At 40.8% G+C, this 144179-nt stretch overlaps 5 protein-coding genes across 9 annotated transcripts in view; 3 read left to right on the forward strand and 2 right to left on the reverse strand.

The window, feature by feature from the left end:
* Positions 1-12622: 12622 nt before the first annotated feature.
* copz2 (COPI coat complex subunit zeta 2) lies at positions 12623-42789 on the reverse strand. 4 transcript variants are annotated; one of them, XR_006376289.1, is made up of 11 exons: positions 42634-42789; positions 29123-29191; positions 27711-27795; positions 26562-26653; positions 24620-24675; positions 19895-19972; positions 19590-19641; positions 19224-19332; positions 18837-18875; positions 16602-16634; positions 13800-13917 (listed from the first exon to the last, which is right to left on the reverse strand). XR_006376289.1 is itself a non-coding variant. In XM_044182123.1 (10 exons), the coding sequence occupies exons 1-10, from the start codon at positions 42649-42651 to the stop codon at positions 13870-13872; spliced, it is 570 nt and encodes a 189-aa protein (XP_044038058.1). In that variant the 5' UTR covers positions 42652-42788; the 3' UTR covers positions 12623-13869. The 4 variants fall into 4 exon arrangements, 2 of the variants coding, with proteins under 2 accessions (XP_044038058.1, XP_044038059.1); XR_006376288.1 differs by lacking the exon at positions 16602-16634 and having other exon boundaries at positions 12623-13917; XM_044182123.1 differs by lacking the exon at positions 19224-19332 and having other exon boundaries at positions 12623-13917; positions 42634-42788.
* Positions 42790-52584: 9795 nt separating this feature from the next.
* Positions 52585-66187, forward strand: praf2 (PRA1 domain family, member 2). Its single transcript, XM_044182125.1, is given in 4 exon segments — positions 52585-52639; positions 52642-52774; positions 60930-61147; positions 62022-66187. Coding segments are annotated over 4 exon segments (531 nt in total). The 5' UTR covers positions 52585-52599; the 3' UTR covers positions 62162-66187.
* A 5688-nt stretch (positions 66188-71875) lies between these two features.
* On the forward strand, positions 71876-96882 carry nfe2l1a (nuclear factor, erythroid 2-like 1a). Its single transcript, XM_044182140.1, has 10 exons — positions 71876-71975; positions 76871-76927; positions 77176-77911; positions 79418-79609; positions 90980-91162; positions 91550-91618; positions 91717-91863; positions 91984-92131; positions 92621-93319; positions 93459-96882. The coding sequence occupies exons 3-10, from the start codon at positions 77630-77632 to the stop codon at positions 94448-94450; spliced, it is 2712 nt and encodes a 903-aa protein (XP_044038075.1). The 5' UTR covers positions 71876-71975; positions 76871-76927; positions 77176-77629; the 3' UTR covers positions 94451-96882.
* A 7113-nt stretch (positions 96883-103995) lies between these two features.
* Positions 103996-117149, reverse strand: cbx1a (chromobox homolog 1a (HP1 beta homolog Drosophila)). Its single transcript, XM_044182213.1, has 5 exons — positions 116862-117149; positions 112991-113219; positions 111673-111844; positions 111383-111477; positions 103996-108093 (listed from the first exon to the last, which is right to left on the reverse strand). The coding sequence occupies exons 3-5, from the start codon at positions 111781-111783 to the stop codon at positions 107943-107945; spliced, it is 357 nt and encodes a 118-aa protein (XP_044038148.1). The 5' UTR covers positions 111784-111844; positions 112991-113219; positions 116862-117149; the 3' UTR covers positions 103996-107942.
* Positions 117150-144043: 26894 nt separating this feature from the next.
* LOC122869313 overlaps positions 144044-144179 on the forward strand; it is a 5048-nt gene continuing 4912 nt past the window's right edge. Inside the window, exon 1 of one of the 2 annotated variants that reach the window (XM_044182198.1) lies at positions 144044-144179. This exon is cut by the window's right edge and continues 514 nt beyond it. The gene's annotated coding sequence lies outside the window, so the exon portion shown is untranslated. The other variant, XM_044182199.1, reaches the window with a different exon arrangement.

Raw genomic sequence — 144179 nt, forward strand, 5'->3', positions numbered from 1 at the left:
GCTAACCATCTGCTGGCTCCAGCTACATATTTACCATACAGGCATGAGAGTGGTATCAGCCTTCTCATTTAACTCTCAGTAAGAAAGCAACAAAGCATATTGCCAAAATGTCTAACTATTCCTTTAAGGAGGTATTTAGTGGGTGCTTTTGGGGCTCTCTAGGGGTTTTCAGATTTTTCTGGGGTCTCTCAGTCTCTGGAGGTTTCTGAAGGATGCGGCTGCCGGCTGTTGTTGGCAGTGACTCTTCTGCTGTCACTTGACTCCTTATGGTGTCAGAGGCTTGGCGTTTTGAAGGTGCTAATTAATTTTTACAGCCAGGCCTCCAGCTGTATCCTGGTTTAGAAAAATAAAATAATTATATTTCCACATCACATTAAAGGTGATAGTTTGCAGGCAGAAATTTCACGTCACCTAGACGCTGTAATGTTACACCATTGCTTTAGGAATGAAGCTTATGTCATGCTACAAGACATTATAATATCACAGCAACAGAGACAGAACAATCACTCGTAAGAGTTCATAAAACTCTAATCAGCTCTGGCACCCCACTTGCATTGTAAAATAATGTTGTCTAATGTTGTCTTGACTCATAGGCCCTTTATCCAGAACATTTAGTCATACAGAGAGAGGCCAAATGGAAAATCAAAAAGTTACCTCAGTGTAGGGACAAACTATAGCAATGCCTCAAACATTGATATGCTTTCTTCATCCTACAATCCAGGTTCCAGTCACATAAATCAGAACATGGATAGATAGATAGATAGATAGATAGATAGATAGATAGATAGATAGATAGATAGATAGATAGATAGATAGATAGATAGATAGATAGATAGATAGATAGATAGATAGATAGATAGATAGATAGATAGAGTAGCACTTGACAGAGCACTTTGACAAAAAAGTCTTAGCTCAAGGTCCACTTAGTTTTGTCCAGAGCTTTCAGCCACATGAAAAAATACAATTAAAAGCCATAAATAGTAATCATCAACTAGAATAAAATATTTCATGAACTAAGCTAACAATAGCTAAAACTAAAACTACCATGGGGCCAGTTTGAGCTTGCATAGGTTAAAATAGTGAATATGAGTTTCATCTGATAGTCTTTTGACTTGATGGCCTGTAGGATAGCTAGTTGGCTTTTCGCAATCTTCGCATCTTGTTGGTTCTATTTCTCCAAAGAAGCAATGGATGGTTACATGTCAGCAGCACTGCTACTAGCCAAGTTGATCTTGTAATCAGTGGCTCAATATAAATGCAACCGTTTACCATTGAATAACATTACATTGACAACAAATTCTATGACCAAAACCATCAATGAATGATCCTACTAACAAGTATTGTCTTATTCCTCTTTGTCCAAAAACTATTAAAAACACATCAACATAATAATAATAATAATAATAATAATAATAATAATAATAATAATGATGATGATGATAATAATAATAATAATATAATACCAGGATATTAAAATAATAAAGCAAGGCATCAGGGAGAAGTGGTTTCACACAGCAAAAGCAAAAATCGACCATACTGAATAGATTAGATGTAATGTTATATGGCTTACAAAGAATTAGATAGATGAATGTTTATTTAAAAAATACTTTGATAGTTTGCAAGTTGAGCATGTGGAGATGTGTTTTCTCTGCTTTTTTTCAGCCAGTTAACAGTAATTCCATCACTTTATTTATGCTCCAGCAAAATAATGACTCTTTGTTTAAGAGCTGTAGATGACTGGTAATACTCCCTCACACACACGCACACACACTCACACACACACAGAGCTTTGCTTTTTCTCACTCACCCCCCCCCCATGTAAGTGCTGGGTCTCTTCATCATTTTCATCCCTCCCACTTTCTCTCTCTCTCTCTCACACACACTGTGCCTCTGTCCCTTCCATGTTCCCATTCTCTCCCTCAACCTCTCTCTTCCTCTCTCGCCCTCTCTCTCCCCTTCTCTTGCCCAACCCACATTCAGCGACATCACAACTTAATTACCCAATCACCAGGAGGTCAATCTGTCACTGTCAAGGCTCTGGCTAATCAGCTGCTTTATGCTAATTCCTCCCAGCCAATGGCAGAGTGTGGCTCTGTTAGTTCAGTATATAAACCAGGCAAGCAGTGAAGCAGGCACATGCACACATCAAGACAGAGAGAATACATGCCTGACATCTTTATGTCTTTCATGAATTAAGGAAAATGCTGTCACTGTCCAGTTGGAAAAGAGCACAACTCAGACTTCATCAACAGAGCGTGCAAGGAAATGTCACAGAAAAACGGAGATGTCTGAGTTCCGCCCATGACATTTTATTATCAAGTTGTCTCTGGGAAAGGCAGGGCAAGAGGAGGATGAAGTAGAGGCACAAAAACAGAGAAAGGAAAAGTATACTTTTTGTGAAATAATTTCTTACTCTCTGCTGTGGTAAGGACTCCTTAATGAGAAAACTTAACCACAAGACCCCCCCACCCCACATACACACACACACACCACAGCACTGAATGCCAAATTAAACGGAACATAACATGCCAGCTGACCTATAAAAAGCAGAATTCCCCCTCTGTGTACATACACCTGTTCTAATGAAAGCCAGACCATCTGAGAGAGATGATGATGATGATGATGATGAGCTATTTCTTTCTGTTGAGTCAGCACCAAGTCAAAAGCCAATCATTACACTACAGTCATCCCACCCCTCCCCAATTCTCTCTGAGTGTATATTTTCCATTTTTCTGTATTTCTGCAGAGATCAGGCCATCCTCTCAAACCGAGTGAGTATACAAGAAGGAGACGAGTGAGGGAGAACAACAAGAGACCTGTGGTAACTCTGAAGGAGTTCCAAGCTTCAGGGGCTCAGACTGGAGAGACTGCAGACTACAACAGTTGGCCGGTTGCTTCACCAGTTGCAGCTTTATGGGAGAATGGCAAAGTGAAAGTAACTCTTAAAAGATCTCACATGACATCTCGGATACTGTTTGTCAGAAGGCACATGAGAGACTCTGAAATCAGCTGAAAGAAGCTTCTATGGTCTGATGAGACCAAGACTAAATGCCATGTTTGGTGTAAACCAAATGCTACACATCATCATAAACATACCATCTCCAATGTGAAGCGTGGTGGTGGAGGTGGCAGCATCATGCTGTGGGGATGCTTCTCTGCTGCAGGCCTTGGAAGCCTTGTGAGGGTAGAAGGTGAAATGAATGCCACAAAATAGAGTGGAAAACCTGATGTAGTCTGCAGGAAGCCTGCCACTAGGGAGAAGATCTGTTTTCCAGCAAGACAGTAAGTGCATTTCCATCCACCTGTGGAGTGCAATGGAAACAGACTTGAAATAAATCATGACGTCTATGAGGCATGTGACCTATTCATCCACTCCACTGAAGAGATGAAAAATGGTGGCAGAAGTTCCTCTACATTAATACATGTCACAAACAGAAATGTCATATTACCATCACATTTTCCACATTGTTTTTGTTTGTTTGAGCTCAAACTAACTCATTGTGTCCTTTTCTTCTGCAATGGTAATTATGGCACCCATGGGGGTGCGCCTATATATACAGGGTCCAGAACTACTCCCTTGATTGGGGGCTTTCCTTTACAGACAGTTTGCTATTTATATTGACACCTGTTTTTTGCAGATTCAACTAAGCTCACAATGATGTCATGATTTCATAGCTCACATTAATTACTGTTTCAGTTAAGTTATTCAATTTAGTTACTCTTTTGACTGAAATATGTACTGATTTATGACATTTCCTGGTTACTTTTGATTGCAACTGATGTTGCACTGTTGTTGTAGTACTGATATAATACTGAAACTCTTATGTAGATGTGTGAAAATGGTGCTTTTAGGTGTTGACATAGATGTCCTTAACCCCTGACTGGTGTCACTCCCAACCCTGATGTGACTCGACTTTCTCTGGAATATTATTTTTTTATCAAATTCACCCGGACGTCAATTAAGTGAGAGGTGATGTCTACTCTCAACGAGGTATAGAGAGAGGCCACTAGATAGTTTTATATAATGTTATTTAACCAGGCACTTGATGGGCAATGAATGGGGTGAGGGGAAAGAAATAGGAAATTGAATTTAAAAAATAAAATAAAATAGTTAAGATGATGGTGATGATGTTGACTGTTGTACTTATGGTTACTGTATATATATATTTGTGTATGTTATTGTTGCCATGACAGCTGTTGACCACCAGAGGGAGACATGATCGTTTGATGCAGTCACCTTTGTCATTAATGATCACACATGCTCACTAAAGGCTGGGGAGCAATAGTCTGGGAAGAAGGGGGAAAGAGAAAAAAGAAATAGAGAGGAAAAAATTAGAAATTGCAAGAAAATGAAGGGAATTGAGAGGTACTATTGACTCTGCTGCCCGTCAGAAGTTAGTTAGTCATCCTATCAGTTTAAGAAACATGTCCAAACATGACACTTTACTGCGGATCCAAAGGTCGCCGATTTGATCCTCGACGAGAACATGTCTCTCTTAAACCAAACTCTCACCAAGTGTTGTGAATCTTTTAAATATCACCTAATAAGTGATACAAATAGGAAAGTGGCTTATTGTGAATGCCAAACAGCCAAATCTTAATAGTTTCTGTTGTACAATGCTTACATAATATAGAAATGTGATTGTTCCTAATTTGCAACAATCACTACCTACACACACAACTTTTACATGTGTGTATTTTTGACTAGAATATATCAAATAATTATTATTTTATATATTTTATATGTTTGCTTTGGAAAAAAGACCAAATTCATTAATACAATCTAATTCACAATGCATGGAATAAGTATTGAAAGCACTGTAACAATGTAATTGTTTTCTCTGACAATGATTGATGATGAATTTGCATGCTTGCATAAAATGTGGAACTGTTTGCAATATTGTTCTGTTTATGTACATTTTCTCATCATTTTATTATCTGCTTGAGTTTGCAAAAAGCTAAACCTTGTTTGACTGTTTACAGCTGTAGAAATATAGTCCAAAAGTATTTCAAAATATATAGTATAGGTAACACACTCTCTCACCCATTATACCTTATCTTGATTCTCTCATACTTGTAACCATAACACAACTACACAGAAATGAATGATAGAATGATGATGAGATGCTGCACACCCTGTGCAACCCAGTTACACACATTCATACCTGGATGCTGCCCAGTACAACCACAGTCTGCTGGCTACTAAGCAGCTCCTCTGGAGTGGTTGGGGTTAAGGGCCTTGTTCAGGGGCACCTCAGTGGTGGCAGTGAGGGAGGGGCAAGCGCTGCTTTTTCAGTTTCCCCACCCAGATTTATCCTACTGGTCCGGGGATTGAACCGACGACCTCCTGGTCACAAGCTTGCTTCTCTAACCTTATGGGGCCATCACTGCCCTCTAAAGTGTGTTGACAGAATCATGGTGTCAAAATGATCTGCTCATTTCATTGTCCTCTAGGATATAATGAAGTCATGGTGCCCTCTATAAAATTAAAAAACATAATGCAAGGGCAGAACATCGTGGCGTGATCTTCATGTGGTATAAAGGAGATCTTTGCCCTCAGATCTCACCAGTAAAACAGGGTAAATCACACATTTGGTTAAGATTACATCAAATCCTGTGCATAACTGATATAGATCTAGAGTTGTGGTCAAAAATTTACATACATTGTACAGAACATGTATGTCATGGCAGTTTGAGTTTCCCATAATTACTACAACTCTTAATTTACTGTGATGGAATCATTGGAGCACATACTTCTTTGTAACAAAAAACAGTCATGAAATTTGCTTAATTTATGACTTTATATTAAGTCTTCTGAAAATGTGACCAAAACTACTGGGTCAAAGATATACATACAGCAATGTTAATATTTGGTTAAATGTCCCTTGGCCATTTTCACCTCGATTAGGCGCTTTTGGTAGCAATCCACAAGCTTCTGACAAGCTTCTGGTTGAATATTTGACCACTCCTTCTGACAGATTTGGTGCTGTTCAGCTAAATTTGTTGGCTTTCTGACATGGACTTGTTTCTTCAATAACTGAATATCGTCATCTATATGACAATATTCAGTTATTGTCATAACGCTACCAACTGGCAAGAGGAAATGGCATGTTTTACGCATTGATTTACTCCAGCCAACAGGTTGAGTACATCCACTTCAAATTTCATCAGAAATGGACTTAAGACCATGGTGATGCTTCAGTGTAAAGATTGTGAGTTTTCAGCAAACGGCCTTGGCATGGGGGCGCAGCTAATTTCTATGCTTCACCATGACACAGAAAGCTGTTGTAACTTCACTTTACATTGTCCCAACTTCCCCAAATTTCACATGCTGGATAAGAGTCCAAGCCTGAACACATCTACATCCCCAAACTGAGTCATAGTCATAGCGCCACCTACTGACAACAGGTAGTCAACCTTCAAAAATTCAGCCCCTCCTTGCAGTTTCACCCAAATGTACGAAACTTGGGAGACACATGTAAGATGCCAAGACCAAGAAAAAAGTCTCATGACCTAAACCTAACAGGACGCCGGCCTTTTGATATCATTTTCATATTTTTGGCGATTTATAGGGGTCATTTTTAAACAAACTCGTCCTAGACCGTTAATCTGATCAACTTTAAACTTAATCAGCATACATAAAACAGGTTGCAGATGAAAAGTTATCAAAAGCTTGAGTTTTTGTCGAAGGATGTGGCTGTTAAGGGGCGGCGAATTTCAATGTTTGCCGTGAAAGATGTTTGACTCATGGTCCCACCTGAACCAAACCATATTTGATAGTGTCATCCAGCCCATTGCGCTGTATGGTAGTGAAGTATGGGGTCCACTCAGTCAGCTATACCCGTTGGGACAAACATCCAACAGAATCTTTACATGCAGAATTCTGCAGATACATTTTACACGTAAATAGAAAAACACCAACAAATGCATGTAGAGCAGAATTAGGCAGATACCCACTGATAATTAACATTCAAAAGAGAGCACTTATGAACTTATTTTTTAAATAAGACACCCCTAGACACCCTCCAAACCCAAGAGCTGAGACCAGAAAATAGTCCCCTATGTCAGTTGGTGCTGAGACTAACTGCCCCCCCCTCAGACACACTCTGACCAGTCTCACAACAACACCGCTTTCCAAAGTAAACCAAATTATAACCCAATGTAAAAAAACCTATTTGGAACATTGGAAAGAAGAAACTAAAAGCCAAAATAGATTAGAATGTTATCTGGCCCTAAAAGGAGACAATGAATTAGCAGAATCTCTCTCTCTCTCTCTCTCTCTCTCTCTCTCTCTCTACAGGCTCAATAACCACAAACTGGCAATCGAAAAAGGAAGACACAGAAAATCATGGCAACCAAAAGAAAACAGAATATGCGGTCACTGTTTGACAGGCGAGGTTGAGACAGAGATACACTGCCTCCTACAATATACAACATTCAATGAAATAAGGAACATTTACTTTAACAAGTTCAACTCTGTAATCTCAGATTTCAAAGAGCTAAATGAGCTCTCAAAATGAAAAATATTCCTAGGCGAAGGAAACAGCGTGATGGAGAGTGAGTGACCTAGAAACACACAGCACATATATGCAGTCACACACACACACACACACACACACACACACACACACACACACACACACACACACACACACACACATTTGCATTCATAAAAAAAATGTTGCAGTGTTTATATAGTTCTCACTTATTTGTATTTGTATTTTTTACTGCAAGTCTACATTTTTTCAGCAAAATCACAATTCTTCTGTTTATGTAAATTTTTTGTTGTAGTTTTTATTTCACACTTGCGTTGGCAATATAAACGTCTGTTTCCCATGCCAATAACACCCCAGTGAATTGAACTGAATTGATATAAAATAGAAAAATAAATAAGGCGAGGAAACACTGCTCTACTGGTAAAACAAGTAATAAAAGTTCCTGTCATGTAAAAATACTAAACAACTAAATCAACACAGCAAGGCTCACACAGCAATTCAACATATACATTGTTATTCATGCATATTTTTCTTAAATACCAGACCAGTTGGCATGTCAATGAAATAATTACAATGAGCTAATAGAACAAGACAAGAAATATAACAAGCTGTTTTTTTCTTTTAAAACGATTTACACTATCTACACACTAAGATACAAAGAATGGCGGAGACACCAATCCAGTCTTAGCTACCCTCATCCTCCGCATCTCCTCCATCCACTAGTCAAATGGCATACCGGCATTTTGGGGACAGTATATGTAGCCATAATAACGGCTTTGGACAGTTTCCTGGTTCCGGGGCGGGTTGCACTGACTGCATTTATATTTTTATCTACTGTCCGATTGTAAGTCCTCTGGGCAGGTGGAGGAGGAGCAAGGAAGCCAGCAGGAGCAATTGGTGTTGCTGCAGGGACTTATCAAAAACACAAATGGGCCAATGGCAGGGGTGGGGTTGAGGACAAGGGGCAGAGGTAGGTTCCACAGAGTGGCACCCATAACTGCAAAAGCTCGGTCACTGTTGGTTTTGAGCCTAGTTCTCGGGACAGCCAGAAGGTCTTGGTCAGTAGACCTCAGTGATCTCACATTGGTTAAAGGACACAGTAATTCAGAAATATACAGTAGTGCAAGCCCGTATAGTGCTTTATAGGTGATTAAAATAATTTAAAAATCAATTCTGCAAGCTATGGGTAACAAATGTAGACAGGCCAACACTGGTGTAATGTGTGACCAACAGTGTGTGTTAGTCAAAAGTCTAGCAGCCACATTTTGGACCAACTGAAGCCAGGACACGGAAGAGTGGCTCAGGGCGGTGAACAGTGAATTGCAATAATCAAGACAGGAGGAATCACAGACATGAATGATTTTTTCCAGATCTTGGAAGGAACAAGATTGGACTACTTAATTTATATGCCACTCAAAGTTCATGTGTTGGTCAAAGAAAATTCCAAAGTTATTTGAGGCTCGCTTTACAGGGACCAATACACTGCTGTATTTTATCGGAAATGCTGTCAGGGGCTATGATGAGGACTTCTGTTTTGTCTGGGTTGAGTTAGAGTAAGTCTTCTGACATCTAATCTTTGATAGCTGTTAGGCAGTCTTGCAAGATGGAGAGGTTACTGAGGTCCTTTGATTTGAAGGAAAAGTATATCTGTGAATTGTCCACATAACAGTGATAAGAAATACACTTAAACTGACTAATGAAGAAACCAAGGGTTAACATGTACAGGGAGAAAAGAACAACCGAGCATATGAGGAGACATAATTATCACTGGCCACAGAGAAACTCCTATCTGACAAATGGGAGGCAAACCAGTCAAGGGCAGTCCCTGTTTTACTTGCCCAATGCAGAAGCCTACTAAGGAGAATCGGATGGTCGACAGTGTCGAAGGCTGCACTTAGGTCAAGCAGCAACAGAACTGAACATTCCCCACCATTGGCGTGCATTAAAATGTCATTTGAGACCCTAAGCAAAGCAGTTTCTGCACTGTGCCTCAAGCAAAAACCAGAGTGGAATTTGTCAAAGATGTCATGGTTGTCTAGGACCTGTACAAGTTGTTTACATACAACTTTTTCTACAACTTAAATAAATTTGGATATAGGTCTATAGTTGCCCGGAAGAAGTGGGTCATGGCTTGGCTTTTTTAAAAGTGGCACAGGAGCAACATGCAGGCAAGTTGATCCTGGCCCAAGATGGTCTTCCTAGTAGAGGTGCAACTGCTTTTGCAACCAACTGAATTGCACCTGAGAGACTCGGTTATCATCAGGTAATATCTGTCCACATCCAGAACCTGGTGGGCTCTCTTGTGGGCTCTGTAGCCTGTGAGCTGTTTTCCACACACAGGACAGGACAGCCTTACTTTCCATAGTCGGTATGGCCTCCACAAGAGAAGCCAGTGGGTGAAAAAGCGCTCTGGAGTGGGGGCCTGATGACAAATGAGCACTGGCTTTGGTGGCTCATAGCACAATTTCAGGTCAGTTTGGAGCCGCTGGTGCTCCCATAGAGCTACTGGAATCCATTTCTGGTCCTAAGGTGGTATGGTCTTATTCATCTTTGCCAGGAGCCAGCAAGGTTCTGAACCAGGAGCTGTCTCCACATCTTCAGTCGATCGAGTGTGCAGAGGGTCAGGAGCAGGGTGGGCAGAGGGACCAGCCACAGATGGAGCAGCAGAGGAGACACAAACGGAGGTTGCAGAGACAGTCACAGTTTATAAATGATTAGGCATTACAGTAATGAAGACTAAAACATTTCAACATATCTTAATGGAATGAAGATCCCACTATAGTTACCCAGGCATAAAAAGAATAATAGTGAATACATTTTAAAATCAAATTGTGTAAATTGGTATACATACTCAAGTTAAGCCTTTTGTCACAACAGGTGATACAGCTGAATACAACATAAATCTCATTCATATTGTGTGCTAAGACTGTATGAGACTATGCTCTAATGTTATACTAACATTATACTGTACTGTAAGTAGAATGAGGGTGCTACAGTAACGTTATGGTTATGGATTGTTCTATGGGGAGAACCAAATATCTAGCTAATGGCTATTACCATGACACGGTAATAAAAAACAGCAACTGTATCTTTATCAAGATACATCGTGACAGTATACAATGATAGATAATATTTATATAAACAGGTAAAAACAATGCAAAACTCTAAAAGTTAATGAAGAGATGGCCAGTTAAGAAACAGTGAGCTAACAATAGCTACTACAGAGTACCACAAACTAATAAAAAAACAATGATGACCCCCATGTTATAGCCGTTTCTTCTCTGTAGTAAAGTTTTAGCTAGCTAGCTAAAATAAAATACTGAAGACACTGAAATACTACATGAATGAAAAAAACATAGAAATAAAGAAACAAATAAAAGTGTAAATCAAAAAATACTACTCTTAATATACTCTTATAATATAAGTAAATAAAAGTAGAAAAATAAAAAGTCATACATAAATTAATAAATTAAATGCAATTTATAGAAATGTAGAAATATTATTATTTTATTTTTGCTTTTGTTTTTACATATTAATTTAATGGTTTATTTCTGTAGTTTTATATATGTGTTTCTCATTAATTTATCAATTATTGTAATTATTATTTATTTATTTATTGCAATTAGAATTGCTCTGCATTTTCTTACTAATGAGTAAATCATATTTTGGCCTCCCTATACAACAGCAGCAGTCCTTGTCATTGTCTACTTTTCAGTCAAAACCTTCCGGCCAACGTGTGGCTCGCACCCACCACCCTGAGATTAAGAGTCACATGCTCTGATCTGGCCGGGCTGCATTCCTCAGATATTATAAACTGACCACTGGGGCGGTGGTGGTCTCTAACCTACTTAACGGTACCGTGTTGTGATGAGACAGAGAAACGGGATGCAGGCTAAAGACATTGTAACAGGAAACAATTCACGCCACGTATGAAAAAAATGTTTTCTGACTTTCCCCCTCATATATTTCAGTTTTTCCTCTACACTTGTCCTGAAACGTGCAGGTTACATCCTTAAATAAATGATCGTTTTGAGTTTCTTAGATGCCTTTGACTATATTTAGGCTTTTCCCACTAAACATGAAATAAAATGCCTACACTGCCTGACCAATAAACCACACATGTGGTTTGGAAATAAGAAAAGCTGCAGAACTCAAAGTATACATTTCGAAGTTATCGTATAGGCGTTAGGCCTATGAACATATAACAATCCTCACATACCACTGGATTTCATCAACATGTTCAAAATACTTAACAGCTGCAAATGAAATCTGCTGATCTGCTGACTAGTTGATTATCAGTTATTTAATTTTATAAAAAATCATTACTCTTTTACCATGAGAACATAAAAATGGAATGAAACCGCCAGAAATCCCTTTTTAAAACTAAGACTGAAGATTGACATCAGGAATAGAGAACGTTTTATTATAAAGAGTACGGTCTAAACCTGCTCTATGGGAAAAGTGCAATGAGATAACTTGTGTTATGAATTGGCGCTATATAAATACAATTTAATTGAATTTAATTATTTTAAAATAATTATTTCGATTTCTTCTTCTTCTCATGTTTTATCACTGACTAAATACATTCTCCTAATCAGTCAAAATAATTAATATATTAATAGTATTTAATGATAATAACTGTATATATTAGAATGATCTGAAAGTTTCAATGATAAATAAATGTATCTAATCTGCCGCCACAGTTCTTTTCTCTGCTGTCATGCAGTCTAGTTGCACCTTTAACTCAAAGTTATAAAATAATCGTTCATGTATTTCGGACGTTCAGGGATCAGTTGTCGGAGGATGAGACATCTAACCAATCGCATTACTCGGGAATCACATCAGAACGACCCATTGGCTGGGGTAGTACCGCACGTGTCTCCTGACGTCCCTTGGTTTCTACCAATATCATCCCTGTCCACACCCACGGCTCTACGTTTTTTTTATGGAGCTTATTAATATTCATTATGGATGACAGACGCACAGAGGGCAAATAAGTTATACTGTTTTTCACGTTTTAGCAGAAAATATTTGATTAAGAATTAAATTTAAAAAACAACAACAAGAACAACAAAAATAGAAATAATGAAGAATAAATTCAGGAAGAACAAGACACTTTGAATCCATACAATTTACAGTTTTATTATCAGTCTCACAAATGGCGGGACAAAATGCCCTATATCAGACAAAATGGCAGTTTGTCTCAACAACATCCAAATGTAAACAAAATAATTAGTTTGTCTTTGGCTTTTTTCTTCTTTTCAGCTAAGAAAATATTTAAAATCTACATATTTAACTCTCAGAAAATAGATATTATTCTTTATAATTCTGGCCACAAAATCATGTATGTCAATATTCTTTAAGGTCCCTTTGATTCTAAAGATTAATTATATGTACAGATATTCATTTTCCTTCATGAGGAAATTCCATTTTAAGGAAAATAAGGGTTTTACTGACAGTTCAACAGTAACATATTGCCTCTTAAACGTAATGCTAACATTTGATTAGTGTCATAAAGCATGATAAAATCCCCTTTACAGTCTTTAAATAGCTTTATAAAACACATTTGTGTTGTTTAAAGAGCACAGTCAGAACAACAAACTTTATTAAACTCAGTACACAAATTATGTCAGTTTGTGTGTGTGTGTGTGTGTGTGTGTGTGTGAATTTAACACCACCCTTGATAAATGACATGGTTCAAATGATATAAATCATTTTCTTGTATGTGATATTCAGCTTTTTAGCTTGAATATGCAGATTTTTGCTGCAGTAGTGTTTGTTTCTGTGTCTATTCTTATTTTCTATTTTCCAGATTATACTTAGATTGATATGAATGTTTAGGTAAAGTATTTATACATACTAACAGTTTACAGGGTATTTTATTTTCTAAAATGTTGGTAACAAGATTGTTCCAAAATTATTGGCATATGTAACATTTCTGTTGTGAGTAAATGAGAGTGGAAGATCCTGCTCCACCAAAATAAAAGTAACTAATCAGGCTTCCAATATTTTCATTGATTAGTTTGGTACTAATCTTATACAGAACCAGTCTTATACAGAAGCACAGTTGGACCTTGAGACTCAAGTCTTCACTTTTCCTTTCATTTTCTGGTGTCATTTGGCCTGTTAAATGCTATCTCTACATAAGTGCCAACTGACATCACTCTCAAACCAAATAAATTAATTGCATGTCACACACAATGTAACAAAATGCCATCACACATCCTATTATTGGCTGGTTAACTGCTATATAAAGCAGCATCAGCCAACAGGCTTGTAATGACCTTCACTTTAGTCTGTTACTATATAAAAAAAAGGCTTTGGGACTAGAAACGTTCTCTAGAGCTTTCTTGAGAATCCTACATTTTTCTGGTCATTTCAATATGGACCATTTGATCTGCTCCTTGGCCGACTGCAGAACCTGGAAAACATAAAGAAAGAACAAAAAATATATATGTTATATAATATAGCATGATGTAATAAAGTAAAAACAGAAAATAAAGAATAAGTCAAAACTACAAAACATTAAAAATACATAAATTCCATCAAATAAGAAATATAATGCGTCTTGACTGAAGGACAGCTTCATCCATCAGGCTGTCAGGAAGCTGAACTCGCTCCTAAACTTGCCCCCCCCCCCCGGTCCCTCTTCTGCCCCAGGCACCACTGAACTATGAACCCCCCCCCAGATCCCACATCCCCAGGACCTTCCACTGACATACAATGTCATGCACCAGTCACTTTGTGTAGCATTGGTCTGCTCACTACCTCATTCACCATGGAACTGACGCCATTCTACTACCTCAGTCAGTTTAATTAAAATAAGCTCTATCTTTTTATCTGCACTGTTTGTTCACTGGTTTGCACTTTATCTGCCATGTGCCTTGCGCTGCTTTTAGTCAACCTATTTTTATTTTATTTTATTTTTTATTATGTCTCGTATTCCCTTATTGTATAGTTTTAGCTTATATTTTATATTTGATCTAGATTTTAGGCTCTACTGTTAGTGTTATCTGTATGCACCGGGGGTCTGAGAGTAACGCAATTCCGATTCTCTGTATGTATGTAATGTACGTGTGGAAGAATTGACAATAAAGCAGACTTGACTTGACTTGACTTGACTAATACATTAATATAATCTAAAGAAGCATTTCTTTAAAAAATGTGTGCGCTTTGATGCTGATTGCATTATTTTTAGAATACTTTATCATCATGTGAAAACGCATTGACCTTAATATAACTAGCTGAGTTATGGACGCAATAGGAGGGAATAGAGGCTTCAAAACACTTCTGCATAGGCATTACGGTTAACTGTATATATTATAATATTATAAAGAGTACGGTCTAGACCTGCTCTATAGGAAAAGTGCAGTGAGATAACTTCTGTTATGAATTGGTGCTATATAAATAAAATTGAATTGAATTGTACAGTTCTATAGTTAACTGTAAAAGAGCTTGTACTGTATACAGGAGATGAGTTATACGGTACTAAGTGGGCCTCCTCCATAGGTCATAATGCATTACATAATAATAACTCATGAACTCTACAATTGGTCAGTGTGAGTTTATACTGTATACACGTGTCTAGTTCTAAATACAATGGTCCTCAATGGGCCTCCATAGAGTTTATTGCATTAAAAAACTCATAATACCTCATTATCTGCACATCATCATTATGACACTATGTACAGTCACTTTTCAAAAACTCAGGTGTTGCAGTACCACTGTTCACCCACTAGATGTCAGACTGAGCACATGTTCAGAAAACTGAGCCACTGTGGAGTTTCTTGCCACCATGTTGAGGAAGTAGAATAGGGATAGGAACTGTAATATGTATCACCTGTTGTTTCATTATTAAAACAAAAAAATAGTTTCTTTCTGTTGCGCTAAGAATGTATTTACTGCTCAACATATGTTGAAAGGAACTATTTATTATTATTAAGCTCAGTAAATATGGGCCATATTTGGGCCATATATTGTTACAGTTATCAGTCTCATGTTTATGTAGTCCCACAGCTGCTTGAATTCTATTTTAGTAACACATAAGTTTAATCAATCATTAAATTGATCATTTCACAGACACTTTTGAACATTGTCTGGAGTAATTTGGCCTTTTAAATGACATCTCTTGATGTGTACAGACAAATATCAAACCAAATCAATTAATTACATGTCACACACAAAGTAACAAGTAAAGTACAATTGTAAGGAGAGAAAAAAATCTATTTTTACACTTTTAACTGCTGAATTCTTTCATCTGGGTGGCCTAAATTCCCCACAGAATTAAATAAGTTTAATTAATTTATTTATCTTCTTGGTCTTTTCATTATCAACACTAAGTTTCCTTAGTTTGTGTAGTCCTCAATCCCTCAACCTCAATCAAGACTTCATTTCAGCACTGAGGTTGTTGTTCCTCATTTTAACAGAAGGGGGCAGATGGCGCATAGGTAACATTCACAACAGTGTGGGATCCTGGGAAATGCAGTCACATCAGGCCCATACAGACTTCTATTGCTGCTTACTTCTATTTAGTGCTACTTACTGTATAACAGGTGTACACAGTGATGTGATATATAGTATTGCTTGTTACATTATGCAGTTCTTTACCACATGATATGTCATGTTTTAGTTTAGTCTATAGCCGAGTTTCACAACCTTCTCCCAACCTTGATGTCCTGACCTCCAAACTTCAAGCAATGTGCCCTAGAAAATTAGGTAATACGAATAAGATAAGGATATAAATCAATTGAGAACAGTTTGCAACGTGTTATTTCTTTGGACATGATTTACTGTGTAGTAAAGTCTTGATCCATCTAATTACATATTACTATTACAGGCAAACATACCTAATAAATGGCCACTTTGTATGATTTTTAGCTTTTATTTCATGTTGTGTGTGACATGTATGCCTACATATAGATGTGGAAGAAATACAATTATATATCAATTTCTCTGACCTTCAAAAACTTCAAAAAACTTTGACAGGCAGTGTAGAGGTCCAGTATTGACTTTATAATACAACGAGTATTATCACAGTGTGTGGCATGCAGTAAAAGAAGCTTTGTAGTGCAGTGTAGGGCTGTTGTGAAGTTAGTAGGGACTTACATTAGTGGTCAGAGCCAGTTTCTCTGTTATGGTCTGTCAGGGTTAAAGCAACAGATAAAGAAAAGCTTAGAGCATGTGTACACACACACACACACACACACACACACACACACACACACACAAACACACACACACACAGACACTCTACTACAAGCAAGCATGGAAACATGTCCATGCACATGTTCATTCCTGTACACAAGCAGGAAGACATCACAGCAGCTAAAGACAGAAGAAAGCATATCAGGAAAACATTCAATAAAAGACATGACTGCAATAAAAACTACAGAAGCACTTCTGATTTAGTGATGGAATGTTATTAATATAAATTAAATCTTTATTGCAGATGAGCTCTCTGATCAGCTACGCAGTTTTACCTCTGTCCAGTATTTAGAGGGCCACAGTGCTTTAGAGGATGTTAATCCAACTATCCATTTATTTATTCATCAATCCATTCAGTTGAGCCTATTAGTACTGTCTGGTGCCTTGGAGATGAATCAAAGCTAGCGGCTACCTTAACATCTGTGGTGAGCTAAAGCATTAGCATGCAGCCTGGTGAATTTGCAGACAGATGTCATAGTGCTACCAATCATTCTGTCAGAGAACAGTGTGCTTTCTGTCATGAAGTCGTTGTGTTCCCCTGATTTAACAGTGTGTGGGAGTTAAGCTAATAAGCTAATGGTATCAGAAAGAAGCAACTATAAGATATACATGTACATGTAACATATACATGTAACAGTATGAAGAAATGAAGTAAACATGCAAATATGTTTGTGAGGAATACAAAACTAAACACATTTCTCTGTTATGATTGGCCATATGACCTCCTCATACATGTGGAGGTAGCAGTAGCTAGTTATTTCTTTCATTAAATAATTAAGTACAGTACAGATGCACGCACATACATGAATGTGCCCGCCTACGAGCAAAAATATGCTATCAATACATTTGAATTCATACAGAGAATATTTAGCCTGGGACAACAAATAAACAGAAAAATTATTCACCGTTGCAATGATTTTTTTAATTGCTCTCTGCCGAGAAACAATAAAAATGCCAACGCACAGTGGACAGACAATGGTTTGCGTTACATATTTAAACAGATCAGACCTAGGTTTCATCCAATGACAATTATGAACATGCCCACAGCCTCAAATGCTGGTCTTACGGAAAATATAGCAAGATAACTTTTAGTTCAGGAACCTAAATTTTGATCTGGACCTGGTCAAATGTGGCCTAGGGTACTTATGTTGACATATCCAGGAAGTTTTGTGATGACTGGACAAGCAATTTCTGATTTATAGTCCAATTTATGTTTTGCAAAGCCCATTTCTTTGCATTTGTAGCGCACCCTAGTGGCCAATTTGAATTAAACTTTCAGGGTATATTTCAGGTACATATGTGGACATGTCTTGTAAGTTTTGTGTTGTGCTAATTGGCCCAACCATTGTTGACTTTACTTTATTATTTATTATGTGTATTTAAGATATCAACAAGCTTTATACAACTTTTGATAGGCTCGGTCAAATGATGATCCACCGAAAATTTGGTAGCAATCGGACCTACAGCTTAGGAGGAGATGTCAAAATTGTGTGCGGAAAATCTAGTTAGGTGGACTTATATGGTCCAAGAGGCTTTATTGTAGAGCACATTGAGATAGACATGTGTGAGGAATTTCAAGTCAATCGGACTTACATTGTGAGGGACATGGCCTGTTTAAAATTGCATTTTTGGGCCTTAATGACACTGCCACCATCTGGCTGATTGGGCTCATATTTCTATGTAAACACTTACACATCATTTCCAGTTATTGTGATAAGTTTAGTGCTTCTAGCTCATTCCAGCTCATGGCAATTTGAGCCACGCATAAGCCAATAATGATAATAAACAGCTCTGGCAGTCCTTGACGTTGTATGTTATATAGTAAAATTTGTCAAATATTTGCTAAAATGCCTGTGCGAGGTGATCACAAATTGTAGATGTCTAATAACACAACATGACACATTCCCACGTCTGGCATAGACAAAGTTAAAAGACAAACTATCGCAGCAGACCTTGCTGCTGGGAAACATAAGGTGCATTAAGTATTGCTATCTACAATGTGTGTCTCTGTAAAGTGTGTGCATTTGTGTATCTGCATGTGTGTAAGAGCACGCACTATGTGTGAATGTGAGTGAGGTCTATTTATATGCATGTGTGTACAACTCTATCAGTGTCATTTACGTGTATGTGTGTTACCTGGGCCACGCTTTGTTCAGATAATGGGTTTTCATCTGCCTGTAAAACAAAATGATATCATTGTGTATACAAGAGAAAAATGCAAAAGTTATGCAAATTCACACACACAATATAAAACCACAGCACTGCAAACACCATTAGATCTGTAGAAACACTATTAAATACTGTAGATCAGCGACATTCAGAGCACATTGGTTAACAGCTCAGCCAATCAAAACTCATATTAGAATTTATAGCCATGCTAGTGGCGTGGCACCATGCATTTACCTCATCTTGTCTCGCCCATCCCTCCTTCGTCCCTTCACTATCTCTATATCACTCTCATTCATTCATTCTCTCTCTCCACTTCACTATCTTTCTCTTCATCTCTCTCTCTCTCTTTCTCACCCTCTGTGTTTCTGTCTGTCTACAGCAGCTGGCTCTTGTCTGTTTGTCCCTCTAGGTTACCGGTGATGTAATCAAACAGGACAAAGCCATAGGCTGGCTCTGACATTAGCTGACACCAATCAGAAGAAGAGAGACAAGGAGAAGGAGAGAAAGAAAGGTAAAGCAGGTAAGAGTAGGCAAGAAGCCCATGAGAAAAGCTGTGGGAGGCTACAGTATGAGTCTTAATGTTGTCATTCTGAACATGCCAAATACAATACAATTTTTTTTTAGAATATAGCATTTGTTTTTCATTTGATTTTCCAATGATTCACATAAATAAATAAATTGATATGACTGATAGTTGGGAATCTTTGATAGCCATCTTACCCTGTAGTTGACCTTCTGTATGACTTGCTGGGGGTCACTCTCCAGAATCACCCTGGCAACAGGGTAAAGTAACCAATCAGAACCGAGTACAGCACAAGCAGAACATTTTATAGACTAAATAATTATTTTAAAAAATTAATAACAGATGACATCACTAAGAATAATTGTAAGCAAGCTCATATGTAAGCTAGTTTGAATGTACAGTAAATTGACACAAAGTTTTTGTAATGTGTTTCTGTTGCAGTTGATCATGTAAATGGAAAACTTGCACATATTGTTCTTTAGCTCCATTATTTCTCTCTTACCCTCCATCAATGATTTCATCCACAACCAGGAACACTCCATCCATGTTGTCCAGTAAACACCTCCGCTCCACATTTTTCCTGCAGAAAAAACACGACAATTAGCCACATCCAATCATAATTAGAATCAGAATCACCTTTATTATAAGTAGGTTTACACATACAAGGAATTTGCTTTGGTATTTTGGTGCAAAAAAATAAACATAGTAGAAAGATAAAGAAAGATAAATCAAGTACTGCAGGTCATGAATCATAAATATAAAATTTAAATTTAATTTATTTAAAGTAAATAAAATAATAAAGAATATTAGTTCAATGTGCAAAAGATTTACATGGGAATTTGCAAAAGTTTACAGTATGAGTATACTGTACTATAAGGGGGGGTTGGGTGCATATGAGAGTCAGTATCAGTGGGGGTCCCGGGCCTTGTTGATGAGGCCAGTTGCAGACGGAAAGAAACAGGTTTTTTTGGAGCGAGGTTTTGGTCCTGATGGACCGCAGCCTCCTGCCGGAGGGGAGTGTCTGAAACAGTTTGTGTCTGGGGTGGAAGGGGTCTGCCACAATCTTTCCTGTAGGCGTACAGGTCCTGGAGGGATGGTAGATTGCAGCCAATGACCTTCTCTGCAGTGTGAATGATACGCTACAGTCTGCCCTTGTCCTTGGCAGTGGCAGCAGCGTACCCGATGGTGATATAGGAGGTGAGGATGTACTCAATGATGGTGGTGTAGAAGTGCACCATAATTGTCTTTGGCAGGTTGAATTTCTTCAGCTGCTGAAGAACATCCTCTGCTGGGCTTTCTTTGCTGATGAGGAGCTGATGTTCAGCCAAGAAGCAGAAAGGATTCCACAGTGTCAACTGGAGAGTCCTGGGTGATGATGGTGTAATCCACAACCATCTCCACTGTCAGCATTCAGCTCCAAGCTGTCCTGACTGCACCAGGTCACCAGGCGGTCAATCTCACCTGTAGGCAGACTCATCCCCATCAGAGATGAGCCCAGTCAGGGTGGTGTCACCTGCAAACTTCAGGAGCTTGACAGACTGGTGACTGGAGGTGCAGTTGTTGGTGTACAGGGAGAAATGCAGAGGGGAAAGAACGGAGCTTTGGTGGGAACCGGTGCTGATGGTCTGGGAGTCAGAGACATGTTTTCCCAGCCTCACATGCTGCCTCCTGTTGGACAGGAAGGTGATCCACCTGCAGGTGGAGTCCGGCACTCTCCGTTGTGAGAGCTTGTCCTGCAGCAGAACCAGGATGATGGTGTTGAAGGCAGAGCTGAAATCCACAAAGAGGATCCTGGCATAGGTTCCTGGGGAGTCCAGGTGCTGGAGAATGAAGTGAAGGGCCATGTTTACTGCATCGTCTACAGACCTGTTGGCTCTATAGGCGAACTGGAGGGGGTCCAGGAGTGGATCTGTGATGGATTTGAGGTGGGACAACACAAGGCGCTCAAAAGACTTCATTACCACAGAGGTCAGGGTGACAGGTCTGTAGTTGTTAAGTCCCGTGGTCCTTGGTTTTTTGGGGATGGGGATGATGGTGGAGGATTTGAAGCAGGCTGGCACATGGCATGTCTCCAGTGAGGTGTTAAAGATGTCCGTGAACACCGGAGACAGCTGATCAGCACAGTGCTTCAGGGTGGATGGAGAGACAGAGTCTGGCCCGGCTGCTATGCAGAGGTTCTGCCTCCAGTATATTGACATCCTTCGTTGTTGTTGCAGTAGGGGAGGGGGCAGCCTCTGAGGTGGGCAGTTGTGGAGAAGCCCAGGCCCTGCTGAGGTGGGGGAGGTGGAGCTGGTGGGCTGGAGCTGGTGGATGAAGTCACCTGGGATGGTGTCCCATTGTCCTATTGTCTCTCAAAGCGACAGTAGAACTCATTCAGTTTGCAGGCCAGACGCAAGTCATTAATGGAGTGGGAGGCTTTTGGTTTGTAGTTGGTGATCTGTCTTAGCCCCTTCCAGATAGAAGTAGAGTTGTGGGCTGAGAACTGGTGTTGGAGTTTCTCAGAGTACAGTCGTTTAGCTTCTCTCACAGCTTTGCTGAACCTGCACTTTGACTCCCTAAACCTGTCCCCGTCTCCACACCTGAACGCTTCTTCCTTTTCCATCCTTAGCTGTCTGAGTTTAGCTGTGAACCAGGGTTTCAGCTGGGAACCAGCTGATGTATGACATCACAGCCTCTGTGAGCTCATCCAGACTGTTGGTAGCAGTCCTGAAAACATCCCAGTCAGTCCAGCCCAAGCACGCCCAAATGTCCTCCATGGTCCACTGCTTTGATGTCCTCACAACAGGTTTACAGTTTGAATTTTTGCCTGGATAAGACTCTGGATCTCGTTGAATATCAAATACATTTTCAAGACTAGTTTAAAATTCTCCAAAAATTACAATTTCACAAGGCTTTACATTTACTTAAAGGAACAATTCAACATTTTGATAATTTGCGGTTACCATATTCGCTTTCTTGTTACAAATTAGATGAGAAGATTGATGGTGGAGCCAGGAGACAGTTGGCTTAGCTTAGCATAAAGACTAGAAGCGCGGGCAAAAAGCTAGCCTGGCTCTTTTCTTTTTTCTTTTGGTGTAAAAAATACACCAACACCTCTAAAGCTCACTAACCAACAACTCGTATCTTGTTTGTTTTACAAATGTAAAAATGACAATTTGTGGTTTTAGTCAGAGTTACTGGAACTATTCCTTGAAGAACAATGGTTTATCCACCCACCTACCACTTCAGTGCAGCCTCTCCGTTGGCTGTCTGGCAATCTCATGATGACGATAAGACTACAGGAAGCCTGACCTTATTAAGAGGATTGTGTATTGGCCAAACCACATTAAAGTTTTCTGTTACGCTCCTTTTATTTGTAGCAGTAAGCTTATGTGAGTAAAGTTACCACTGATACTTGACAACCTCCTGCATGTGCTTCATAATAAATGCATTTTAATGAAAAGGCAGTGGTAACTGGAAGTGCTGACAATTTAGCTAATTTTACCAAATATTTACTCCATAACGGTAGATATGGATTTTTTTTATGAACGTCTCTACTTATATTTAAGAAGTGACCTGTTGTTACAGCCTGACATTAGCTTACAGATATCTTAATCAGTTCCACACAGAGTGGTTTACAGATTTTATACTCGGGGGAAAAAGAGTGCCAGTACTAGATTGGTACTCAGTATCGGCTGATACCCTGAGTTTGGGTACTGGGGAGAAAAAGTCGGATAGGTACATCCCTAGAAGTCACTTTTCTCCACTGATTCCATGAAACTGTTTCAACATGTAACTCCCTGTAAAACTATTTCCCAAAATGTCAAACTGTTCCTTTAATATCACAGTCCACTCATCATGTCCTCCACGAACTAAATTCTAATTCTAATTTGTATTCTAATTTAACAGGTCTAATTGGCAGGGAACAATACGTGTTTCCTAAGAATTTGTAAAAAATATACTATGTGGTAACAATTGGTCAAACATTATGAACAGCCTTGCATGGACAACAATTACTATTCAAGTTTAAAATAAATGAGGAGACCATTCAACACCTTCACTGATTTTATACTATAACGCTTTAATCTGGACGTTTACATATTGCACTGTGCAATTTAGAATAGCCTATGATCTTTCACACTGTATAATAATATAATCTCTCCATTTCGCTATCGCTCACACTCTGCATCACTTCTGCATTAGTTCCTATAGCAACCACATCAGCCACTGTTTGGGTGATAATGTTGCATTCAACAGTGAGGGATCCTGGTGTGCAACACACACACAGACTGAAACACACACAGACGGCTTTGCAAACTAATCTTGGTGCTTTCTAAAATGTTAAATAAATATCTAAAAATGAGGACAGGGTGTCATTGTGTCGTCATTGAGCCTTGTTTGTCAAACATTATTTTTTCAAGTTAAGTCTTAAAGGTCCAGTGTGTAGGATTAAGTGGCATCTAGCAGTGAAATTACAGTTTGCAACCATTTGAATACCGCTCGCATCACCCTCCCCTTCCCCTTCCAAGTGTGTAGGAGAAACTACGGTGGCCACGAAACTCGAAAAACGCAAAAGGCCCTATCTAGAGCCAATGTTTGGTTTGTCCATTCTGGGCTACTGTAGAAACATGGCAGTGCAACATGGCGACCTCCTGGGAAGGGGACCCACTCCCTATGTAGATAAAAATGGCTTATTCTAAGGTAATGAAAACACAACGATTGTTATTTTCAGGTTGCTATACACTAATTAAATCATACTTATAAATATTCTATTCCATTTCTGACAATAGCTCCTCCTAAATGTTACACACTGGACCTTTAAATCATAATCGACTTTCAGGTAAAAAATACACACTGCTGTTGAATTTAATATCAAATTCAACATTGAGACTCATTATCTCCCTGAGAAGCTCTGGTGGAGGGATGGCAGTGTTAGTGTGGAGAAGTGTGTGGTTTATCATTAGCACTGATGATGCTGAAGCTACATGCATGGGAATGCTTTAATATCATGATAGCGCATGTGCAAGTCTGTGAAAACTGTCATTGTCACTCCAGCAACATAAGTGAAGCTGTCAGACATCCAAGAGTATTTTTCATTTGGAAGCATTCTAGAAAGCAAGTTTTTGAATTTCTGTTAGGGCTCTCCTATGTTTACCCTTTTTTGTATTTTTTAGATGCAAAATATTGTTAATGTATTACTTGTATTCACTCATGTAACATTTTTTAAAATCTGGATGAGAGAACGCACCTGAGGATCTGACTGAGGGACTCAAACAGGCAGTTCAGTACTGACATCAGCATCAGCTAGAGAAAAAAAGAAAGAAACAATAAACAAGAGGACACTTTTGAGATAGTAGCACTTGATTTTAAAGGTGCATCAGTTTTTTATGGCCAGTTGGGGGGCAAAAATCAAGAGTAGGCTAATAATTACTGCATTCAAATTATTAACTTGTTCCTGCATTAAACTATTATTTTTGGTCATTTCGAGGGCAGCGGAAGAAACTGAAAATACAACACTGATATATTATCACTTTATAAAAGTTGTTACGCCTAACATGTTAGCAAACAATTACCTATTTACACATTAAAATTAGCATTCATTTGGAGTCATGTTTGACTGAGGAATGAAAGTCCAATATTCACTCTCCTTTTAGCTCTGTTCTGGTCTCCACCAACTCCTGAGGGAAATATCCGGCTCTTTAGTGGCTAAATGCTCCACTATGTCAGCTGGATGCTATTGTGTGTTGTACTGTACTGTGGGTTTATCAGAGCGTTTTTGCTGAAAACAGCGGCCTTTAAGAATTTCTTAACAGGTGAAGCTGTTAAGTAGTGTTTTTGCCTCAAGTCTAGAAAATTCCAACCACTTTTCTCTTTTAGCTATATTTAGCATCACTGTCAGGCTACTTAAAGTCACATTTTCAATCCCCCTAATCTCATGTAGCGAGAACTCCATCTCTTCAGGCTCACAGAGTGGAAAATCTCTCCAAAAAATACAGGGATAACTGCACCTTGAAGATCCTCAGGGAGCATTTTGATAGCCTTTTGAGTCTTTCAGGATAGGTAAAAACAAGTTTCCGGTCATTTAAGTTTATTAGTTTGAACTTTTCTGACCAACTTTTAAGCTTGGATATCTCCAGATCCCCACACAAACAACAGTCCCTTAAAATACCCTTAATTAATGCTTAATTTATCAAATCAAGGAGTTTGTTATGGTGAAAAGAGCAGTAATTTATCCATGAATATTAAAAAGTGACAACAAACCCCTTAAAAACACCTTAATTTCAAAAACACTTAATTACCAAATTAAGTATATTTTAAGGGGCACATGACTTTCCTCTTAATTTACACATTAATTAAAAAATATTTTACATATACATTTATTATCAATTTAAGGTGTTATTAATGTTGGAACTTTGCTGTAGTTTACATTAGGGATCTGAAATATTTTCAGGTGCAAATTAATGTTATTCTAAGGGATTCTTACTCAGTTTTCAGGTATTTAATAGGTTTACCCCTATTTTGGGGTAAATTCATTAATACGTTTAAGTATTTTAATATATTGAGGGGTTTTAATGGGTTTTCTGCATGGATCATGGATGTATTTTTTTACCTCTAAAAACCCCTTAAATATTACAAAATTACATCATAGGTACACCTTAATTTGGACCTTAAGTAGAGGATGGATTTCATGCTCAATTCATGCATTTGTCAAAGGGGTGTTTTATTCCTTAAAATTGTGTTGTTCAAATTGAAAGCTACATTTAGATGAGCCATGGAACAGACTTATCACACCATGATCAAAATCTTGAAGAAAGCAGCCCCCAAAATGGGATAACAGAAAGGATATGGCTAGTGATGATCTATTTTTTTCTTAAATAGATCCAAAAGCTGTAGTTTATTTTCACTCAATCCCACATACACCCCCCTGCTGCACCAAATGTGTATTAATCTGCCCCTGAGAATAGTCCCCAACAAATACACTATTTCCTCCAGTTTCAGTAATGTTTGCTTTAAACTACAGTGCCCAGCTGTTTTAGAAAATGACTGAACCTTTTCTAAAAAATCTTCAGATGAACATGACATATGACCTTCCTCCAAGGCTTGAGAAGGAGCCTCAAATAATTTTAATTTTATTATTTTCTGTAAAAAATATTAAAATAATAATGATAAATAAGCTAAATTCACCATACCTCGTTCTCCTGAGCACTTCCCACCACGTAGAAGAAGAGATCTATACTGCTCTTATATACGATGGTCATCCCCTCCAGGAAAGCTATCTCATCTACAGAGAGGAGAGAGGGATGGGTCAGGGATGAAAAAGACAGGCATTCCTCTCTTTTATTCACATAATGAATAGACATAAAGACATAATCCAAAAGTACAACTAATAGAACAACAGCCAGTAAAAAAAAATTACACAGATTTATAGCAGGCTTCATTCAATCAGGGAGGCTATAGGAAAAGAGGGAAAAATATGGGGAACAAAATGAGCAGAAAAGAGAAAAACATAAAGAAAGACTGTGTCTTAGTGGTAGAGCACATCGTCCACCAATCGGAAAGGTTGGCGGTTCAATCCCAGCTTCCACATGTCGAAGACATGGCAAGACACTGAACCCCAAATTGCTCCCAAATTGTTCTGTGCGTGAATGGCAAGACACTGTCAGTGTATGAATGTGTGTGAATAGAATGTGTGTGAATGGGGTGAATTTGATATGTAGTTGAAGCGCTTCGAGTAATCGTAAAGACTAGAAAGGCGCTGTATAAGTACAGTCCATTTACGAGACAAGAATGAGACAAGGAAAAAGAAGGGAATGGGGAAGGAGAATGGGAGGATGAGAGGAGATGAGAAAGAGTGGAGGCAATAGAGAAGGGACAGACAGAGATGAAGAAAGTAAGGGAAGAGCAGGACTTCCCTTTGGAAGATAGGGAGGGAGAGGGAATATAGCATGACAAGGGAGAAGAAAGAGGAGAAAAGGAGGAATATACTGGGTGGGTGATAAGGAGGCCAGGGGCAGAGACTCATGTGTCGGCTGTGTGAAACTTAGAATCCTACTTGCCCTGAAAATGAAACTTATTCTGTATCATGTTTCTCTGAACAGAAAATCAAAAGAGATTTTCAAGGGTCACACTAACATATTACTAGCATGGTTTGGCTCCATAGTAGAAACCAGGCTAATGTAAAACACGCTTTAGGCAAGTATCAAGTACAAGTGTTGGGCTACTAAACAGTAGAATGTGTAACAGATGATATTGGAGACGTGTGTGAGTGTTAAATACAATGAACAGGGAGGGCCACATCCAGCAGACACAAGAATAGAAACAAACAGAGAGGAACTTACTGTCTGCTTTGTGTGTCTTGTTGAAAACGTTCCTCTCAAAGTTCTTCTGCTCCTTCATGGAGGGGTAAAGCTCAGGGTCATAGTACTGAAACAGACATATACAGTACATAAAACAGTGACTGAACTTTGGCACTAACGCTGCTGGGTTAAGGGTTTCATTCCCTTTGGGGCTATTCCTACTAAATATGTAAGAATGGATGGTACTGTAAGGAGGTGTGGATAAGTATTCTCTAAATGTTCTAGGAGACCATACCAGTGGTTTTGGTTTGGTTTTAGACCTATACAATTATATTCCTTAAAATGTTCGCAAAATCAAAGCCTGTTTTTGATACTATTTATGGTTGACACTTTTTCAGCAATAGCTATTAAATGTATTTACATTTAGTAATTACCTCTCTATCTAGTAGTTTTCATTGTTAGTGGCGGAGTCCGCCATTCCCACACTGGAGTCAAATTGCCTTCACATGCACGAGGGATTCACAGGAAACGATGCAGCATGTAATCCAGAGTTAAGAGGGAACTCTGCTGATTTTACACATCAAAGTCTGTTTACAGGTGTTGGGGAGTACTACTGCATATGTGAAAAAAGTTGTATAAAGCCGTTTGTGGCTCCAAGGGAACTGTGTGAAGTCTGATAAATTGCCTCAAGTAATGTCACTTGAGTCAACTTTGAAAATGAAAAAGAAATCTGGGGGTGTGGAGTTAGAAAGAAATTAATTTATCAGACTTCTGTAGCCCGCTCCTCATCTCTGCATGAGTTGCATTGTGGATAGTGTAGGTGCCAGGATTTGACAAGGAATAGAATGCATGGAATTAAAAAAATGATATCTCTGGTTCTGCTGCATCGATTTTGATCCTTTTTTAAAAACTGTCCATCGTGAGTCCAACGATGTTAAGGGAGTGCAATGCTAAATCTGTGGAGTCCTCTTTTAGGGTACTGCAAATACTAACCCAACAGTTCCTACTGCTGCTGCTATACGTAAATAGAATTCAACTGGCAAAATACAGGGTGGCTTTTATTGTTCCGGCATTTGTGCAAAGCTAAGCTAACCGGCTAGTGTAGTGGCTTCATATTTACTTTACGGACATGAGTGGTATCAATCTTCTCATCTAACTCTCGGCAAGAAAGCAAATAAGCATATTTCCCCAAAATGTTAAACTATCTTTAAGAGTAATTATAAACCCTTTCTTAGAGGTTTTACAATTTGAAACCCCTAATAGGGTAAAACCATTTAGGTCTGGCTAGTGAATCCACATATCAAATACTATGGGGTTTTAGGTCTTCAATCAAATGCACACTACATGTTAATTTTAACAATGCTTTGTATGGTCAACAGTAAAGTAAGATATAGGTAATTTGCAGTAAATGGGCTAAAATATGTAAGCTCACTGGTATAGTCCTTTAACCTTACCTTTGACAGAAGTCTGTTGCCATCATTGTCTAGAATGAAAACAGCTTTCACTGTGTAGAGGGAAGGTTCCTGCAACAATAAACACAGAGAACATTTTAAATATTTTAGCTTTGCTGAGTTACCTCAGGGAAACATCTAGGACTGAGAGTGGTCTACTTCATACAGCTACAGTCAAAGCGATTCCTCCCACACTTGGCCAGTGTGTTGTATCAACCTTTATTATCCAGATAAAGCCTGCTTTTCAAACAACACCCTGTTTTACATTCATTCTGGTCCACACATGAGCTGTCCAGTCCAACCAGTTACTACATTCGGGCTCAAGGCTTCATTCACAGTTTGTTTTATCTCTGCATTCATTCAGTTTTATTTTGTACTTTCTTTTCCAGATGTGGAAATGACCAAAGACATTGTCCATTCTCCTGCACACTACACACATCCTTCCATCTATCCATCCATCCATCCGTCCCTGTGAAGAGTTTTCAGACCCAGGACAAAGTTCTGTTATGCACTGACTAGCATAGATTCACAGTCAGAGTGTATCACAGAACTTAGACCAGGAACTTACAGTATCCACTGTCCAATATTCCCAGGATGAAGATGATGATGAAGAGGAAGATGTATTTGGATCAGCCACCCTTCATTCCATAAAATGTAGTGTCTCAGCCCATATACTGGTCTGATATTGGCTGAACTTGAAAGGATGATTTCGGAACTGTGTTTACATGGGTATAAAATTATTGTTTGTGATAGAGAAATAATTATTTTATGCTTTATTTTATTCATAGTACACTTAACTACGGGTTTAGAGATCACAAACTAGTAACACAAAAAGTTTTCTCTTAGTCGCAAAATAATTATTTTGTGATCACTAGAAGTGAATATTGTTGTGTCAAAATCACCAAATACTTTTTTCCTAATCATGAGAACACAAAATTTAAAATGATATCTTTAACAGCCTGACAAGGGTGCTATAATTGTAATAGTATTTTTTTTTTTTGGAAGAACCTAATTTCTATATTCAATTCAATTCAATTTTATATATATAGCGCCAATTCATAACAGAAGTTATCTCATTGCACATTTCCTAGAGAGCTGGTCAAGCCTGTACTCTTTATAATATTATTTACAGAGACCCAACAAATTATATGGTATGTCTAAGTTATCTTAAGTCTGCTGCGCACAGCTATGCTTAAAAATTACACTGACAGAGATAGATAAATAACGGGAAACATTTTTCAACCAAACACAGTATCTCAGACATTGGTCCAATGTCAACTGAGCTTGGGGGAATACATTTTGACACTGTGGTTCTAGAGATTAAAGTCTCTAGAGTCTACAGCCACGCTAATGAGGCTTTACTAATTGTGCATATTTATATTCTTATTTTTTGCACTTGCACTTGTATGATTATATTGTGACTGTATTGTTACTTATAAAGCATGGGTATGTAATGTGCTATATAAATGGACTCTACTTGTATAGCGCCTTCCTAGTCTTTCCAACTACTCAAAGTGCTTCACACTACATATCACATCCACCTCATTCATACACTGATGGTAGGAACTAAGTGCTCATCAGTTCAGAAGAACTAACTCATTCACACACACACTCACACCGAAGCAATTTGGAGTTCAGTGTCTTGCCCAAGGATGCTTTGACATGTGGGCTGGGGGAAGCCGGGATCAAACTGCCACCATTCCGATTGGTGGGCAACCCGCTCTACCACTAAGCCCCAGCTGCCCCAGCTTCATAAATAAAGCTTGACTTGACTACTTAAGCAAAACATTTTTTTGAGTGAAATGCTAATGTCAGCATGCTAATATGCTCACAAAGATGCTGATATTTAGTATGTATAGTTGATACAGGGTTCTCTGCGCATCTCCGAGCAATATGCAGCTAAATCAGGTGCTTCTCAGTTTGAGGACAGCAAGGGAAAAACAAAAACTGGAGCATTGATTTGCAATCTTTAATTGTGCAAACATTGTGTGTTTAGTAGGTATAATCTTTGCCATGGTTACTGTCTTAGTATGTTATTATGTTAACATTTTCTAATTAGCACTAAACACAATTTACAGCTGAGGCTGATAGGAATGTCAACAGTTTTACAGGTATTTGGTCATAAACCAAAGTATTACACAAATTAAAATTTTGACCTGAAGCTAGCAAAAGTTAAGGGATCACCAAAAGCATTATAGCCGCGTTTCTACCAAACACTTTCGGTATAGTACCATTGAAACCCGTACCTAACTCGTACCTACACATACCTAAACCCTAGATCTGTTTTGCGTTTCCACTGCAGGCAGTACTCTTAAAATGTAGGCGAGGTTGTTAATGGGGCTTTGGGGCTAATCCCCTTCACTTTTCCAGCAGTTGGGAAACAACAGACAAGGCTTTCCTTGGTCTTTAGAAGCTGCAGTGTTAACTAACACACTGTAACTTACATTTACTGCCAGATTGCCAACTTAATGCTATCCTTTTCCTCTGCTCTGCTCCATTCACTGTCACTTTTCTGCCACTTGCTCTCTCTCACTCACCCCTCACTCTCTCTCGCTACACACATATGTGTTTGTTCATTAGCCTACAACAAAAAAACAAAAATAACAACAACAAGGAGACAAACTTTTTTTGAGAAAAGGCTGCAGGCAGTAAGAAAGACTGAAGGCAAAAGACTGCTGAAAAAAGAACAAAAAAAACCTAACCCTACATCAGAGCGCAGATGACGAGACGACTCTGGTTGCTCCAATCGTCTCTGACCAGTCAGTGGTCTGCAGTGTTTTAACTCCACCTTTTAGCATCGGCTCAGCTTGCTTGGAACCTCAACAGATGGGTGACGAAAAAACGGGACAGTATGGAGTGGTTCTATTGGTACCATCCACAACTTTTGCAAATGGAAACGCGAAAACTGAACTGACCTGGACTGCTTGGCTTATCAGAATCAGAATCAGAAATACTTTATTGATCCCCGAGGGGAAACTCTTTTGTTACAGCTGCTCACTATCACGTCAGTGCATACAGGAATAGAAGTACTAAGCAAAAAATATAATACACTATAATACAGGTCAGATAAATTAAGTACCAAGTGGGTATAAGTATAAAATTAAAATAAGTGTAACGTACAAAGTGGATTACCGGTTGATCATAAGTATGCACGGTATAATAATACAATGTAATAATATAAGTAATAAGTAGTAGTGCATGTACTGTCAAGTTAAGTGTAGCTTATTAAGATTATTATGAGATGGTGGATATTGCACAGCAGTAATAGAAGTATGAATAAATATGAATAAATTAAACTGAAAACAGAGTATATTGCACTGGTGTATTAAACAGAGAATATTGCACAATTATTTCAAGTATTGCAGTGATGTTAATGATCCAATGTCCAGTTTATTGACTTCAGGTCATATAGACTGACACTTAGAGGGAGGATTGGCCACAGAGCCTTAGAGTTTGATGGCCACAGGCAGGAATGACTTCCTGTGGTGCTTTTTGGGGGAATGAGTCTTTCGCTGAAGGTACTCCTTTGTTTGACCAGCACGTCATGGAGTGGGTGGGAGACACTGTCCAAGATGGCATGTAGTTTGGCCAGCATCCTCCTCTCTGACACCACCGACAGAGAGTCCAGCTCCACCCCCACAATGTCACTGGCCTTACGGATCAGTTTGTTGAGTCTGTTAGCATCCCCTACCCTCAACCTGCTGCCCCAGCATGCAACAGCATACAGGATAGCACTGGCCACCACAGACTCATAAAACATCCTAAGCATTGTCCGGCAGATGAAGGGAGAGGGGACAGTGTTGCTGACCCCTCTCACTTGGTCAGTAGTCAGGCTTATGGGGGGGGGGAGGACTCTCCCAGGAAGATGGAGGAGGGGGGAGCAGTGGACTCAGAGGAGTCTGAGGGCCGACAGCAGCTGAGTTAGAGGGGGGATGAGCAGGAGCAGGTGTGTCGAATCTGTTAAAGAACAGATTAAGTTTGTTGGCCCTGTTCAAGCTGCCTTCAACTCCTCTGCTGCCGGTCGGTCTGAAGCCAGTGATGCTCTACAATGCCGCTCCAGACTTCTCTCATGTTGTTCTGCTTCCTCCTGTACTTCTCCTTGGCCTCCCTAATCTTCACCTTCAGGTCAGCCTGGATTGCCCTCACCTCCTCCCTATTACCATCAGTAAAGGCCCTCCTCTTGGCATTCAGGATGTCTTTGATGTCCTTTGTTACCCACGGTTTGTTATTTGGATAACAATGGACCATCTTAGTTGGGACATTGCAGTCCACACAGAAGTTAATGTAGCCAGTGATGCACTCAGTAAGCCCGCCAGTGCATCCCAGTTTGTCACAGTCAAACATTCCTGCAGTGTCTCATAGGCCTCCTCTGACCATCTCCTCACTGACCTTGTGGTCGCAGGCTGCCTTTTAACCTGAGGCACATAGCAGGGTTTGAGATTAACCAGGTTGTGGTCTGACCTACCCAGGGGGGAGGGAGGAAGAGCTGTATGTGTCCTTAACATTAGCATACAGCAGGTCCAGTGTCCTCTCCTCTCTAGTAGGACAACTCACATACTGGGTGAAATTAGTCAGTATTGTTGAAACACTGACATGGTTGAAGTCACCCAAGATTAATATGAGTGCACTCGGGTGTCGAGTCTGGAGTTGTGCTATGGTGGTGTGAATGGCGTTGCATGCCGATGCTGGGTTAGCAGAGGAGGGGGTGTAAACAGCCACAACAATGGAATGTGAGAATTCACGTGGCAGATAACATGGCCGGAGTCCCATAGCTAACAGTTCAATATCTGGGCTACAGATACTCTGCTTGATAGTAACGTGACCAGGGTTACACCATCTGTTGTTGATCAGCACAGCAAGCCCGCCACCTTTCTGCTTACCGCTCCCGGTGTGATCCCTGTCGGCCCGAACAGTTTGAAAGACATCGATGGAATATCCTGGACGGAATATTTCAGGATATCCTGGTGTAGCCATGTCTCTGAGAAGCACATCAAACTACACTCACGGAACTCCGTCTGACTCCGGGCTAACGCTGTTAGCTCATCCATTTAATTCGCCTGTGATGTGTGAAATGCGGTGTTACATTTACTGCCAGATGTAATGGGACACCCACCTTCCAAAAAATTCAACTTTTGTCTCGTCAGTCCACAGAGTATTTTCCCAAAAGTCTTGGGGATCAAGATGTTTTCTGGCAAAAATGAGACGAGCCTTAATGTTCTTTTTGCTCAGCAGTGGTTTTCGTCTTGGAACTCTGCCATGCAGGCCATTTTTGCCCAGTCTCTTTCTTATGAACACTGACCTTAAATGAGGCAAGTGAGGCCTGCAGTTCTTTGGATGTTGTTGTGGGGTCTTTTGTGACCGCTTGGATGAGTCGTCGCTGCGCTCTTGGGGTAATTTTGGTCAGCCGGCCACTCCTGGGAAGGTTTACCACTGTTCCATGTTTTTGCCATTTGTGGATAATGGCTCTCACTGTGGTTTGCTCGAGTCCCAAAGATTTAGAAATGGCTTCATAACCTTTTCCAGACCGATAGATCTCCCTTTCTTTCTCATTTGTTCCTGAATTTCTTTGGATCTCGGCATGATGTCTAGCTTTTGAAGATCTTTTGGTATACTTCACTTTGTCAGGCAGGTCCTATTTAAGTGATTTCTTGATTGAGAACTGTAGACATACAGTATATACATATATACATATACATATACACATATATTCATATATATACATATACATACATATATACATACATACATATATACACATATATACATATATACATACAAATATACATATATATACACATACATATATACATATATACACATACATATATAAACATATATACATATATAAACATATATATATATACATATACACATATATACATATATACACATACATATACATACATATACACACACATATATATACATATACACACATATATACACACACACATATATATACATATACACACACATATATACACACACATATATATGTGTGTATATATATATACACACACACACATATATATATATAAAAACTTTGTCCTTCACCCTCCGCGGGTGGTCTCGTCCTTCGAGCTCGGGTCCTCTACCAGAGGCCTGGGAGCTTGAGGGTTCTGCGCAGTATCTTTGCTGTTCCCAGTACTGCACTCTTCTGGACCGAGATGTCTGGTGTTCTTCCAGGGATCTGCTGTAGCCACTCCTCCAGTTTGGGGGTCACTGCCCCGAGTGCTCGGATGACCACCGGTACCACTGTTGCCTTCACCTTCCAGGCCTTCTCCAGCTCTTCTCTGAGCCCTTGGTACTTCTCTAATTTCTCATGTTCCTTTTTCCTGATGTTGCCATCACTTGGTATTGCCACGTCAACCACAACGGCTTTCCTCTGCTGTTTGTCAACCACCACGATGTCAGGCTGGTTCGCCATTAACATTCTGTCAGTCTGGATCTGGAAGTCCTACAGGATCTTGGCTCGGTCATTCTCTACCACCTTTGGAGGTGTTTCCCACTTTGACCTCGGGGTTTCCAGTCCATACTCAGTGCAGATGTTCCTGTACACTATGCCAGCTACTTGGTTATGGCGCTCCATGTATGCTTTTCCTGCCAGCATCTTACACCCTGCAGTTATGTGCTGGATTGTCTCAGGGGCCTCTTTGCACAGCCTACACCTTGGGTCTTGTCTGGTGTGGTAGATCTGGGCCTCTATTGCTCTGGTGCTCAGGGCCTGCTCCTGTGCAGCCATGATGAGTGCCTCTGTGCTGTCCTTCAATCCAGCCCGTTCTAGCCATTGGTAGGACTTCTTGATGTCAGCCACTTCAGTTATGTTCGGTGGTACATCCCGTGTGTAGGGTTTGTCCTCCCATGATGGTCCTTCCTCCAGCACGTCTTCCTCTGTTCCCCATTGCCTGAGACATTCCCTGAGCACGTCATCTGTTGGGGCCTTATCTTGGATGTACTTGTGGATCTTGGATGTTTCATCCTGGATAGTGGCTCTCACACTCACTAGTCCACGGCCGCCTTCCTTACGGCTAGCGTACAGTCTCAGGGTGCTGGATTTGGGATGAAACCCTCCATGCATGGTGAGGAGCTTTGCGTCTTAACGTCTGTGGTCTGTATCTCTTCCTTTGGCCACCTTATTATTCCCGCAGGGTATCTGATCACTGGTAGGGCGTAGCTGTTTATTGCCTGGGTTTTGTTCTTGCCATTGAGCTGACTTCTTAGGACTTGCCTTACTCGTTGGAGGTATTTGGCCGTTGCCGTCTTCGTTGTTGCCTCTTCGAGGTTGCCATTTGCCTGTGGTATTCCAAGGTACTTGTAACCATCCTCAATGTCTGCTATTGTTCCTTCTGGGAGTGAGACCCCTTCTGTGTGGACTACCTTCCCTCTCTTTGTCACCATTCGACTGCACTTCTCAAGCCCGAATGACATCCCAATGTCAGAGCTGTAGATCCTGGTGGTGTGGATCAGTGAGTCGATGTCCCGCTCGCTCTTAGCGTATAGCTTGATGTCATCCATGTAGAGGAGGTGACTGATGGTGGCCCGCTCCTGAGTCGGTATCCATAGCCAGTCTTGTTGATTATTTGGCTGAGGGGTTCAGTCCTATGCAGAACAGCAGTGGGGACAGAGCATCTCCTTGGTATATGCCACATTTGATGGATACTTGTGCATGTGGCTTGCCATTGGCCTCAAGGGTGGTTTTACACAGCCTCATCGAGTTTGCAACTAAGTCTCTTAGAGTCCTGTTGATGTTGTACATCTCCAAGCATTCAGTGATCCATGTGTGTGGCATTGAGTCATATGCTTTCTTGTAATCAATCCAGGCAGTGCACAGGTTGGTGTGTCGGGTTCTGCAGTCTTGGGTGACTGTTCTGTCAACCAGGAGTTGGTGTTTGGCTCCTCTGGTTCCTTTGCCAATGCCCTTCTGTGCTTTGCTCATGTATTGATCCATGTGTCCACTTATCTTAGCCGCGATGATGCCTGACATGAGCTTCCATGTTGTGGAGAGACAGGTTATTGGCCGATAGTTGGATGGGACTGTACCCTTTGCAGGATCCTTCAGGATCAGGATTGTGCGCCCTTCAGTAAGCCATTCAGGGTGCGTCCCATCTCTTAGCAGCTGGTTCATTTGTGCTGCTAGGTGCTCGTGGAGTGCAGTGAGCTTCTTTAGCCAGTAGGTGTGGATCCTGTCAGGGCCCAGTGCTGTCCAGTTCTTCATACCTGAGAATCTTTCTTGGATGTCTGCCGCTGTGATGGTGACTGGATTCTGTTCAGGGAGGTTGCTGTGGTCCTTTCTCAGAGCCCCCAGCCACTGTGCATCGCTGTTGTGTGATGCCTCCCTCTCCCATATACTTTTCCAGTACTGTTCAGTTTCCAGCCTTGGTGGGTCTGCTCTGCTGTTATTACCCTGCCATTGAGTGTACACTTTCGCAGGTTGAGTAGTTATTCTTCTGGCTTCATTATCTCTCGTGTACCTCTTTAGGCGGCTGGCCAAGGCTTGGAGCTTTTGTTTGGCAGTTTCGAGTGCTTCAGGTATGGGCAACTGGTTGTACTTCTTGGGTACTTGCTTCCTCATTGCACCTCTCTCAGCCTCTGTCAGTTGGCTCACTTCTCTCCGGGCCTCCTTGATTTTTGCCTCCAGCCTTCGTTTCCATGGTGGGTATTGTTTCTCATGGCTCCCATGGTTGCTCTTGTAGCCAAGCATCTCAAGGATCACTGCTGCTGAGGCGTATATCAGCTTATTGGTTTCAGTGATGGTTGTGGTAGGGATCGCTCTCAATGCTGCATTCACATCTTCTAGGAGACTTTCTGATGGTACTTCACTTAGCCGTTGTAATTGGCGTCGGGGTTGCCTTGTATTCATCCTCGCCATGATCTTATCTTTCAGGTCAGTTGCTGCCTCGTTCGGCGTGATTTCACTTGGGGCTTCATACCCAATTTCTGGTTGGGGAGCCGCCGCTGGCTCCCCTCTGACCTGTTGTCCGGGCCCCCCCCTTGCCGTAGCATTTGTGTTGTATCTCGTCAATCTCAAGTTGTGATAGCAGTTGCCCCTTGTGGATGTTGGAACACTGAGCTACTAGTTGCTTCGCTGTAAGCCTTGATTGTGGGTTTCGAAGTAACCATTCATCCCACATCCTTTGCATGTAACCCCTCTGACTAGGGTTACTGGAGTAGTAGCATTCCAACAGAGCCTATATTAATATATATATATATATATATATTTATATATATATATATATATATATATATATATATATATATATATATATATATATATATATATATATATATATATATATATATATATATATATATATATATATATATATATATTAATATATATATATATATATATATATATATATATATTATATATATATATATATATATATATATATATATATATATATATATATATATATATATATATATATATATATATATATATACTATCAAACAAGTGTAGTGTAGTGCAACATGTTTTAATTAACTGAATTTACAACTTCTGAACAGCTGGTGCAACCGGCTGCTGATCCCTGGTCCTGCCCTGTCCTCAGGGGAGCAGCTCTTTACATAACATGATGACATGAACATTGAGACACCTAATCACTAAAACGACTTACTTGAGATCAATGGATTAATGGCTAATATATAAATGAAACAGCACTTTGTAAACATCAGTTAATTGGGAATAACTGGGGAAATTAGAAGGGCTTGTCCACTGTTTGGGTATGTGTTCTCTGCAAATTATATGTGTTCTCTGCAAAATATAATTAATAATAAGAACTGATAATCATTTAATCAAAGGTAATATAGACTATATTTCCAAAAGCCTCAGTTTCAGTTAAAGTCTAAATGTCAAATGTAAATGTAAAAGCAAAAAGGCTAATTTGACTCACTGTAAGTCACAAATTAAAAAATTGGCTGTTTGGTTTAAACATAATGATTTTCTCTAGTGTGCATATTTATAAGTAGTTCATGGATTCAGACAAAACCAGAAGACCAATTTAGATGTCTGGAGACGGTGAGCTAAAAACAACATAAAAGCTTCTTGCAATTTGGACTTGGCAGTTGTCTGAACTGCAATTTTGATTTACTTTTGAATTTTTACCACATTATGGACATGATATAGAAACAGAACATTTGAGGCATTTAGCCGATGCTGTAATAAAGAATAACTGACAGTAGCTGAGACCTGTATCATGTCAGTTTCTATAACAATGACCTCTATAAAAGCATATTACATGATGCAAAAAAGACTTTCAGACTAACTCAGACTTTCAGACTTTGCTTTCATCTGCTTTGCTAAACAGAACCAGATCACTGACAGTTATTCTATTTAAAAAAGCCTATATACTAAATGAAAACCTTACTTTCCAGCATTAGCAAGCTTTCTAACCTATTTAAAACTAATGAAAATCTATATTTGGCACAGGCTTAGATGCAACAAGGAATACAACCTACAACCAAAGGAACGAGTGGAGCAAGAGAAATGCCTTAAAAGAATAGTTCGGCATTTTGGGAAACACACTTATTTGCTTTCTTTCCAAGAGTTTTTGATACCACTTTAATATCTGTATGGTAAATAGCTGGAACAAGCAGCCGATTAGCTTACCTTAGCACAAAGATTGGAAGCAGGGGGAAACAGCTAGCAGTAAAATAGTGAAATGTAATTTTTACACTTTGGTTTTTAAACATATTAAACAAACAATATACAACATGTTAATTAGTAAGCTTTAGAAGTGTTGGTAGGTGGATTTTGTTACCTTTGAAAAGAGCCAGGCTAACAATTTCTGCCCTTTACAGTCTTTGTGCTAAGCTAAGCTAACCAGCTGCTAGCTGTAGCCCTATATTTACCGGACAGATATGAGAGTGGTATCGATCTTCTCATTTAACTCTCAGCAAGAAACCGCTTAAGGGTATTTCCCAAAATGTCAAACTATTGCTTTAATTTTGACAAACATTATCTTGCTTTTGGACATTGGTTGCATTATGACGACCACCTGCAGGTCACAATTTTTGTACCACATCATTGCAGTAGTGTCTGTCAGTAGTAGCAGAGATTTTCCTCTATTTTTATTTCTATTTATTTCATTTCATTTATTAAATTTTTCCTACATTCAGTTTTTCTTTTTCTTTATTTTTCTATTTTTCATTTAATTTTGTTTTTGTTTTTTAATTGATTACTTTTTTTCATTTTTATTACGGGGAAGGGGAGTGTTTGATTGTTTATTATTATAACATTGCTTTGTTTTCCAATTGTTGTCACCTGTAGATTATGATTTACTTTAGTAAAAGTAGCAATAAAACAATGTAAAAATACACCATTAAAAGTAAAACTTGCACATTCAAAATTATACTTAAAAGTAAAAGCACTTAAGTATTACCAACAAAGTGTACTTCAAGTAAGAATATGTAACTTTTCTGAATAGCAGCCACTGTGGCCACAAGTGGCAAATACAGGATAATGACAAATGTGAAATTGTAGTGTTATACTGGAAAAAGTAGAGAAGAGCCATAAAGTCAGCCAATTGGCTCAGTAATGTCAATTGCACAGTGATATATATCTAAGGTTTGCTAAAATCAGCTAACTTTAGCCACCATAAGCTACCGGTCATACCAGACCAAGTAAGACTATAGAGGCAAAAGCCCTGAGTGTATTGCATTGAGCAAAGGTGTATTTTATATGGGTTATTTCTTCTTTCAAAAGTTAAATAGTGTCACTTTAAAGTATCAAAAGTACTCATTATGCAGATGCAGTGTTAAATTATTATATATTCCATTACTGGATTATTATTATGTATTAACATGTAAGCAGCATTTTACTGTTGTAGTTGGCTGAGTTGGAGCTGAGTTTAACTGTTTTATATCAGTGGCGGAAAAAGTACTAAGATCTTTTACTTCAGTAAAAGTAACAATACCACAATGTGAAAATACTCTGTTACTTAAGTAAAAGTACTTAAGTACTGGTAGAATATATATATACTCATACTATCAAAAGTAAAAGTACTTAGTAGTGTGCAGAAAACAGGCCCACTAGAGTGTTAGTGTATAATCTTGCATATTATATCGTTTGATTATTGTTACTAATGTATTAATCTCTAAGTATAATTTTACTATTGGAGGTGGTCAAGGTGGAGCTAGTTTTAACCACTGTTAAGTACTGTTAGACAGTTTAATCTATAACCATTTATCATATTTATAAGATAATCATAGGTTTTGTATGTAAAATATAGATTTGTAAAGTAGGAACTAGTAACTACAGTTGTCAAATAAATGTAGCGGAGTAAAAACTAAAATCAAGTCAACCATTCCACCATTGCTTTATATACTGTTGGGTAGTTTTACCTATAAAAAAGCAAGATATTGTATAGGCTGATCATGTGTTTTGTATGTGAACTATTATAATGCAAAGTAATTAGTAACTAAAACTGTCAAATAAATGTAGTGGAGTAAAAAGTACAATATGTCCCTTTGTAGTGGAGTAGAAGTAGCATTACATGGAAGTACTCAAGTAAAGGCTACTTTTAAGTATAAGCTACTTGAGTAAATGTATTTAGTTACTTTACAGCACTGAGAAAGAGTAGAAAATAAAGAATGAGACATGAAACATTTTAACAGCCAATTGACAGAGAACTGGAGTAAATGTGAGAAGAGATAGAGTTTAAAGAGTGAGAGAGTGAGGGAGAAGCTGAATAAATGGTGCGCAAGGCAAACGAGAGAGAGAGAGAGAGAGAGAGAGAGAGAGAGAGAGAGAGAGAGAGAGAGAGAGAGAGAACGGTGGACGTGGCACCTACTCTGCTCTACACGTCAACCGATCTGTGCACTAATGCTCAACACAAGCAGACATTTAAAACACAGAGACCTGGTTTATCTACACTAGCGTACTCACTCACACACCACTTGTGTGATGTGTGATATAGACAGGATTGTGTCTCTTCACTGGTCTCTACAAGTGATCACTGCAGGAACTGAAGCTTTGGCTTATACAGTAGTAGCCTACTGTACTGTTGCGCTCTGCTCTGAACTGTTGATAAGTGGATAACAGCTGTGGCTCAACCAGTCAATTGTAATGGAGTTAACTTAACACCCTAATAAGTTCTCGCACTGTAAACAGCACAGACAAGCTGTAGCCTACTATTTTTACACGCATAGAAAGAAAAGAAACTGTGGCTTTTAAACGAGCAGGTTGCATGTTAAAACACTGTGATCAGATCAGGCCTGTGCGTCCACAATCACATAACATGACGGCCACAGTCAGGATCACACTCACATTAATGAATTCAAGAATAAATAAAATCTGTTTATGATTCATGAACAATCTGCAGCCAAGCCCCCCTCCTCCCCTCCCTCTTCTCCAGTATTGCTCACCACCGAAACTGCCATAATGCAACAAATGTCCCGCATGCTAATGAAAACAGTACAAATACTACATAAACTGCCAAGCACAAAACACCCTTCCACCCCAAACTAAAGGTGTAGGTTCCCGAGCCCGGTGAAACAGCGGACAGGCTCACCAGAGACGAGGAGTCCATCGCTGCCGCCGCCGCCGCCGCCGTGCTCGCTCGGTGTGTTGACGTGGACAGCTCTGAGCTGTCACACCGAGATCAGTGCTTCTTTTTTTCTTTTTTCTTTTTTTTTTTTTTTTTTTTTACGGAGCCGCCCGGGCGCGTTCCCGCTCCCGCAGAGTCTACAGCAAAGCGCGCTCCCGACACTCTTCCTCCTGTCGCTCTCTGGCCTTTCACAATAAAAGTCTTTGTGCGCCACAGTTTGCGGAGATGTTTGTATTGTATATGCTCATGATGTTAAACGATAAAGCTGTGATATTCTGTATTTTTCATATTTCAAATAATCCCATAAAAACACCAAAATCAACAACAAAAATACCTGTGTAGCCAAACCTGATACAGCCTAACAAATTATTAGTAGCCTATAATTAAAAACACATCACTGAGCCACACCAGTGCATTGAGTTCCTTCATTACAATGAACATGGGCACAGTTCATTTTTGATTCCATCCCATATACACCTGCTGTAAATGCTCACTAGCGTGTATTAATCCGCCTCCCAAAAATAGTCCTCAACAGATGTACTATTTCTTCCTAGGAAATTATTGAGCCTTTAAAAAAAATGAAACCACATATCTGTGAGATGTTTTTAAAGATTTCTGTCTTCAACAAGAACCAATGGCTTTGGGACTGAGAGCCACAGACAAGGTAGGGAGTGAGATGGACTAACACTTTGTTCATGTTGTTCTTGTCATAGAATTTGTTGACAGTAAGTAAAATATAGAATAACATCAGCCTTACCATTTAAAAGCAGTGCTTGAACTCTCAGCAGCCTGCAAAGCATGCACATGTAGCATGAACAAAAAAATCATTCATTTGAGGGTACAAATTACTCATTCCCAATACAAAATGCTAATAATAGCATGTATGAACTACACCCAGTTCATTCATTAGAAAGTGTAATAATAAGTAATGGTACTGGACAGAAATCCGACAAAGTCTGTTTCCCCCTCGAACAGCAAGGTTTAGGACTTTGGTTACATTATGGAAAAACGTCCCAAAGATTAGTGGTTGGGGTTATTCAAGGATTAAAATATTGTGCATTGACAAAATAACACCATATCCATTAATTGTTTTGTTTTCTGGCATTTCTTTATTATTAAGTGCAGAGTCAGCTATATCTGAGCTTTCAGAAAAATCTGTTTCCCAGTCATAATTAGGCTTGGAAGGTGATGTGAATGTTATTTACAAGTAGGAAACGTGTAATTACGATAACTCCAATATGACAAGAACGCGGCATAAGGCTGGTTAAGGACAGGAGAAATACAAATTGATGGGGAGGCTGACTTTGGCATAGCACGGTCCGTATAATTCTATCAGTTACATTTTCCATGTAAAAAATTAAAATTGGAAAAATTGAATCAATGTATAATTAAGATTTTGGAGTCGTTTTTCTAATTTTCAGACAATTTTTTATATGGAACATTGAACGGATAAGCGTTACACGGACCCAACACCACCACTCTGTAACAGTGAGTACTGACCCAATTCATAAGCCACTTTAGGGTTCATTTTGCCTCAAGATCACAACAGAGTGGCATTTGAGCTAACCAGAGGGCCATTTTGGCCAATCAGGGAGCACCTGGATCAAACAGAGTAGCACTCACGAAAGACTCATTTTGGGGGTACTTATGCTGCGATATTAGGGTGACAAGGAAGCATTGATTGGACCCACATGAGGAAATCAAATTCTGATGGCTGACATCAGGTCATGCTGCACTGTTCTGAACCTGATGTGTTTATTTATGTTCTCTGGTATCACAAAGAGCTTTCACTCGTTTCACTGGAGATTACAAAAGAAGGTTACCAAATCATATACTGTATGTTGCTTATACAATCACTCATAATATTGCTTAGGATGACATAAAGGACATAAAGACCTGGATGACCTGCAACTTTCTGATGTTAAACTGTGACAAAACTGAAGTTATTGTACTTGGTCCCAAACACCTCCGAGACAAATTATCTAAAGATATAGTTACTCTAGATGGCATTGCCCTGGCCTCCAGCAGCACCATAAGGAACCTCAGAGTTATCTTTGATCAGGATTTATCCTTTAACTCCCACATGAGACAAACTTCAAGGACTGCCTTTTTTCACCTACGTAATATTGCAAAAATCAGGCACATCCTGTCTCAATATGATGCCGAAAAATGAGTGCATTTGTTACTTCTAGGCTGGACTACTGCAATTCCTTATTATCCAGCTGCCCGAATAAGTCCTTTAAGACTCTCCAGTTGATCCAGAATGCCGCGGCACGTGTACAAAAACTAGGAAAAGAGATCATATCTCTCCAATACTAGCTTCTCTGCACTGGCTCCCTGTAAAATTTAGAAAATAATTTAAAATCCTTCTCCTCACCTACAAATCTCTTAATGGTCAGGCACCATCATATCTTAAAGATCTCATAATACCATATTACCCGACTAGAACACTGCGCTCCCAGGTTGCAGGGTTACTTGTGGTTCCTAGAGAGAGAGCCAGAGCCTTCAGTTATCAAGCTCCTCTTCTGTGGAATCAGGTCCCAGTTTGGGTTCGGGAGGCAGACACCATCTCCACATTTAAGAGTAGGCTTAAGACTTTCCTCTTTGATAAAGCTTATAGTTAGGGCTGGCTCAGGCAATTCCTGAACCATCCCTTAGTCATGCTGCTATAGGCCTAGACTGCCGGGAGACTTCACATGATGCGCCTCTTTCCTCTCTCCTTCTCTCTCTCTCCATCTGTATGCATTTTTATCCGATTACTGCATGTTACTAACTCAACATCTTCTCTCTCCCGTAGTTCTGTGCTTTCTCGTTTCTCTCCTCTCTCCTTCTGTCGCTTTCAGCAGGTATTTCTGCCTCCGGAGCTGCAGAGTCTGGATCTGTGGTTGTGGGCCACCTGCTGCCCCCATGTTCCTGCTCGACAACTGCTACTACAGTTGTTGTTATTGGCTACTGATGCTGACATTATTCTTCCTAAAGCTGTAATTCCTATTATTACTAATTTATTAATATTAACACTACAATTACTATCCTACTATATATATATATGTAAAAAAACAATTCTACATGGTCTTTGCATTGTGCCTCCCTAACCCTATCCCCTTCCCCCAAACCCCTCCTCTCTCTCTCTCTTCCAAAACCTAACACGGATGGCCACCCACCATTGAGTCTGGTTCTGTCCAAGGTTTTTGCCTCTTAAAAGGAAGTTTTTTCTTGCCACTGTCGCCAAATGCTTGCTCATGGTGGGATTTGTTGGGTCTCTGTATTTAATATTATAAACATTACAGTCTAGACCTGCTCTATAGGAAAAGCGCAATGAGATAACTTCTGTTTTGAATTGGCGCTATATAAATAAAATTGAATTGAATTGAATTTCTTGACATTTATAGAAAAAATGGGAGCCAAGAATGTAACCCCATATTGTTTCTAAACTTTTGAATTGTTTTGTTGTTGTGTGTTTGTCTGTCTGTCTGTTTGCTTTTTTTGTTTTGTTTGTTTATGTGCCTTTCCTCTTTGCAAGTGTGACAAATGTCTGACTCAAATTTAGTGATACAGTTCTGGTGGGCAGGTGGACTGAGTGGGTAATTGGGATTAGATCGGATACAGTGTACTGTTTGTATATTGTGAAAATAAAATAAAAAGACCTTGATGAAAAAATCTTTAAAAAAAGAAACCACACCAGCCTAAAGGAACTGAACCAGACAGAATTTGTTTGTACTGAACCAAACAGGTTAGATTTGAAAGCATCTTTAGTATGGATCAAGCTGCTAAAAGACTGGATCCTATCATTTCTGTAGTGCAGATTGATACCATTCTTCAGAGCCTTCCTGCCTGTTTTTAACAAAAACTTTCTGTTAAAGTATTTGAAGTCTCAAGCCCAATCCAAGATAACCTTGATGACATCATCAGCCATAGATGACATAATTAGACACTGTAATAACTGTTTTTACAGGCTGAGTAATCGTGTAGGCAAATGAACATGATCATGGATATTAATAATGATAATGTCACAAAAACGAAAATTACACAACATGTAATATTACTGTTACGGACAGAAGGGCAGGTGACACTGAGGTGGAGACAAATGTAGTTTTTATTGAACACAGCAATGAGCACACAGTAAACTGGTAAGTGATGGGTGATGGAGCAGTCTGGAATAATGAGTGGAGTACTGATACCGTCCTTTGTAGAATGGGGTTAGAGATTGGGAACCGGAGCCACACACACTGGAGACAGGTACACTCACGACTGGATGAAGGAACACTGGAGTGGAAGCGCACACTGGCGTAGGAAAGGGAAGGAGTCCAAAAGGCTTCTATCATCGATGGGGAGTGTCCTTAGTATTAACGAGACCGGACAACTGACTGAGGTGAGTAGTGTCCCTTTATACTAGTGGTGATGAGGTGCTGATGGGGAGCAGGTGTGTGGTTAGTACTCTGGTGAGGGAGTGCGCTATGATTGCACGGCCCGCTCCTGAGGGCCGAGGATCCCGACGCCATGGTGGTCATCCTCTTCTGCAGGTTGAGTCGGATGGGCAGTGTGAAAGGCGTCGAGCAGAGAGGGGTCAAGGATGTCGTGTCTGGGTACCCACGAGCGCTCCTCAGGACAGCAGCCCTCCCAGTCCACCAGGTATTCTAGTAGACCACCACGGTGCGGGGAGTCCAAGATCTCGTACACTGCTCCGTCATCCAGGATGAGAGGAAGGGGGGGTTCCCCTGCAGCGCCACGCTCTGTGGAAACAGGAACAGAAGGTTGGTGAGGTTTGAGGAGTGAAACATGAAAAGTAGGGTGAATTCTGTACTATGGTGGCAGTTGGAGCTGATACATGACCGGGTTGATTTGCTTGATGATGGTGAAGTGACCAATGAATCTGGGACTGAGCTTTTTGCAGGGCAGGCACATCCTGATGTTCCAGGTCGACAGCCAGACCTTCTGACTGGGTTGGTAGGTGGGAGCAGTGGAACGTCTCAGGTTGGCTGTTAGTCTGCGCCTGCAAAGTGCTTGTTGCAGCTGGTGATGAGCTACATCCCAGACCCTCTTGCTCTCTCTATATGCGCTGCGGAGGTCCAACTTGGTGTAGACAGTGGCACCGCGGAGCTGTTCCAATGCTGCTGGGACGAGGGGAAGAGGATAGTGGAACTTGACGGTGATCCGGTTGAGACCCTGGTAGTCCACACAAGGCCACAAGCCTCCATCCTTCTTGGCCACGAAGAAAAAGCTGGACGCCGCAGGGGAAGTAGAAGGCCGGATATAACCCTGAGCTAACGCCTCCTCAATATATACTCCTCCATGGCTCTTTGCTCTGGAATGGACAGAGGGTAGATCTTTCCACGGGGCACTGGCTCACTCGGTAGCAGGTCTATGGTGCAATCGCATGGTCAGTGTGGTGGCAGTTTGGCCGCTCTCTTAGGGCAGAACACATCGCGGAAGGAGGCGTAGCAGGGTGGAATATCCACAGACTGTTTCTCTCACGGACTCTTTTATGGATATGGTGTAGACAGGAAGTGTCTGGAGGCAAGGAGTAGATGGTTGGGGTAGGCGAGGGAAACAGTCTGGGAAACAGGAGTTGCCCCACTTCAGCACTTCACCAGTGGTCCAGGAGATGATGGGGTTATATTGTTCCAACCATGGGTGCCCTAAGATCACCTCAGCGGTAGAACCCTCCAGAACCCAGAGATGTTGCTGTTCCTCATGCAATAATCTTACCCGGATGTTAACAGGACCAGCACATACAAGGACACGTGCGCGGCTGAGTGGTCTGCCTGTCACGACGTGGATCTGGTAGACGGATGGCGTGGTGGTGGTCTTGAGGTTGAGCTGGTGGCAGAGGGCCCAAGAGATGAAGTTACCAGCTGACCTGGAGTTGATGAGGGCATGTACTGGGATGGATACAGCGGGAGTAATGAGTGTTACCACAGTGGAGAGGGGCTTCATATTCTTAAATGAGGGAAGGATGGCGCTCACCATAGGCTGAAGAGAGCGGATGGGACAGGAAGTTATGGCATGCCCAGCAGCTCCACAGTACAGACACAAGCAGCGGGACAGCTGCCTCCGCCGCTCAGCGGGGGTGAGTCTGTTATTTTCCAGCTGCATGGGTTCATGATCTGGTTCCTCAGGGTGGTTGATCTCTGGCTGGCGGAGGGATGGTGTGGATGATGACTGGCCCTAGTGTTCCTCCATACACACCTGCATACGGGTGGCAACTGATAGATAGTTGGATGAACCACTCGAGGCCGATGGTATCCTCGTATGTGGCGAGATGCAGCTGTACCCTGGGATCCAATCCCTGACGGAAGGTGGTGATTAGGGACTGCTTGTCCATCCACTGGCAGCCGCGAGAGTCCGGAATTTCAGGGCATAGTCGTTTATTGATCTGGAGCCCTGCTTACGATGGTAGAGGCATTCTCCTGCAGATGAGTCTCCAGCCGGTCTTCCGAACATCACTTTGAAGTGGGAAATTAAGTTTGTCAGGGACTGAGTCACAGGTCTATTCTATGCCCATATCGTCTCGGCCTATTGTAGAGTGCGTCTGTGGAGCTGAGAAATGATGAACGCTACCTTGGACTGATCATCAGGGTAAGGTGCGGCTGCATCTCCAGGACCAGCGAACACTGCAGGATGAAGCTGTTGCAGGATGAAGCCGTTGAAGGGCGCTGGTTTTGGGACTGGTGTACACTGGAGGTGACGGCGGCGGATGTGGAAGTGATGGCTGCTGGCGGTGTGGCAGAGAGCCCACGGCGAAGGAGATCCACCAGCTCCTGGAAAGGGTCAGTGGTACTCATGCTGGTTGTCCTATGGTGCGGTCCGGTCTTCTGTTACGGACAGAAGGGCAGGAGACACCGAGGTGGAGACAGATGTAGTTTTTATTTAACACAGCAATGAGCACACAGTAAGCTGGTAAGTGATGGGTGATGGAGAAATCTGTAACGAGTGGAGTACTGATACCGTCCTTTGTAGAATGGGGTTGGAGATTGGGAACAGGAGCCACACATACTGGAGACAGCACTGGAACACTGGAGTGGAAGCGCACACTGGCATAGGAAAGGGAAGGAGTCCAAAAGGCTTCTATCATCAATGGGGAGAGTCCTTAGTATAAACAAGACCGGACAACTGGCTGAGGTGAGTAGTGTGCTTTTATACTAGTGGTGATGAGGTGCTGATGGGGAGCAGGTGTGTGGTTAGTACTCTGGTGAGGGAGTGCGCTGTGATTGGATGACCGTGGAGCCTGGCTGACATCAGGTTATGCTGCACTGTTCTGAACCTGATGCGTTTATTTATGTTCTCTGGTATCACAAAGAGCTTTCACTCGTTTCACTGGAGACTACAAATGATGGTTACCAAATCTTATACTGTATGTTGCTTATACAAATCACTCATAATATTGCTTCCTTCCAACAAGGTCTAAAGCACACCGACCATTTGAAAATAAATTCATGCTTTTATTGTTACTCCTCTTGCCTTTACGCTTCAGAGCCACCAAATGATGAATCTAGCTTATGTAAGTATTTTAACAATCTTGACATCCCCAGAATAGATCCGGAGCTGACTGCTGAGCTAGAGGATGATATCTCCATTGAAGAGGTCGTAGAAGCGATTAGGAGTATGCAAAGCGACAAATCTCCAGGGCATGATGGCTTTCCATCTGAATTCTTTCAAATATTGTCAGAAACACTTGCCCTCTTTTTCCCTCAGTTTCAAGGAGTCACTTTTATATTAAATACATTTGGCAAAATGTCTGGCTATAAAACAAACCTTCACAAAAGTGAGTCAATGCCAATCAACATAACTGCCAAGAACATCGCCTTTAATTCGACTCCTTTTAAAATCAGTACAAAAAAGTTAAAGTATCTGGGAATCTGGATTATATATAATTATAAAGACCTCTACAGGGATAACTTCATGCCCTTGATAGCTTTTCTGAAACAAGGCATTGAATGTTGGAATTTGCTGCCCCTCTCTCTGAGTGGACAATCAGGTGTGTGGTTAGTACTCTGGTGAGGGAGTGCGCTGTGATTGGATGACCGTGGAGACTGGCATGTCCGTGACAATTATGGCTGCAGTCATTTTATTTTGTCGCTTCTCTTGAGATTATGGGAAGCCCTGTATGGAGCCCCCTAAAGGTAACAGCGAGAATTTTTTTGAGGACTACTTTTGCATTCCCTCACAATATGTTTTGCGTTACCTCGCAATATAAGGCATGGTGCTATATGTGTGTATAGCAACAGGCCTTCTATCAAAACTTGTTTCAGCATTAGGTTAATTTAATTTGTTTTGTGCAAAGAACAGAGAACCCTGTGCAAAAATGCAAAAAGCTTTCCAACTTATGTTGGTCTGCATTCCTGATGTATCACTGCAAGTGGTTCAATGTTGTCTGCTCTTTCTGTGACAGAACCACAGACTGTGTTTGCAGCATTTCAGTCACTTTCTTGTTTGTAGCTTTTTTGACTCATACAAAAACATCACATTAGCTTTATGAGGTAGATTCAACTGCACATCTGTAATTACACCTCTGGAGACATCAACTTTTCCTCAGTGAAACCCCTCTGGGGTACGGTACAGTACAGTACAGAGTACAGTACAGAGTAGAGTAAATGTTCACGAATGAAACCGTCAGCATCCTGCAGATTACCGTACTGCTTTCTTCTGGAGAGACCTCTTGATCTAAGAATTTATCAAGTTAACTTTCACTACTTACATAATGCATGCCTGTTGAGCAGTAGTACTATATCAGCATACTTAATGCCATTCAAAGTAAAATTCAATGAGCTAATGTACTGGGGTGTTGCGCTGGGAGCAGCTGAGCGGAAACAGACATATGGCCCAGAAGGAATGGAAGAAAAAAGTATTGTGAGGTAACGCAAAACATATTGCGAGGGAATGTAAAGGTAGTCCTCAAAAATATTCTCGCCGTGATCTTTTGGGGGCCCAATACCACTGACAGGTTTGGTTTTCTGAACAATTTGTTTTCTGAAACTCTTTTGAGTTCCCTCGCAATATTTTGCTTTGCCTCGCAATATGTTTTGCGCAATATGTTTTGCCTCGCATATTGAGGCGATATTCTGATCCATAGAGAAAGGCTGAGCTGTAGCCTATTATGATATAGGCTAATGTATTATGTAGTAGGCCTCCGCTGGTTGTGACCACAGCGCTTTCTTGGCTAATGTTAATAGGAGGAGTAAAGAATAATCACAGTACAGCTAACGTAGCCATAGCATCATAGATTCAACAACAACTGCATCCATAGTCGTAGCAATAACCAGCTTCACCCAGCACAGCCAGGCAGAGCAACAGCAGCTGTGCTCATGGTGGCTGTATGTCGGAGACCTTTGAAAGGACTAATGCATCATGGAAAGTGTCATATCATCTCTCCTTTCTGTGGTATCTGCAGAGCGTTTCCCTAAACTGGCAGTGTATTATAAATGGACTGGACCAACACACAAACTGTTGGCTCAGGGGGGAATGAAAAAGATATTAACGTAAAAATTGTCACAAGTTAGCTATGTTGTCATCTTGGGATAACAGATGACAAAATAAATGTTTTCTCATGATAAGATAATAAACTTGCGATCAAGAGTAAACCGTATTTGGAAAAATACTGACCACGGCCGTTCTAGCTTTCATTTATTAAAGACTAGATGTGATTAGCCTATATAAAATAACATTGAAAAAAATCGAATCAGAAAGTCAGGGTAAGGTGACCTGTATAGCTATAGTATACTGCATTAATCGGTTCTATTGTGAATTCATTGCAAGACATAGTAGTAAAAATATCATAGTAACATTTCCCCCGTTCCTGCGTGACCGAAAGCGCATTCTCGATGCTCGGGCACGCGCCTGGCCAGAAACTGAGCGACTGACACATCCCCCTTGCGTTCGCCCCCGTTTTCGCGTTGCATTCTGGGAAATCGAGTTTATTGTCGTTTAGGTAAGATGGCAGGCGTGCAGCTGCCACCCTTCCGGAGCCTGGATGATTTCCTCCTTCGGCCCGGTTCGCCGTGCCCGATGTGCGCGACCTGGACCGCTGGAACAACCGCATCATCAACAACCTGCTGTACTACCAGAGCAATTATTTCCTGTCCGCGGTGGTCCTCCTGCTCATAGTGGGGTAAGTTTCATTATAGCCCCCCACCCCCCATTCTCTTTTTCTCGCTTATAGCGAATATTGAAAATCTGCAGTAAACACTGTGGAATTATGTGATATTTTTTCTATACTTATATTGTCTTTGCATTTATAGCAGCGAGAGTGAGTCGTCTCACACACATAGTTTGACAGATGAGAGATCAGACTATAAGTTTGAGCTGACTGATGAAGATCAGAGTGAAAACAAATTTGTCTCCACACCTCTCTCTGTCTGTTGCATATGTTCCGTCTCTGATTAGAAGAAGACAGCAGATCTTCATCATCTCTTACCATGGAGGGTAAGAGGGGAGGCTGTCAGTCAGTTAAAAGGAAGGCCACCCAATTTAAGAATTTACATAATTTTTATGTCTGTTATATCCTTAAACTCAGATGTGACTAGGATCTAGGTCTGAGGTTGTGGAGCCATAAGATTCTATTCAATTCAATTCAATTTATTTATATAGCGCCAATTCATAACAGAAGTTATCTCATTGCACTTTTCCTATAGAGCAGGTCTAGACCATACTCTTTATAATATTATTTACAGAGACCCAACAAATCCCACCATGAGCAAGCACTTGGCAACAGTGGCAAGGAAAAACTTCATTTTAAGAGGCAGAAACCTCGAGCAGAACCAGAGTCAATGGTGGGTGGCCATCCGCTGCTGTCGTGTTAGGTTTTGAGAGAGAGAGAGAGAGAGAGAGAGAGAGAGAGAGAGAGAGAGAGACGTTTTTGAGATAGAGGCAGAGAGAGACAGAGAGAGAGAAAGACAGAGAAAGAGGTTTAGAAAGAGGTTGAGAGAGAGAGAGAGAGGTTTTTTTGGGGGGAGGCGGAGCACAATGCAAATACCACCTAGAATTTTAAAATAATAATAATGTAATGGTAGTGGTAATATTTATATTGATATATTAATAATAATAGGAATGACAGTCATAGGAATAATAATGACAGTAATAGTGACAGAGCCAATGACAACAACTGTAGTAGCAGTTGTCGAGCAGGAACACAGGGGCAGCAAGTGGCCCACAACCAGACATCCAGTCTCTGCAGCTCCGGAGGTAGAAATACCTGCTGAGAGTGACAGGAGGAGAGAGGAGAGAAACGAGAAAGCACAAAACTATGGGAGAGAGCAGATGTCGAGTTAGTAACATGCAGTAATGGGATAAAAATGCATACAGATGGAGAGAGAGAGAAGGAGAGAGGAAAGAGGTGCATAATAGGAAGTCTTCTGGCAGTCCTATAGGCAGGCCTATAGCAGCATAATTAAGGGATGATTCAGGACTCACCCAAGCCAGCCCTGACTATAAGCTTTATCAGAGAGTAAAGTCTTTAACCTACTCTTAAATGTGGAGATGTGGACTGAAGGCTCTGGCTCCCATTCTACTTTTGGAGACTCTAGGAACCACAAGTAACCCTGCATTCTGGGAGTGCAGTGTTCTAGTGGGGTAATAGGGTATTATGAGCTCTTTAAGATATGATGGTGCCTGACTATTAAGAGCTTTGTAGGTGAGGAGAAGGATTTTAAATTCTTTTCTGGGAGGCAGTGCTGAGAAACTTATATTGGAGAAATATGATCTCTTTTCCTAGTTCTTATCAGTACACATGCACACAGCATTCTGGATCAATTGGAGACTCTTAAAGGACTTATTCAGGCAGCCTGATAATAAGGAATTGCAATAATCCAACCTAGAAGTAACAAATTCATGAACTAGTTTTTCGGCATCATTTTGAGACAGGATGTGCCTGATTTTTGCAATGTTGCGCAGGTGAAAAAAGGCAGTCTTTGAAGTTTGCTTTATGTGGGAGTTAAAGTATAAATCCTGATCAAAGATAACTCAGAGTTTCCTTACGGTGCTGCTGGAGACCAGGGCAATGCCATCTAGAGCAACTATATCTTTAGATAATGTGCCTCGGAGGTGTTTGGTGCCAAGAACAATAACTTCAGTTTTGTCAGAGTTTAACATCAGAAAATTGCAGGTCATCCTGGTCTTTATGTCCTTAAGATATGCTTGAAGTTTAGTTAACTGGTTAGTTTCATCTGGCTTGATAGATATAATTGGGTATCATGTGCATAACAATGAAAGTTTATGGAGTGTTTCCTAATTATATTGGCTAAAGGAAGCAAATATAATTGTGGAAGCACATATATTGTGCCGAAGACGTCGCGTCCCAGTTGCTCCGAGGACTACAGACCAGTGGCACTGACCTCCCACATAATGAAGACCCTGGAGAGACTGGTGCTGGAACAGCTGCGGCCCATGGTCAGACCCCTCCTAGACCCCCTTCAGTTCGCCTACCAGCCCCGGCTGGGAGTTGAGGATGCCATCATCTTCCTGCTTAACCACATCCACACCCACCTGGACAAGCCGGCAAACATGGTGAGGATCATGTTTTTTGACTTCTCCAGTGCTTTCAACACCATCTGGCCAGCCCTGCTGGGTGAAAAGCTGGCAGCGATGCAGGAGGATGCCCCCCTCGTGTCCTGGATTGTGGACTAACTGGCAGACCACAGCACGTGCGCCTGCAGCATTGTGTGTCGGACAGCGTGGTCAGCAACACTGGGGCCCCTCAGGGGACTGTCCTCTCTCCCTTCCTCTTCACCATCTACACCGCGGACTTCAGCTACCACACAGAGTCCTGCCACCTTCAGAAGTTTTCTGATGACTCTGCTGTGGTGGGATGTATCAGCGGTGGTGATGAGTCTGAGTACAGGGCTGTGGTGGGGAACTTTGTCTCATGGTGTGAGCAGAACCATCTGCAGCTCAATGCGACAAAGTCTAAGGAGCTGGTTGTGGATCTACGGAGGGCCAAGGCACCAGTGACCCCGGTTTCCATCCAGGGGGTCAGTGTGGACATTGTAGAGGATTACAAGTACCTGGGAGTACACATGGACAATAAACTGGACTGGGCTAAGAACACTCAAGCTGTTTACAGGAAGGGCCAGAGCTGCTTCTATTTTCTGAGAAGGCTGAGGTCCTTCAACATCTGCCGGACAATGCTGAAGATGTTTTATGAGTCTGTGGTGGTCAGTGCTATCCTGTATGCTGTTGCATGCTGGGGCAGCAGGTTGAGGGTAGCGGACGCTAACAGACTCAACAAACTGATCCGTAAGGCCAGTCACATTGTGGGGGTGGAGCTGGACTCTCTGTCGGTGGTGTCAGAGAGGAGGATGCTGGCCAAACTACATGCCATCTTGGACATTGTCTCCCACCCACTCCATGACGTGCTGGTCAAACAAAGGAGTACCTTCAGCGGAAGACTCATCCCCCCAAAAAACACCACAGAGCACCACAGGAACTCATTCCTGTCTGTGGCCATCAAGCTCTTTAACTCCTCCCTCTAAGTGTCTGTATGACCCTAAGTCATTAAACTGGACATTGGATCATTACATCCCTGCAATACTTGACATAATTGTGCAATATTCTGTGTAATACTCCTGTGCAATATTTTAGTTTAAAATTCCCTATTTATTGATATTGATATTACTCATACCTCTATACTGCTGTGCAATATCCTCCATCTCATTATAACCTTAATAAGCTACACTTAACTTGACAATTCATGCACTATTACCTTAGACCGTATTATTTTCATCAACCGGTAAACCCACTTGGTACTTCACATTTATTTTATTTTATACTTATACCCACTTGGTACTTAATTTATTTTCTGACCTGTATTATAGTGGGGGTTTTTTTACGTAAAGGCGAGCTGCTGTAACAAAAGAGTTTCCCCCCAGGGATCAATAAAGTATTTCTGATTCTGATTCTGATAAGGTGACTAGAATCGGTCCAAGCACAGAACCTTGTGGAACTCCATGACTAACTTTGGCGTGCACAGAGGACTCATCGTTAACATGTACAAACTGAAATCGATCTGATAGATAGGATTTAAACCAGCTTAGTGTGGTTCCTTTAATGCCAATTGAATGTTCCAGTCTCTGTAATTGGATGTGATGGTCAATGTTGTCCAATGCAGCTGTAAGATCTAACAAGAAAAGTAAGAGACAAGTCCATTGTCTGATGCAACTAAAAGGTAATTTGTAATTTTCACCAGTGCTGTCTCTGTGCTATGATGCACTCTAAATCCTGACTGAAAATCCTCAAATAAACTACTGTTATAGTATACTGAGATACTGATTAAGTTGTCACATCAAAATTAAATATATATTCTACCACTACGAAGAGACTCCAACCAGAATTTAAACCCAATCTGAGTGGAACAACCTACAGTAATCTTCCAGATCTACGGAGTCAGACACCTGAGCCTGTATTTATCAAACATCTAAAAATTACACTTACCCTAACATAAAATGATGATGATTCATAAATGTGAGAAATTTCAATTTACTCCCCACTATATAGTAAACTGTAGTCTGTTACATTAACTGTAGTGAATGAGTGAACAAGGGAGTGATTTGGGACACAGCCCAAAACCAACAATGTGTTCATCTGCATCTCAGTACTGTACAATTTCTCTATCATGTCATTGGTTGCTACTGAACATGTAAATCTTTAAAAAATACCTCATAAATACACAGTTTCATTTTTAAAGGGCAACTTCTGCAATTTTCAACTTGATTCATATGGTTCTAGTGTGGGGAGTACGTGTATATCAATGACATCAATGACAACTTCCCTCTGTCTTCCCTGTATTAAAATATCCCTCTGCTTCCAGCTGCAAAAAAAACGCCTCATCTGGCGGAACGCAGAAACCTGCTTTGGACTACAAACTGTATTTCCTCTTTCTTTATAGGCCTGTTATCAAAGGCGGTCAAAGGGGAGTCTCCAAACTCAGGGGCCAAAACTATTGGTTCACCACATTGTTTTCTCACTAGATAAGGAAAACCTGACACTAAAATACCAGTGTATTTTGGAAAAAACTAGTTTGATTTTATAATGTTCGAATCAGATATTCGGCACTACTGTAACAAAGCTGAATATAGAGCTATGGGCAGATGCACACCGATGGATACAGAATTGAAATAGCTGCACTGCAACAAACTTCACTGTACTCAGTTTCTTTTTTATTGATTTATTTATTTTTGGGATGAAGTTGCTTATTGCACTGAGGATGAAGGAGCCCAGCAAGTTTTGAGCCTCATATTGATAGGGGGGTGCTGGAAGCATATTTCTGTATCTCTAAATCAAAGGGGATAAAACAAAGCTAGCGGGACTAAATAGACAGTCGAACATCATGTAAGTGCAATGTTGGGACTCCACAGATAAATTTGTGTGATTTTAACTGAACTTTTGTTAGGAAAGCATTTGAACATTACATTCCAAAATCCCGAGAGCCATTGAACACAGCATTCCAGCTCCTATTGGTCAGTCTGACCTGTGACCCGTGATGTCACCACCAAAAGGGGTCAGCGACCACTGTTCTATTTCTTTTCTCTGCTCTTCTCTCTACGCCCGGATCTGATGGTTCGCTGAACCTCGGCGTGGTTTGCTCGTCTCCAGCACTGCTGCTCAGCAACAGCTGTTACCGCCTTGTAATCTACTCAGAGCAGAAACACCGAACCGAACTCTCTCTCTCTTACAGCGCTGCATAAGATTTCTGCAACAAAGTTTAGCGCCAATGGCTACCACACACAGTCTGCCAGCTAACTTTAAGAACTGACTGAGGAAAACCACAGACAGAGAGATCGGGTCCTCCGAACTCTCTCTCTCTTACAGCGCTGCGTATGATTTCTGCAACAAAGTTTAGCGCCAATGGCTACCACACACAGTCTGCCAGCTAACTTTAAGAACTGACTTTGAGGAAAACCACAGACAGAGAGATCGGGTCCTCCATCTGCTCAATGGACTGCAGAACACGGTTTTCTTCAATCGGAACCAACGTTCTTCCCTGCCTGGCTCATCCAACGGGACTGCCAGATAATCACAGCAACTTTAAAGCAACTTCTTCCTTTACAGACTGGTAACGTAACCATCGAACATATAACAGGGCATAACATAGCATAGCAGAGTACACGGCTAAGCACAGGACTGTGTTACTTTTGTGAATGAATACTTATGTGTTTATTTGGTTCAGTGAGTGTTATTTTTGTGATGTGTTTTCACTGTTATTTTGGTAGCCACATGTTAGTGATGTTCACACAGACACAGGGTCTCACATGCAACTAACTATCCTCTTTCTAACCTGGCACTGTTTATCCTACACAGTTCACACATCCACCTCAATTTGGCCCTTTTACAGAGCCACACTCTTTAACATACATGGCATGGTCACCATTTTGAGTTAGAGTTCTTTTGCTTGCCACCATTTTGAATTAACTTTCTTTGTCTTTCATGCAGTCTCAGCAATAGCTGCCATTTTGGATCCAAGCAGCCATCTTGGATCACCCACCTACACACACAAACACACACACACACACACACACCCTTTGTTTTGTTGTTTAGAGTATAATTATGCTGGTTTCTTTAATGTTGCACAAGAGTGAATAATTTGCCAACCTCTTCTATGTTGAACTCCAAATCCTTCAACCTACTAGCTATTGATGGTAATTCTGGTTATAGTTATTAACAGTTATTAACAGTTATTATTTACATTCTCCATCGCCTGCATGTTACTACATCAGGAACACACTAGCTCTGCCCCTTTTATGCTCTTACTGTCATGTGTTTAAATGCTTATATGTTGGTGTTAACTCTTTTCAGACAGTATGAACTGACAGCATATCTACGGAGTGTGTTCTACAAGGACAAATACTTCACTGCAGTCAAATTGGAGCAAAGTTTTTATTCTCTGATGCACAACATGCACTTTAAAAGAGCAGTTAGTCTCACATTCCACAATTTGTACTGTTTAAGCACAGGAGAGAGCAAGCAGAATTGTAATGGTAAATGGACTGTACTTGTATAGTGCCTTTCTAGTCTTCCGACCACTCAAAGTGCTTCACACACTACATATCATATTCACCCCATATTCATACACTGATGGCAGTGAAACTAACTAATCATTCACATACACTCACACACCAAAGGCACAGCCCTCGGGAGCAATTTGGGGTTCAGTGTCTTGCCTAAGGACACATGTGTTATTATAATAAATCTTGATCCAGGGTGTCTACACACTACTGTATGTTGGTTTTCTTAGCTCTTTAAAAACACAACATCACCTGATTGTAGTTTTATTTTTGGTAAATACAATGCTTTGGCTACAATTACACTCATGCATGATAACACAACATAAAGTTCTTAGTCCTTATTGTCACCTGGTCAGTTTTAATTGGGGTGTTACTAAATTACTAATTTACTACTAAGAAAAGGATTTTCACCAGGTGAACATGCGCATGAGATGGTCTATTAAAAACAGAACACAAGATAATTTATACTAACAAAACACATGGATTCATTTGCCACATTTTCTTTAAAGATATAAGAGGAATCATTTATATGCAAATTATCTTAAAAAACAACCATAGCACATACTATAACATTACAATTACAAACAAGACTGAAGAGGGTAACTATAAATGTGTATAACGATAAAAAGTGGTTCCCTTTGAAGCATAAATAAAATGAATATCCAATAAAGCATCACGTAACCATTACTTGGCTATTTAGCTTATTCACAAAAGTCTCTTTGTTTCTTTTTTTCCTTCTGGGAGTTGGGTGGAAAGGGTACCTGTTCCAGATCGACCTGTGACCAGATTCACTTTTGGTGATCGCCTGAGTGTGTCGGTGGTTGCCTGTAGTAATGGCAGAAGTTGAAAACAGGAGGAGGAAGCGTTGCGGTCTTCATGAAATGCTTTTTGTCTTAATTTAATTAAATTTCCAATACATTCCCTTTGGTTCTTTTTCGTCTTAGCTGTGTCAGTGAGTGAAATGGTGTCACCAGCAGGATTCCCTGGCCGCGCTTTGAATGTCGAAAAAAAAAAAAGATCAGCAGCATGTGAGATTCCATATCATTCCTGTCAGTAGAAAAAGAGCTATGGATTTGAACATGATACTTGTTAGTAGGATACTTTCATTTTTACTCCGTCTCTGCACATAGGATTAAAAGACAATAAGAAAAATATAGAATATCACCAGCACCCTTCTGCCATCTAAGCCTTGTCTCTACAACTATAGTTTTATGCCACCAGCTATTTCAAACACTTCCCGTGTTGGTAAATGTCTCTTTTCTCTCTCAGGTATTTCCACCCCTTCCAGTTGTTTGTCGGGGCGATTGTGGTCATCTTGTTGTTCCTGGGCTTCGTCTGGGCTGCTGAGAACCAAGCTGCCATTCGCCGTTTCCGTAGAAACCACCCATCAATCGCTGTATTCACCATTCTTTTGGGGAGTTACCTCTTCATATCTGTGCTGGGAGGCGTGGCCGTGTTCCTGTTTGGGATAGCCTTCCCTATACTGAGTGAGACAGGAACACACACACACACACACACACACACACACACACACACACACACACACACACACACACACACACACACACACATCTATGTTCCACCAAGTTTACCCACTTGCCTGAAGACACTAGTTTTGGGCACCAGCCCAGTAAGCACATAAAACTGGGCAGCAGATTTTCTTTATATTTACTTTATATTTTACATATTGGTAAAGAGTCAGTTCACCCATTTTTTCATCACAGTCAATAAAACTCAACACTTCACAACAAAAGCCTATCTGAATGGGAGGGATTATGCCCTTTGAGCCAATGGAAGGCTTTTATTGTGAAACACCTGTGCAGAAAATGTTGAGTTTAATTGACAATGGCTGAACGGCAGTTGAAAAAACAGCAAAGTGGAAGCAATTGGAAATAATTACTGACTGAAAAATGAGAAATTTCTGTTAGAGAAGAGAAACTGAGAGCAGCAGAATGGTGAGTTTAACATGACTGTTGTACTGTTGGAATTAGTGCTGTGTAAATGTACATCATACTGAATTTATCAAACAAACAAGTAAACATTTGCATTAACAGCAAATTAAAACGAGCAGGTCACAAAACAGGGAGCCTCTTAAAAATATGATGAAATATACTTGTAAAACAGGAAAATGTTAAATTAAAGGTCTGTCTTTAGTATAAACTCAGATTAAGGCCTGGTTCTCACTGCAGTTGAGGTAAATCCAGGCCTGGTCAGTATTTGAGAATTTACAGTACTTTGAGACAGAGTAAATTGTGTCAGTTCAGTTAACCTTAATGAACTTAATGAATGCTGGCAAGTTAGCTAGCTAACTTGCCAGCATTTTATTCCTTCATCCCTCTGTGTCTCTCGCTCCTTTTACAGTGGTTCTGGTCCATGCATCAGTGAGGCTGCGCAGCCTGAAGAACAAGCTGGAGAACAAACTGGAGAGCATCGGTCTGAAGAGGACACCCATGGGACTCCTGTTAGAGGCCCTGGGACAGGAACAGGAGGCTGGATCCTAGAGAGACAGAGGTGGAGGAGATGTTCAGGGATGGGGGATAGTTTGGGTACCATCTGAGGGAAATGACAAGAGAAATTGATATGAAGTGGGTGGGACATGGGAAGAGGAGAGGAAAACAGGAGGACAGAATTACTGCAGGACGAGAGGAAGAATAAAAAATTAAGTAGAAAGAAAGAGTCAGGAACAAAAAGGGTGGTTTGGTTTGTTATAAAATTAACTAATCTGAAGTCAACAGAGAAAGGACCATTCTGTGGTCGAGTGGGGAAAGGACAGATGAAATGCATAGAAATCATCATAACAAACAAATGATCGAATCATCCTTGATCTTTTTTACCTTGCACTTTAAGCACACATTGTTTTGTTTCATTTATTTTGACATGATACGTTTTTGTCTTTGTGTCATAGCCATATGGGCATATTCACATTGAGCATTGATATGATTTGTGATATGTTCTGCACCCTTGATTCATAGTCTATCTATACATTGACTTGCTCTCTATTTCTGTCTCAGTGATTCGTACTCTACCAATGCGCTCTTATCTAAAGATTGATCTATGCCTACGGAGCTATGATGGTGATAATGTCAAAATTATGCAAGTCGTTACATTCTACAACAATTGTATTTGAAAAGGTTTAATATTGAAAAAGTTGTAATGTTGCTGTGCTCCAGCTGATGCTTCAAAACACATTCAGTTATGGACTTACACGTCATGTTATTGGTATTATTTCAGTATCCTTTCAATAAGCACTTTGAGAATAAAGTGCTTATTGTTAACTAAAAAACTTAAGGCCATCCATATCTCTCATTTGACACATTAAAGCTGACTGACCTGTTTCAAATTTAATAATTTAATACTACAATGGAGTAATCAAATCTTCAAACTTTGTTCTTTAAACATTATGACTTAATTCTGCTAATCTTACAACTTTCTTTCTTATAAAAGTACACATTTTATAACTTTTAAATATTCTGACTTTATTTTATTAAAATGTTTTCTTGTAAAGATACAAATTATCTTATAATGTTATTACTTTTTAATGTAAAAACACAACTTTATTCTTGAAATATTCATATTTTGCTCATAAATTACAACTTTACTCCCACAATTTTACTAACCTTTTTTTTCTCAAATTACAGCTGTATCTTAAAATTACAACTTTATTTTGACTATTTTTTTCCTGAAATCTTAAAAATTTTTCCTCCTCACAGTGGCCCTTATCACTCATCATACAGAGCTACCCAATTTCCATCAGTATTTTCTCCCAGCTATGGCACCCCCTTCAGCGTCTCAGTACACACTTCATACGCACCACAGTAGAAAACCAAAGTATTGATACTATACCATAGATGTGGTAGTTGTAGTAGTACTAATTTGCCTTTTCATTCTCTCACCATAGCAAGTGTAAAGAGAAACAAAATATTATTCATGTGGAACCACAGTGTGACATGCAAGTAAATATGTCCAAACTGTAAATACAGAGCAAAACAACAAGTACAACAAAGTACTACTGTACCTACCAAAATATCTAACAGGTCCATTATGGCATCAGACCACTACAAATGTTGTGGAAATGTAAACATGTATAAGATTTATGTATGTGTTCTAGCTACTTCCCTCCAATGTCTTAATTTGAAAAGGATCAATCTCATTTTTATCCATTTTGTCAATTCATGAAAGAGGTTAATCCATCTCTCTTGAATTGTTTGGCGAAGGTGAAGCAGTCTTCCTTATTTCAAGATTTTGTCACTAAAATCTCTGAGCAGTCTTGGAAATAAAAGGCTTCACCCACAAGGCTGCCCATTATTATCCACTGCTGGTCAGTGGGATTTGCCCAATCCTCCAGTGGGAGAAGCTCTGCTGGAGCAAATGAATAGCTTTGAGTTTACCCTTAATTTCATTGTAATCAATCCTTGTTAAAGTTTTTTGGTGTTGGGGCCCACACTCTTGGTAACTGTAGTTTTCTCCTTTGCTCTCTTTTTAGCCAAGCTGGCAATGTGGTTCTAGGGAGGGCAATGTTTTGTCGATCAGTCTACTACTACGATTTTAGTGATCCCGTCTTCTAGCGCCACCATTAAATCAAAGTTTTCAATTATCCAATGAAATATCTCAATGTCTACAAGATGGATTGGCACAAAATTTCTAGCCTTATCATCAGGTCAATATTTCCATTTGTCCAATATTTTGGTTTATGACTAAATAGAGCAGAATTCCTGATGTCATGTCTTGGTCAGCCTGTGTTCCACTATAGCTTCTGTAACTCAATGCAATTTCAATAAGAGGGTTTCTTTCAGCAGTCTTTATGAAAACTGCACTCGCTATTAGAAGATTAAGTCACAAGTAATTTGCTAGCATACAAAAATCTACAGCTCCCATTCAAATTTACCAGTGCAGGTACTTATGTCAACTTGGTTTCTTCCATATCCATAATATCCACTACTGCTCTCTTCTAGCATATTTTTTAATGTAATAACAGCTAGGGTTGTTTTCCCACTACCCTTATCCAGACATATGGAGTGATGAGTGGATTTTTTGTAATTTGCATTATTTTGTCTAACAGAACCTGGAAGTTCCAGTTTCACTTGAGCTCTATATACCTGTAAAACTAATGACATTTTCATCAAGCCTCAGCTGTACTGTGTTTAACGCTATCAAATGTTAGCTTACTAACATGCTAAACTAAGATAGTGAACACACCTAACATTAGCTCCTAAATATGAACATGTTAGCATTGTCATTGTGAGAATGTTAGCGTTCTGACATTAGCATTTAGCTCAAAGCACTGCTGTGCCTAAATACAGCCTCATAGAGCCACTAGCGTTGCTGTATGACTCTTAGTCTTAAGATAATAGAGTGTCTGATACCTAACCAGTATTAAAAATGGGATTTAAACCCTTGCTTCCATTTTATAAACCTTAAAATGTTAGACCACTTCAGACACCACTGTTGGTTGTCCAGCCTTGTAACATACAGTACATGATTGGTTCCCTGTTTTGAAGACCTAATGTAGGACAGATGTTCTTTGAAGAAAGATAAAAAAGACACTCTTAAAACACTATGAAGGAACAGTTTTATAGCAAAACATTTTATACAAGAAAAGCTGAGTGAAGGTACAAATTGAAAGCTATTTTATTGTATACTAGCTGTCTGTTGTGGGGACTGTGCATTGTGTTTCTTTGTTTAAACCTAACATAAAGACATGGGAAACCTGTTCTAAACACCTGTATGTGGTAACCTACCTCTGCATCCCGTATTCAAGAAACTCCTTCTGTGTTATTTTCATTCCTTGGAAGGTTTCACAGAGTCTTCAATTCTTCCTGTTTAATCGAAGTTTGTGAAACTGGCTGCAAGAAGGTTTATTCCACTATAACATGTCTTTCTGTCCAAAGTATTCTTAAGATGCCAGATTTTGCTTTTATGTGTTCATTTTTGATTATTAAGCATATTGTTGACTATTGAAGACTTTGTTAGCGTCAGTGTCTTGCAGAAACAAATAACCCTGATGGTTTGATTTTCTTAGTGTGTATGTGCCATGTGTATGTGCCATTGTAGTTTTGATATTTGGCCTGTACAATTATGTTTTAGACATTTAGCTCATGTACTTATCTAGAGCCACATGACAGTGGGCAGTAACAGTCTGGAAGCAGGGAACATGGCTGTAATGGAGCTTGAACATGTGACCCTTCTGTTTCATGTTTCTCTAGCTGCTAGAGAAGCCTGCCCTATTAGTGGTTTGTCTTGGCCTTGCATCACTAAAGACAAGACAGGAAAAAACACTTACTGAGCAGAAAGAAAAGCTTTTTGGTCTACTTTGTAACTCTTAAGCTGAGAGAACATTTCTGCATGTATGTGCACATATAACACATTTTACAAGTGATGACTCTGAATGTTCAGTGTTGCCTTCTATTCAGCTAAATGTTTGAATTTTGATTCACCAACACCATGTCTTTGACTGTTTTGCCAAAAGCTGGTAATTACATTTATTTAAAACTTATTCTTTTCTAAATAAAAAAGAATGCTGTCCTGCAGTGTGTATGGACTATCTATCTACCTAGCTGCTAGCTAAAGCCAAAGCGCAGGAACTACACATTTACCCCCCATTGAGTTTAGATCAAAATATTTTTTTGAAGTCTTACCTTATAAAAATTATTTCTGTAAAACCAGATGTGACTGCAGTAACTCTGTCACACAAAAACAGCCTACTAGACAGCTAAAGCATCAGAGCCATATCAAGTCAAAGCCAGCAGGTGAGATAGCTAAAGCTAAAACAAAATTTACTTTTTGATTTTTCCTTAACTGTTATCTGTAAATGAAAAATATCCTTTTTAAATCATCTTGGAAATTCAGTTTGTCATTCTACATACTTAAATGAGGCATTAGCTAAATCCAAACATGATGGAGACAAACCCAGCTAAACTCTAGTTTATTAGCAGAGTAGCAGTGACCACTATGCCATCCTTTGACTCTAGTGGAATTCTAGCCAAAGTTTGTGCCACTCATATTACCATTATTCTTGAGTCACAGTGCTGAGCATCTCTGAGAGAGTTTGTCTGACAAAGAATTACCCAGCAACCTTTGAAAAACCCAGAAGATCGTTTCCCAACATTTAGCACACTTTTTCCTAATGCAAACAAAAGTAATGACATATCTCCTTGCTTAATTTGTACAATGTGAACCAAAATTTAAAAATGAATTATCAGTTATACTGGTATATATTGATTATTGTTAGTTTCCAGTATTTTGTACATACAAAATAACATGCTAATATTTTGCAAGGGCATGTGTTTTCCAGCTACCTGGATTAGGAAATAGGTTAGAAAAAGTTGTATAGTGGATGAAATGTTTTTTTTCCCATCCAGATAGTTAGGAAATACCTTCAGAATAGCGAACAGTAAACTGTTTTTCAAATATCTCCAGCGCTCGAATGTAATTGTAATACAGGGGCTAGTGGAATTTATGCAATGTGTTTAAACTGTAAATTAATTTATTATATTGATTTCAATATAAACAACAATAGTGGATGGACAGACACGTAGCAAAACAGAGATAAATTTAATTCCTATGAACAATAAACTGTACATAATCAAAATAAAGTTTATTTTCAGACTGGTTAAAAGGGTCAAAAAAGTCTACTAGGCTCTATCCATTGTAATTAAGAAGGCCAGACAGACCTCTGATTCAATTATTTTCTGACCACAGCATGAGCCAGCATTTGGCGACAACGGCAAGGAAAAACTTCCTTTAAGAGGGCAGAAACCTTGGACAGAACCAGACTCAATGGTGGGCGGCTATCCGCCGCTGCCGTGTTAGGTTTTGAGAGAGAGAGAGAGAGAGAGAGAGAGAGAGAGAGAGAGAGGGGGGGGGGGTTTGGGGAAGGGTTAGGGAGGCACAATGCATGATGTGGATGTATACAGTCTCTATCCTCCTGCTCATTAACAAAACATTCTAATGCGCTGTGCAGGAGGGTCTTCACCACCAATGTTTTATGATATAAGTGGTAGTTACAGTTCAAAATGAGGTCACTTAGGTCACATGATGACACCTGAGCCAGTTCCTTGCGCTGAATGAAGACTGTGGCATGCTGGGACTTCTGGGCATGGAAATGATCAGATTTGTCTCCACTGAATACAAGTAGCTACATGTTGCTTCAGTGCAAAAATATCAGAATGATTTATTTCACTTCAACATGAAACATCCAATTGCTGAGTTTAAAATTCTGTCACATGAGCCGGTAACTGTGTGCAAGAACAGCAATATGTCAAAATTGAGATAGTAAGTCTCATACTTTAATAAGTTAGAAAATCACAATGCTTGGACATAGTAAGTCATAATTATACAAATAATAAAACAAAATGTGTTTCTATATATATTTAGAAAATATATTTTTATATTTATGAAACATGTTTTTATGATATATTTAGCTAAACCCTCTCTCTCCACTTTGGAAAAAAACCTAAACAATGAAATTCCATTTTTATTGTAATCACCATATCGCTTTCCTTTATCATTGTCTTGACTAGCTAGAAGTGATGATACTAGAGAAGAAATTATAAAGGCAGAGTGGTAACATTTGTTTACAGTCAAGTTTTGACTATTTACACCAGTTTCACATTTTTACAATATATGTGGTTAATGAAAATCTATATTACTCCATGTCAGTTACATGAGATCAATCCAAGCATCCCTGGCCAATGTATTAAAGGTCCAGTGTGTAGGATTTAGTGGCATCTAGTGGTGAAATTGCAGTTTGCAACCATTTGAATCTGCTGCCCCCGTGTTCCTGCTCGACAACTGCAACTACAGTTGTTTTTGGCTTTGTTACTATTATTGTCATTATTATTTCTATGACTATCATTCCTATTATTATTACTTTATTAATATTATTATTACCACTACCATTACGTTATTACTACACACAGCAGCGGCGGATGGCCACCCACCATTGAGTCTGGTTCTGTCCAAGGTTTCTACCTGTTAAAAAGGAAGTTTGCTCTTGCCACTGTCGCCAAGTGCTTGCTCATGGTGAGATTTGTTGGGTCTCTGTAAATATTATTATAAAGAGTATGGTCTGGACAGGAAAAGTGCAATGAGATAACTTCTGTTATGAATTGGCGCAGTATAAATAAAATTGAATTGAAAATTGAATTGAATACCGCTAGCATCACCCTCCCCTTCCAAGCGTGTAGGAGAAACTACGGTGGATGGTGGCCATGAAAAACGCGAATGGCCCTATCTAGAGCCAGTGTTTGGTTTGTCTGTTCTGGGCTACTGTAGAAACATGGCGGTGCAACATGGCGATCTCTGTGGAAGAGGACCTGCTCCCTATGTAGATTAAAAATGGCTTAATCTAAGAACACAACAATTCTTATTTTCAGGTGATTATACACAAATTAAAACAAACTTATAAATATTATATTCCATTTCTGCCAATAGCTCTTCCTAAATGTTACACACTGGAGCTTTAAATGTAAGGACTATAATAGTATCATAGACTATCATGGGAATGCCCTGTTGTATTTTGTGTTTCTCGTATTGTTGATTATAATCTTCCTTTGTGTCAAGTTATGTTTACTTAGTATATTTGCTAAAGAGTGAGAAGAATTAGATGGTATATTATTATCTGCACACCGAATATTACAATTGCTACTACAATATATAAAATCCAATTTTGGAAAAAGACACTAAAACCATCTCTTAGACAGGGGCTAAAGGTTCAGTGAAGTTTGCTCTTTGGAAAAATTAACATTCGCTATTAGGAAAAAAAACTTTGAAAAGATGTGAGGATCGTTCATGGATGTCCTGAAGAATAATCTCACAGAGGATTCTTCAATAAAAGAACTGTTTGCTTTAAAGTACAACTTAATAAGGTATGGAAAAAGACACCATCATTAGATTTTTAATGTATGTATTCAGTATATTTTCTTGCCATTGTGTTTTTGTGTATATGTATGGGTACCAATGGCAGAATGTAACTAAGTAAATTTACTCAAGTGTACTTAAGTACAAATTTGAGGTATGCATTTCACAGGCAAACATTGTATTTTTTACCTCACAACATTTATTTGATAGTCACTCCTTAGATAGACCTCTTACTGTGTCTAGTTGAGGCCTGTTATGATGTTTGAGAATGCTTATGAGTTGTTAACTTAAATGTTTCAGATCATCAAACAAATTAAAATATTAGTCAAAAATAACACAAGTAAACACAAAATGCAGTTTTTAAATAAAGGTTGTTATTATTAAGGGAAAACAAAATCCAAACCTACATGGCTCTGTGTGAAATAGTGATTGCCCCCTAAACCTAATAACTGGTTGGGCCACCCTTAGCAGCAACAACTGCAATCAAGCGTTTGCCATAACTTGTAGTGAGTCTTTTACAGCGCTGTGGAGGAATTTTGGCCCACTCATCTTTGCAGAATTGTTGTAATTCAGCCACATTGGACGGTTTTCGAGCATGAACTGCCTTTTTAAGGTTATGCCACATCATCTCAATAGGAATCAGGTCAGGACTTTGACTAGGCCACTCCAAAGTCTTCATTTTGTCAGCCATTCAGAGGTGGACTTGCTGGTGTGTTTTGGATCATTGTCCTGCTGCAGAATCCAAGTTCGCTTCAGCTTGAGGTCACGAACAGATGGCCAGACATTCTCCTTCAGGAGTTTTTGGTACAGCAGAACTGATGGTTCCATTTATCACAGCAAGTCTTCCAGGTTCTGAAGCAGCAAAACAGCCCCAGACCATCACACTACCACCACCATATTTTACTGATGGTATGATGTTCTTTTTCTGAAATGTGGTGTTACTTTTACACCAGCTGTAATGGGACACACACCTTCCAAAAAATTCAACTTTTGTCTCGTCAGTCCACAGAGTATTTTCCCAAAAGTCTTGGGGATCAAGATGTTTTCTGGCAAAAATGAGACGAGCCTTAATGTTCTTTTTGCCCAGCAGTGGTTTTCGTCTTGGAACTCTGCCATGCAGGCCATTTTTGCCCAGTCTCTTTCTTATGGTGGAGTCATGAACACTGACTAACTGAGGCAAGTGAGGCCTGCAGTTTTTTGGATGTTGTTGTGGGGTCTTTTGTGACCTCTTGGATGAGTCGTTGCTGCGCTCTTGGGGTAATTTTGGTTGGCCAGCCACTCCTGGGAAGGTTCACCACTGTTCCATGTTTTCGCCATTTGTGGATAATGGCTCTCATTGTGGTTCGCTGGAGTCCCAAAGCTTTGGAAATGGCTTTATAACATTTTCCAGACTGATAGATCTCAATTACTTTCTTTCTCATTTGTTCCTGAATTTCTTTGGATCTCGGCATGATGTCTAGCTTTTGAAGATCTTTTGGTCTACTTCACTTTGTCAGGCAGGTCCTATTTAAGTGATTTCTTGATTGAGAACAGGTGTGGCAGTAATCAGGCCTGGGTGTGGCTAGAGAAATTGAACTCAGATGTGATAAAGCAGATTTAAGTTATGTTTTAACGAGGGGGGATCACAGGGCCATGTAGGTTTGGATTTTGTTTTCCCTTAATAATAACAACCTTCATTTAAAAACTGCATTTTGCGTTTACTGTTACTGTTTACTGTGTTATCTTTGACTAATATTTAAATTTGTTTGACGATCTGAAACATTTAAGTGTGACAAACATGCAAAAAAATAAGTGCAAACACTTTTTCACACCACTGTACATCAGTCATGGGGGACATTTACTGCAGAACCACTACTTTTACTGCTGATACTACATGAAGCTGATAATAGCTACTTCTGTACTTGTAGCCTACCTAAATAGTAGGATTTTGAATGCAGGACTTTTACTTGTAATGGAGTTTTTTTACATTGAAGAAGGCCTATTGGTACTTTTAAGTAGGATCTGAATACTTCTTCCACCACACATATATATGTTTTTTTCTTCTTCTATTCTTTATGACCATGATTTTGTGTACAATGGTTCAAAAAATCAGATACATTTTTTCACTTCCACAGCAGATTAAAGCAAGAACTGCTGATTTGGTGTTATCTCTCCTAGTTGAATAAAGGATATTTTGAATCTCTCTCCCTCTCACACACACCAATAAATATTGCCTCACACACATATTTTTCCAAACACACATACCCAGACTCCTCCTTATGCACAAAACACACCACATACACAGTAGGTTGTTTTTTTCCCCAAGGAGGAGTTATTATACGTCATCACGGGGTGTTGCTTTAAAGAGGTCCCACCCTCACAGTCTGCCCAGAATAGCAACTGAAGCCGGGACAGTGTGACTGTTAGAGAGCAACAGAAACGCTCTGACACACGGCTGAACATTCAACAACCCCTCTGGTAAGACACATTCCTATGACATTTTCATAGTATTCTTAAAAACTCATATGAACTCAGAAGGGATCTCATAGTTTGTAATCGCCAGAGAAATCACTATAATATTCCTGTAATGTTCCTAGAATAGCCTATCTTTGTTTTTCTGCGAGTCTACAGTCTATGTTTTACAGGATTTTACTGTTAGTAGTGTGGCAGTGTTTTCTGTGCTTGTTAGAAGTATTTTGTCAAAACGTTGCATGATATTTCTGTAGCTTCCATGTCATAAATGTGGTGCAGCTGTCAGTTCAGTGAGTGATGAAAACATTGTGTAACCTGTTGCTCCAGCTGATCTACAGATACATTTCCTTCCGATTCACACGCAGAGAGTGAAACATGACAGTAGTAACAATTACCACAGAATGACAATAATTCTGTTGGACTGGACAAATATATTAATATTTACGTTAGCTAATGTTTGTGCAAGGCATGGTCCTGTATTACATTACTTGACCACCAATGGTGGAATGTCACTAAGTGCATTTCAAGTGTACTTAAATACAAATTTGAAATACCTGTACTATATATATACTGAGTATTTTGATTTAATGCTATTTCTACTCCAATACAATTCAGTGGGAAATATTGTACTTTTACTCTACTACATTTATCTGACAGCTTTAATTACTGGTTACCTTACAAATTAAGATTTTGCATACAAAATATATGATAAGCTTATAAAATATGATGCATTGTTTTAGATTAATATAATAATATATAACATAAATTACCTTCACCTCCACCAACTACTGCTTCTTATATCTTATTCCACCAGTAAGTAGTACAACACACACAGGGGCCATTTTTGTGCATTATGAGTACTTTTACTTTTGATACTTTCCTACACTTTGCTACTAATACAAGGAACCTAATTTTTTTTGTTGATTCTGGCGGCCCCTGTGGACAAAAACGGTTGTGTTTCCACCGCCTTGTGTCGTAAAGATCTTGATCTGGTTAGATTGTGCATTTGTTTTGCCCAGCTGTTTGCAGGATGCATAGCGATGAGGTAATGTATCTATTTGTGACTATGTAAGACTAATAACTGTAATAAGACAATGGTGAAACAAAGTAAACTTTGTTTTATTAAGGTTACCGTTCATACATCTAGGTTACAGGTAAACCTACAACTAACAGATTTGGTTGCGCGGTAATAGTAATTTTGTTTAAAAAGCTAAAGTTATCAACATTCCCTAGTAATGTTATGTCTTCGTAATAATAATAAGCCAACAGCAAGCAGCACAGTAGCAAGTCCAACATAAAATGTTATGTTATAAGCCAGTTGTATTACAGTAATGTCCTCCGTGACCTATACGGTCCATGTTGGCCTACCTTTTGGTCTTGCTTGTCTTAGTTCTTCAAAACAAAAAAACTAATCTGCACCATACACCTCCATTCCACATCTTGCAATCTACTCGTTTTTTTGCCTGTGGTCTATCACTGTCCCTTTTTCCAGTATCGCCGAGATCGAAAAGTGGCTGATAGTATGCCACTAGTGGTTCAGCGGCAAATGCCGTTTCCTAAGGGCACGTGCTGCTTGAAAGTGGCAGGCCACTGTCAGACTGTCACACCAAATCAAATCAAAACAAGTTCTGCTGTAAATGTATATTTTTTCTGTCTTTATTGACATGTATATATGTATATAGTCTATATATATGCCACTGGACCAGGAGTGGATGATAGCAACGTTACTAATTCAAAGTATTTATGGTGAATAATAAATAATATGCCATACCTATGCCTGCGATGTGGAGTTTTACATGATGTAATGTGTGATCGCATTCTACTAATACAGTAAACATGCCAAAAATAATACAATTTTTATTTGGTTAGTTGGCTATTTCTGTTATGGATAAGTCAGACTGGCTATGGTGGCTAGGCTAACAAAAGTTATGTTAGCTAAGGCTAGCGCTAATATTAGCTTTGAGTACATCGGCAAGGATGCTAATATTAGTGCTAGCCTTTGCTAACATAGCTATTGTTAGCCTAGCCACCATAGCCAGTCTGACTAATCCATAACAGAAATTTAGAGCCAACTAACCAAGTAATACTTGAATTTTGGCATGTTTAATGTAGGCCTATTAGCAGAACACGATCACATATTACATCATATAAAAACTACACATCGTGTGCATAGGTATATACATTGTCAATAAAGACAGAAAAAATATACATTTACGGCAGAACTTGTTTTGATTTGATTTGGTGTGACAGTTTAACAGTGGCCTGCCACTTTCAAGCAGCACCTGCCGTTAGGAAACGGTATGTGCAGGTGCAACATAAGCGGCATACCACTGTAGGGACCAGCATATTCCGCTGAACCACTAGTGGCAAACTATCAGCCACTAGTGACTTTTTCTGTTTGTTGATCCTGCCCCAGTATCAGCCATAACCATAAAATATAACGTAAAAAATTAAATTCTCTAAAGAAAAATCTCCTGCAGCTTCCTTTTAACTGGCTAACATACTACTCACTCTGAAACTTTGCCTGAGAAAATATAAACATAAGCACTTCTGGTCTGCCTGCCGTAAAGCATTTTGTCTAATTTTGTGGGGAATTGGACCCATAACAGGCATTTAGAATACCCATATAGAAACAGCGAATCTTCTTGCTGACCTTCTCACTGATGGTCTTGTTTGCTTATGTAGGTCGTATAGAGGCATCAGTATTAAATTGAGACTGTTTCATAACCAGTTAAAAACTCCTTGTAGTACGTTTAAGTACTTTGAGTAACATATTCAATAATAGTATGGTATTGCTATGTTTACATGATTAAAGTATCTGAATACTTAATTCACCACTGTTGAACACAACAATAGCAGCCAATTATACTGTAGCCTGCTAGTTTATATGGCATTAGTGTTAGATCAGAGTACACAAGACTTTTACACTAATAGAATAGAATAGAATAAAACTTTATTTTCCACCAAGATGGAAAATTGTCTTTGTCCATCTGACAGTTCATTAAAACACACAGCACATAACAACAACACTAACAGGAATAAAATACAATTCACAAAATGTAAGCAGACAAAAAACAACAAAAGAAAACAAAGAATGAACAGATAAAGATAAAGATTTCTTTAAAAATTGAGTAAGCCAATTGCCTGTGGGCTTCTTATGTTATTTGTTGTCAAAGGCATCCTACAGTATAACACCTACATACCCTAAAGTTACACCAGACTGTGTTACCACGCAGCAATAATAAGACCCTAATGTCCTCTAGACCACACAGTACAAGATTACAAGACTTGACTAGACCATATATTAGATGATAGCGTACACTACAATGAACTATAAAAATGTGAGTATTCTGTATAGTTAGTTATTTATATCCCTGGATCTTGTGCTGAAAAGTTTTCAAACTCCAGTTATAGTCAGCTGTTCCATTGCAGCTTCTGTAAACATGTTACCATAGCATGAAAAGTAAACCCAGTGACTGGAGGGAGGGAGGAGACAGGAAGAGGGTTTTTCCAAGCAAACACTGGCAATTACATCATGTGGCTGCAGTGAGGCAGCGCAGGGCAGGCAGGTGGTTACCAAACCCTTTCTAGAAGTAGGTCGAAGTTACTGAGAGTAGTAATACAGGCCGGCTCTTCCCTGTCTGAGTGTCTGTCCGCCTTATCTCCTCACACAAACTGTCAAACCTCTCAACTACTGCCTCTCTGCAGGTCAGGCCGCACTGACAATGGAAGATTAGTGTTGATAACTGTAGTGCTGTTATTATTATCACTAATACAGTGGTGGCAATGTTATTGTGCTGTAGTATCATATTAGCAGTAACTGTACGCTATTAGTAGTAGTGATAGCAATAGTTGTAGTAGTAGCAGGAGTTGAAGTAATAGCAGATGTTTAGTTAGTAGTAGTTGTGAAAAAAATGCTAATACACTAGCAGTATTCAGATCCTTTCTTTGAATATCTTTATCTGAATTAGTGGTAGAGCGGGTCGTCCACCCATCGGAAGGTCGGTGGTTCAATACCGGCTTTCCCCAGTTCATATGTTGAAGTGTCGGTGTGTGAGTTTGTGTGAATGATTAATTAGTTTCTTTGTACTGATGAGCAGTTCTGCCATCAGTGTATGAAAGTGTGTGAATGAGGTGAATGCAGATGTGAAGCGCTTTGAGTGGTCGGAAGACTAGAAAGGTGCTATTCAAGTACAGTCCATTTACCATCTAATTACAACAGTGTAAAAATGCTCCATTACATCATTTATTAGTTTTCTTGCCGAACGTTAGATGAGAAGACTCTTATGTCTGTATGTTAAATATGAACCTACTGCCAGCAGCTGGTCAGCTTAGTTTAGCATAAAGACTGGAAACAGGGGAAACAGCTAGCCTAACACAACGTGTCATTTTTGCTTTTTTAGTTTTTGTATGGATTAAACAAATGAGATATAACATCTTTAAGGGGAACTACCCTGATTTTACACATCAAGTCTGTTTACAGGTGTTACATTATATAAAGTTGTATAAAGCCTTGTGTCTCCAGAGGGATCTGTGTGAAGTCTAATAAATTGTCACATGAGTCAGTATTGGTTGGGGCTGAAGACTACAAGTTTAAAAATGAAAAATATCTGGGGGTTTGGAGTTGGAAAGAAGTGAGCTGACCAGACCTCTGCAGCACGGTGCTCATCTTTGCTTGAGGCTAGAGTCTCAAGGCTACATTAGCCTGCTCCTGAATTTCAGACTGAACAGTCAGCAGCTGAGATGCATAGTGGGTAATGGAGTCACCTAGTTTTGACAGGAAAGAAGAATGTGTGGAATAAAAAAGATGATATCTCTTAAACTGTCCATCATGAGTCCAACCAAACATAAAGATTTGTTCCTTTTCTTCTGTTCTGTGATTGTTAACTTAATATCTTTAGGTTTTGGACTGTTGGTTCGACAAAGCAAAATATTTGAATGCATCAACTTGTGCTATGGTAAGTTGTAATCCGTTATTCACTATTTTCTGATATTTTATAGACCAAATAATAAATCGATTAATGGAGCAAGTAATTGTCATATTAATCCATAATGAAAATAATAGTTAGTAGTTAGCAGTTCAAAACATTAAGCATATTAACATCACAAATTATATTTGCAATAACTTATAATAATAATATAATATAATATTTGGCCTGTGTAGTCAGTCCTCTGCTCTGAAGTAAGCTGCTCTCTTAATTCACAGGAAGAAACGTTTCCATGAAGAGCAACAGGTTTTGGATGATCCTGTAAGAACGGGAAAGTTTCACAGTCAATCTTTGTTTCTAGATATTTTTATCAGCACTGATGAAAGAAGAGTCCCCCCCCCCACACACACACACACATTTTTTACACTTGGACACCGAGCAGCTATAACAGTTATTGAGTCTTCCCTACCAGAGCTAAAAAAGAAAAGAAAAACAAAGTAAAGAATTTCCCAACTGGTTTATTTTTAGACTACCAAGGACATTTTAGAGAATTGTTTTGTTGTTGGAACCAGAGGGCTGTTTAGCCCTTCTCCTTACACGGGGAGGTCAGCAGTGCCTGACAGATCTTCTAGGGACTTTGCCCAAACACACTACAACAGAAGAGACACTCAATGTGGTGGTGACTGAGCTGAGCCCTGGACCCTTTGCACGTCTTCTGATGTACCAAAGAACATGCTGCACCTAAAGAAATACTTCATGGAGGGCCTTATCCAGATGGCCATCCTGCTCAGCCTGTGTGGGGTGAGGGTTGACGTGGGACTGGAGCCCTACCTGCCTCCCTCCTGGCACGAGATGATCCTGGGTCCGACCTCTGCACTGACCCAGACGCAGTTCCACAACTTCCGCAACAGCCTGGAGGACGCCCATGGCCTGCACCCCAAGAGTGTGGACCTGGACGGGTTCTTCACGGCACGGAGACTGCTGGGCTGGGTCCACTCTCTGGACAGACTACAGGTAGGAAAACATGTCTATCGCCATCTTTATCTATGTGGTCCCATTCAGATGGAATTAAAATTATAAGGTACAAACGGTATTAACATTTAGCTGTTTACCTGTTGCTATGTACAGTTTCTATTTATACATTTAGAAATATGATTTTTTTCTTTTTCTTCTTTCTTTTATTTTTTTCTACATTGCAGACTCTCAGGATTAATGGAATTGTTTTTTAAGTAAATATACTCATTCACTTTCTTGCCAAGAGTTAGATGAGAAGATTGATACCACTCTCATGTCTATACTGTAAATATGAAGCTGGAGCCAGCAGCTGGTTAACTTAGCTTAGGTAAAAGTCTGGAAACAGGGGAAAACAGCTAGCCTGCCTCTGTCCAAAGGTACCAATAAAGGTAAAAAAAAATCTGCCTGCCAGACAACCAGTGGAGACTCCAGGAAGTCACTGCTCCTGGCATAGAAATAGTCCTGCTCATAACCCCCCGTAAAACCACAAAGTGTCGTTTTTACTCATTGTCTTTTTTTGTGCAGATTAAACAAGATATACGGTGTCAGTTAGTGAGCTTTAGAGGTGCTGGTAGGTGGATTTAGTTACCTCTGGACAGAGCCAGGTGAGCTGTTTCCAGTCTTTATGCTAAGATAACCAGCTGCTGGCTCCAACTACATATTTACTGTACAGAGTCACGAGTGGTATCGATCTTCTCAACAAACTCTCGGCAAGAAAAGAAATACACGTGTTTCCCAAAATGTCAATCTATTCCTTTAACAACTGCATCTTTGTTTGCTTCTTTCTTTTCTTATAAATAGTTGGCACTTATGAGTGGTTGTTCCTTTGATGTTTCTGTAGGGAGAAACAGCTAGCCTGGCTCTATCCAAAGGTAACAAAATCTGTGATGGTTGCCTGCTAACCTCACGGTACCGAAAGGACACCAGGAAGTTCTGTTTCACCGTTTCCATTCTTTATGCTAAGCTAAGCTAATTGGCTCCTGGCTGTAGCTTCATATTTAGCATACAGACATAAAAGGGGTATCGATTTTCTCATCTAACTCTCGATAAGAAAGTGAATAAATATATTTCCTAAAATGTCAAACTATTCTTTTAAGTAGAGACATTTCTCTTGCCCACATTATCATTCCTGGAGTCACAGATGTTTTTTGCGAAAAAAGGTGGTCATAAAGACAAGACACTATTCTTTTAGGGGACTCCATTAAGTAATTTATTATTGAATGTTCTCCAATAATCTAATGCCTTTCCTTTCCCACATTTTATTAAAAAGGTCTTCCCTACTGAAAAAAAGCTGTTATGGTTCCAAATTTTAAAATGTTTTACATATTGTGTCTTTGACTCCTATTGTAAGTACCCCGGCCTTAAAGTTATGGAGCATGTGAGCTATTGTAGGATCATAATGTAATGAGCATTTCTTTGGTAGGAATACCACTAAGTAGATACTCATGTATTTTAGAAGAAGAAAAATGTGTTGAATTTTGAAATGTTTCATACCTTTCTCCACAGGTTCCTCACGCAGAGCTAGAGACATGGCTGGTCCAGCAGGAGCCAGATCCTCTCCCTGTGGGATGTCCAGACCAACCCTCCCCACTGGAGAGAGCACCTGCTGGGGCACAGAGAGACCGAACTGCCCCGCCTGTGGAATCCAGAGCTGGACCTGTTACCCTGCAGGAAGAAGAGGAGGATGAGGGTAAAGAGGTACAGCTGTTTCATTCACACTGTGTTCAATAACATTTAGGATTTATGTTTTAGCTTTAATTTAGATATTTCAATTTTGGAGATGTAGCATATTTTTTGGGAAACAAAGCTGAAGTCTAACTGCCAAAACCCAAGCTGTTGTCTTGTGTCTGAATGGGTTGAGTTATCACATACCGAGCAGCCTGCAATGGGTTCTATGGTGTTGCGTTCTTTGTACATAAGAAAAGTGAAGGATGTCTGTTTTTGAAAGTTATCTGTACTCTCCAAAACCACTACTATTAATGGAAACATTGAAGGCAATACATTCCATGGTTTATATATACTGTGCAAGAGATCAAATGACTATGTGTAATGTGAAGGATGAACTCAGACTCTGCAGTTCCCCTCAGCTCTACAGATCTTTTTAATGTTTTTAGCTCATTGTTTTGGATTTCATGTCACCACTTAAGTGTTGTGGTTCAATCTCACCTCTTTCATAGCATTGTTTTTGGCAGCAGCAGGCAGCTGTTTTCAGTGAAAAAGCTTTAAAAAAACACTGTACGCTAGCTGTTAATTGGCGACTGGCTGGTAAACATGCAGTAGTAAAGCATTTAGCAGCTAATAAGCCAGATATTTTTCTCAGGAGTTGGTGGAGACCAAAAAGTTTGGACTCATTGTGACTCCAAATGAATGTGAATGTTGCTCTGTGTCTGCTGTATTTATACATAGGCAAGAGCTTGCTAACAAGTTCGTCATATCAACTAAAAAAGTGATACTATGTCAACGTTTTGTTCACAGCTTGTTTCAGCTGGCCCCAAGAGGCCAAAAAAAATCTGTTATTGCAAGTCTAAGTAACTATTTTAGACTTAACTTGGTTTCACAAAAAAAAAACGCAGCTAGATTAGTGCCATAGAAACCCTATTTCTTTTTTATAAGAGCTCATGTGCTGTCTGATTACAACCAGAACTGATAATAAAGTGTAAAACAATTTCTTTTAGAAGTCAAAATCATCTGGTTTCCACAGCCGAACAGCAGTCTGTGACACTCACAAAGTCTGTTAGAAGACTACTGGCCTACCCAACATGCCACAAAGTAGCAGTATAAAGATTTATGAATGAACCGAAGACTCATCTATTTATTTATATATAAATTATATAAATTAGTGATGTGGAGAAGAGTGCCCTTTTTGTTTTTGTCACTAAAACTGAGTGTAATGTCATGTGAGATAATGAGTCAGAGTCAGATGAGTCACCAGGAAACCTCAGATCACCATAGATGACCTCACCAGGAAAATTAAGCAATACAATCAGTATTCAATTCAATTCAATTTTAGCGAGCACAATGCAAATTCCACCTAGAATTTTAAAATAGTAAGTAGAGTTGAAATACAGTAGAAACACCCTGCTGAAGAGAATACATTTTAAATAAACACACATACACAGATGCAGTGGCCTGGGATTTACAGACCTTTTCAATCATTCATTGTGCCTCTACCTCAGTAACCTAAAAACAAAACAAAACAAAAACTGATTTATAAAATGCACGCACCTCTGCTGGCAATGTTAATTTTATAAATCACAGTCCACCTGGAAATGTGCCCACGTGGATCAGCCTCATATCCCTCCCTCTCCACGCGCACATTCAACCATAAATGATCATTGCAAAGCACCTCATGAATATTGATGCATAGAAATTAGCCTTCTGATCAATTGTTCTTTACGGTGAATCATGGCAACAACCGAAGACCAAGGAAAATAATTTTTCTGACACAGAAATAGAGGTGCTTGTGGGTGAAGTGGAGGTTAGAAAGCACATATTGTTTGGTGGCCACAACAGTGGGCCCACAAACAAAAGAAAATGCAGTGAGTGGCAATATGTTGCTGCTGTGGTTAATACAGTGAGTTCATCAAACAAGACACTACCTGACATTTTAAAAAAGTGGTTAGATCTAAAAGTGGAGGCAAAAAAAAAAAGGTGGCATCCCATCATCAGAGCGTGTCTGCTACTGGTAGGGGCAAGGGCACACCCGAGCTGTCACAGCTGGAAACCCGAATGGCCTCTATACTCAAGTGTGTGTGGCATAGTGTCGGAGAAGGAGGACGACACTGACATGGCTGAGACCATAGACGAACCCGGTAAAGCACTATTTTATCTTTTATTGCATGGCTATGTAAACAATTAAACATAAGCTATGTGCAGATGGTGAAGATGTGCTGGGTGAGGTGACTGGAGAAGGCAGAGTGGGTGTGGCAGTCACCGCGGTGCCTCCAGTGCACTCTGTGCGCCTGACAGCACAGTCATGTTCACTGCAGCGATTTTACACACAAAAACTATATGAAAACTAAAATCGTACTTTGTGATATATGCACAGTATTAGAAGATATTATTAAAAACTAATGACACTCTGTTTTGCAATTCTTTAATGCTATTTGATGCAGCAAGTAATATAAATAATGTTAGCTAGGTTGTGGGTTAGCTTAGCTAGGTTGTGGGTTAGCAAACTGTCGCTACAGTTGGTGCTGCGAAGCTAAAAGCCAGAGAGGACAGGACGGTTTCCCAGCCAACAACAACAACAACAACAGCATATCTTGGCAAACTAGAAAGTAGTTGTCCCTGGGCAAGTCATTTAACGTGACACACAAATCATGGCTGGAATAGTGTTGTGTGGCTTGGTCAGAGCCACTTTCTTTATTTCCCATTTACAGAGCCAGGGCTGTGTACAAACACCAGATGTTTTTAGCGCACATACTGAACGGACAGCTAGCAGACCATGAGGAGATATTCGCTGAATTTGACAAAAAGACGTGTATTAGTTATGGATTAGTAAATAAATTAAATCATTCAAAACACAAACTACTTGTCACCTATCACATATATTGCTTAATGCCACGCTAATTACAAACTACTACATCCATGGAATTGCCTAATACTACTTAGCTAGATGTTTGGCTGACTGCTGCGTAATATTCTCAACATGATGAAACTATTCATGAAATCAGTCCAACATTTGATCGTGAGGTCATTTATAGTTGACTAATGTATGTAAACTTGCCACTGTAGGAACAGTGGATACATAACCTGCCAAAATGGGCTCCCAATTACTGTATCATGATTTACCGTTACTGTGATATAAAATTACATATTTCGCCCACCCCTAGCTGAACAGTACACTAATTGTAAAATTTAAGCACATTTTCACATAGTGAGACAAAACGTGTGCTCTCTTACTGTGCTGTAAGACCATTATTGAAAATTAATAATGGGTTAAATGACTCTGTGTACTGTGATAGGACTTGCTCATAGTGATGAACCCACAGAAAATTATCATACAACTCTGCAGTTTCCCTCAGCTATATGCAGCGTTTTAGCATCTTTCAGTTCATTGTTTTGGTTGTACAGTCTGCAGTTTTAACATTTTGGTTCATTCTCAGTGCTGTCATAGTGTCGTTTTTGTCCACAGCAGGAAGTTGTTTTCAGTGAAAAAGCTCTGAGTGGAGCATTTAGCAGCTAAAGAGCCAGATATTTTTCTCAGGAGTTGGTGGAGAACAAAAGCTAAATGCTAAAAGTGAGTGAATGCTGGATTTTTAAGATTTGTTAAGTTGTCAGAAACACAACTCCAAATTAATGCTAATGTTGCTACATGTCTGCTCAATGTGTATCTAGGCAACTGTTTGCTAACACTTTCTGCACAACAATAATATAAGGATAACATGTCAGTGTTGTTTTCACAGCGTTTTCGGCTGCCCTGAAGAGGCCAAATAAATACACTGACACTGCTTTAAAGGCACCTGAAGTTTGTCTGCGTTTTAAACAAGATGCATTATGACAGTGAGCTTCAGATGTGTTGCTAGGCATTTTTTTTAACTATTGACAGAGCAAGGTGGTTGCCTCCCCCCTGCTTCCAGTTTTTATGCTATCTCAGTCTCAAAGTGAAATGAAACTATCTCTTTAAGTCATATAATATAGGTGAGGGAAATTCGCTGATGATCATCTGATCTGGGTGGTAACACTGACTTCATCTTCTTGCCTGCATGAACTTACACTGTGAGCTCCATTTATAAATAGCTACACCTCAGACATGCCTGGTCAAGCTTTCGCTGATAAGACAGACTTAAGCACATATTACCTGGCTGTCAGATCTTTCAGACATGTTGAAACTGACGGCACATTGTCATGAATTACACACCAGTTACACCCTATATATATGTAAGTGGCGATTTAAATCAACCCACAGTACTGAATCACCACACAAAATCACTTTCTCTTCATTTAATTTACCTTCACTTCACACCACACAATCAGGGTTGGTGGAATCTTTTGGTACATGTCAGCAACAACATACATATGCAGGCAACAATAGACCAGGTAGCAGGACATATTTAAAAACTTAATTTTGTTACTTAGTTCATTTGGTGCATTTAGTTAATTTTTGTCTTTTTTAACAGGTTTTCTAAAAAGTTAAAAAAGAAGATTCATTAATTCAAGGGGAAACCACATTGATGTTTCATAGAGGGGGCGGATGCACAATGGTTTCATGGGAAATAAGTATTAATTTATATGGTGACAGCACCATGTGTGTATGATAGAGACTACCAGTCATTGAAACATGGCTGCAGAGTGAGCTTATTAACCCAGGGAACAGCCTAAATTTCTTTTTGTTTTTTTCTGGTAGTATTACATACATACACCATCAAATGTGTATAGCCAGTTGTCTCAAGCCCCTTCACTGACATACACTTCCAAACATTAACAGTACATGTTTGACTTTTGCTTAAAAAAAGACAAAATACAGATTCTGGTTCATTAAAGTCTGAATGAAAAAACAACTAAGACAAAGAAAAATGTTTTGAAAGCAGGAAAACCATATTCAGTGATGGAAAGCAAAGAGGGAACACAGGAAACGAGAAAAACATCATACTGGGATTGAAGTATTTCAGTTTGTTGTTAAGAGCTACAGATAGAGCTCAGAGTCATTTTACAGCAGGTTGGACACACACACACACACACAGAGGACATGACAAACTTAATATAGCACATAGAGATCTAAATATATGCCAGACTGCCACCTTCTCTTCGTCAAACTGAAAGTAAACATAAACAGTGTTTTTTAAATTCTCTTCATGTATCAAATGGCACATGTACACACAAACACACCTACAGTTACACACACACACACGCACAAAACACTTTACTAGCTTCCTCCTGGCCTTGTGACTGACTTGTTTTGAAACCTGATCGCTGGCCTATTGCGTCCTGACACACATTTACATCACTCAATTTTGCAATCCCTCCTGTTTACTGCATCAACACAGACACACGCAAAGAGCCAGAGGCCTGTATGTAAACAAATGTACACAAATGCCTGAATTGCTAACTTGTGCTCCCTTATTCAGCAGTGTTGCAGGAAGAAAACAAGAAATCCTGCTTGCACCAAGTGGCATCAGCTATATAGATTAAAGGATATGAGAAAGTGGAAATGTACAGTGTGTAATTATGGACCTGAACATATTAAAAGTTGGGTTATTATGTAAAAGCTATGTCTAGTAATATGTTAATGGAAAATGCTAGATAGACTGATTGACACCAAATTTTAGTTGAAAAATATTTTATTACAAGCTTAAGTCATTTCACAAGGTTCTGTCAAAAATAATTTGGCAGAGGTTTAACTTTAACATACTAAACATATGTAGCTTGCATCCATGCTATTCTGTAGCAGGCACCATTGAAAACATCTGTACCTAACATATGTTGTTATTTTGTAGGAAAACTTTAATCACAGCAATGTAGACAGTCTAACTGTCACTGAATACTCTAAACTGATAGGACAGAGGATGTACATTAAAACCATTTAATGTACACATAGTTTGGCTCATAGACTGCCCATGTAGTAGTAGTATCATAGAATTTTGTCCGATTTCAAAACACACCTGCGTGGATTATCCTTATTCTGTAGAACATTTTTAAAAATGTGCTATAGAAAATGTATAATAAATCATATGCAGTTTCTGTATTAAACTGAGTGACAGTTGATCTGCTGCAGGAAAATTTGTATTTTCAGTTTCAAACGTAATTTGGATTTTTCTCGACCTTTTTAAACTTGTTTTATTATACCAAGTGGTTCCCTAGTGTATATGTTATCATGTCTGCTTTAGGTACATGCAGAAAGTCCTGATTTCAAAACCCAGTGGAACCATAACTTTATGTCTGCTAAGTGCAGAGCTTATCTCGTGCATAATGGCAGTTTATTCAAGCCCCCATGACTGCTGCCACACAGTGCACAGTTATAACAGTTTTTTACATTTGCTAAGTCACATTTCTCTGTAGGAGTTCGCCTTTTCAAAACTCTTCACAGTTCTCTTTAGCAACATGCAGCTTAACACAACAGTTAATCTCACGTCCAAAATGCACTAACGCAACAAAAACACTTCATACACATCCCAGTTTAGTCCACAATGATTACTGCTGTGCTGTGTGAAGAGTTTTGAAAAAGTGAACTCCTGTAGAGAAATGTGACTTAGCAAATGTAAAAAACTGTATCGTTACTCCCCACCCTGTGCTGAGCTTGATGCTTCCTTGTGCAGAGTGACGAGGTCAGAGGCTTGATGCATAATATCAAAGCTCCATATATTCTACATACACATAAAATATATTCCGCGTGTGTTGACTGACTGTACTTTTTTCTTTGCAATTGATAAAACAGTGCTATTACAGGTTGTGTATAAGATTCCATAGTGTAGAGGTTATCGTGTTTGCCTCACACGCAACAAATCCTGGGTTCAAAATCCAGTAAAACCAGTACTTTATATCTGCTGGTTGCATAGCCTATCTCAGGGGTTGTCTGTTGGATCATATTTGCCTTAAGCCATTAACATTATGACATGCAAAACCGTTGAAAGCATTTTATAGCATATTAAGTACCCTGCCCCAAGAATCGGGTATAATGAAGCAAAGCCTGTGAGCTCATTCAGGTAGCCAACTTAAGTCTGCCATTACACTCATCACTCATTTTGCAACATAAATCTAACACACCCTTTTAATCATGGAGGTATACTGAGTACTGAGTATACTCAGTGCTCTGCTCAGTCTTTTGCTGCTATGCCTGCTGCCACACTGCTTACCTGAAAGCTATGTTGGCACTTGTTGTCAGTGTTGCCATTACATTTATTTAGCTAACGCTTTTATCCAAAGTGACTTACAGTAAGTGCATTTCAACCATGTGGATACAAACAATTGCAAGAATCATGCAAGTACATCAAGTGCTACATTTAGAAACAATAAGAGATAGAGAAAGATTTTTTTTTATGCGACAAGGGCCAGTCTGAACAGATGAGTTTTCAGTCTGCAACGGACATGTGTATTGTTTCTGCTGTCCTGATGATGGTTGTGGAACCAGGACCGCAAACGTGAGGGAGTAGCAAGCCTAGGAGAACTTGGGTAGGTTGAATACCAGCCGAGCTGCTGCCTTCTGGATGAGCTACAGCGGGTGGATGGCACATGTAGGCACACCAGCCAGGAACAAGTGGCAGTAGTCTAGGTGCGAGATGACAAGAGCCTGGACCAGAACCTGCGCCGCCTAGTTAGTTCTAGAACTAGTTAGTTCAGTGTTATCAGCATAGCTGTGTTAGGAAAAGCCATGTGAGTGAATAATAGAGCTGAGTCATTTGGTGTAAAGAGAGGAGGAGGGGACCCAAAACAGAATCCTGAGGCACCCCAGTAGTGAAGCTACAAGGTTCAGATACAGGTTCTCTCCAAGTTACCCTGTAAGTGCAGTTCTTGAGGTAGGATGTGAACAGGGAGTGCAGAACCTGAGACTCTCAGTTCTTGGAGGGTGGAGACGAGGATCTGGTGGTTCACTGTGTCAAATGGTGCTGAAAGATCCAGCAAGATGGCGACCGAGGAGAGGAAGGCTGCTCTAGCAGTGTGAAGTTCCTCTGTGATGGTAAGGAGGGCAGTCTCAGTTGAGTGGCCTGCCTAAAAACCAGACTGGTGGGGGTCAAGAAGTTTGTTCTGGTGGAGATATGCAGAAAGTTGAGTGAAGACAGCACACTTGTGTGTTTTAGTATATAGCAATATAGCATTTCAAAAGCCCCACTGCAACGCCAGCATCCACCTCTAGGCTCTGGGCCTACGATCCCCTAGGGGGAAATTAGTATCATCACTTCCCATTCCCTGCTGTGCTGAGCTTGGTGCTTCCTTGTGGGGAGTGACAAGGTCAGAGCCTATACACGAAATCTACAAGCTGTACATATTCTCCATTCACATATAATGGTTATGATGTTTGCTTTACACACAGAAGGGCCTGGGGTCAAAACCCAGTGGAACCAGACCTTTAACTTCTGGTTGCAGAGCCAGTTCCACTGGGTTTTGATCCATTTACAAGGTTTGATGGGTCACAATCTGCGTTGTCGTTTAAGAGTAGAAATCCAGACATCACTCACTGGAATTAAACACAAGTATCATATTATAGTAGTCAGTCTGTATTTATTACCTCATAAACATCAGAAAACCAATCACCTGACCAAGTTGTATAATCAAGGTATTTGAGTTTTGGTGGTCATTAGTCAACAGCAAATTTTTCATGTGATCAGCATGGGTATGTCCAGAAACTGGACCAATGACCAGTGTTATCTGTGATTCTTTTCCTGCTTTGAGACTTGTATCATACCCTTTTTTGGTCTAATATTTGTGCTACAAACTACTGTACTGTATCATTGGCTTTCTTGTCATTTGCCCACTGGCACCTATTAGGCCTGGAAGAGGGTTCCCTTTTGTGGTCCTTCTGAAGGTTTCTTCCATTTGTGCTGTTTTCAGGAGGTATTCTATGCCTGCTTGAGGGGGATGTCTGTGTTTTTATCTAACAAAGAATCTGTGACATTTTTGGAGATGTTATTGATGTTAAGGGCTATTAAAATCACCTTGAGTTGACAAAGACTATTCAATGAACCATCATATGTGCCTCGGTCAAGTTCTCCCCCAGCATGTCGAGCGATCATCTATCCTGAGTCTGAGGTAATGGCTTTCAGTAAAGTGTTCACAGACTGTTGCAGATAACGCTAAAATGCTACAATAAATTTTTTTGTGGTGAAGGAAATGAGCATGACTCAAACTTGGGCTCTCTTTTGCACTCATGTAGTGAAGTAAGGCATATGTGCACAGGCTTGATCCGTATATGTTCAAAGCTACATATGTGTCTTTGCTGGCCAGCTGCTGAGGGTCTCTGGGTTTGTCTGTAAGCCCCCAGCCAGGTCAGGAGAATGTTAAAGCTATTTTGAGCCTGGCTGTCGGTCACTGGGTAAAAGAGGAGCCTTTAGGTTCTGTACATACAGGCTGGTAGTATAGAAGACAGTACTACAGCATTATACTACTCCAGTGGTTAACATGATTACCTCTTCGCTTTGTTTCTGTTAAATCTCTCTGCTGTCAAATGGGTCAAAATAAAAATGGGAAATGCTCTTTCTGTTGTAACCTTGCGTTAGTATTGTTCTACTAACTAATAGCATATGCCAAAAACATGTCCAAAAGATGTATTTAACAAATTATTATATGAAAATCCCACCATTTTCTACTTTTTTTAAAGTGTCATTTTAAGATCAAGTATGTATATAAAAATACTACCCACTAAAATGTGATCATAGATTTTGGGTTGACCAAGCCCAACCAGTCTCAATCAAGTCTTAATAAATTCCAACACATCTCCCATGAGGCCTTCCCATTAGCACTTTGTCAAAGCCTCATGGGAGCTGTAGTTGTTGAATACTAATATAATAATTGCTCTTTATGTTACTGTCTATTAGAGTTGAATATTTAGGACAAAATAATGACAATAGTAATCATCAAACACATTGGATTTTTTCTTTTCATTTTTGACAGCAGCCTTATTGATAGCTATGTAAGGCTGGAGATATACTTGCTTTTTAACCACTCATTAATGTAGACAACCGGCTGCGTCGCAAACGGGATTGTTATATACTTGCCTATGTACTTTGTGTGCATAGGTGTCATTTACACTGGGGACACTGGTGACATGTCCCCACCACTTTTTGAAATGTTACTTGTGCAGTCAACGTTGTTTATGAGTATTTTCATATTGTCAACTCTGTAGAAGCCTATGCCCTTTTGATGTGTCGTTATGTCATTTTTTTTGCCGACCCGCCATAATTATCTACTCTCACATACTGATCCCCCCATTACATTTCCTAATGTTTAAATGAAGACCGATTAAAACATGTTTTTTCATCTGAGCCCTTATGTCCCCACCACTTTTCAACACAAAGTGACCCCTTGTTTGCATGTCAGAAGAAGGAGGATTCCACTAGAGGGCACACCAGATTCAGGCCGTATAGAACTTCCGGATCTGCATGATGTAAACAATAAACATGGCGACACTCAAGGAGGTTAAATTTTGAGATCACAGCATTTTCTGCCGTGCACGGACGTAATGGTCTCTGACTTGTTTGCATTTATTTTTGCAGGTTTCCACGACTTTCAAAATGGTACTGATCTGTCGCCAACTATTTTGACAAGCATATTTGTCATATTTTGTGCAGTGACAATGACACATCATACAGATGCGGGTAATTGCGGACTTGGTCTGTTAGCTTGTCTTCAAAACTTTCCGCCATTGCTGTTGCTGCTGATGTGCCTACTGACCCCTGACCCTAGCTGTCACATCCCCATACTGCCCCTACCGTTCATATGCGTATTGCATTTTATGGACGCGTAGCGTTCATTTCTGAGGACGTGCACAACCAATGCTCCAAACGGACGCAGGATACACGAGGCAGCCATCATGCGCACGCGAACGCCTAGTTAAAAGCAAGTATAACTCCAGCTTAAAAGGTTTCATAGTGTAATGGTAATCACATCTACATTACACGTGGAAGGTCCTGAGTTCAAAATCCAGTGGAAGCAGTTCTTTGTCTGCTGGGTGACAGTTAGATGAGAAGATTGTTTCCACTCTCATATCTGTACGTTTCATATGTAAGCTGGTTAGCTTAGCTTAGTGTAAAGACTGGAAACAGGGTGGAAACAGTTAGCTTGACTCTGTCTCTGTCCAAAAGTAACAGAATCTAACTACCAGCACCTCTAAAGCTCATTAATTAACACGTTATATCTTGTTTAATGTACAAAAACTGAAGTGTAAAAATGAAAATTTTACATGTGCTGGACTATTTGCTGCCAGGCAACCAGCGGAGACTCCAGGTTACTGGTGGTGATGTGTGAATATTGTGTTTACATCTTGGTACCAGTGCTTGAAAACAGCAAGCTGGCCTGTTTATCTCTGTACAACTCAACATGATATGTTAAGGTGCTTTGGACAGTTTTTTTGAGACCCTGCGGCGTAATTGCTACTCTGACTAGATCATTCTTCATTTTTGTCTCTGAAACCAGGAAGGAACGCATCATGTACTTAATCAAAGTGGTGCTCTGGATGAGAGAGTGGAGGAAGAGGAGGACGAGGAAGACCTGGCTGGTATGCATAGGCATTACAGGAGAACAGAGGGAGGAGAAAGACCAGGAGGTTCCTATGGCCGTACTAACAACAGAGAGCTAACACAGAATGAAATAGACCAGGTAAGACATAGTAAGGATCAGATTTATTATTTCATTGTGATAACAACATGCTAAAGTATTTCATATGTGAAAATTTAAGTTCAGATTAAAATATTACAAAACTACTGGTAAATATGTACAGTAGATGAAGTTATCAGCCGGTTAGCTTAAAGACTGAAAGCAGGTGGGAACAGAGCTTGCTCTGTCCAAAGGTAGTGGTAGGTGGATTTTTGGACGTTCAGAGCGATACCACCAGCATGGCTAATAAAAAAACATGGATATCACTGGGAAAGTCAACCAGCTTGTCAAAACTGGCATTAAGTCAAACAAATACATTTCCTTGTCTTTGTTTCTCTCTAAACCTCTTTTTCTCTCCATCTTTCTCTCCCTCTATCTCTCTATTTTCAGTCTTCTTTCTCCCTCCAGGAGTGTTTGAGGCTGTTGGAGGAAACCTTTCCCTTCACAGAGGAACAACAGGTACAGCCTCTTCTTTTCTCTTCTCTTCAGTCCCTTCTGTTGTGTCCTTCTTGACCTTGAACAGTACTCAGCATTTTTCCTGCTTTCTTGTCCCTCAGTTACATGATGTTGGCTGTAGAGTGGGAGACCTTGAGCATCAACCCCCAGACAGGGAGCCCATTCTGCCCCCAATCATCCCCACTGGAAACCCTGCCTTGGACCTGGAGCTTCACTGGCAGGACTTGTTGGCTATCATGGAACCTGAGGTGACTGGGAGAATGAAAGTAGATTAAATTACATTTCACAAAATAGAAAAGGAGGGAACCGTGAGATAAGTAAGCCATGATTCGATAAATTGAGATACATTTCTTATCCTTCCTCTTCAGAACACAGGTGTTGACATGAGGACGTCATTTGACGACAACCGGAATTCGAGAGCAACTGGTACCCTACAGCAAAACTGTAACAACCATGACAATGACGTATCGGAGGCTGATCAAGAGGTCCTTCTAATGGAGACTCCCCTACAGCATGGTAATTCCATTCAGAAGCTGACATTTGTTGTAAGAATTCGTGGTCAGTATCCCCTACACTTCAACAACTCCTCAAAAATTGAGCTTGAAGGTTTATTCTCATCCTTGGAGACAGAAGGATGATTCTTGTCCTTGGAGATAGCTGGCCCATTTACTTGTTTCGTAAGCTTTAAACCATATTTAGTGGACATCCTGCTGAGCAACCATGAGATGTGGTTGACAGAATATGTCTTGAGAAGCTCCTCAAAAAGTTTCCCAAATGTTGTATATTCATGTTGACCCCTCTTCAGTTGAAGGGCTACATGTTCTTTAAAAAACAATGACTTCCCTGACACCCTTTAAAAACTGTTAATTAAGCTCAAAAATTCACAAGACGATAATCTTGTTTTTCTTATTTCCTGAATGTTCCATGAATGATCGTACCAAAAGCGCTGTCACATGTCATGTCACATGTCAACATTTTGCTAAAATGCCCAATCTTTGTCTCTAGGTTTGTTGGGGCCTCCAAGCCAGTCAGAGCTAGAGCTAGCGCCAGCCCAGCTTCCACTGACCCCCAGTGCAGAGTTGGATGACCACAATTCAGCCTTGAACACAAGGGACACTTTGAAAATCTCTAATATGAATCCCTTGCACGGTCCTCCAGACCACACAGATCTACTTGCAGAAGATCCTTCAGAAGATTTCTGCCAGGGACTAAATGCAGAAGATAACTCGAGTACCTTCAACGTAAATCTGCTAACACAAATTCTTGTGGATACCATGGAAGGCAGTCTGTGTTCACAGTATGCTGTCTACCCTGAAAACCTTCCTAGCTTTGATGTTAACTTTCATTCACGTGACTTGACACATTCTAGTTTCACCCCATCTCCGGAGGGAAATGGTATGACCCAAGACCGACTGACATCTCCCTCCAGTATCTTTCTGGTTGATGAGGAGGAGGATGTCGAGGATGAAGATGGTCTCCCAAACCCACTTAGTGACCTCTTAGAGGATGCTGCCATCTTGGATGAGATTAGATTGTTGGACCTGGCTCTGGAGGAAGGATTCAGTCCTGAGATGGCAGCCAGGCTGGAAGAGGAGGGCTACCTTGACTGTAAAACAGCCCAACAGGAAACTGACAGAGATGATGACCACTCAGACTCCAGTATGGCCTTCACAGAAGATCAGGATCAACCAAGACATCCGCAAGGTAGATAAACAGAGAGGCAATATTCCTTCTTCTATAGTAACTGTTTTTGACAAAATGTGCAACTATGTACCTTTATTTCAAGAGCACACAAATGTATTTAACATAAAACCGTAGAACTTACCTTGTTCCCTCCACCTAGATGGCGAGAATGAAGCAGACTCTGACTCTGGGCTTTCTCTGGACTTCAGCCACAGCCCAGCTTCTCCATTTGCTTCCGAGGCCTCCTCTTATTCTTCTTCCTCCTCCTCCTCTTCATCTTGTGTGTCGCCTGTGGATAGTCCCTTCTCTGAAGACGAGGACAAAGATGCTGAGGAAGGGTTAGTTGGTTTAGATATGGAAGTGGAGGTGACCATAAAGCAGGAGGAGCTGGAAGAGGAGGAGATGGGGGCAGTAGGAGGAGGATACCCTGAAGATGTTAAGAAGCCCTTTCCTCCCAACTATAGGGATCACAAGCTGTTTAATGACTTTCCTTGGCTGGAGCATATCGACCACGATCACACATACAACCAGCCCTGGTCATCTGCCTCTTCTCCACCCCTGGGCAAGATGCCCACCAAAGACACCAAATCCTCCCTGCAACATGACAATGCCAAGCCTTACCACCGTTCCTCTTCCAGACACATCTCTGAGACCAAAATGTGGAACCGGGATGAAAAGCGTGCACAAGCCCTGAAAGTCCCTTTCTCCAATGAGATGATTGTTAATCTGCCAGTGGAGGAGTTTAATGACCTCCTGGCCAATTACCAACTCAATGAGGAGCAGCTTACCCTCATCAGGGACATACGACGCCGCGGTAAGAACAAAATAGCTGCCCAGAACTGCAGGAAGAGGAAACTGGACATGCTGCTGGGACTGAAAGACGATGTGTCCAGTTTGAGGCGCTACCGTTCGCGGCTGCTTCGAGAGAAACAGGAAGCCCTGAGGAATCTGCTGGAAATGAAGCGGCAACTGGGCATGTTGTACCAGCAAGTCTTTTCCAGGCTGAGGGACGAGGAGGGGAGGCCACTGGACGCTATGGAGTATCTGCTTCATTTTGAGCCCGATGGTAGTGTCACAGTGGCTTCACACCAACAAGGGGTAGTGCTGCCACTGACAAAAACCAGCAAGAAACAGAGGGACAAGAAGAAGTGAGGAGGTGGACAAGACATTAGAAAATGTAGGAACAGGAGTGTGATCAAAACCACAAAAAAAGCAGGAAATACTGATGCGCTGGTGAATGAAGGAACACAGGAATTCTTTGTCTGGTGTCAATGGAAGGTGCTAAAAGGTACCATGAAATCCTCAAACACCCAAACAGATATCCCTGACAGTGATATTTTTATTTAAAGAATTGGTGGATGGCTGGAAGGACAGAGGAAATCAAGACAGGAGTAAGAGAAGTTCTTTGAAAGAGGTGATTATCATGATGATGTTCATGGTGATAAAACCTTTACTCCAGGATTCTTCATTATAAACATTTTCTACACTGGAAAATAACTTGAGTTCAACTCTTGTTAAGCTCAAACAACTCTGAAGTAAGTCTAGTCCACTACATAGTGGAATCAAAACAACAGATGATAGATGACCTGGGACCAGCGTTTTAAAATGCTGTGTCAATGCCTATGCACAATCCTGCTTTCTCTTGCATCAGCAACTCAGATACTTGAAAATATTGAGTTGAACAAGCCAACAGACTGATAGGCTGAATCCTGGCTGGCAGCTAATAATAGCCAAACACTTGCAGACACTACAATGACTCTGAGCCACCAAGGAAGGGTTGTTGGTACACAGGAAGGGAAGTTGTGATCATGCCCCCTTGAGCTGGTATGGGTGCATCATCTCACTTAAAGACATTCAGCAGGCTAAAGACTTGGGGACATGGGGATCAAACCTGGGTATGTTCAGTTCCCAGATGGTGCAGTAACCACAGGCCACCCCATTGCCAAAACGAACCATGCTTTTCACCAAAACTCCAAGACGTTAGGTACCATCTCGAGCAGAACCCTTTCAAATTCTAGCAAGAGAGGAAATTTGCCACCTTGCTGAACTTCTTGGAATAGTACATACGTTAAAACAGACTTCAAGTCTGGCAGTTTTCCAGGAAATTGACCCATGTTTTAAGAGTGCCACTCCTACCACTTGACTAACTTGAGAAGGTATAAATGACAATTCACAAAAAGCAAAACTTTGTCTATATAAGCTATACCAGAATGTGGCAACACTTGTTAGTAGGATATATTCATTGTTGCTTTGGGTCTCAGAGGATATGTTGATAATAATAACAAAAAGATAAAATAATACCACCATTATGCTTTAAGGTGGATATATGGTCTTTGAGAAAAATGGTGGGATGATGCGTCATCATGCATCATGGCCATCCATATGATTCAGTGGCAAATGCATTAAGTAATGAAATAAGAATGAAGAATTTGGTGAATAGGGTGCTTGCAGCGCCGCCCATTTTCACACCTGGCCACTCACTGCAGAAAACTGGTATGGCTGTCGGATTGCTGATTTCAGAAAACCAGCCTCCCCCCATGTACTGGCCTCAAGTATGGGAGGAGTAGAAAGCAAAATGTACCAATTTTTAAGGCTACGTGGATTTGTGAATGACAGATATGATTAACTGACTGAGGAATTACTCTTTTTACCCATAAGTGGTGCCTGTATTGTTTTTTTCTTGTGAACTGAAAGCAAGATAGCAATAGGTTTTACCTGTGGCTTTCACTGATGTGTTTTTGTGTATTTTCAACACACCTGTGTCTGTGAAGCTGGGGAAATCTGTGTTCCAAATGTAGCTAAAGGGTAGCCCCACTCATGACCTAAATTCAAAACCCAGGATTGGAACCTCTTATTACTCCTGTCAGATCTTTAATACATGGGATAAAACTAAACAACAACTGAGTTACATTGTCAAGCTGTTAATGTTTTAAGATTGATAGGTCAAAATGTATATCAAATGCCAAAGTTTCTCCAAACTCAAGGCTTAGTTGTGAATTGTTTGCAGTTAGCTTGTCACCCTCTGGTGGTTGTGCACATAGCTGAGTAAGACAGAACTACATGGAGATTCTGATGAAACTATTACTACAAGGAATTAAGGAATGGCAGCAGTTTGACTTCTTGATGCTTAATTACATATTAACACATTTTACCTAAATCTACAGTATTCTAGATTGTCATTGAGAAAGTCTTCTGTTCAAAAGGTATAGTTTTAATAAAGCCATGCAACTAATAATACTAATAAACGAGTTGTGTCTTATTGGCAAATTAAATTTAGAATTTCTCAGGAATGAACACAGCCAGAAGAACATTTATTTATAGCAGCTACTTCTCCCTACATGTGTAGTCAGATCTCTGACAAACATATTTAATTTGTAATGTTGTTGGTTCTTTTTAGGCAAGAAATTATCAGCTGTTTAGTGTTTCATATGGTGGATACTTCATTTTAGAATCAAACGACTGCATATGCCTGTGTAATAACCAGCATGCCCATCACTATTCAAGGACTTGGGAGCTTGTCTTCTCTGTACTATGAAAAACTCCCCTAAGTAAATAATAATAAAAATAGATTGTATTTCTTTGGAGTCATTGAGTTGCTTCTATGGTGTCTACAGTCAGAATAGCAGATATCAAGGCTATCAGGTGTGGCCATTTGCTGCCTTTCATTGTAATTCAGTCCTTAGTACAGTAAAAATGAACAACATAGAAAAGACATAAGCTACATCCCAGTTCAGTGGCTTTGTCTCTCAAAGTCCCTATTTCTAGACTGAAATATGTCATTGAGGCTGAGAAAAGGGGACAGGACTCTCTCTCTCTCTCTCTCTGATGGCTGCCCACCCTGAGTCTGGTTCTGCTCGATGTTTCTGACTCATTTTTCCTTGCCACTGTCGCCAAGTGCTTGCTCATGGTGGGATTTGTTGGGTCTGTAAATAATATTATAGAGTATGGTCTAGATCTGCTCTACAGGACAAGTGCAATGAGATAACTTGTTATCAATTGGCGCTATATAAATAAAACTGAATTTTATTTGTTAAACTGGGAAATACCGTGTGGCCATGTTTTTGTGATTAGGTGCTCATAAGCTACTGGTACAACACATGAGCTGGACCAATGAAAATAGAGGTCAGAATTGGTTTTCTCAATGTTATTGTCAAATGAAGTTTCATTAGATTTTCTTTCTAGACAAACAAAATGCTCTTTGCCGATCTCACAATGCAGGCTTAGCAGTGAATTCTGGGAATTGTAGGAAGGGTTGGCACAGTCAAATGTTGGCTGTAATAAGGAAAATGCAGTCGTGGAAAGTAAGTAAGTACATTTGCTCAAGTACTGTACCTACGTACAATTCTGACATACTTGTTTCTTCATTTTTTGTTTTCAATTCAATTCAGTTGGGCTTTATTGGCATGGGAAACAGACGTTAACATTGCCAAAGCATGGGTGAAGCAAAAACATGTACATAAACAGACGAAATGTGCTATTAAAATATATACAGATAAGATATAATAATAATAATAATAATAATAATAATAATCATCATAAAAATTGTAGACTTGCAGTTAAAAAATACAAATATAAATAAGTGAAAACTACATAAACACTGCACTATTTTTTTATGAATGTGTGTGTGTGTGTGTGTGTGTCTAGGTCATTCACTGTCCCTCAGGTTATGGCATGTCTCAACCACACCTGTCGAACAGTGACCACATATTCTGTTTTCTTTTGGTTGCCATGATTTTTTGTGTCTTTTTTCGATTGCCAGTTTGTGGTCACTGTGCCTGTACTTGGTTAGGATCTGTCTCTGCTTTCTTTTTCTGACAGTAGAGAGATATTCTAATTCATAATCTCTTTTTAGGGCCAGACAACATTTTGATCTATTTAGGCTTTTAGTTTCTTTTTTCCAGTGTTCCAAATAGGTTTCTTTACATTGTGTTATAATTTGGTTTACTCTGGTGTTTGGAAAGCAGTGTTGTTGTGAGACTGGTCAGAGTGTGTCTGAGAGGGGGCAGTTAGTCTCAGCACCAACTGACATAGGGGACTCTTTTTGGGCTCAGCTCTTGGGTTTGGAGGGCTTTGGAATGGAGGGAGTCTAGGGGGCTGGCTTTAAGGTGATTAAAAACTTTGAGCGCTCTCTTTTGAATGTTAATTATCAGTGGGTATCTGCCTAATTCTGCTCTACATGCAGGTTGGTGTTTTTCTGTGTATGTGTAAAATGTATCTGCAGAATTCTGCATGTAAAGATTCTGTTGGATGTTTGTCCTAACGGGTATAGGCATGATGACTGAGTGGACCCAATACTTCTCTACCATATAGCGCAATGGGCTGGATGACACTATCAAATATTTTAAGCCAAATTTTTATTTTCGCTTAACTGCATTTAGAGCTCTTTAAGCTTTTTCTTTTCACTACCATGTTGAAACTCCCTGATGCTGTTATGGCTATAACAAGGTAGGTATAACTCATACTGTTTTTAATGATATTATTTATGTTAAATTGGTATTTGTTCTTCTGACATCTGGGGCGTTCATGACATGAAAACTCATGACAGTTTTCTTCATATTTACTGCCAGGGCCCAGTTCTGACAGTACGTTTCTACTATGCCCAGCTGTAGTCCTTGTTCAGTAGGAGACAGTAGGACAAGGTCATCAGCGTAAAATAGGGACTTCACCTCTCTATCTAGGAGGGAGAGGCAAGGAGCAGCACATTGATCCAACTGTAAAGCAAGTTAATTTATAGACACATTAAATAAAGTCAGACTTAAAGGTCCAGTATGTAACATTTAGGAGGCAGAAATGGAATATAATATTCATAAATATGTTCTCATCAGTGTATAATCACATGAAAATAAGGATTGTTGTGTTTTCATTACCTTAGATTAAACCGTTTTAACCACATAGGGAGCGGGTCTCCTTCCACGGAGGCTGCCATGTTGCATCGCCATGTTTCTACAGTAGCCCAGAACGGACATACCAAATACTGGCTTTAGATATGGCCTTTCGTTTTTTTCGCGGCCACCATAGTGTCTCCTACATGATTGGAACGGGAAGGTGATGCAAGCGGTATTGAAATGGTTGCAAACTGCAATTTCAACGCTAGATGCCACTAAATTCTACATACTGGACCTTTAAATTGCAGCCCCGACGAACGTCTCTTCTCTGGGTGAAGAATTCAGTTTGTTTGTCTCCAATTTTAACAGCACACCTATTTTTCCAGATCATACATTTTGCCCCCTAAACCACAATGTAGAAGTCTGTAATAGAGCCCTTCATGCCAAATAGAGTCAAAAGCTTTCTTGAAGTCAATAAAACAAGTGAATATCTTAAAAAATTTTGTTTGGTGTAAAACATTTTAAATTAGTATTAGTGTGAAGGCTATATACATGGTTGGTGGTGTGGTGTTTTGGGAGGAAGCCAATTAGATTTTTACTCAAGATGGAGTGTTCAAGAAAATCTAGTATTCTTTTATTTAGAATACTACAGAATAGTATACCTAGACAACTGCTGACACAGATGCCACAGTAGTTACCAGGGTCTGATTTGTCCCCACTCTTATGAATGGGGGAAATGAGCCCATTACACAAGATGTCAGGAAAACATCCTGACTGTAGTATAATATTGAACAACTTCAACACTGCACCCTGTGTCTCTGGAGTGCTGCATTTGAGTATTTCATTTTTAATGCTGTCCGGACCACAAGCTTTTCTTGGCTGGAGAGACTTTGTCTGAGGTCAATTCTTCCCAAGTAATAGGGAAATCAAGGGGCTTTTGGTTGTCTTTAATGTTTGGAGTTTTTCTTTTATAGTACATTACTCTGAATGAATTAGATTTATTGGTATGTCTTTGTACAGATTTCAGGTCTCTGTAAATAATATTATAAAGAATATGGTCTAGACCTGCTCTATAGGAAAAGTGCAATGAGATAACTTCTGTTATGAATTGGCGCTATATAAATAAAATTGAATTCCGTTTTTGTTTTATAAGATTAGCTTTAATAGCTGCCTTATTAAATATCATATTGATATCATCAATGGGCTTTTTTACACCATCTCTGGTAGGGACATATTGATTTTGATTATTTACTGATATGTCATTCATCAGATCAGGTCAGTTCAAGGCCATGATAAATTTGTCTCCACTTTCTTGGGCCCATCTGTGTCACGGATACGCCACAACATACTAATCATCCACACCTGCTCCCAATCACACTTCTGCTCCCCATTAGCTCCCAATCACAGCCAGCACATAAAAACCCTGCACTCACCTCAGTCTGGGTCAGACCTCGTTTGCGACCAGGACTCTCCATGCCACTCGGCATAACGCCTATATCCCATTCTCCTGTCTCCAGCGAGTCTTCCATCCTACGGACTTCCCTAGCTGTAAACTAGTACTCTCAGGCTGTCATCTAAATAAAGAACATTCTGTGTCCATCTCTGTGTCCCCTGCCTGTCTGTTCCGTAACAGAAGGTCGGACCTACCAAAAGGATGACAGCCTCGAGCCCCGATTGATCCTTCCTGGACCTGGAGGATATAGTTCAACAATATCTCCTCACCCGTTCATCACCACCTCTACCTGATAGCGAGATGACGCAACTAGGAACCTTCTCAGGCTCAGCAGAAGATTGCGAGGAATTTTTGGTGAGGTGTTGCCTGGTTTTCAAGTTGTATCCACACCAGTTTCCTACCGAACGATCCAAAGTGGCCTTCTTTGTTCTCCGGCTAGTCGGCCCGGCACTTTGCTGAGCATCCCGGGATCCCTATGGGCACGAGATGAGGTTCGCAACACTCCTCAGGAAGGAGTTTGGCCCGCCAGTCTTCAATTCTTCAGCCAGTCCTCAGTCTACCGACCCAATACTTGCCTGCACCAGAGCTCTGATGGCCAACTACTCGCCTTTTCTGCTTCCAAGCTACTCGCCTGCTCCGCCGCCCTACTGCTCGCCGGCTCCGCCTCCGCCTCCAAGCTGCTAGCCTACTCCACTGCCGTTTCCAGTTCCGGCGCCGCGGCCGTCCCAAGTCCCAACACATCACTCCCTGCTGGATTGCAGCCGCCATCACTCCCTGCCAGACTGTCGCAGTCAACTCCTTTCCCGGCTGGATCGCACCAGCTCCCTGGACTCCCTGCTGGATCGCAATCACCTCCTTTCTTGGCTGGGTCGCAGCAGTCGTCCCTCCTTCTCGGCCAGAATGGCAGGTTCCGGACTCCAAGACACCACGGGTCCAGCCCGCTCCACTGCCAGTCATCCCTTCGCCGGCTCCCTGTCCTGCTGTCCCGACACCGGTTCCCTGTCCGGCGGTTCAACCGCAGGCCCTTGATCTGGTTCACCAGCCTCCAGATGGTCCCCGCCTTTGCCTCAAGGTTTTAGAGGGTCCCCCCCTCCGGCGTAGGCTTCCAGGGCGTTGCCCCCCTCCGGGGCAGGCTTCCAGGGTGTTCCCCCCTCCAGCTTCCAGCTCTCAGCAGTTGGCCGTGGAGGGAGGGTACTGTCACAGATACTCCAGGCTCCACAAGCTACTAATCATCCACACCTGCTCCCCATTAGCTCCCAATCACAGCCAGCACATAAAAACCCTGCACTCACCTCAGTCTGAGTCAGACCTCGTTTGCGACCAGGACTCTCCATACCAATCGACATAACGCCTATATCCCATTCTCCAGCGATCTCCTGTCTCCAGTGAGTCTTCCATCCTACGGACTTCCCTAGATATAAACTAGGACACTCAGGCTGTCATCTAAATAAAGAACATTCCGTATCCTTCTCGGTGTCCACTGCCTGTCTGTTCCGTAACAATGTTAGTAGGATTTAATTTATACAGCTTACTGGGTTCCCATTTTGTCAAGACCTATTTACTTCAGCTAAGAAACATCGCTAAAATCAGATGTATCTTGTCTTCTACGGATCTGGAACTGTTCGTTCATTTTAATTTTCTCCCGTCTAGATTATTGTAATTCCCTCTACTCGTGCCTCAGTCAAGATGCTCTAAATCATTTACAGTTGGTCCAAAACACAGCTGCCAGACTAACTAGAACTAGCAGTCGGTCCCACATTACCCCTGTTCTTGCATCCCTACATTGGCTTCCTGTAAAATCCAGAATAAACAAGATTTTGTTGATTACATATAAGGCTTTGCATGACCTTGCCCCCAGTTACATTTCTGATCTCCTTGTTCCTCATTCCACTTCTCTACCGCTCAGATCCTCAAATCTTTTATCCAGCACCCGCTCCAACCTATAAACAAAAGATGACCGTGCCTTCGCTGTTGTAGCCCCAAACCTCTGGAATCATCTTCCACAAACTATGAGATTTGCTGAATCTTTGGACTACTTTAAGCGGCCTCTAAAAACCCATCCCTATAGGTAAGCCTTTTCATAGATCTCCATCCGTCTTATGTTTTGTTTGTTTCAGTTTGGTTTTGTGCTGTGTTTTTGTATTTTAATGTAACTATCTATTCATTTATATTTTCGGTGTATGTGTGAAGCACTTTGTAACTGTGTTCTAAAGTTCTATGCAAATAAAGCTTTACTTAATTACCTGAGTTTGAAGAACACATTTGTTTGTGGTCTGAAAGAGGGGATTGCTGCCTTACAGTGAATGCACTGATAGTCATATCAGTGATTGCATAGTCTACTACACTAGACTTAAAAGCTAAGAACATTCTGTATCCTTGGTGTCCACTGCTTGTCTGTTCGTAACAATCTGTTAGTAGGATTTGATTTATACAGCTTACTGGGTTCCCTTTTGTCAAGACCTGTTTACTTCAATCTTGTGTGAATCTCCCTGAAGAGTCCCCTCTGAACCTACCGTTGTAGCCTCAGGCATTAAAATACACTACCTCCCTGCCACTTTGATTTATTTCAGAGTCAAGGTTGTTCCGATGGGTGATGGTTGGTGTGGTAAACAGGGGGAGACTGATCAAACACATGGTTGTTTCCCTGTGGGTTGATGATTCTGGGATGGTCGCTAAAGCTTGTAGTACAGGAGGGGGTGGGGGCATTGCGTCCCAGGGCCGTGTCTTTGAGGGTCTTTGCAAATATCTTCACCCGCTCTCTGTGTAGATGGAATCCATCATAGAGGTCCCAGGTGCCAATGGTTGGGTAACCACATCTTGGCACATACTCTTTTGATCTCCATATTAATGTCATGGATGACACGAGGGGTGTCTGTCCTAGGCAGCAGGGTGGAGACCACAACGCAGGTGTCAGGGAACTCCCTACTGGCCTGCTCTGTCCTCTTCCTCACTGCCTCAGCAGTGTCTTTACAGAGGCTGTGTAGGTCATTTGTTCCTGTGTGGATCACCAGGCATTGAGGGCTCTTGAGGGTCTCCTTTTTCAAAAGCTTAATTGCCTGGCCTGTGGTGCTGCAGCGTTTAGATTGCACTTCCTTAGCAGGAAAAAGCTTGTTTGTGGTCAAGGAATTTCCCATTAGAGTCAGCCAGCAGGACCACTTGTGGGGCTTCCTTTTCAGGCTAGATGGAGGGAGGCTGGGTTGGGCAGAGCTGGTTGTTGGCAGCTGGCTGTGTGGATGTATCACCAGGTGCCAGGGTGTTTGTTGGGCTGAGTGCACACAAAGGACCCACTGGCAGCACAAAATAAAGGTTTTAGCCATCACACAACTTATGAAATGCTCACATAACTTTAGTAGTTAGACCTATCTTTTTGTGTCATTAAAATAAAAAAGGACTAATTAAGACACCAAAGTACAAGTAGCTACGAAAACGAAAAACCTTTATTGTCCAAAACAGACAATTAAAAGTAGATCGGCCATGACAGTGACATTGCAAGGGAAATCAATAAACATGCAACAGGACAACACTAGCTAATTCGCTAAATACAGAGAAAAGTTTCAGAGACAAGTTAGAAAAGCTAAGTAGTAGACCCAGGTGCAGCTAATTCAATCCCTTCCTGTCAATGGTGAGGTACAACAGAAGGCTGTCAGAGTGCAGGACATTTTACTCATAATACTGATGTACATGGTGAAGAAATAAGTCCCGAAGGCCAAAAGTTCGAAGAAAAATAAAACATCTTCAGGAACTTTACTGAATATATTTAATTGAAGACAGACAAGTCGAAAGGGTAGGCTTAGACCCAGCATATAGATACTAACATACAGTAGTAATAGCATCAGCACAGCTATTTTAGAGTCAGAGAGGTTTGACTTCAAATACTAGAAACTCCATTTACAGCTGACCCAACCTACTTTGAAAAAGAGAAACAAATCACACACATTTATCCATAATTCAGCCTCTCAAGACAACAGTACAGATCAAAAACATCACCAAGATGGTCTCAGTCAAGTGTGTAATGAGCATCTTTCCATTTCATCATCTGGCTTTGTTGTATGAAGTACTTGGTTAGGATTTTTTTTATGCTTACACAACCTGTGGTTGCTCGTCTCAAAAATGGGACTGTTTTACGCAGCTTGTACGTCTTCCATAACTGAGGCTTAGGGCTTAGGGCTTATTAAAATGATCATTCTGTAAGAAAAAGGTAAACATTTAAAAATAGCTGCTGTTTCAAGGGTTGTGACATGAGGCAGTGCGAGGTGAAGCAAAAGAGACAATGGAGTTGCATTACAATAAGGATTTTCTCTTTAAGGTGAGTTCTCTGATAAATGTCCAGCAGCAGAAGGCCACCCAAAGCAAACAGTTCAGAGAAAGGGAATTTGAACTAGCTAACCTGGGTCTGCTAACAGAGGAAGCTACTATGCTAACTTTAATACAGTATACATAGAAATAAGCACAGCCGGGCTACATTCAACACAAAACGCAGCAGAGAAAACACCAGAGAAAGACCTCTCATATGAAGCGGTCATGTTGATCATGCTGAATTCAAAAGTTCTATCCTGTTTTATTTATGCAAATATCAAAACGTGTGTTAAACATAGGACGGTCTGCAAGCAAGATGAACCAAGGAATACTCTGCTGAATCATCATGTCTTGAGTGTTGCCTGGCCAGTGCAAGCTAAAATAATACAGCCAAAAAAACACGTGGCTGAGTATGTGTGATGGTTAAAAAGTGGAAATTAAGATTTTAAAACATACTGTCAATCATCTCCTCCATTAGCAGTAAAACCTAGTTGTGTTTGTTACAGAGCATATATCTACTGAGTGACAGAGCCGCGTTCTCATCAAGAAACCTCCACTTATCAGCCAAAGTGGTTGTGTAAGAATTAACAAGCCACTTTCACCATCAGCCACAGTTGATGAATGTGCAGACTACAGCTGATAATTCAATGACATATGGCTGGTCAATTCCTACATTGATAGTTCTCTTGGCCAATACCTGTTAATTCACTCTGTGACAGTTAACTTTTGGTTCAGACTGGGGCGTGTTTAGACTGAGAGCACTTATACTTATTACACCAAGTTAGAGGAGGTGCCTTTATTTCCCAGGGAAACATGTTTGATGATCATCCATCAGTAAAGCTTGTTTACAGCAGCTCAATATATCAAGCATGCTTGTTTACCTACTCTTGCAATTTGGTGTCATAAACAATAGCTCTACTTTGTAAATAAGAAGAGACATTAACTCGGGCTTGCTTTTATAAAAACACTTCCAGATTTCCAGAAGCAATGCATTTAAAAAAAAAAAAAAAACTTTAGCTGGACAGTGGTGCTCTGCTAGGTTAAAATAAGGGAAAAGAAACTGTATAGAAAGGCCAAGAGCCTGCAGAATTTCATTCCAACTAAGCACCAAACAGCTGAGCTCAGTGCTGAACACACCTTCAACCGGTGTTTGGCATAAGTGGAAACCTGCAGATTCTCAGTTTAGCACAGTGTCCATTCTAGTTATATGATGTGTTTCTGTCTGAATGATCATCAGTTGGTTTGACACTTTGCCCCTCTAATTTATAGGTTAAAAGGCATCTCAGTTTCTTCAGGCACGAGTCCTTGGTTTGACATAAGCCTTGGACTTCCACTCCTAACACTGAGCCTGAACCAGTGCAACAATAACTGATGAGAATCAAGTTTCAAAATTCAACTGAAGTCATCCAGTGTGCCCATCAATCTAGCAGTGTGAAAAAATGACAACCTGCCAGATACTGACTTAGCTGCTGTGTGTACACTCTACCAGCCACTTTGGCAGATAACCAACCAGCCTTAGTTCCATTAAAAAGTAACTACATAAAATTGCTAAACCGGCATGAGAAGTTTGGGAACCAAACCAGTTACAGCTGCCAGGGAATGAACTCAAGTCGTACACTTACACATATGGTTCACTACTTCTGTAAGTAGCAATTTTTCTTCTAGCCTTGCTGGCAGGCAACTATTTGACTTCCTACTAAATAAATACTGTGGCCTAGTCAAGCAGTGAAAATGTCTGGTGAATTGATAGTATTTCCACATGACATGTAGTCCTGACTGTGTTCAAGAAAATACCAAGACTAACTCAAAACGCATTGGGAGAGTGCAATGTCCTAATATATACCTTAATATCTATAACACATATGATTGTGAAATACAGCAGATGGACAGTTTTAAATTCACAGAAAAGCTACAGGTTTAGCTATGAACCACCACCAAATCAGCACAAATACCTCAACTAATGGTTTGATAAAATACAGACTTGTTCCTTCATTTTAATAAAAAAACAAATAGCAGGCAGCTAAGTACAAGCTTTGGGCAGCAGCATCATCCATAACTGCTAATTTTGTCAGCTTTTTAAAAAAACAAAAACTTTTGGCAGACAACTGCAGGACATTTGAACACTGGCTGGTTGGCTGCCACATTGGCTGGTAGGACATGTAAGGCCAAAGCCAACGACTACTGGTCTTTTCATGTAGACTGTACAAATGTACATTTGGGGTTTGAGAGTTTAAATCAAGAAGAGAGTTGTTAAGTCGGCAATAATGAGAACCCAGGTGGCACAAAGAGAACAGATACCGAAAGAGATGAATGGTTTGTATCCATTCTTTCACTCCTCCATAATACCATGCCTCACTTCATTCCCCTCCAAAAGAAGTTCCCTCCAATGTATCCTGACAAAGCAGGAAGGGAAGTTTGTGCTCTCCGAGCCGCCATAATTCACCTGCCACTTTCATCTTTCAAACAGGACTTCTAAATGAGGACTGGTGATTGGGAGGAGAGACAAACTTGCCAGCCACAGTCAAGCATTCAGCTTGCTTCTCACATGAATGGACATGTTAAAGAGGTAGCTTGACAGCTTGTATTGTATTCCTGTATTTCTAACACCAGGCACCTGTCACCAAATATAGCAGACAAACACTTTTATAGTAATTTCACTGTATTCAGTTCAATATTCAGCTTGTGACGCCAAGGAGGAATACTAGCAGAATAAAGGCACCAATGCCCATCAAGTGACACGTTCTTGGTGAGGGAAAAACATTAATATAACAGACTAAGTGTCAACATACCTCTTTAAAAAAAAAAGTACATTTTCAGTCGAGATACAGGTGGGAGCATCTTTTGAGGAAAGGACGCCCGTCTCCTTTCAGGGCAGGAAAACAAACTTCTTCTTTCCTGTCAGCTACATTGGCAGTTCAATCCCAATGATCTGGGATTTTCTCCACTTCGCTGCCAAAGTGGCTGCTAGAATCAATTACCTGGACAACTGTTCACCAGCATATAGTTGCTTTCCTGCCCTGCACACTTCCTTTCATTTCCTCTTTGCACCTCCACCTCCTCCTCCGCTCATCTAATCTTTTTTCTCCTCCTCTTTCTTCTCCTCCTCCTCTGTGGGGTAAGAGTGCCAGGTGAGGCGCTCCTCATAGAAAGAGATGACCACCTGGGGACATTTGACATTGGCCTCCTTGGCTGGGACGAGGTCGGCCTCGTCAGAGTTCTTCCTGTTAATTTTAATTCAAGAGAAAAGGTATGGGAGTAGAGAGGAGGGGAAAGGGAGAAACAACATGCAAGACAGAGATAGATGACAGAAAGAGGAGTAGAGAGAGGGGAAAAGAAAGCAAGAACAAAAAAGGAGGAAAAGACAATAGGAGAAACAAGCGGGGCACAGGGAGGTAAAGAGAAAGCGCAAAAGAGAGAGAACGGTGTTAGACAATAGGCTCTTCACCATTTATTTCCTACAACAATAAAAACAAACTGAGGGTTTAAGCCTAGCAATTAACAGGATAACCTGCCAAAGTTGTTCTTTAGGACAGTGGTTCCCAACTGGTGGGTGAATTCTGAGTGGGTTGTGAGGATGTAGTTCAACTTTATCAAAAAACTTTACTTTGAAATGCAGTGAATTTCTAGAACAGTGCTTTTATTTTAAAATACTGTTTTTCACTTCCTAGTGAGTAGCGGCGCTACAACCTGCAACTTCACAATGCAACTGACCTTCACCTTGAACATCTGTTGACTGTAGTGGACTGAGGAGAAGCTTGCTGCTCCACTACAGGCTGAACACAAGTTTGAGAATACACTCAGTGGCTACTTTATTAGGTACACCTCTAATGCAATCCAATGCGATTTTAGTTATCATTATGTGAAATAAAAGCAAAGGGCAACTCTGTGGTTAAATCTGTCTCCTCACAGCTAGAAGGTCATACCTTGGTTTCAATCCACTGACAGATAAAATAGATGGATGGAAATAACAGCAAACTCCAATGCAGTGTGTCGTCGCTGCCTCTGGGCAAAACAAAGCTGAAGTAGCTAAGCTCACTTTGGATGGTTACTGAAGCTAGGGTAAACAGCAACATTAAATAATAAATCTAAATAACGTCAGCCCAGGCCAATCTCCACATATTCACACTAAACCAAATATACTGTGACTGTTTTGGTGAAATATTTTTTTATGTACATTTTTTAAAACATAGAATCAACTTGGGAAGGGTGATTTATGACATGCAGAGGGTGGCCCTGTTTGCATTTTTTTGTTTAAAACACTAACAATGAACCTTGCTCGCTAACATATCTGTAATTTTGCAGCATTTAGCTGCACTTTCCTCCAGGGCTTTTCTCCTTTTCATGCACTCCCTCTAGACTCCACATTTTCTCTTTCTCTCCTGCATTTTTTCCTCCACACTGCTCAGCCACGCAAACTCCACACAGAGTTGGCAGCAATGAATAAAACTGAATAGGTACTAAGATGGTGTAGGTGTGGACAGTGACCTGGGGTCATATTTACAAAACACCCTAGAACTAAAAGCAGCTCCTAAGAGGCAGAGTTAGAAGTAACGCAGGCATGTTAGTGAGAACTTTATGACCTCTATGTTTTTGTAATCTAATTCACAAAGCATTTTAGCTCTAAAAGTAGCTCTGAGAGAAGTCAGAGGTAGTCCAGCGGAGTTCTGAATCAGTAAGAGCTGTTCACAATCAGTCAGCTGCTGCAGGTAATGTGTCTTGTCGTGCAAAGGTTTTGGAATAATAACTTAAACCTTATTTTCTGATTGTTTCACGGCGGTTACATTCAAAAGCAAAAATAAAAAATAAAAAAAGCGCCCACACCATCACACAACCCTGCAGGAAAGAGCCAGCCTGTCTGCTGCTCTCTGCTCTGCGTGTAGCTCAGACCCGACCTTCGACTTCGTTTTAGCGCTGTAGCAGCGCTGGAGATACATCTATGACACAGACAGAGAGCAATGTAACCTGCTCACTACGTTTTTAGAGTCCAGACGCCTGCACACCGTTATTGGCTGGGGGCTAGCCCCCCGTACACATACTTTGATGGCGGAGTGTTAATAAAGATCCAATCCAACAAGTCAAAACAATCCAATAACACCAGAGATGATGGTTTACACAACTCAATGCTACTGTGATGCTGGAAAAAATAAGATATACAAGCTGTCTATCAAACACACTCGATTTCCAGATAAAATGTGCTATATGTAGAATTACCCTGTTAAAGTATGAGGATTTGTTACATGGCGATACAATACTTAATAAGTGAATATTTAATTTTGGTTCATATATGAAATTTGTGAGAGTTTACTCTTGTGTATTGATGAATACCAGCCCAGTCACCTGTCAACCAATCACTGTAGACAGTGATTGAGTGGGTCCCCATAATTTCAGTGCGCTGGTGCACCGCTTAACACATACTGGTGAGGCCCGGGAAAACTGTTTAAATCGAGTGTAATTTGTCAGACAGCGGCCGCAACCATGTGATTGTCAGCTGACTAAACAAACCATGTCGGCCTGCAAGGTAAAAGCCATGATAGCCTTCCAAGTTGACGAAAAATTGCCAACATGCACAGTAATGTTCACAATATGATTTTACGTAAACCTGAATGACATTCATCAGTTCTCTGCCTTATCAACCTCCCTTGACCTGTTTATGGGCCATGTGGTCTAGGTAGGCTTTCGCCGCTTGAATTGAGTATATGCGCCAGCTGAGACGCCTTTTAAATGGTGTGCAGACTCCACCTACTCGGCGCACCACAGGCGTACGCCGCCGTGGTTATGGTGCAGAACCAGCAAATTCATGAAACATGATGCCATCCATTGCAACTGGGTCCAATAATAACCCTTCTCTTAGCTTAGGGGTTCTCTCAGTTCTTTAGTAAAAGTTGGTCTCACCAGCTTTGTGAATAGGTCTTAAGAGGAAACTCTTAGCTAAGAACTTTTAGCCCATTTAGGAGAACTCCTAGTAGTAAGATGTGAAAACGGCCCCTAGTGGACTGTTGAGGCTAGACCAGTTGGGAACCACTGCTCTAGGAGCTCTAAAAGCTATTACTGTAAATTACTTGAATTCAAGATGCTTGTATAATGAAAAATAACCTTGTGCGTGTACGTTAAAGAAACCTTGTATTCCATGGTGAGAAAACTATCTTTTTGCACTTCAAAACTTTTGAGGCTTTTTAATTTAAAATTACATAGTTTGGATGACCTTTCACTTGCATTTGATTTGTTCTGTGTATCAATCAGCTTCAATATTTCCTGGCCAATGCTTTCTGTGATGAAGCCTTATCTAACCCAATTGTAAGCCCCATATGGATGGGGTGTGCTATACACAGAGCTTTGCACTCGAGCTTCTCTCGATGACTGCATGGCTGAAAATAGGCTCTGATTGGGAGATCTTCACTGGTCTTCTCATTTCCTTGTAACCGAGACCCGACTGTGGTCCAAATACCATTAGCATATGTCTATTTTGTATTGTTTGTTTAACGCACAGTTTAACTGACAGTGAAGACCCACCACTTCATGAGGAACATCAGCTCTCCACTGGAGTCTGTTGCTCCAATAATCCTCTCCGGCTGCAAACCTCTGCCAAAACCTCTGGCTTTCTCACCCTGGAGACAGGAAGTATAAGAACAAGAAAACACATGACCAAAGAAGAAACAACAGGTATGAGAAAATCCTGCAATGAACATTAAAGCACCTGTGTGTAGACTTTGTATATGATTAGTTAACAAATCGCAAATTTTTTGTGGTCTGGCTGACTGCTGGGAGTCTTTAGTCTGGAGCAACCACTCTCCTTAGCTCACCTCCTCCTTCTTCCTCTTGCTCCCTCGTTCCTCTGAGTCTCCTGAGGCCTCACTGGCGATTTTCCTCTTGCCCTCCTTCTTTTTCTCCTCCTTCTCTTTGTGTTTCTGCATGTACTCGGCGATAAGATCAGGGCAGTCTAGGTTGTCTTCCGGCTCCCATGTGTTATCCTCACTAGAAAGGTGGGTGCAGACAGCACACATGAATGGAAGATGTTTAGTTAGTCTTTATTCGGTAATAAATTCTCACTTTTAATTCCTAATTATTTTTCTTTCTTTTTTTAAAATGTCATTTTGTAAGGTTATTTGCAGAGATGTATTGTAAAGAGGTACTGCATACTTAAACATGTTTTTTGAGCTGTAAACTAAATTATATGACTGTACTGTGATGAAACACATCAGCGCCGGTGTTAATATTGACATTCTTACCAAATGTATGAAAATCTGCATTTCATGGGTTGAAAATGGCTTAACACGCCATCTACTGTTTTAAATCACCCTGAACCTTCCAAGGCAACGCTGACACAGAGTCATCCGTTCGGGTCTAATTTACATCACAACATTTATATAATAAAAATAATGTTAATGCCCTCTAATTAGAAGTGGCTGACCCACCTCCCCCTGCCCCAGTCTTTGAGTGGGAGTCAGCACTTATGTTTAAATATATGCAGATCGAGACTCATCATTCACAAGCGCTCATGCTAGTTTTTACTAACCCTCTACTTAGTATTTTACAATTTTGCCGCAGTGGTTTGGTGCTTTTCACGGCTGTAGAAGTACCACTGGACTGCATTCTTTCCCTTGATGATGATCCCATGGTAAACAGCAGGGCTACAGCTACGTACTGACACTCCCCCACAGACACACACTCACCGGAGAGCATCTCAGCTTCTCTGAGCTGCTAACATTAGTTCAGCTACAACACTTGACCACACAGAAACTTTTACAAAGGGCCATGAATGTGCTTCTGACTGTCAAAGCTCCAGTGTGTTTCCAGCGTGGGCACGGAGAGTCTGACAGCAGTTGCTCATGGCTGGTTAGCTCTCTGTTGCTCACTCTGGTCGGGGGTTATCCTGTGCAGACCTCTGCTGCATTTTTTAAATATGCTGGGAGGGAGGGAGCTAGCAGAATTTATAGGCGCAGTTACACTTTAATGTCAAAATTCTAAACTTTCAATTTTGTGGGCATGAGTCAATCCTGATACTTTATGCTGCACATTATTTGCAATTTTTAACTAAAAACTTTTCCTAAATTACCAAAAGAAAAATATATCTCAGGGCCAAGAACACCAAGCTTTGCCTCAGTGGAGATCCATACTCACTCAGAGAACCCCTTCCATTTCAGCAGAAACTCTGCTTTGCCCTTCACCACTCTGCGGTCCAAAACCTTCTCCACCACATACTCCTCCTCTTCCTCCTCCTCCTCCACCGCTGCTGGTGCTGCTGGTGCTGCTGCAGGTGCTGCAGGTGCTGCATGCTGCTCCTCCTCCTCAGCCTTCTTGCCCTTCTTTCCTGCAACGGTCGCCAGCTTGAAGTCTGCTGAGGGCGCCTCTGGTGGACCCAAGAGGAAACATGTGGAGATAATGATAAAGGGGTTAAAGTAACTAATAGAGTGATAAGTGAATTATAGTATAGCATGTTCAAATATTATAATATTGTTCAAACTCTGTATGAATAGAGAAAACCCAAGGGCGTATGAGGTGGCCAATCCTGAGGACTTAAGAGACTGAAGCATCTCCTGCATTAGAACTGAAATGACTAATAAAATGCAGGCACTAAAAGACATTAACGGGTGATCTGACCACCAGCCAGCAATTCTTGAGCTACAAACTATATGTACAGCAACATGCAGCTGTCTTGTCTTTAAATGGATAGTTCACCCCAAAACCAAATATTTTTCCACAGACCTTGTTGTGGGCAGTTTCATGAAAGAACTATCGGCAGAAAGAAAATAGTTAATTGATTTTTTGGCACATTGAGCACCACAAGCCATATAGTGCCATATAGTTCCATTATATTTCACAAAACGCAGACATCTCTACGGCCGGTATTTCCAAAACTCGGCAACTCACACTAAAACAATCTAGGTGGATAAAAAGCACTTCAGGTAAGAGGAAAAAATATGTATTTTTGACAAAAAAAAGAAAAAAAAAAAAAAAAAACATGTATCAAATCCCTGATAAAAATCACCAAAATAGCTGCAAAATAAACAAAGTACAGGGAAATCTGACATTAATTGTCAAACACCAAAAAAACCAAAAAAATAAGACCACCTGACCTTTATCTACGAACAACTACATCCACACACAGATTAACAGGGGATATAAGAAAAAGTAATAGCTGAATGACAGTAACAAACAACTGACTGTCTTAGAGCTGGGCCGCAAGGTTAACAGTAGAATTTGCTAAAAGGAACACACCATAAGGTATTCTACCTGATATGGATTGTGCTGCAGCAGAAGTTGAACCGGGATCAACTTTTTTGATGCGTTTCTATGCCGTAAACATTTGCCGCTGTACCCCATTGAAATTAATGAGCAGCCCCCACTTTTTGACACATTGCTATTGTTTGATCGTACCTGAAACTGGTATTTCTGAACAGTAATGGCACCCCCAAAGAACACAAAAACAAATGACAAACACAATGAAGATCTGGGTTCATTAAAGTCCCTCTGTCTTCTGTTGTAACATAAAAAACACATCTTTGACATGTTTTCTTGTATATTACTCACAGCCTATATTTGCTTCAGCTTAATTGAGGTTGCTCAGTTTTAAACAAAATGCTAACAATATGTAGGTTAAGGATGCACCAATTCAACTTTTTCTCTCTGGTTCTGATACCTGAACCCAGGATATCTACTGATAGTACCAAGTGGATACCTGACATACAGTGATTTAAAAAAAAACAAAACAAAGGAAATATTATACACCAGGGACGGTAGGGTGCTACAAACTGAGTTGGTGGCCTGCCATGACTGAATGAAAGTAGGACTACATCCTAAGTAAAATAAGTACAGTAAAATTTAAATTTTATATTGACATTGATGAAAAAAATGTATTTAATGTGGATCAGTCACATCTGGCTAACACCTGATCTGCTTAACAAGGTCAGTATCTACGCCAATACCATGTAACAGTAACGACTAAACTACATCTGTGATTGGACAGAACACATTGTATATAACAAAAGGGGTTGCAGGCGATTTTAATTCATATGTGACAATAGTCCCCAGCTTTCAAAAAATTGTGAAGTTGTGTGTTTGTGATGACTCTGGGAGTGATGACCTATCAGATGCCGAAATGAAAAACCTTCCTGTCTTAAAAACTACTTAAGTCCTTCAATTTATAATCTGAGAAAAGTAAAGACTCCTCTTGGACTTGCAGACTCCCCGTCCAACCCAGATTAAAAGCCAAGGGGAAGCCATGTTAGGCTCGGCAAGAGAGAAAAGAAGCTGAAACCTGAGTATGCAGGGAAAGAAAGGAGGAGGGGTCACCAGATAAAGAATTGTAATGTTCAAAGGACTGGCTCTGACAAACACTGTGAGAGCCTTTAACTATTACATCTGGAGAGTGTCTGCTGAGTGCTTTCAGTAAGAACCAATGGTCTTGGAGCTGAGAGAGAGCACAAATAGGGTAGGGAAGTCAAAATACTGAAGAGATGGACTAACACATTGGTTTTCATGAGATTTTCTGAGAATATAAAAAATAAATCCCTTAAACCAACTACTTCAATGCTATTATCATATATACACAATGTTGAGTTAATGGGCTAAACCCTAAACACAAAACCATTCTTATGGCCATTTAAAGACACACTTTATCCAAATTACAAGTGTTCAACAGCAGTGACAGGAGGCGGTAGAGGTAGTGCAGTTCGTGCACCAATCGGAAGGTCCTGCGATTCGATCCCGGCTTCTCCCAGCCCACATGTCGAAGTGTCCTTGGACAAGACGCTGAACCCCAAATTGCTCATGAGGGCTGTGCCTTCGGTGTGAGTGGGGGTGAATTATTAGTTAGCCATCAGTGTATGAATGGGGTAAATGTGATATGTAGTGTGTGAAGCGCTTTGAGTGGTCGGAAGACTAGAAAGGCGCTATGCATGTACAGTCCATTTACCATTTACTCTGAAAGCCAAATGATCCAAATACCACTGCCAGAAAGAAGAAAAACAAAACCAGCATACCTAAAAGTTACATTTAAATATTTTGAAAAATTCTCTTGTAGATTTGACAAAATTTAACGTTGGGTCAATTTGGCTAAATATGTAAATGTTACAACCTACAACACGGAAACCAAGGCAGCAAGCTAAGTATTTAATTTTACATGACCCCAGCTTTTGGCTTACTTACAAACACCTTAATTTAACCATTATATTAATCTTACTATATAGAGTAATCCTGTTATGGGTGCACATGAATGAGGCGACTTAACTACTGCTACTGAAGGCAAGGTACGTCCACCTGAGCCACTGGGCACCTGCCACGTGTTAAGATAAAAACCTTAGTATGCATGTCGAGTCAGATTTTGCCATCATTGAAAGGACTGGCTACACATGATGGAATTGTCACAAGTTAACCCCTGTAGAGACCCGTGGCGTCTAGTGTGCATCTTTTTTGGCTAACTTGTCAACAAGGTATGCTGGTTGTTCTAAAAGCGTCTTAACTGATGACTATCAGAAATGTTGAAAACCTCAGTTGATATGTGTTGTGTGTAGTTGAACTAATGTTTGGTGGTTACTGTTAAGGAAAACGCCCCCCTCCATGCCTCCCGAATAACAGTGAGCGTGATTTGCAGACTGCATCTACCGAAAAACGCACACTGCGGCAATAGCAACTCTACACACGTGGGCAAATTAATACAATTTCAGAGTTGAAGGTTTGTTATGTCGTTCTACCTTAACAGTAAACAAAGCTGTTCCGTCCGATGTTTCATAAGAGAAGCGTCGAAGCCAGCATGCTGTAGTTTTTACATCATGCCTGCACACGCTGTAACCTCGCGCGCTGCATAAAATAATCGACGAATGCCAAAATAAGTTCGGACAATTTCGTTCAATTTGATTTGGCCACAATACATTGCAATTCACCAATACCCGAGCAATGAGATGAGCTGGGCGGCCTGCTTCCCTTCATCCAGAAGGAAACATGGCTGGCGTGTGTTCCCTCAACAGCTAACGTCAGCTAACATAAGCCTTACCTTTACAGAGAATGCTTCAGAGCGCTTTTAGGGGCTTAGGATAGGCCCGAGTGACAACGCTGTGATTTGACCGTCTGTTGTAGACGAGTAACAAACCGAAGACGCGACACAAAACTACCAAAAGGCTGAGTGGCGTGCTTTGGATCGACTTTCCCTCTATGTGCTTTGCTGTTGAATAACACAATAGCCTCAGCGTTGCTGACAACCAGCACCGATCCCGTTCTGCCCGCCAACAGCACCACCGGACGTTACGTCAGTCGGCAACGCAAGACGTAGTGGGAGGTGTAGTCTTTGGTGTGGTGAGATTGCGGAAGGAAGAAGTTGTGTTGTTGTTGTTGTTCTTGTTTTGTTTGTTTTTTTTTTGTTTTGTTTTTTACGGCGGTTGGCATCCAGCTATTAGTACATTACCGCCACCTTCTGTTCCGGAGTGTGGAACAGACAATATACTTAAACTCTAAATCCCTTCAAAATAAAAATAAAAAATGTCAGAGAATGGGACATACAGCACAACAATGTAAATGGAGATAAAGGTGTGTGAAATGCAGAGGAGAACATGACTATGGAAGATGTAATAATGATGCTAAGTTAAAATGCTGCAATTGTGGAGGTGAGCATAGCATGCTGCAGATGCTGGATGTGTGGTCCAGAAACAAGCTAAAGAAGTACTGAGGTACAAGGTTGTGAATAAGATGACATATGCAGAGGCATTAAAGAGTATTGGCACTTATGAAATGTAGTACCCCAGAGTTCAGGCATAAGGAGATCTCAGCCAGGAAGATTAGCACCTCCACAGCAGCCATGCAGTCATAAGTGTAAAGTTGAGGAGAACACCTTGATTGTAGAAAAGAAGAGCTTTATAGCTTTTATGTGTAAAGTTGTTAACATTGCTACATGACAAGAAAGGAAAAGTGACAGGATGGGAAATCAGGGAGGCTGTGTGACTGTCCGAAGGAAGCATAGCCTTAAGCAGAAGCCCACGGTTCACCACCAATCTGTTCACATTTCTAATAAGGTCTCCCCACTCAGCGACACACCCGCTGAGAAACCAACTCTGATTATTGGCAGCTCCATTTTGAGAAACATGAAGTTAGCGACAACAGCAACCATAGTCACATGTATTCCCGTGGCCAGAATGGGCGATTTTGAATCCTATTTAAAACTGCTGGCTAAGGATAAACAGTAAATACAGTAAGATGGTTATTCACGTCGGCAGTAACGACTGAAAAACTAGTGCATGCATTTGTTACTTCTAGGTTGGACTATTGCAATTCCTTATTATCAGGCTGCCCGAATAAGTCCCTTAAGACGCTCCAGTTGATCCAGAATTCTGCGGCACGTGTACTGACAAGAACTAGGAATTTTCTCCAAGTTGTCGATCAGCCCCCGTGTTCCTGCTCGACAACTGCTACTTCAGTTGTTGTTATTGGCTCTGTTACTACTATTACTGTCATTATTATTCCTATAACTGTCATTCCTATTATTATTCATTTATTAATATTAATGTTACCACTACAATTACATTATTGCTATTTTAAAAATTCTAGGTGGTATTTGTATTGTTTATTTGTATAGAAAATCTAAGACACAGTTATAGAACCTACCTCTAATTCCCATCTTATTCAATTTAATTAATAACCCTTCCACTTGGAGTTGTAAGCCTTTTCAATATAAAAAAACAATATTCATTCATTATTTCCTTTTAAACGTTTTCTCTATCTCCTTGCTTACTTTCCCAACAGCATCCATTGTAGAACGCCCTTTTCTGAAACTGCTTTGGTATGGTGCAAATACTGTAGTTCTCTATGTTCAAGGAAATATTTAAGTCTTCTGACTAATATCTTCTCCATCCACTTGAATAGGTAGGATGTTAGGGCGATGGGTCTGTAATTGCCACCATTATTAGGATCCTTTCCAGGTTTATTAAATGGCAATATTAATATACTCTTCCAACTTTTTGGCATTTTACCCTCTTCCCATATCGTATTAAATAAGTGCATTATTATCTCTAACACTTTTTCAGGTAATTTCTGGAACATGACATAGCTCAATTGATCTTCTCCTGTAGCAGTATTTCTGATTCCATTTAATACTATCACTAGTTCATTCATGTTCATTTCTGCATCCATGGTACTTTCCTCATTAAATTTTTTTAATACATACATCCCTATTTTCATTTAGAATCTTCTCTTTATTTTGTCTGTGGATATCATCTAAATGATTACCACTATGCACACTGGCAAACTTCCTTCCTAACACATTTGCATTTTCCTTATCTGTTATTACCAGTGTTCTGTCATCATCTAATACTGGTATTTTATCATGTACTTTTTTCCCCGCTCATTTTCTTCAGCATTGACCACACCTCTCCTATTTTAAAGTCCCTCCCCATAGTAGAACAATAACTCTTCAGTGCATTTCGTTTACTATTCTTAATTAATCTTCGAGCTTGAGCCTTTTTCCTCTGATACTTAATTAGATTCTCTTGGTTCAAGTTATTCCTTAATATTCTCAGTGCACTATTTTGTTCTTTAATAGCTTCTGTACATTTATCACTCCACCATGGAACCGTTTTCCTTTTCCCCCCCAACTGAATTGAATGGTATGCTATTCAGTGCTGCATTTAGTATTAAATGTGAAACTTCAGATGCACATTCCTCATTATCACCCTCCATTGAGATTGACTCAATTTGCTTTTGCAAAACCCGACTTCTTATGACTAGGCCTTTCTTGTAAATCTATTTCAACATTTATGAAACATATTATTGGAAAATTATCGCTCCCAATACTTGTACTGTCTTTTACATTCCATTCACAAGAGGGAAGCACAATGCAAATACCACCTAGAATTTTAAAATAGTCATAATGTAATGGTAGTGGTAATATTGATATTAATAAATGAATAATAATAGGAATGACAGCTATAGGAAAAATAATGTCAGTATTAGTAACAGAGCCAATAACAACAACTGTAGAAGCAGTTGTCGAGCAGGAACACGGGGGCAGCAGGTGGCCCACAACCACAGATCCAGTATCTGCAGCTCCGGAGGCAGAAATACCTGCTGAAAGCGACAGAAGGAGAGAGGAGAGAAACGAGAAAGCACAAAACTAATGGAGAGAGAAGATGTTGAGTTAGTAACATGCAGTAATGGGATAAAAATGCATACACATGGAGAGGGAGAGAAGGAGAGAGGAAAGAGGCACATCATGTCTCCCGGCAGTCTAGGCCTATAGCAGCATAACTAAGGGATGGTTCAGGACTCACCCAAGCCAGCCCTAACTATAAGCTTTATCAAAGAGGAAAGTCTTAAGCCTACTCTTAAATGTGGAGATGGTGTCTGCCTCCCGAACCCAAACTGGGATCTGATTCTACAGCAGAGGAGCTTGATAACTGAAGGCTCTGGCTCCCATTCTACTTTTGGAGACTCTAGGAACCACAAGTAACCCTGCATTCTGGGGACGCAGTGTTCTAGTTGGATAATATGGTTTTATGAGATCTTTAAGGTACAATGGTGCCAGACCATTAAGAGCTTTGTAGGTGAGGAGAAGGATTTTAAATTCTATTCTGGATTTTACAGGGAGCCAGTGCAGAGAAGCTAATATTGGAGAGATATGATCTCTTCCTAGTTCTTGTAAGTACACATGCCGCAGCATACTGGATCAACTGGAGAGTCTTAAGGGACTTATTTGGGCAGCCGGATAATAAGGAATTGCAGTAGTCCAGCCTAGAAGTAACAAATGCATGCACTAATTTTTTGGGACCAGGTAAAATAACTTCAGTTTTGTCAGAGCTTAACATCAGAAAGTTGCAGGTCATCCAGGTCTTTATGTCCTTAAGGCATGCTTGAAGTTTAGTTAACTGGTTAGTTTCATCTGGCTTGATCGATAGATATAATTGGGTATCATCTGCATTTATGGAGTGTTTCCTAATAATATTGCCTAGAGGAAGCATATATAAGGAATATAACTGGTTCAAGTACAGAACCTTGTGGAACTCCGTGACTAACTTTGGCGTGCACAGAGGACTCACCGTTAACATGTACAAACTTAGATGATCTGATAGATAGGATTTAAACCAGCTTAGTGTGGCTCCTTTAATGGCAATTGCATGTTCCAGTCTCTGTAATAGGATGTAATGGTCAATGGTGTCGAACGCAGCACTAAGATCTAACAAGATAAGTACAGATACAAGTCCATTGTCTGATGCAATTAAAAGGTCATTTGTAATTTTCACTAGTGCTGTCTCTGTGCTATGATGCACTCTAAACCCTGACTGAAAATCCTTAAATAAACTATTGTTATTTAGAAAGTCACACAACTGATTGGCGACTGCTTTCTCAAGGATCTTAGAAAGAAAGGGAAGGTTAGATATAGGTCTAGAGTTGGCTAACACCCCTGGATCAAGAGTGGGCTTTTTAAGAAGCGGTTTAATTACAGCTACTTTAAAGGACTGTGGTACATAGCCTGTTAATAAAGACAGATTGATAGTTAGAATGGGGTCTAAGAGACAGGTTGATGGCTTAGATGAATGAATCGTCGAAGTCAGCTGAAGAAGGTTGACAGGAGCAAAGCAGCCAAAACACACATCAGGCTCTACAGCTGTTTCCATGGTTCCTGTGTTTGAAGACAAGTCGGCACTGGTCAAAGGCAGGACTTGATTAATTTTTTCTCTAATAGTTAAAATTTTATCATTAAAGAAGCTCATGAAGTCATTACTACTGAGAGTTATAGGAGTGAGCTGAGTAGTAAGCTGTTCCGGCATTACGGAGGGCCTTCCTATATGTTTTAAGACTATCTTGCCAGACTAAATGGGATTCTTCCAGGTTGTTGGAACGCCATTTCCTTTTTATGTTTTCGTGATGTTTGCTTTAATTTGCGGGTTTGGGGGTTTTACCACGGAGCTAACCTTCTTTGTTTTATTATCTTCTTTTTTAGAGGAGCGATAGACTTGAGTGTTGTTCGCAGTGAGCATCAGAATCAGAATCAGAATCAGAAATACTTTATTGATCCCCGTAGGGAAACTCTTTGTTACAGCAGCTCGTCTTTACGTCAGTGCACACAGGAGAAAGTACTAGAAAACGATATAATACACTATAAACACTGTAAACAGGTCAGAAATAAATTAAGTATCATGTCAGTATAAGTATAAGATAAACTAAGTGTCGAGTACCAAGTGGGTTTACTGGTTGATGGTGAAGTACAGTATAAAATACAATGTCACTAATTATGTAATAAATAATATTAATAAGCGGAGGTGCATGTACTGTCGAAGAGTAGTAAGAGGTATATAGTATCAGTAGCAATAAATAAGAAAAAACTAACAAGGGAAAACTAATATTGCACGGAGAATAAGTAGTACTCAGAATATTGCACAATTATTATTAATTATGGCAGAGATGTAATGCTCAATGTCCAGTTTAGTGACCTAGGGTCATACAGACTAACCCTTAGAGGGAGGAGTTAAATAGTTTGATGGCCACAGGCAGGAATGACTTCCTGTGGCGCTCTGTGGTGCTTTTTGGTGGGATGAGTCTTCCGCTGAAGGTGCTCCTTTGCTTGACCAGCACGTCGTGGAGCGGGTGGGAGACACTGTCCAAGATGGCGTGTAGTTTGGCGAGCATCCTCCTCTCTGACACCACCGCCAGAGAGTCCAGCTCCACCCCCACAATGTCACCGGCCTTACGGATCAGTTTATTGAGTCTGTTGGCGTCCGCTACCTTTAGCCTGCTGCCCCAGCATGCGACAGCATACAGGATAGCACTGGCCACCACAGACTCATAGAACATCTTCAGCATGGTCCGGCAGATGTTGAAGGACCTCAGCCTCCTCAGAAAATAGAGGCGGCTCTGGCCCTTCCTGTAAACAGCCTGAGTGTTCTTGGTCCAGTCCAGTTTGTTATCTAAGTGTACTCCCAGGTACTTGTAGTCCTCCACAATGTCCACACTGACCCCCTGGATGGAAACCGGGGTCACTGGTGCCTTGGCCCTCCGTAGATCCACAACCAGCTCCTTAGACTTTGTTGCATTGAGCTGCAGATGGTTCTGCTCGCACCATGAAACAAAGTTACCCACCACAGCCCTGTACTCAGTCTCATCACCACCGCTGATACATCCCACCACAGCAGAGTCATCAGAAAACTTCTGAAGGTGGCAGCACTCTGTGTGGTAGCTGAAGTCTGTGGTGTAGATGGTGAAGAGGAAGGGAGAGAGGATGGTCCCCTGAGGGGCCCCAGTGTTGCTGACCACGCTGTCCGACACACAGTGCTGCAGGCGCACGTGCTGTGGTCTGCCAGTCAGGTAGTCCACAATCCAGGACACAAGGGGGGCATCCACCTGCATCGCTGCCAGCTTCTCCCCCAGCAGGGCAGGTCGGATGGTGTTGAAAGCACTGGAGAAGTCAAAAAACATGATCCTCACCGTGCTTGCCGGCCTGTCCAGGTGGGTGTGGATGCGGTTAAGCAGGTAGATGATGGCGTCCTCAACTCCCAGCCAGGGCTGGTAGGCGAACTGAAGGGGGTCCAGGAGGGGTCTGACCATGGGCCACAGCTGTTCCAGCACTAGTCTCTCCAGGGTCTTCATTATGTGGGAGGTCAGTGCCACCAGTCTGTAGTCCTTGGAGCCACTGGGGCGTGGCGTCTTTGGCACAGGAACGAGGCAAGATGTCTTCCACAGAATGGGGACCCTTTGAAGACTCAGGCTCAGGTTGAAGACATGCTGAAGGACTCCACATAGCTGGGGGGCACAGGCTTTTAGCACCCCGGGGCTAACGCCATCGGGGCCTGCAGCCTTGTTTGAGTGGAGCCTCATCAGCTGTCCTCTCACCTGGTCAGCAGTCAGGCACACAGCAGAAGTTACAGGTGGGGGGGGTCGTCGGTCTGGAGAGGGCCGTTAGCCTGATGGGGAGGGGGAGCAGAGTACTCAGAGGAGCTTGAGGGCCGACAGCAGCTGAGTTAGAGGGGGATGAGCAGGAGCCGGTGTGTCGAATCTGTTAAAGAACAGATTCAGTTCGTTGGCCCTGTCCAAGCTGCCTTCAACTCCTCTGCTGCCAGTCGGTCTGAAGCCAGTGATGGTCTTCATGCCGCTCCAGACCTCTCTCATATTGTTCTGCTGGAGTTTACGCTCCAGCTTCCTCCTGTACTTCTCCTTGGCTTCCCTGATTTTCACCTTCAGGTCAGCCTGGATTGCCCTCACCTCCTCCCTATTACCATCCGTAAAGGCCCTCCTCTTGGCATTCAGAATGTCCTTGATGTCCTTTGTTACCCACGGTTTGTTATTTGGATAACAATGGACCATCTTGGTTGGGACATTGCAGTCCACACAGAAGTTAATGTAGCCGGTGATGCACTCAGTGAGCCCGTCAATGTCCTCTCCATGAGGCTCACAGAGTGCATCCCAGTTTGTCACCTCAAAACATTCCTGCAGTGTCTGATAGGCCTCCTCTGACCATCTCCTCACTGTCCTTGTGGTCACAGGGTGCCTTTTAACCAGAGGCACATAGCAGGATTTGAGGTGAACCAGGTTGTGGTCTGACCTACCCAGAGGGGGGAGGGGGAAAGAGCTGTATGCATCCTTCACGTTAGCATACAGCAGGTCCAGTGTCCTCTCCTCTCTAGTAGGACAGCTCACATACTGGGTGAAATTAGTCAGTGTTGTTGAAACACTGACATGGTTGAAGCATGCAGCGCTATCAACTAGATGGTCAACATGGGAGAGGCTGAAATTAATATAGGAGTCCTCTGTTATATTGAGACATAACATTGAATTAAATACAGATGGGATCGCTTCCTTGAATCTAGCCACAGCAATATCAGATAGACATCTAGAATAAGAATTTTTGCCTAATGGCGTGTAGTCCAGCAATAGCAGAACAAGGACGAGGGTGTGGTTAAAACAGTGAGTGGTTTCATGTACACTCTGACAAAAGCCAATTAAATCTAATAATGAGATAAATGCAGTACTAAGGCTATCATTTTCAATGTCCACATGAATATTGAAATCACCTACAATAATTACTTTATCTGTTTTAAGGACTAAACTTGATAAAAACTCTGAGAATTCAGATAAAAATTCAGAATAAGGACCAGGAGCGCGGTACACTATAACAAATAGAATTGGCTGTCGTGTTTTCCAGGTTGGGTGTGAAAGACTAAGAACAAGGCTTTCGAATGAGTTATAGTTATTTAGTTTAGGTTTAGGGTTGATTAATGGGCTTGAGTCAAAGATGGCTGCAACTCCACCTCCTCGGCCGGTGCCTCGAGGAATATGCGTATTAATATGACTGGGCAGAGTGGATTCATTTACGCTAACATATTCTTCATGACCCAGCCAGGTTTCAGTAAGACAAAATAAGTCAATATGATACTCTGATATTAATTCTTTCACCAGTACAGCTTTAGATGACAGAGATCTGATGTTTAAGAGTCCACATTTAATTCTCCTATTTTGTTGTGCTATTTCAGCATTTTTGTTTAGGTTTTTATGCATAACTCCTCTTCTGTTAACTTTAGATTTGATTAATTTAAGTGGTCGGGGGGCAGACACCGTCACTAAGGAGTTTTGGGTGGGTGCTCTGGAAGCGCAGAGAAGCGTGTAGGACTGTAACTCTGCCTCCTGGTCTCAACTTTTGTCATGGTTTTGGTCCACTAATAAACTCGGCCAGATATCTGGATATGAGAGCTGCTCCATCCAAAGTGGGGTGAATGCCATCTCTCCTAATCAGACCAGGTCTTCCCCAAAAAGTCTGCCAATTATCTACAAAGCCCACATCGTTTGCTGGACACCACCTCGACAGCTAGCGGCGGAATGAAGACATGCGGCTAAACATGCGATCACTGGTCAGGTTTGGCAGGGGCCCAGAGTCCAACATTGTCTTGAGATGTTGGAAGACGTCTAGACTCCTGTGGCGTCGAGGTGGACGTGAGGTGAGTCAGGTGTCCTTCAAATTGGCCTGTAAGCACTCCCGCCACTCTCTGGATTGGAGTCTCCACCCATCCATCAGGAGGATCATGACCCATGGTCCAGAGGAGTTGATTATTCATCTCCCTTCTCTCCTCGTTTTGTTCGTCCTCGCTATCAGAGTCCCGTTACGAGTCCTTCTCTCTCTAACTCCTCCAAGTAATGCTGATAGTTTAGTCTCATTGATTCTTCCTTTGTTAGCCCTCTTTCCCCTTGCTTTTCATAAGGCACTTGCGGTTCATCTATCAGGGAGGGGGGTTCGGTGTCCCTGAGTGGGTGGGACTAAACTTCCTTTTTCTGATCCCTGAGTTTTTATTGATGTTCCTCTGGAGGCAGCAGGTGATGGTGTGGCTGAAGCGGGCACAGTTAGGTTTGCTCCAGGAGGCTCAAAGGTAGAGCTATTGCTCTGATTTAAAGAGAGACCAGCTACAGCTGATGTCAAACCATCCACTCGGTTCATGGAGTACACCATGAGCCTAGTCAGTGTTCCTATGGCTCCTGCCGCTTCTTCGTCTGGTGCTTCGATGTCCAGCTGTCCTCCTTTTAGGACCACCACGGGGATAAAAATTCAAGCACCACGGGGGCCTGCACTGGTGGAGAGGAGGGTTTCTCGGAGCTGTGAGATGTATGGTATGGGGGAGGGTCCATTTCCGGTAGGGATGGGTATAGTTGGCTGGGCAGATCCCCTTTCTCTGGAGGTGCTGATGGGGAAACTGGCAACACAATTGCTGTTGCTGAGGCTGCTGCTGACCCTTCCTTTTTGTTCTTCGCCTTCCCCTGGCTCTTGCCTGCTGCTGTCATGATTGCGCAAATGGCTGTGGTGGTCACATCTCTGTCTCTAGCTTTTTCCAGTCTCCTATATGCCAATCCCCATTTATGGCTTCCTGCTGTCTTCCAATCTCAAAGGGCTTCCCTATGACTTGTAGCTGCGACAGTCACCATTCACATGATCACTTGAGGGGTGGGCAGCTTTGCTTCCTGGTTGCTGGTGAGGAGACCTTGTCTCTCCCATTTCTCCCACAACATTTCCACTGCTTTCTTTGTCTGTCCCTTGTCTTTTTTACTTATTTTTTACTCCAGCTTTTGTATCACATGTGCCTTCAACTGGCCCAAATTCATAGGCTGGTCTTCCATTATGCTTCACAAGACAGTTCTTCTATTTGTTATTTATTTATTTATTTATTTATTATTATTATTACTTCCAATAGATCATACAACCCAAACCAATGTAGCTTAATACTAAAATCACACACCACACAATCCACAACTTTCCTAACCCTGTTAGTGTCCTCTCACATGCAGCTACACATTCTTCTAATGTCAAAACAACAGGAGGAGGCTGAGATGCTACCAGCTCGTCACTTACTAATGTTAACACACAATATCTTCGTAAGACACAGTTGGCAATCTACCTAGGGGGCGTGGCACGTCTCCCCAGTCCCCTCATGTCCATGAGAACAACCCAACATTACACTGCTCAATTTCACAAATCCACCAACATGCAATTCTCAACACTGCATTTTAAAACACAGCAATTTTCAACACACGCAACTATATGTTCTATTAAGATTCACATTATTTCACCATAAAGTCCATTTAAATTTCAAAATGTATTATTTTCTCTTATTATTACAATTCTGTTTAGGTTTATTTGCTTTTATAGTGATACCACTTTTGGTGCTACAGTGGCAATTTCTTCAGAATAATAAACACTCAAGGCAATTACTTGTCTTTATGTAGGTTTACTTCAAGCATCTGCAGACGGACTCACAGCAGCAAAAACATACATCAGTATAATCTGCTCTGAATGAGTACAGAGGAAAAAGAGCCTCACTTATTTATCCATTCTTCAGGGTCAGGCTTCTCAACCCGGAGAGAAGAGTGTCCCTGAAGTCTAATAGGATGTTTTGTAGTTCCATGTCATCATTATCAGTGTACTGTTCTCATCTCACAGTCCAAACAATCATACACAGATCAAGTATTGACGCCAAACAATTATGAATGACACCTGTATGTTATTATATCAGAGAGTCCGTTTGTTCTTGCCATTACAATTCCTCCCTTTTTTAGCATAAAATCATCTTAAAATAAATGCTAATCAAAATTCTTAAGAACAAACATTAGGTAGGAAAGGAAAAATCAAACAACTAGACAAGTGGGGAAAACCTCAAGTGTCAGAGGAAGAAAAACCCCACATATACTTATCATTAGCTTATCAAGCAAACTTCAATTCAATAGCCTGTCATTAGCAATCATTATCATTATAACTGGATGCAAATAGAAATGAACTAAAAAATTTAATGGGAGACTAAACCAAAGAACTAAGTTATAAACAATAAGCATGCGTGAATCAACAAAACAACAGAACTATTATTGTTATTATTATAACTGTAACCATTAGGTAAATATCTCTAGCAGTAATATATGAGCATGCATGAGCATTTTATTCTAAATTCGCATCATACTTCAAAATCCAGTGTGGTTACATGCAATTTTATTCTCCTCAAATCATTTCATTGTCAAACGGTGGAATCCATTCAACAGAGCTGGAAGTTTCTATTGGCATATTCATATACTGACCCATAGATGATTCAATTGCTGTATCAATCATTGATCTGAAGCAGGGAATTACACAGCAGGTCAGAAGGAGGAAGAGCACAATAACTAGGAGCACGGGTTCCAACATTTTCATCAACACATTCTTCCATCCTCCCATAGTCAGCCATGACCACATATCCCATCCTCCCACACCCTGGGAGTCTAGGCTTTTCTCCTCATGCAGTAGGTCGTTCAGGTGGGAAACAACATGAGTTATTGTTTGTGATGTCTGGAACATAGGTGCAGCAATCGGTCCCAATAATATGACAAACTCCCCCTTGACTAGCCGGCATCAAGTCCAAAGCCATTCTGTTCTGCAGGGCTACGTTTTTGATCCCCTGCATGGTAGGAGTGAGAGTGGAAAACCCTACCGCTACCAGTGCCGTCAAGTTCTCAAGATCTATGGCCAGGTGGTCTATCTTGTGTGCATTATTCACAGTCCCCCACCAGGCGAGGATGCCACTGATTCCTTTCTCCTCTGGTGACACTCTCGTAGTGGATCGCCGTGCTCTGTGTGGTAAGTAATAGTGAGCATAGCCCACTATGCTCACTATTACTTAAATGTGAAAATGAGTGATGGTGGGTAGAAGGTTCACAGATGTTATCTGCTTAGCAAGGTAGCAGGTGCCACACCACCCCAGTCTGAGGGATTGATAAACATGTTGTCCACATACCCACACGTGTTCTCTTAGGGATCCAGATCCATCCTCCGTAGGCATCAGGACAATGGGATTGTCGCTTCCTGGGAGGTGTAAGCTGGTGGTGTCAGTCAGATTCAGCTGAGCGATGTATGGCTGAGGTCCCCTGCATTCGCTTCGGCCTCCCCTTTTCCACCCGGTGCCGCATGTTGTAGTGACAATCTGTTTGCATGCTGAAGTCCCCAGGAAGTGATATCTAGATGTGTAGCACTGTCTGGTGAATCCAACAATACCGGCCTGGGATGTTGGATTGGTAGTCATGATGGGCCGATGAATCCCTTGCTGGGTTATTTGGCTCATGTTCCAAAACCTTGTTGTGGAGCCGTCGTAGTTGGTGATGCTGATGTTACATAGCTTGAGTGCAGCTCCCATGTCTTTTACTGTTCTGTTCTGTAGAGTAATCCCCTGGGTGAATGCCACCATGACTCCTAGGGTCTCAGAGACATTTAATGGCCTGGGTTTCACTGGGATGGAATCCCCCACCCCATGGGGGAGCTGCACACAGGCGTAGCAGCTCTGGTTAGTCACTTTTCTGGCAGTAGTCAGTAAAGTTGCATACCATGTGTCTTCCAGCTGAGCTGGGATGTTGGGGAAGATGGATGCCACCTCCCTTTTGACCCCTCCTTCTTCTAGGGTTAGTTGTGATTCGAATGTTTCCATTAGTGAGACTGATGACAGGACAATGATGACAGCGAGCAGCACCCCATCTCCGTGGCCTCTCAGTCCGTCACCCCTCTATCGCCATCTTTCCTTGGTCTCAAGTGTCATCAGTTGTGCCACCTCTGCCTACCCCCTAATCAGTGTGCCCCGTGATGTTGGTTCGGGAGGGTAGCGGTTCTAGGTGGTCCCAGTGGAATTTCTGTGCTCAGAGAAACTCCCCCACGGGACTGCCACTCCCCTCCAATACCCCCTGAATGCACAAGGGGAGGAAGGTTCGGTTCACTCACTGATCTCGATCTCACTTGTCTGGTATTTGGCTGCTGACCCTGGCTCGGGTACTCGTTTGCAGTAGGTGGCGTGGATCCATGTAGCTCTCTGCCACCTTTACAGCTGTTTCAGTGGTGAGCAACATCTGGTAGGGGCCATTCCACTGCGAGCCCGCCAGTTCTTTCGTCTGAAATCCTTCACCACAATCCAATCACCAGGCTCCAAGTCATGCAGTTTCCTCTCTGCAGCCCTTGGAATGGCTTCCTTCACCTGTTTGTGAATATCAGAAAGCACAGAGGATAAGTTTGCACAATAGCGTAGCATCTCATCCTCACATTGGCTGGTGTCAGGAAGTTGTCTTTTCACTGGCCCAATATCAGTGTTTAATGGTCTGCCAAATAGGATTTCAAAAGGGCTGAGACCCCCCCTGCTTCTTATCGTGGACTTCATGTACATCAGAACAATGGGCAGTGCTTTTGTCCAGGGCAGCCCTGTCTCATCACAACACTTAGCAAGCTTGTTTTTCAGAGAACTGTTCTCCCTCTCCACGGATCCTGTGCTGGCTGGGTTATAAGCACAATGATGTTTTAAATCAATACCAAGATACTCTCCTACACTCTTCAATGCTGCGCTCATGAAAGCTGTACCGTTATCACTAGAGATCTTATCTGGAATACCTCAGCGGGGGACGATATCTCATATAAGACTCTTTGCTACTGCTGCTGAATCCTATTGGGCCTCTACCCATTTAGAGAACATGTCAACAATGACAAAACAATATTTCTTTCCTTCACTGGGTGTCAGGTCAATGAAATCCATCTGCATTTTTGGCAAAATTAAATTTTTGATAGAAGTTATTAAATCCCTTTGTGAATCAGCATCTGTTCCGCTCCAGCACCATGCTCCTCTTTGACCCATGGTCTCGCCCATGGGTCAACACAACATAATAATGGAACAGATACTTCGGTAAGCATGGTCTGTCACTTGGTCCATACCACACTTTGTCTGTGAAAGTCCAGCCTGCCTTTCGCCACACTGCTTTTTCCTCTGCCGTTGCTTTTTTCTGCAGTCCCTGCAGATCAGCTGTAGGTGTCAGAGGTTCATTAGTTAATGCAACCCACTGAGTGGTCGGTGTTTGTTTGGCAGCAGCTTTTGCTGCCTTATCCGCTCTGGCATTCCCCGGTGAGATAGGATCAAGGTTGTTAGTGTGTGCTTCACATTTACAAATGGCAATCTGCTTAGGCAACAGCACAGCATCCAAGAGTTCAGCAACCAGTGTGTGATGTGCAATGGGTTTGCCTGTGGATGTAAGGAAGTTTCTGTTTGCCCAGAGTTTTCCAAAGTCATGCACCACTCCCCATGCATATCTGCTATCTGTGAAAATGTTCACAGTTTGGTCATTAGCACATTTACATGCTTCCGTTAATGCAACTAACTCTGCTGCCTGTGTTGAGTAATTTGATGGGAGTGGTTTAGCCAGAATTGTTTCATACAATGTTGTTACTGCAAACCCTGCAAGATTTTTACCAGTTGCTGGATCTCATGATGTTGTGCCGTCAACAAATAGCTCCAGCTCTGGATTGATCAATGGTGTTTCCTGCAGATCTGGTCTGGGGGAGCAAGTTTCTGTTATCACTGCCACACAATCGTGAGGTTCACCGTCTTCCGCTGTAAGGAGGAGAGTTGCTGGGTTAAGCACTGTACATCTCTTAACAGTGATATTAGGCATTTCAAGCAATATGGTGTTGTATCTTAACCACCTGGCTGTTGAGAGATGTGATGTTTTCTGTTCAAGCAATATCACTGAGACAGCATGTGGAACCAACAGTGTCAGATCAGCATAACCCACAATGTCACGTGAGGCTATAACAGCTTTCTCTGCAGCCACCACAGCCTTCAGACAATTTGGCAGCCCAGCTGGTACAGGGTCAAGTTTGCTGGAAAAATAGCCCACTGGTCTCCTCCCCCCATGTTCTTGTAGTAGTACAGAAGTCATGAACCCACCCCTCTCGTCAAACAGTCTGTGTGAAAGGTCTGTTACTGTCAGGGAGACCAAGAGTTGGGGGTGTCTGGAGGGCCAGCTTTAAGTCCTTCTCTGCTTCTGGTGTCCTGTGGACTTTGTCTTTTGCTGCAAGACCTTTCCCATGTACAATATCTGCAAGGGGGCCTTCAATCTGTGCATAATTTCCAACCCATTGTCTACAGTATGACATCGTTCCTAAGACGGCCATAACCTGTTTCTTTGTTTCTGGCTTTGGGATGAGCTGAATTGCCTGGGTTCTTTTGGGTGATAGGGACTTCCCCTCAGCTGAGATCACATGACCCAAGAATGTGACCTTTTCAGACACAAATTGCAGCTTGGACAAGCTAGCTTTGTGGCCATTTTCTGCAAGGTGATTGAGCAGAGCTAGTGTGTCTTTTACACAAGCTTCTCTTGTTTTTGAGCAGATCATAAGATCATCTACATATTGTAGGAGCGCACTTCCTTCTGTCAATTTTAACATTTCCAAATTGTTTTTTTACGCATCGTTAAAGATTCCAGGACTCTCCGAATACCCTTGGACGAGTCTGGTGAATGTAAAACTCTTACCTTCAAAAGAGAAAGCAAACCAATACTGGCTGTCAGGATCCATTGGGATTCTGAAAAAAGCGTTAGCCAGGTCAACAACTGAAAACCACTTACTCCCAGGTGGCACCTGTGAGAGCATCGTGTGTGGGCTGGGAACATTGGGTGCTCGTGCATGTACTGCTGCATTTACTGCCTGCAAGTCCTGCATGAATCTCCAATGTTGTGTCTCTGTGGCGTCCCGGAGTTTCCGTACGGGGAAAATAGGTGTCCGGACTGGAGATTTTGCGCATGGAATAATCACTCCTGCTTTTAAAAGAGAATCAAACACCGGTTTAATACTGTCAACAGCTTCCTTCTTCAAAGGAAATTGGTTCTGACACGGCCTGTATGAAGATTTTGGTGTGATTTCTACAGGCTCGGCATCTTTGATTAATCCTACATCATACTTGTGTTGTGCCCACAAGCAGGATGGTACCTGATTTAACCTGAATTTCTGAGACGTCTTTCACAAAAATGTTTTTGTCATGACTTGTTTCATCATCTGATGTTACCAAACTGTCCATTAAAAACTCTGAATCTGGAATAAGCTCAATGCTTCTTACCCCTGTTGCTATAGCTGAAAATCTATACCTGAAGTTGGTTGTGAAAATCCACACCTGAGTCTGATGTCTTTACCCAACCAGCAGCTTCCTCACAACATCTGGTCCAAGGGCCCAAGCATTCTTATGTATCCTGCTTCGCTTTGACCAGGGAGACATGAGGATATGTGTTAGGGACCTGAAACAAAGCTTTACAAAGTGGATCATTGAAAGCTACTGAGACAGTACATCTTTTATCATTCCAGTACAACCAGGTCAGCTTTAGTGTGTTTCTCTCTTTGTCTTGCCTGAACCATGTGTCCTCAAAGTGTTTATCAACCCCAAGATGTACATGTGATGTGCAGTGTAACTCTTGTAGCGACTTGATGTCTATGTGTGTATAGTTGTCTGGAAAGAGAGCTTTAAACTTGGTAATCAGAGTGTTATTTACAGAGCCAGCAGCTGTGTGAGGCAGCTTCCATTGATAAGAGTACATCAGCTCTCTGCTACTGTGTTTCACATATTGTGATGCAGTGTCAGAAATTCTGGCTACAATGATGCCTTCGGGAGTGGAAATCAGAATAATTCCTAATCTTACCATCATATCTCTTCTGATGATATTGATTGAGCATCGTTTAGATAACAAGAATGAATGTTTAAAGTGTTTCTCAATTTCTTCACTGCATGGCAATGGTGTGGTATACCTTTCCACCAGGGGTGTTCCTGAAACTCCTACTGTCCTCACAAATCTGCCACTCATCTTTGGAAGGACTGCAAATTCTGACTCTCTGATGACAGAATCAGTCGCACCGGAATCCACAAGAAAAACAATATCTTTTCCAGCAACATTGATTGTGTGTTCAGGCATGCGTTTGTATGCATCATGTGTATATTCGGTGTATATCTCTGCTGGGGCTTTGTCATCAGTGGCTTGTGTGTGCTCAAGGTAAGAGATAGCCTCACTTACCAATGTCTGTGTGTGTGTCGGTGTCTCATGCAGGCAGTTGTCTGTGTGTTGTGTGTTCACATGCTCTTTTGTGTCAGTGTGGGTGCTCTTATGTAACTGATGTGAAGAATGCTCGTCGTTTCCAGTTCAGTGTTCAAGCCAGATCCTTCCCAACCTGGCGTCGACACCCCATCTAGTCAGTCAGCCTGCTCGTGATTCTTGGGGCAATCTTTTGCCCACTGTCCCATTTTGCCACATTTGAAACAAGCGTCACTCTTTCCTCGTCCTCTTCCTCTTCCTCCACGTCCTCGTCGGCCTTGGTCTCAGCCTCTGTTCTGATTCTCATATGCCCTCAGCTGCGCCATCTGTAATCTGTCCATCAGCTGCGTACTTACTTCCTTTGCTCATCTTTGAGGAATTTTTCTGCAGGGATAGCGTGTCTCTCTATGGTCTTCAGGTTACCATACTTCCAGGTCACGCAGTCGCATTTCACCATGTCCGCAATCTCAGGATGGATGCCATTGATGAAACGGTCACGTAGATGTACTTCCCAGGGGGTGATTGTATTATTACCCCCCATAGCTTCAGGCTTTTTCAGTCTGCTGTGTGTATTATGGATCTCTGTAAGCCTGGCCAAATACTCTACTACAGTCTCACCATCCTTTTGTTTGCAGGCTGTTATCTATCCCAAATCCATTCTCAGGGGAAAAAAGAGTCTTTATTTTGTCACAGAGGTCAGTGACAGCCTGCTTATACGGTATGTTATCAGCATGGTCCCACTCTGTCTGTTTCAGCCTTATATCCGCTGTAGGAAAGCCCCCCCCACTCTCGGCCAGGTTGTGCCCATCTGAGTTCCTAACAGTCTCTGTAGCTCGATGGTGGTGGGTCTGAACTGTTGGCAGAAGGCCAGTAACTGTGGCGAATGCCTCCCCCCCATCCCGAAAAGAGGGGAGAAACTGTGCAGCTTCTTTCAGGTCAGCGTATGTCCATGGTCTGAAAATCAGTTGTGAGGTTCCATCTCCTGCTGCCACCTTCATCATCGGTGCAATCACTTTTAAGGAGGTGCCGGAGTTTGATCCGGGCCAGAATTCTTTGTTGCTTCGAGGGCAGGACAGCATGTGAGTTAAATATGAGTGTCACAGCAAAGGGTCTGAATACTTGTGACCATGTGATATTTCAGTTTTTCTTTTTTTAATAAATTAGCAAAAATTTCTACATTTCTGTTTTTTTCTGTCAAGATGGGGTGCTGAGTGTACATTAATGAGAAACAAAATGATCTTTTTTGGTTTTAGCAAATGGCTGCAATGAAACAAAGAGTGAAAAATTTAAAGGGGTCTGAATACTTTTCGTACCCACTGTAGGTGATAGCAGATTTGATTTTTCATTCTCAGAAGTTTTGCTATTGTTAGAACCCATATTTATTCTTTAACCCGGATTCCCCAACTACAATAACTTCGTTTGATGTTTTATATGGCCTCTTTGTGCTTTTTAATATTTTGACTGGATTCTTAGGAGCGCTTCTGCCACTGTTAAGAGGAAAGGAAAAAAGGACCTTGAAGTTGGCTGCTAGGGGAAAGACAGTTTACAGACTCACTTGAGAACTAAAAAAAATTAACCCTTCAATGCCTCTAAGAGTGGGCTGTTTTATTGCCTTCCCAAATCATCCGTTTGGCATTCACACCTTTTACTTAGTTTTTTAATTATTTATTTTATAATATTTTTATTTTTCCCTTCACTCCCCCCCTTTTTAAAGATGAGTTCCAAACTACGAATCTTTAAATAACCCAAGAGGGAACCCAATGAGTGTGTAGAAAAGAATTGCAGAAAAGAACCGGTCTGTAAGAAATACCCTGTGATTCACACAGCGGTCCCAGACCTGCCCTGCTGACACGTCTGTCACGCACACCCCTCACGGTAGCGAGAATCGGTATACCCCGGGCCCCCTCGAATAAACTCACCAGAAAAAGCGTGCTGCCACAGCCACTAGTTTCACTGAATCACAGTGGTGAGCGAGCCTCGGACACTCAGGGCAGCAGGCCCCCTCGTCTCCACCCTTCCTTTCCTGGGAGGATGAGGTAAAGAGTCCCAGACTCTAGCCGTGCACGGTCTTAACCTGCTGCTCCGAGCGCCCAAGTCCTCTCACACAAATGAAAATGGCGACAACGCCAAATTGTAGTGGCAATTTCTTCGGAATAAAGAAACACTCAAGGCAATCACTTGTCTTTCTGTAGGTTTACTTCAAGCGTCTGCAGACGGACTCACAGCAGCAAAAACATACATCAGTATAATCTACTCTGAATGAGTACAGAGGAAAAATATCAGTTATTTATCCAGTCTTCAGGGTCAGGCTCCTCAACCCGGAGAGAAGAGTGTCCCTGAAGACTGGACATAACAGTCAATAGGATGTTTTGTAGTTCCATGTCATCATTATCAGTGTACTGTTCTCATCTCGCAGTCCAAACAATCAGAATCAGAATCAGAAATACTTTATTGATCCCCGTAGGGAAACTCTTTGTTACAGCAGCTCGTCTTTACGTCAGTGCACACAGGAGAAAGTACTAGAAAACGATATGATACACTATAAACACTATAAAACAGGTCAGAAATAAATTTAGTATCATGTCGGTATAAGTATAAGATAAACTAAGTGTCGAGTACCAAGTGGGTTTACTGGTTGATGGTGAAGTACAGTATAAAATACAATGTCACTAATTATGTAATAAATAATATTAATAAGCGGAGGTGCATGTACTGTCGAAGAGTAATTGAGGTATATAGTATCAGTAGCAATAAATAAGAAAACAAGGGAAAACTAATATTGCACGGAAGTAGTACTCAGAATATTGCACAATTATTATTATGGCGGAGATGTAATGCTAAATGTCCAGTTTAGTGACCTAGGGTCATACAGCTTAACCCTTAGAGGGAGGAGTTAAATAGTTTGATGGCCACAGGCAGGAATGACTTCCTGTGGCGCTCTGTGGTGCTTTTTGGTGGGATGAATCTTCCGCAGAAGGTGCTCCTTTGCTTGACCAGCACGTCATGGAGCAGGTGGGAGACACTGTCCAAGATGGCATGTAGTTTGGCCAGCATCCTCCTCTCTGACACCACCGCCAGAGAGTTTTGCTAGTACTTTCTCCTGTGTACACTGACGTAAAGGCGAGCTGCTGTAACAAAGAGTTTCGGAGTTTCTGATTCTGATATAACATATATTCAATACACTTGTTTATCTTATACAATTTAGTCTGTAATTCCCTTACCTCCTCCTCACTCACTTTTAATTTGGTATTAGTCAATGCACAGAATTTGGTTGTTAACAACAGGTTTCTGGTTACCTTTTCTTTCAGGGATCCCGGTGAATATTTGTGTGTGTGTGTGCACACGCACACGCTCAGCAGAGAGGTTGTGTCCTGCTGAGTAGAGAGCGAAGAGTCGTCATCAGTGTTTGACAAATATTAGCAAAATAACTGATGACAAAACACATTAAGAATTGCATTGATTGGAGAGACAGGGGGCATCCTCATTAGACTGGCTACTTTGGAAAACAATGGAAAACACCGATGGCAGCAACTTGACAATTGCACAATAAGCAATAAAAGTCCACTGAGAGCGCTGCATTTTGAGCGTTTATGTGCTTAACGAATGAACGAAAAAAGGAATTATCTTAATTTACATTGCGCTTTTACAGCAGAGCCATCTCTAAGACGCATTGCAAACACACACTAAAACAGGCACAATATTGTCAAAGTAACAGGCCTATGTCATAAAACGAATGGACTATGCCTCAGCATCACACTGTAATTTTACAGTTTAAAATATCCTGGAACGTAAAACAATACATTTACCATCATTGTGGCATATACCTTACAGTTAAGGTGTCAATAAAAAAATAAAACATATTTAAATAAGGTCTAATTACAAAAGTTCTGATCAGTCAGGAATAGGCTTGGTTTTAAATATGAATAGCTATTTACAGACTGTGTGGGCTAAAATACACGAGAAGCCTAATTCTCCTTTACAATAATTCACTATATGTTTACAATCGGTTGGGCAAACTCATTAAAATATGCAATAATTAAGATCAGTGTATATGATGAAGTAGTGGCATGAAATGTGCCAGAGGCCACCAAATTTGGGTTTTTACGGTCAAAATCTTTCAACAGAGCCCCCTAGCTAGCTACTTTTCCCCACTGGCTGGCTACTACATATCCTTGTGGAAAGCCCTGTATGTGGGAGATCTAAGTATATGAAAGAGTAATGTTTTCAGTGACTGCTGCTTATATGGTAGTACATGTTAGGCATCACCACTTCCGACTAAGACGTTTGGTAGATGTTTGCCCACAGTTAGATGATAGGACCACATGCCGGGCATGTCCAAAGGTTGGTTCTAGATCCAGCCTGGTTCTTGTTTGATTACTAATAATTGCAGTTTATATGAAATGATGGAGCTAAATTGATATCTGCAAAATCAGTTCATTATTGTAAAAAGTATTATAATAAAATAGTAATAGTATAAGTGTATCCACCTGTTGCTGTGCATTTATGAAGGCTATATGAGTATGAATGTGAAGCCTTGTGTATCTTTCAACATTTGTTTTAAGAATTTGTAAGTACATTATTCATTCCGTGGTTGTTGCTGACCTAAACCCTTTTTTGTAGCACCAGATACAAGGATCACTTTTTCACACAGGGCCATGTAGGTTTGAATTTTGTTTTCCCTTAATAATAGGGTCAAACACAGGACTTTCACCTGGGAAGCTGGGGTTCACGTCCTGTGTGAAACCAAAAGTAAAGCAGTGGCTGTCCCTCTCAGTGTGGTATGCTCACCAGCAGACACCCTTCTGAACTCTCTTTTCGCCTGGCTTCCCTTCCATAGACGCTTGTCTGCTACCACCGCCGTGTAATCTGCTCAGAGCAGAAACATGCAGCACAACCGAAGTCTTTGATCTTACTGCAGCGACACGAGAGCCTGCTAGATCTCTGCAACAAAGTTTAGCCCCAACGGCTGCCACACACAAAGCCTGCCAGCTAACTTCACATGCTAACAGGAGCACGAAGCCAGCTAACACCGAGCTGTTAACTCTGTCAGGACAACCACAGGCGGAGCGACCAGCTTCCTCCGATCTCTACAAGCAGAAACTGCACAGCAAAAGACGCTTCCACAGCGAAACCACAATTCTTCCCAGTTTGGCTCGTCTATAACAGATTGACCGCCAGCTAACAGTAGCACCAAAGCCACCTCTCTTTCCCTCCCACGGACAGGTAACGTAACAACTGGGTATAGCATAGAGTAACAGTGTGCTAGGCTAAGCACGGGACTGTTTAGTTAATGATGTACATGTACTGATGTGTTTTTCTGAGGTTTTGTTGTTGTGACGTGTTTATCTGTTAGGCTAATTTGTTAGCCACATGCTAAGTTGATGTTAGTTATGTTATGCTCCACACAGACAGTCTTTGCATGCTAACTAACTGGTTTTAACTTGGCACCATTATCCTAAACAGACCACACACATACACCTCAAATTTGACTTAAAGACAACCACACACATAGCAGACCTCTTTAACGTTTCACAAGAGTGAAACATTAAAGAGGTCTGCTGTTGCCAAATGCTTGCCATGAGCAAACATTTGGCAACAGTGGCAAGAACAAACTTCCTTTAAGAGGCAGAAACCTTGGACAGAACCAGACTCAATGGTGGGCAGCCATCCGCCGCTGCCGTGTTAGGTTTTGCATGTCAAGAAAGTCACAGTTTGACGTAAAACTGTTGAAGTAGTAAGACTGTGAAAATACGTAATTAGAAAGACTACACACCCGAAAGTGGCATCATGACTTTCCCTCTCCACAAGCTTTTTCAAAAATATCTTTATTATATAATCAGAATCTGGCTATTACAATAACAATTTGGTAATAAAGTACAAACAGTACAAATCACAGTCTGAGCATGAAGCAATTAAAATATCCGGTATCCGAAGTGTTTGTTTCATTTTTTAAAATTAATTCATGAAGATTAAGAATAGTGGTCTGGCATTAATAAATCTACATCTTTGGATAAATTGTTTAGCCATAATAATCAAACTATTGTTCGTCATTTCCCTTTTTTATCCTCCATTATAACTCCATATTTAATATTATATTGTAGTTTGGGCAATTGAAAGTCCTTTTCAGATATCCAATTTTGAACAGATTTCCAAAAAGATTTTGTATAAATACAAGCAAAGAACAAATGATCAATGTTGAATCTTTGTCTCAGAAACTCATTACAAGGATAAATATCATTTTAAAATGAGTTTCTTTAGCTTTTGGTGAAGTAGGGAGAGTGAGGTATCTTGTTCTAATTCTGATTATAATCTCTTAAGGATAATCTTTTAATACATTTTTTCTTGACAACCACTGAGTATTATTTTTGTACACTTTACACTGAATTTATCAAATTTCTTCATTGTACTTGAGAAAATTCCCTCTTGAATCCATCAGATGTAAAATAGACCAAATACCTCTCTTCACCCAATCACAATAGCATAGACTTTCTTTTAAACAAGATACATCTGTTTTTCCATATTGGTGTTATGGACAGAACTGGCCGGAGACACAAGGAAGGGTATGATATAGTTTATTGAAGCACAAGCACGTAGATAGTGAATGGAAGGAAGTATACTGTCCTTTGAATGGAGATGGCAGAGTTCTGGAGTCGAGTGGTGGAGCACAGAGAAGTTGGTCCACGCGGGCCAGGAGACTGGAGCGACACACACGGAAGACGAGAGACACACGGGACCAGGAGCTGGAGTGGATAACTCACGGAGAACAGGAGCATGAAGGAGCCGGAGAAGAGGTACTGGGTACTGGAGGCTGGTAGTAGTCTGCTCAGGAAAAGTGAGTCCAAGGCGTTTAATGATTCAGGGAAACTAGCATTCTATCCTTAGTCATTAACGAGACCGGACACAGACTGTGGAGAGGAGCTGGGTTATATAGGGGAGTAGAGTGGCCGATTACGTGCAGGTGTGTGATAGGTGACAGGTGCATGGGATCAGTGCTCAGGTGAGGGAGTGCATAGTGAAGGGGAGTGGCTGGAGAGAACATGACAGACTGTGACAATTGGAGAGCTGTGTGGAGTGAAATTGTGCTCATAAATCAGTTTCTAGTATAGGAGGACCTGCTGATGAAATTTAGACTTAATGGGTAGTTTAGTAATACAGAAGTCACATATCAATAGAAAATCTGTCCCACCACACTTATTTAATATTTTAAATGGGATATTAAACCAGAATCCATCATTATTTTGTATGAATTGTCATAATCATTTCAGTTTTATTATTCCATTCATTGTCTCACATTTAAACCTCCTTCTGCTAATGACTTTACCACATCCCCTTTTCTAAGATAATGATGTTTGTTTTTCAAAATAAAGTTGAAATTTGTTTGATTAATTTATTTAATTAGATTGTCAGGAATGGCTAGTGAAAATGCTGGATACATAATTCTAGATGGTATTTAAATTTTAGTGATAAAAATACATCTGAAGATTGATAAATCCCTCTGTAACCAAGACTGAGTATAGACTTACTTTTCTTTATACCAGTCTCAATATTTAGTTCTTCCTAGTTTTCCTATCTTTCTTTATAACAATAGTGCGTATAGCAACATTATTATCTGTCCTATACCCACTTTCAACCGATTGGCAAAAGTATGTATGAATAGTTTGTAATCCACATTCAATAAATGTATTGGTCTCAGGTTATCAATATACAGTGCATCCGGAAAGTATTCACAGTGCTTCACTTTTTCCACATTTTGTTATGTTACAACCTTATTCCAAAATGGATTAAATTCATTATTTTCCACAAAATTCTACAAATAATACCCCATAATGACAACGTGAAAGAAGTTTGTTTGAAATCTTTGTAAATTTATTAAAAATAAAAAACGAAAAAATTACATTTAAAAAATTGAGCTCAGGTGCATCCTGTTTCCACTGATCATCCTTGAGATATTTCTACAACTTGATTGGAGTCCACCTGTGGTAAATTCAGTTGACTGGACATGATTTGGAAAGGCACACACCTGTCTATATAAGATCCCACAGTTAACAATTTGGCCGCCCGACCAAACTGAGCGATCGGGGGAGAAGGGCCTTAGTCAGGGAGGTGACCAAGAACCCAATGGTCACTCTGACAGAGCTCCAGCATTTCTCTGTGGTGAGAGGAGAACCTTCCAGAAGAACAACCATTTCTGCAGAACTCCACCAATCAGGCCTGTATAGTGGAGTGGCCAGATGAAAGCCACTCCACAGTAAAAGGCACATGACAATCCGCTTGGAGTTTTCCAAAAGTCACCTGCAGGACTCTCAAACCATGAGAAACAAATTCTCTGGTCTGATGAAACAAAGATTGAACTCTTTGGCTTGAATGGCAAGTGTCATGTCAGGAGAAAACTAGGCACTGCTCATCATCTGGCCAATACCATCCCTACAGTGAAGCATGGTGGTGGCAGCATCATGCTGTGGGGATGTTTTTCAGCGGCAGGAACTGGGAGACCAGTCAGGATCGAGGGAAAGTTGAATGCAGCAATGTACAGAGACATCCTTAATGAAAACCTGCTCCAGAGGGCTCTGGACCTCAGACTGGGGCGAAGGTTCATCTTCCAACAGGACAATGACCCTAAGCACACAGCCAAGATAACAAAGGAGTGGCTACGGGACAACTCTGTGAATGTCCTCAAGTGCCCAAGCCACAGCCCAGACTTGAACCCGACTGAACATCTCTGGAGAGTTCTGAAAATGGCTGTGCACCGACGCTCCCCATCCAACCTGATGGAGCTTGAGAGGTCCTGCAAAGAAGAATGGGAGAAACTGTCCAAAAATAGGTGTGCCAAGCTTGTCGCATCATACTTAAAGACCTGAGGCTGTAATTGGTGCCAAAGGTGCTTCAACAAAGTATTGAGCAAAGGCTGTATATAAATTTGCAAAGATTTCAAACAAACCTGTTTCATGTTGTCATTATGGGATATTGTTTATAGAATTTTGAAGAAAAAAATGACTTTAATCCAGTTTGGAACAAAGCTGCAACATAACAAAATATGGAAAAAGTGAAGCGCTGTGAATATTTGCCGGATGCACTGTATCTTTTGTCCATACCAGGTTAAGGCATTAAAGTAATAATACCTTGTTTCAAGGTTGACGTTTTCAATACATTCCTTTAGGGCATTAAATAACGTCTTAAATAAATAAATTCTTTGATATCGCCCCAGAAAAATTTATAAAAGTTTAAGGTTAAACCATCTTGACCAGGAGCTTTGCCTACTGACATTTGTTTTATAGCTCTATCCAATTCTTTCATACTAATCTCAGAATCTTGTTCTATCCACTTAGCTCTGGATCTAACATAAACTCCTTGTGCCCTTTGGCTGAATAAGGTATCTAGTCTCGCTTGTAAACTCAAAAAATTTGCTTTGTCTTCATCTGATAACACATTTTTTTCTGCAATATTCATTAATTTTTTGAACCAGTTTATATTAATTTTCCCTTTGCTGTTGACATCTGGTTTTACTAAATTTAATGGATAGACTCCTGGCCATATATTGTAAAATATTCCCATTTTGTACAGTAAGTATCTATTTCTGTATTACTTTTAATTTAAACCATTAAGGCCTTTACTTTATGAGGTACTTTTGTGTCTTCATTATGCAACCAAACTGAATAGGTTTGAGAGCAAAACTTTCCACACTGCAAAATTTCAATTTAATTTTTTTTTGTATTGCAAGTAAAATTAATTTATGATTAAAAATGTAGGCTATTAATGCTGATCCAAAAGTTTTGTTTTCAAATCCAAAAGTTTTGCTTTTGAACCCAATGTGATGGAAAAATGTATGTGAGCTGGTACACTGAGACGAAGAAGACTTCAGGAGACTGTGTGTAACACAGCAATGTTTTAATGAAGCTCAGCCAAGGAGACAGTGATATCAGCAGTACAAGGTGAAACCAAGTGCAGTGCCTAAACCAAGTCTGAAGATCCCTTACTGTTCCACAATATTTATGCCCTTACTGGCCATATTGTG

Source organism: Siniperca chuatsi, linkage group LG21 (assembly GCF_020085105.1).
Source record: "Siniperca chuatsi isolate FFG_IHB_CAS linkage group LG21, ASM2008510v1, whole genome shotgun sequence".
NCBI lineage: Eukaryota > Metazoa > Chordata > Actinopteri > Centrarchiformes > Sinipercidae > Siniperca > Siniperca chuatsi.

What these genes read in the sequence shown, in the direction of transcription:
- copz2 (XM_044182123.1), bottom strand. An exon ending in GAAGTGCTCAGGAGAACGAG is followed by an intron (nt 24,676 to 26,561) that starts GTATGGTGAATT and finishes TTTTTTCTCTAG; the next exon opens with CTGATGCTGATGTCAGTACT. An exon ending in AACTGGCTCTGACCACTAAT is followed by an intron (nt 13,918 to 16,601) that starts GTAAGTCCCTAC and finishes TATGTTTTCCAG; the next exon opens with GTTCTGCAGTCGGCCAAGGA.
- nfe2l1a (XM_044182140.1), top strand. Translation starts at nt 77,630, where the DNA reads ATGCTGCACCTAAAGAAATACTTCATGGAGGGCCTTATCCAGATGGCC. An exon ending in CACAGAATGAAATAGACCAG is followed by an intron (nt 91,163 to 91,549) that starts GTAAGACATAGT and finishes CTCTATTTTCAG; the next exon opens with TCTTCTTTCTCCCTCCAGGA. An exon ending in TGGCTATCATGGAACCTGAG is followed by an intron (nt 91,864 to 91,983) that starts GTGACTGGGAGA and finishes CTTCCTCTTCAG; the next exon opens with AACACAGGTGTTGACATGAG.
- cbx1a (XM_044182213.1), bottom strand. Translation starts at nt 111,783, where the DNA reads ATGCAGAAACACAAAGAGAAGGAGGAGAAAAAGAAGGAGGGCAAGAGG. An exon ending in GCAAGAGGAAGAAGGAGGAG is followed by an intron (nt 111,478 to 111,672) that starts GTGAGCTAAGGA and finishes TCCTGTCTCCAG; the next exon opens with GGTGAGAAAGCCAGAGGTTT. An exon ending in CTGATGTTCCTCATGAAGTG is followed by an intron (nt 108,094 to 111,382) that starts GTGGGTCTTCAC and finishes TAAAATTAACAG; the next exon opens with GAAGAACTCTGACGAGGCCG.